The sequence below is a fragment of the Thunnus albacares genome, chromosome 8 (assembly GCF_914725855.1).
Source record: "Thunnus albacares chromosome 8, fThuAlb1.1, whole genome shotgun sequence".
Lineage (NCBI taxonomy): Eukaryota > Metazoa > Chordata > Actinopteri > Scombriformes > Scombridae > Thunnus > Thunnus albacares.
Window position 1 is genome coordinate 14,708,910 of NC_058113.1, and position 118,229 is coordinate 14,827,138.

At 40.4% G+C, this 118,229-nt stretch overlaps 12 protein-coding genes across 25 annotated transcripts; 7 read left to right on the plus strand and 5 right to left on the minus strand.

Annotated features, from left to right (window-relative positions):
* Window positions 1-1,327: 1,327 nt before the first annotated feature.
* On the minus strand, window positions 1,328-32,259 carry lars2 (leucyl-tRNA synthetase 2, mitochondrial). 2 transcript variants are annotated; one of them, XM_044359808.1, is made up of 21 exons: window positions 32,105-32,259; window positions 26,744-26,988; window positions 24,965-25,096; window positions 19,002-19,093; window positions 18,859-18,919; window positions 18,648-18,737; window positions 18,187-18,330; window positions 15,566-15,673; window positions 13,954-14,113; window positions 13,289-13,393; window positions 12,732-12,847; window positions 12,362-12,645; window positions 9,357-9,455; window positions 7,428-7,565; window positions 7,241-7,344; window positions 6,431-6,610; window positions 6,087-6,256; window positions 5,138-5,215; window positions 4,877-4,988; window positions 3,628-3,755; window positions 1,328-1,691 (listed from the first exon to the last, which is right to left on the minus strand). In XM_044359808.1, exons 2-21 carry the CDS (start codon window positions 26,975-26,977, stop codon window positions 1,512-1,514), a joined length of 2,715 nt encoding a protein of 904 aa, XP_044215743.1. In that variant the 5' UTR covers window positions 26,978-26,988; window positions 32,105-32,259; the 3' UTR covers window positions 1,328-1,511. The 2 variants fall into 2 exon arrangements, with proteins under 2 accessions (XP_044215743.1, XP_044215744.1); XM_044359809.1 differs by lacking the exons at window positions 24,965-25,096; window positions 26,744-26,988; window positions 32,105-32,259 and adding an exon at window positions 20,066-20,330.
* Window positions 32,260-44,719: 12,460 nt separating this feature from the next.
* On the plus strand, window positions 44,720-46,522 carry LOC122987704 (transmembrane protein 158). Its single transcript, XM_044359721.1, has one exon. It carries the CDS (start codon window positions 44,910-44,912, stop codon window positions 45,627-45,629), a length of 720 nt encoding a protein of 239 aa, XP_044215656.1. The 5' UTR covers window positions 44,720-44,909; the 3' UTR covers window positions 45,630-46,522.
* A 797-nt stretch (window positions 46,523-47,319) lies between these two features.
* On the plus strand, window positions 47,320-60,260 carry cdcp1a (CUB domain containing protein 1a). Its single transcript, XM_044359719.1, has 9 exons — window positions 47,320-47,609; window positions 49,400-49,615; window positions 49,714-50,073; window positions 50,179-50,547; window positions 52,925-53,122; window positions 54,356-54,721; window positions 54,821-55,177; window positions 55,993-56,080; window positions 57,219-60,260. Exons 1-9 carry the CDS (start codon window positions 47,537-47,539, stop codon window positions 57,667-57,669), a joined length of 2,478 nt encoding a protein of 825 aa, XP_044215654.1. The 5' UTR covers window positions 47,320-47,536; the 3' UTR covers window positions 57,670-60,260.
* Window positions 59,898-61,406, minus strand: clec3ba (C-type lectin domain family 3, member Ba). The gene is made up of 3 exons (XM_044359720.1): window positions 61,172-61,406; window positions 60,959-61,057; window positions 59,898-60,747 (listed from the first exon to the last, which is right to left on the minus strand). The coding sequence occupies exons 1-3, from the start codon at window positions 61,266-61,268 to the stop codon at window positions 60,347-60,349; spliced, it is 597 nt and encodes a 198-aa protein (XP_044215655.1). The 5' UTR covers window positions 61,269-61,406; the 3' UTR covers window positions 59,898-60,346.
* A 688-nt stretch (window positions 61,407-62,094) lies between these two features.
* fez2a (fasciculation and elongation protein zeta 2a) lies at window positions 62,095-68,721 on the minus strand. 3 transcript variants are annotated; one of them, XM_044358332.1, is made up of 9 exons: window positions 68,226-68,567; window positions 66,874-66,982; window positions 66,579-66,695; window positions 66,251-66,383; window positions 65,446-65,711; window positions 65,120-65,200; window positions 64,816-64,891; window positions 64,651-64,716; window positions 62,095-63,250 (listed from the first exon to the last, which is right to left on the minus strand). In XM_044358332.1, exons 1-9 carry the CDS (start codon window positions 68,564-68,566, stop codon window positions 63,234-63,236), a joined length of 1,206 nt encoding a protein of 401 aa, XP_044214267.1. In that variant the 5' UTR covers window position 68,567; the 3' UTR covers window positions 62,095-63,233. The 3 variants fall into 3 exon arrangements, with proteins under 3 accessions (XP_044214267.1, XP_044214269.1, XP_044214268.1); XM_044358333.1 differs by lacking the exon at window positions 62,095-63,250 and adding an exon at window positions 63,260-63,764; XM_044358334.1 differs by lacking the exon at window positions 65,120-65,200 and having other exon boundaries at window positions 68,226-68,721.
* Window positions 68,722-69,095: 374 nt separating this feature from the next.
* On the plus strand, window positions 69,096-73,800 carry ubxn11 (UBX domain protein 11). Of its 3 annotated transcripts, none has more exons than XM_044358328.1 (14): window positions 69,096-69,181; window positions 69,280-69,320; window positions 69,440-69,562; window positions 70,169-70,269; window positions 70,362-70,413; window positions 70,498-70,577; window positions 71,083-71,158; window positions 71,247-71,464; window positions 71,552-71,629; window positions 71,707-71,797; window positions 71,883-71,953; window positions 72,050-72,123; window positions 72,918-73,067; window positions 73,158-73,800. In XM_044358328.1, the coding sequence occupies exons 1-14, from the start codon at window positions 69,111-69,113 to the stop codon at window positions 73,303-73,305; spliced, it is 1,374 nt and encodes a 457-aa protein (XP_044214263.1). In that variant the 5' UTR covers window positions 69,096-69,110; the 3' UTR covers window positions 73,306-73,800. The 3 variants fall into 3 exon arrangements, with proteins under 3 accessions (XP_044214263.1, XP_044214264.1, XP_044214265.1); XM_044358329.1 differs by having other exon boundaries at window positions 69,449-69,562; XM_044358330.1 differs by having other exon boundaries at window positions 69,452-69,562.
* On the minus strand, window positions 73,467-86,251 carry cep85 (centrosomal protein 85). Of its 6 annotated transcripts, none has more exons than XM_044358323.1 (14): window positions 86,130-86,251; window positions 85,065-85,124; window positions 84,827-84,958; window positions 79,992-80,782; window positions 78,536-78,666; window positions 78,224-78,341; window positions 77,928-78,113; window positions 77,368-77,520; window positions 77,107-77,261; window positions 76,849-76,966; window positions 76,121-76,171; window positions 75,931-76,038; window positions 75,558-75,801; window positions 73,467-75,397 (listed from the first exon to the last, which is right to left on the minus strand). In XM_044358323.1, the coding sequence occupies exons 2-14, from the start codon at window positions 85,102-85,104 to the stop codon at window positions 75,234-75,236; spliced, it is 2,391 nt and encodes a 796-aa protein (XP_044214258.1). In that variant the 5' UTR covers window positions 85,105-85,124; window positions 86,130-86,251; the 3' UTR covers window positions 73,467-75,233. The 6 variants fall into 6 exon arrangements, with proteins under 6 accessions (XP_044214258.1, XP_044214259.1, XP_044214260.1 ...); XM_044358324.1 differs by lacking the exon at window positions 86,130-86,251 and adding an exon at window positions 86,044-86,063; XM_044358325.1 differs by lacking the exon at window positions 86,130-86,251 and adding an exon at window positions 85,492-85,519 and having other exon boundaries at window positions 75,558-75,696.
* A 3,836-nt stretch (window positions 86,252-90,087) lies between these two features.
* Window positions 90,088-99,347, plus strand: wdtc1 (WD and tetratricopeptide repeats 1). Of its 4 annotated transcripts, none has more exons than XM_044359706.1 (16): window positions 90,088-90,238; window positions 90,770-90,909; window positions 91,161-91,244; window positions 91,356-91,402; window positions 91,569-91,680; window positions 92,757-92,944; window positions 93,043-93,225; window positions 93,377-93,471; window positions 93,601-93,716; window positions 93,821-93,896; window positions 94,007-94,103; window positions 94,210-94,380; window positions 94,493-94,728; window positions 95,053-95,221; window positions 96,178-96,370; window positions 97,777-99,347. In XM_044359706.1, the coding sequence occupies exons 2-16, from the start codon at window positions 90,844-90,846 to the stop codon at window positions 97,972-97,974; spliced, it is 2,031 nt and encodes a 676-aa protein (XP_044215641.1). In that variant the 5' UTR covers window positions 90,088-90,238; window positions 90,770-90,843; the 3' UTR covers window positions 97,975-99,347. The 4 variants fall into 4 exon arrangements, with proteins under 4 accessions (XP_044215641.1, XP_044215644.1, XP_044215642.1 ...); XM_044359709.1 differs by having other exon boundaries at window positions 95,056-95,221; XM_044359707.1 differs by having other exon boundaries at window positions 90,110-90,136.
* Window positions 99,348-100,105: 758 nt separating this feature from the next.
* Window positions 100,106-104,638, plus strand: LOC122988155 (transmembrane protein 222-like). The gene is made up of 6 exons (XM_044360331.1): window positions 100,106-100,278; window positions 100,519-100,603; window positions 100,903-100,934; window positions 101,021-101,117; window positions 101,200-101,330; window positions 102,904-104,638. Exons 1-6 carry the CDS (start codon window positions 100,160-100,162, stop codon window positions 102,989-102,991), a joined length of 552 nt encoding a protein of 183 aa, XP_044216266.1. The 5' UTR covers window positions 100,106-100,159; the 3' UTR covers window positions 102,992-104,638.
* LOC122988156 (trophoblast glycoprotein-like) lies at window positions 104,269-106,267 on the plus strand. The gene is made up of 2 exons (XM_044360332.1): window positions 104,269-104,531; window positions 104,765-106,267. The coding sequence occupies exons 1-2, from the start codon at window positions 104,269-104,271 to the stop codon at window positions 105,732-105,734; spliced, it is 1,233 nt and encodes a 410-aa protein (XP_044216267.1). The 3' UTR covers window positions 105,735-106,267.
* Window positions 106,268-106,793: 526 nt separating this feature from the next.
* Window positions 106,794-110,572, plus strand: kdf1a (keratinocyte differentiation factor 1a). The gene is made up of 4 exons (XM_044359164.1): window positions 106,794-107,166; window positions 107,503-108,563; window positions 108,961-109,035; window positions 109,883-110,572. Exons 2-4 carry the CDS (start codon window positions 107,522-107,524, stop codon window positions 109,939-109,941), a joined length of 1,176 nt encoding a protein of 391 aa, XP_044215099.1. The 5' UTR covers window positions 106,794-107,166; window positions 107,503-107,521; the 3' UTR covers window positions 109,942-110,572.
* Window positions 110,573-113,060: 2,488 nt separating this feature from the next.
* nr0b2a (nuclear receptor subfamily 0, group B, member 2a) lies at window positions 113,061-114,674 on the minus strand. Its single transcript, XM_044359584.1, has 2 exons — window positions 113,896-114,674; window positions 113,061-113,733 (listed from the first exon to the last, which is right to left on the minus strand). Exons 1-2 carry the CDS (start codon window positions 114,428-114,430, stop codon window positions 113,492-113,494), a joined length of 777 nt encoding a protein of 258 aa, XP_044215519.1. The 5' UTR covers window positions 114,431-114,674; the 3' UTR covers window positions 113,061-113,491.
* Window positions 114,675-118,229: the final 3,555 nt, after the last annotated feature.

Consider the following 118,229-nt stretch of genomic DNA (forward strand, 5'->3'; position numbering starts at 1 on the left):
ACCTGTTTATCAGCTCGTGTTACTATCAAGGAAAGTGAAGAGGGTGTGAAACGAACAACAGAAAAGATATGAAAAGAAGAAAATAGGGGTTAACAGTCACCTCCCATGAATCTAATACTTCTTTCATACAGCCAGTCTGAGATTGTGAAAAAAAAGATGAGTTGACAGATAAAAAGCTTCTGTATCTTTGTATAGTACTCTCACCCATTCCATTTTGTGCTGTGACAGCATCTAGTTAAGATTAAATTCAGAGTCTGACACAACAGCGTTGGCCCTTTGCTCCCCTCCTCTTATTCCTGGTTTCTCTTCCTGTTATTCTGTCTCTCTTGTTAGCCTTTTCCTGTCACCTGATGGTCAGAGATAGAATGTAGAAATATGGAAAAAAGAGAAAAGGTTAAGGGGATCAGTGAGGAATGTTCTGTTTGTCCTCATGTCTGCACATTTTTTAATAAAACTCAAACCTTCTTTTACTTGCATGAAGGGATACAGCATGATTTCATCAGTCACAAGCGGACCATCTTATGCTATGAAAATAAAAAGCTTCCTCATACAGAAGCTGACCTTGCAAGTCTGACTAATGTGCATCAATGAGATTCCTTCTTGTTCATTCATATGATACCAGACCACATAACACATGAGACTTTACTTACACAGCTAGCAAAAATCTTTGATTAACAGGAGACATGGGAAAGCTGTGAAAGACAAGTGTTTGTACATATCAAATAACTGCTTACTCACCCAGCCTTTAAAGATAGGCCAGTGGGTGTACACATGGATACATTTCAGTGCCGCTGGCGTGAGTGTGTGTGCTCTGCCACGACAGTGCTAATGGCTGAGTCATGTTGGCCAAATGTTAAAAAGAGCATTGACACAGAGGAAACCGAGCTGATGAATATGCACTGTTAGTGGTGAGGCAGTGCAGCAATGGATAAGATCAAAAATCCCCGACCACACTAGGCTCTTGTGTGACTTCTGATGGCGACGGGGTTCAGAGAGCTCAGTGGCAAGTCCAGAAGCCAATCAGCGGCCCATGTATGGTGTTCAGAAGAGCTCTGCGGCTAAAAGTGGCAGGCAGGGGTAAAAACAAACACTGATAAGGGAGGATCATGATTGCAGACAGGCGTAGGGCAGACGGGAGAGGTGAGAATTTGATGTCCTGGGTGAGATGCTGAAAGTGGTGTTACGAGAGAGACGGGGAATCTGAGCGACGGCTGGAATCTAAAGTGGTGATTGGGTTCATGTTTGATTGTCAAGAGAGTTTGACTAAATTTGGAAAGAGACATGTGGCAATTTTTAAAGAGACTGAATAAGACAAAGAGAAACCCACTGCTCATTGAGTCTTTTATTAAAAAAAACAGGATAATTTAAATAAAATGTCTTTAGACATATTTACATTATTTAGGACAGCTTTTATGCGCCGACTTTCTGTTTGTCTTCATTTATGACATAAAAAAAAGTCCACCTCTTCTGTCTGTGTCTTCTTGCTGAGTCACAGTTACAGAAGCTGAACATCACTCATGAACAAGAAAATTGATGAGGGCAGTCCTGGGAGAGAGGATGGCTCTCTTGATGCTGCGCTCGCCCAGAATCTTCTGTCCGAGCTCGCTCTCCAGCACCAGCTTCTGCACCCGATCCGTATCTTTGGACACCTGCAGAGGCACCGTTACGGTCCCGCAGGCCTTGTTGTTTATCTGAGGGTGAAGAGATGAATAGATGGGAGAAGTAAAAGAAATATTCTACTTTCAACTAGTCTTCATCTCTGACTAAAGCTCTCACTCGTCAAGCTGTGCCTCAACTCTTTCTTCTGAATAACAATCCCAAAATAACAGACTCCACCTCTCATTCCACATACAGTGAACCCTTAAAACACATAGTTAGTGGTAGGTATGGGAAGAACACTCAGCCTTGTATGTTTAGATGCAAGTGTATGTGTGCGCACGCTGAATGTGAACATCTAGAGTTCCTGTGTGTGCTCATGTCTTTGGAAGTGGTTGAAAATTAATGCTGTGTGCATGCATGCATGTGTGCCTATGTGTGTGTGCATATGTGTGTGTGTGTGTGTGTGTGTGTGTGTCAGTGTCTGAGGCCACTCAGCTGTGGCTTCCCTTCTGGGACAAACCCAAGTATATGATTAGAGGATAGAGGGAATGAGGTTGCCTCCACAGGGCTGAGGAAGCCCACAACAGAGTACTCTAGTCTGAAGTAAAACCAACATCATCATCAGCGGGCACTGTAGCTCAAATATATGAATGTGTGTGTTAGTGTGTGTGTGTGTGTGTGTGCGTGTGTTAGGGGAGAGGCAGCATATCAGGATGAATTACTTTTGTGCATGAGAGGTGAACAAGAAGTAAACAAGAATGCAGAAATGAAAATGCGTAAAGGATTATTATTTTGACTCACAGACAGCAAATACAAGTAGGAAAAGAGTTGTCGAAACACACACACACACACACACACACACACACACACACACACACACACACACACACACACACACACACACACACACACACACACACTCTTGGTTTCTGTAATTTCTGTCTTGTCTTCCTTGTCTCCATCAGATTACAAAAGCAAAACCCAAACAGTGAAAGACAGGTGCTGTTAGTCAGCTGACTGTGCCCTTATAACACATTTTGTGTGTGTGTGTGTGTGTGTGTGTGTGTGTGTGTAAGGGGATTAGAGGGTTCTCTCAGGGGATACAACCCGCTAGAGATAAAATAAAGTCAGATTAAAACAGTTTCAGCTTTAATCTATTAACTGAGCCAATGTTCAAGGCACTGTGAAGGCTGACACGTGTGTGTGTGTGTGTGTGTGTGTGTGTGTGTGTGTGTGTGTACTGCATGTGTGTGTTCATGAGTGTATTTGTTTACTTTCATGTGCCGGTGTTTGCATGTGTGATGCCTGCAGTTGATCCATGTTCATTTTCTGAACTGTCCCATCACAGCTGGATATTCTCTCTGATTGTCTATATGCCTTTGAAAGCACACACACACACACACACACACACACACACACACACACACTCTCTCATTCCTGATGATGACATACAACGCCAAACCGAGGGCTTTCACTATTTATGTGATTGAGTCATGGGCAGAAAAAAAAGGCACAAGAACTAAGAGTGAGAGAGTAACAGTGAGTCAGGAATAACATGTTCCTGGCTTTTAATTATTGACCCACTTGTCTGTTTAGCTTAAAGCGCACCACTTGACATGCAGACGCATAAACACACACACACATACACGTGCAGACATACACACACACACACCGGCTAATCATAGGCTCTCTTGAAAATTACAGACTATGAATGTAATCATGGACTAAGACTTTGGGTTTAAGAGCGGAGAGTTTGAGTGAAAATGCTGGTGGATGCAAGAGTAAATGTGTGTGCATGTGCCTATTAATAAAGTTATGTGAACAAAACGAGCAAAACTGAGTTTCACCTTCAAAACTAAAAAATAAGACAATTAAGGAGAAAGGTTTTGCTTTTAGCTAGCTAGTTTTTGTTTTTGTTCATCTTGTCTGGCTGAAAAGCTTTCTTATAATAAAGTCAACAAGGATCAGTGTGTAAATAAGACAGAAGACGGTGTGTGCTGGCATCAGTGCATCACTGTGTGATCCTACCAGCACAGAAAGTTCCACAAATTCGGGGGCCTCCATGTACTCAGGGTCCACAGTCGGCCAGGGCTGTTGCAGGACGTCTCCTCCTTGCTGGAGCAGGGAGCTGAGGGGATTTTTCACCTGGCAAAGACCTGGGACAGACCCAAGAGGAAACGAATAACATGACAATACCTGCTGGCACACACTCACTCAATACTCAAAAAATCATCTCAAATTCAGCAAGCCAGAGAAACATCTCTGTTGATTTGTTTTTCCTTTTTATTGAGGAAAAAAAATCTTGAATAAGGGTCAAACAACAACCTAGCTAGCCCACCACCCCCTTGTCCTGACTCTCAGTTAAACCAGCATGTATATACATCCCACTGGAAGCACAAGGGAAGGATGTGAACTTCCTCTATCCTGCACTGTGTGTGTAAATCACAAACAACGAGTGAGAGTGAAAAGAGCCACGTGACTGAGTGTGGCAGAGATCACATGTCCTTTGCTTGTATGTCCTGTTTATAAAATGTTTTTTTTTTAAATATATGAGTAAATATGTGAGCACAAACTAAATGCACACTGCTACTTTTTAAAAACACATACATCTCTTCTTAGTAGCCATCGTCTGTCAGGCTCCCTGACCGTTGCTATCAGCTGGAGTTTAAGTTTTTCCGGAGCCTCTCTTTTCTCAGCTTGTGTACGTGTGTCATCGACAATGAGGGGATGTCCTCGAGGCTAACGCAAGGGCAAGCGTCAACATGAGGCACAAAAATATGACGCTACATCTTCCTTTCTATTATCTGTTTTCTACAGTCGGCCAAGAGCTCACAGCACTGCTTTCAGTTCTGTTTGAAGGGCACCAAATGTATTTCCAGTAAACTGTACAACTATAATGTAGAAAATGAAAAAAAGTCTCAATGTCACCTTTCACTTATTTACTTAATGACTGTTAATTACGTCACTGTTGGGCGTTCACTCATATTAGATAAGGAGCAGTGTCAACATTACCTTCATCTGAGAATACTTCCTCTTACAGATATTGGAAATAACCCAATTTTACCACAAAAATCACATATTTCTTTCACTGCGTCAGTCTAAAATTTGAGGGAATTCGATTGATATTCACAAAACTACATTAATTAAATCAACAATGGACAACTGGACATCTCCAGGTTTCTCCCATGACAACCAAACTGTGAACTTTTCCTCCTGCGTGTGTGTACAATCTCTCTTTGAATGCATCATTTATTATTTGAGAATAATTTGCACCAACCTGCCCAAAGTTCAGAGGCCAGGTGAGGGGCCATGGGTGCCGTCATCATAACCACCGTAGCAAGAGCTTCCTCAAACTCCACACTGTGCTGCACCACCCTGACTGTTGCGCTCTGAACACACACACACACACACACACACACATACACACACATACACACACACACACAGTGGCAAAATGGGATATTCATTGAGTTATTGAGTAATTAAAGGTAAAGGGGATGTGTTTTTTTTTTTTCTAGATACCACAGTGGACACTCACACTCAGTGTGTTGGTGAGACCCATCAACCGAGAAATGGCTGCATTGAAAAGGAAGTCCTCTGTGAAGTGAGATGTGATCTGTCACAGACAAAAGAATAAAAAGCAGCGTGTGACAGTCTGTTATGTTACATTTTGTTTTAGTTCATTTACATCCTCTGCTTCCTTTACTTAATCGACCCAGTCATGGAATATTTGCCTCAGTGACATCCTCCTCCCCGTTATCACCATGTGCACCAGCTGAAGGCACACAGCGCTCTGCATGTCAACATTCCCGTGCTTCAGCCATCTGGGAAGAACAATCCTTTTGGGAAGGGCCTTAGGGAGGAGGAGGTCGATAACTGAGGCTTTTCTGAGGGACAGATCAAAGGACGGCCTCGGCTTTGGGAGCTTAGGGCAAACAGCCTGGGGTCCTTTAAAAGCACCCGGCCCTGAGGGGTGGAGAGAGAGAATCAAACCTGGCAGCGAAAGGAGGCTATTTATAAAGTGTGAAAGGAAACTGAGTGGATTTAAAATCAATTTCCATCCCCTCCTTCTTATACTTTTTACTCTAGCGGTTTCAGGTTACGATGGATGTTCGGTATTCGATGGAAAGGCTGGACTATGTACTGCCGGACTGTGTAATGAGGGATATATTACCTCAGACCATGCTATCATATATGTTTTTTAACTGAGAAAAAACATCTTACCATGCCGTATAACAATTCAATCTATTCCCGTATAAAAAGAGTAAAGAAAATACATTTTTAAGGCTGTGTATGAAAAAACACAAATAGATAAAGGTGGCAGATGTAAGAGTATGAATCTATTTTTTGAGGGAAGATGAAAACTTTCCTACTGTGAAAAGCTGTGATTTTGAAAACGAGCCTATTACTGACCCCTACTGGTGAGGACTGTTAAATGACGCCACTGTAAGACATTTACAGCCAGTCTGAGGCTTCAGAGCTTCTACCTCTTGAATAGCATAGTTCTTGTTCTCCCAGATCTTCTTGGTCTCTGCCAGCTCTTTCTTCCTCAGCAGGGAGGGGCTGGGGATGTCTCCGAGCTGTCGAGCCCCTCTCAGCTTGGTCACCAGCTGCCACAGCCGAGACTGCCATCGCAGAACGCCAGGAAGAGCGTCGGCTGAGGTGGCGAACAAACACAGACACAGAGGAAAAGGATCATTTGACACAGTGTAGGAGAGATATCTTTTAAAAAATAGATTTCACTCATTTAAAAACAACTGATATCAATTGCTTTAAGGAATTCGTGGCTTATAGACAATGACTATAATGCTTAATAACAACTTCAGCTCACTCTTGACATTCCAGAGGATGTCCTGTTCAGGCGGCGCGGCGTAAAGGGTGTAGAGGCGAACTGTGTCCACGCCGTACTGCTGCACCACCTCTTGAGGGTCCAGACCGTTGTGTTTAGACTTGCTCATCTTCTCCCATGTCACCTCAACACGACCACCGCCCAACGCCACCGGCTCTTTATCTAGAGGAGGCAGGTTAGGAGTCAAAGGTCAGAGATAGCTCGACCAAGTGTCAGCCACTTCCTAAGCTTTTCTTTTAATGGTCAGAACTTCAAAACTTAATTTTAATCACACTTGTTTAGCTATTAAATTCCTGTATGACCCTATTTTAAATTATTTTTTATTCACATTCTGACAATTAACTTCACCGCAAGTGAATCTAACCAGAGGATCCTTGCTGTGTCTACATAGAAAATACATGAAAGGGAGTCTACAACATTGGAATCCCCTCTTCCGTAAGCCACGAGTATCTCCTGTTTATCCTTTACCAAGTAATAGAGAGAAGCCGAAAATCCTCAAGTTAGAAGCCAATAGAAAGAGACCTTTTACATCTCTCCAAAGGATTCCTTCTGATTTGAGGAGTGGTGGGTTAACTTGCCACTCAATTGGGAAAAGCTTAGAAACAGAGAGCATAAAATAGAGAGGGCTATGCTGATGTCAGTACAAACTACAAGCGAAAAACAGGATTTTTGAGTCCTGTTTGAGCGGTCTTATCTGGCAGAGCCTTATGGAGGGATGCCTGCCTTCTCCTCTCCAGTCTGTTAAAGATGTGTCACATTGACAAACACGCTCCAGATTCAGGTAGCATGTACCTGTGAAGTCTATTTCTTGTCTCTTTAGGTACTGGCCGCTGTCTGCCAGTTTGAAAGTCTGGCCCTTGATCAGACCCTGGACCAGCAGCTTCTGAAAAGGCTCCCTGAGAGACAGAGAGAGGGTTCATTAATGTACATAGACAAACTGTGAAGTGCATGCACAGAGAGAGCTGGTAAAGCACTATACCTGTGTGCCACGAGACCCTGGTCCTTGCAGAAGTGACAAAGGAAGCGAGCATAGTACAAGTGCATGACAGCGTGCTCCTTTCCTCCGATGTACACGTCCACGGGCAGCCAGTGATCCGCTACGTGGCGCTCAAAAGGCCTGGAGAGGAAGAGCAGGTTAAAGTGTAAGCTCTCAAAAGCTGGTATCAAGAGCAATGCTGGGTTGAAAAGTAACAGCGGATAAGATTTTTTAAAGCTCTTTGATGCTTAGCAAAGATGTAATTTCTGCTGTCTTATTGTTTTTTCACTGCACTTCCCAGAAATTGCTCGTCAAACACTGTGTCAAGTACCAAGACATCTTTTTTTCCCTTCTTTTCTATTGTTGAAGTTTATGTGGAAGTGCTCTTTTCTTTGTTCTTCAATGTTTGATTTATTCCAAACTGCTGTTGCTACTTCTTTTAATATCAAACACATGGAAATTTTTTCTTTCTTTCCAGGAAACACAGACAGAAGACGTTTAGAGCAGTAAATGTAAGAGCTTTGATTAATCAGTGTGACGTTAATCGGCGTAGCAAAGCAGACTTTTATCCATATAAAATGGCATAATATAATTCTGGAAAATGTTTTGATGTCAGATGGCAGTGGTTGTCATGATTTGTCGGACGTGTACGCACACTTCCTCTAGGGGGCAGGCTGTATCTGACACACGAGGAACCAGTGATGGAGTGAACAGAAGCATCCTGAAGCCTCCTCTCTCCCTCTCGCTCTCTCTCCCTCTCTCTCTCTCAGCCTTCAAAACATACTACAGTAATGTGTGATAAAAGCTCATCTCTGAAGACTTCCCCTACACTCAGCTTCACATATTAGTAAGTAACTATTTGTGGAGAAAAACATATCACAGATTAATGGAGACTGAGCTGTTAGGTGCATGCGGTTAGCTTGACTGGCATCCTGGTCAGCAGAGGCAGGGATTCCACCTAATGATGCTTTTTAGGGCAGACTGCTATCTGTAGTGTGTCACCTATCACACCAGTAATTACTCTCCTCCACACCTCTCTGCCTCTCGCCCTCTCTCTCTGGCTGATGGTGTCTGGGGATATTGAACCAGGAAGGGGAGTTATGAACTCACACAGCTGAAAATAATTTAGCCTGTTTGTTGGCACCTGGCCAGGCTCCTCTAATACATAACCACACACACTTCCATTTCCTTCCATCTCTTATTTGCTACTTTCAACATTTTCTTGCTTTCCTATTTTCATCACTCCCCCCCTCCTGTGCACATAAGGCTCAGCAGGCCAACTGAAATGCACAAATAGTGTAATTGCTTTTTCTGTTGTGCCATAATCTGTCCCGCTAAGAAAAGTGATGGGGAGAGCGGTTCCCCTCCCTCCCTTTTAAAGCAGCTTTACAGCTAGGTCAGGGCGCTGGGAAATTAATCTCTTTTGTTAAGCTCGGGGTATCGCCACCATCCCAGCAGGTGACAGCCATGGCTCCATAATCCCTATTGGCAGCGAATTCACCTTCTAGGCGAGTGTGTGTGTGTGTGTGTGTGTGTGTATGTGTAAAGAGAGCAGAGTGATATGTACACAGGCGGTATATGCATGTTTGAAATGGGTAAGTGGGAGAGAGTGGGTGGCCTTAGACTGTACATAATTATGTGTTTGAGTGTAACTTTCCAAGAGTGTATACAGAACAAAGATGTGTTTTTTTTTTTAACATCTAAAAACAGACCTATGTGCTTATCCGCCCACTGCTTGAAACACTTGTGCAACTTTTTTCTTTTCATTTTCACTCGAACGAACGAGGTGAAAATAAGATCTGTGCGATTTGTGCTAAAATCTATCACAATGTGAGAAAGAAAAGAAGAATAAGAGCTTGCATTTGGTGGCTAAAGTGTGAAAAGAACAGATGGAAACAGCAAAGTGAATTGTCAGGAGGAGGCTGGACATACCTGTCTATGTTATGAGGGTCTGTGTATCTAAAGTAATACCAGGCTGAGTCCACAAATGTGTCCATGGTGTCCGTCTCCCTCCTCGCTGGGCCTTTACATCTGACAGAAGAGAGGTAGACAAAGGGGGTTGGCAGATGCAGCACAAAAAAAAAATCAATATTGGGCTGATAAATTAGAAAGCAAACAAATGAGCGATCCTTGTTTGAATGCTTAGAGAAATGGCACATTATGTGATTTAATGTGTGTGTGTGTGTGTGTGTGTGTGTGTGTGTTTGTGTGTTTGTGAAGCTGGCTCCATCTGGCTGTGGAGGTCATGTCCCTGTAGAGAAGTACAGCTGAAGCCTTTCTGGCACCAGAGTGCTGTTCCTGTGCCCTGACTAACAGGCTGTGCTAACAGGGAACGAACTGGCAGGACTAACACATGATCATGTGTTTGTGTTGGAAATGCCACCTCGCACCCCTTTTTATCCAAGCCAAACAGTGCATGGTACGTGATGCGAATCTGCCACCATCACTTTCACAAATAGAGGGGAGGACATCCGCAAAGACAAAAGAGAGCTTTCGGAAAGTGTTTTTCCTTTAGATTTAAAGCACTTAATGGAACAGTGAAAGCGTCTGCCTTTTACTTCATAATGAGTCTCAGTAGAGTTCAAGTCAGTGTCCCAGAAAGATAAACAGAGGATGTGAAACAGAGCAGGTACCGTTTCCTGGACCTTATGGGATGTCTCGCTGTCTTTTTCTGTCTGTCCACCCCTCTGACATTTTCACTCACACAGACATTCATCTCACAGTCAAAATATTAATCTTGAGCACACTCAGCGAGAGGCAAACCCCGACAACCACCTAACATACCGGTCTATAATATGGATGTGATGATGAGGTAAGACCTGAGGGTTGCCTAGCAACAAGGCTAAGGTGTAGCGAGGTTAATATTTGGAAGCCAGGTGTTATTTCATATGAAGCCCCTTCTATCACAAAAGAATCCAAAAATAGAAATGGAGAGTCATTTAGTGCATAAATTCTACTTGAGCAAGTGAGATTTCTAACCTTCTTTCTAACACCGGAGTGACCAATCAGAGGCCAGATTGTGGTCATTTGCCAGACAGCCAGTACTGAGCTACAGTCAAACTACCAAGGATCAGATTAGATGACACACAGGCGTACTCTCTCTGAAGATGGCCCTTTTCTAAGCCATGAAAGGAGCCCAACAGCAAAACTAGGTAACTAAATCTGAAGCAACCTGTGTGAGCGTGTGAGTGAGTTTGTTGGATAAGCCAGAAAAAGCCAAAAGGCTCTCAAACAGCTGCCCACTCCACGAAGGCTCTCTTCCCATGGAAAATAGCCCTCCATGTGTTGAGTGAATGTTCGCTCTATGCTAACTATGCGGTCTCTCTCTTTACCTGTGAATTCACGGAACAACAAACACTTGCACGCGCACCTTCCCGGCCAGGCTAAGCCGAGGCAGGGTTCAGTTGGCAGGCCAATTTACAGCGCCGCAGAGGGCCGGAGACGAGATGAGCGCACAGGAAATGACTTCCTCAAGGACAGATAAAACTCCATTTCAGCCACCCATCTCTCATCACCCTGCTCCTCTGTGTTCCACTCAAACTTTAATTGGACATGGTCGACGAGTGAAGAGAACAAATTTCCGAAGACATTTAACAACGAAGGGGAGATGGGTAGAGAGGAGATAACGGCGTCTTTGCGATTATAGCCATCAATCACTCCTGATGGGAGGAATTATAGTAGCTTTGTGGAAAGTGAGTGAACACAATCTGATGACTTGTGCCATCTGCGACTGAGTGGGCCATTGTTTTAATCAACATGGTGCCATGACGGTGATTAGTCTTATTCAGGGAGGAATTCCCATGTCAGCGAGGGACTCTGGAGACGGCGGCTGAGCAGCATTCTGCCTTCTTGTACGTTATCAAACACTGAAATGATTCACAATCAGTCTGATGTGTGTGTGAAACCAGTGTACAAAAGGTAAATGTGTGTGCGTGCATGTACGGTATTTGCGTGTCTCCCTCGAGGCACAGCTGACTTATGTAACTGCCATCATCATCTCATGCTGCTCCTGTCACAGATGCCGCTCATTACATAACCGCTTCAGAACAAAAGTATTAATCACACAATTCACAGGCTCGCTCTCAGTGCTCTGTGTTCTTGTAAAGCTGTCAGTCCTCTCAAGCCTGCCCTGACAGTGGGGCTCGATTTGTCGGTGCCGGTCTCCCAAGGAAATACAGGAAGTCCAGAGGAGAGAGGCTGGAGACGCTGGAGAAGAGTTAACACGTAATTCAATTCTCACTCTGCAAAACGCTGTTATGGACAGGATCATTTCCCCAATCGCCTTGTGTTGTGCTAAAAAGAAATAACACATCCTCCACTTTTTCTGCATCCCATTTACATCATCACACATCCGAATGGAGACACTGATCTGCATGACGTGGCGTGAATCTGAGTCTTCGCAAATGGCACTTTGGCAGGAAATGTACGACCGAGACTCAAGAGACTTTAAGTATGTCAGCGGGAGGATTGTTCAGGGGCTCCGTCCTTCTGTCCTTCCGTCCTCCATAGCTAGCTTCGTAGTTCTTTCATGTATTTCATGTGCGTCATTTGTGCATTTCCGCATGCATTTCAATATTAGGAGGTGACGCCTGTTGTCATGTAATTATAGAATAAAACATACATTGGCTGTAAGTTACTACACTTTTAACCTCACTGTACATGGAAAAGAGAAAATGTGAGCTTGTTTAAAGTCAGAACTAGCTGCTACAAAAGCACCATTAAATTAAATGATTTTAAAAAAACCAAATGATGAATTTTTATATAATGATCATGTGGACAAACACTGATATTATACACGCATATTTCCAGAACATGGTTTTCCTTTAGGATGTAATATGTTGGTAACATGAAATAGACTCACACAGGTGAGTTAGACTGTGATACTTATATAAAACATAAAAGTAAAGAACTTGAATGATGCCTCTCAGTGATCTCACCTGGGGCATGTGCAGTTTACCCAGTCGTGAGCCGCCTCCAGAGGTGACGCACCCTTTCCTGTGAGAGACGGCAGCTTTGGCAGCGTTACCGGCAACTCCTCCTCAGGGACTGCAACTGGACCGCAGGACCCACAGTGCACCACGGGGATGGGTGTGCCCCAGTACCGCTGTCTTGATATCAACCAATCCCTGAGCTTTGAGCTGGTAAGGTGGCCGCCAACCTTCTGCTCTCTGGCCTTCTGGGTAATGGAGTCAAAAGCCTGCTCTCTGGTGATGCCTGAGAACTATATATTTATATAGATATTAAAGGGGGAAGGGGTACTAGACTTGTACATTATTAACATATTATCAATAGTTTGGTTGTCATTACCTTATCTGAGTTGATCAGAGTTTGTGTCCCATCTTCGTGGCTTTTAACAACTGTGGTCCACTTTAAATTCAGAGCTGTGGCCACAGACAGATCCTCCTCACTACAGTCTGGGATACCTGGCAGACACAGGTGCAGCATGAAGAAAGAACAGAAGAAAAAACAAACAGACTGACAAAGACAGAAATACAATCAATCTCTCGAGAGTGCAAAAAAAATTCCTCCCTGACTGTGGTGATGTTAGGCATGTTGTGATGTGACTAATCGTTAACAGTCCCCTGGGTTCCACCTCCACTCACTGTGAGACAAACACTCAGTGGTTTCACATCATTACAGCGTCTGCAATACCGCATGGCACAGGCATTGTGTTTCATCTTTACTTACTTTACATGTTCTCATTTGTTGTTGGCATAGATTTAGAGGAAAATCAAAAAAGGAATGATGATTTTTTATCTGGATTCACCTTCTCAGCTGACTGCATGAAGAGGCATCTCTATTAGTCCATACATCCCCCCTACAGTATCAGCTCCAAGACACATAAAAAGACAACGATAACCTACCAATCACAGTGTCCAGGTAGTCATCAAACGCCTCTTTGTGTGATATAACCAGAGGAACCTCATGGCCAGTGAACAGGTTGTAAGCGGTGACCTCTGTCAGGGAGTCTGGGGAGCAGAGGGCAGGAGGTGTGAGAGCGGCGGCGCTGCCTCCCCTGGTAGCTCATTATGAACAATCATTCACCACCGAGACAGAGACGACCTCAGGGGAATCCCAATTACCATACACTCAAGACAGCTACAGCTCTTACAACCATACCTTGACAGTTTATGGTTAAATAAAGATTTTACACGAGCTGCACACAGTCCCAAACATACATCCATAAAAGTGACAGGAATACATGCAGCAGAAATACTGTAGATGCTTTAGTTCTGTCTGAATATCAGAATTGATTTTACACAACTGCACTGCCTCTGTTAATTAGGCACTTCTCAGTATTGATTGCTGCAGTCTGATGAACTCTGACAGCATCAATTAGCTGTTGCTAATAAAAACAGCTTTTATATGTGCATCTTAAGCTTCCTTTCTCTGCCTCAAAAACAGGTAATCATACATCTTGACATACAGTACCAGTAAAAAGTTTGGACACACCTTCCTATTCAAACTGTTGGCTGTTGGGACTGTACGCCTAAAACAAAAGCTGGGGTCCGTATAGAAAGATGCTCACCTCTGCCTGGCTGAAATGCTTTCTCCAGGGCAGAGCGCACTGAGCTGCTACCATGCAGCAGTCTGTGGGAAGGCAGGATGGCCAGGTAAGCAGCTCCAAACACCGCCTCTGGGGAGGAGCAGTAGCCCGACACAGTCTCCCCCGTCTCCTCCCCGTTCACCTGGGAGATAAAAGACAAAGCATGTTGGAACCTCTGAGCATCGGTGTGTAAACAGCCACACTGTAGCTAATGAGGAGGAACTCAAGCTATCGTACAACATGGTTTATTTCATTATTAAAATATCTTTTCTTTTAATCTGTGGATTATTTTCTCAATGAATCAATTAGTTGAAGAAACCGTAAGATATTCACATTTATTTTTTCTTTAAAAACAACTCAAAATAATCAAATAATCAAAATAGTTGCAGCTCTAGTTTATTTAAAAATATGATGTCTACCATGTACATTAAACACATTACTAAGTTAGTTATAAAACAGGTTAAGATATTGTATTACGTTTTTGCGACACGGAAGCATCTGTGATTTTGTAATATTGACTAAAGCTTTTTAGCACCAAAACAGTCGATTCATAGATTACTTAGTAGACAGAATGTCCCATTTTCATATTTTATTAATAGCTTTGTTCATTTATTAAGTAAAAATGTCAAAGAGCTTCTTTCTTTTTGCTGTTGCATATAAATAAAAACTTTTTTTTGTTGGTCAAACCAAGTAAAGCGATCACTTTTTACTTTGTGAGGGTAATTTGTCATTATTTTTTCATAGCTTTTACAATAAATGTATTCTATACACAGCATCTTGGGACTGTGACATGTGCGTGTAACATGTAGTGTACAGAGCTCTTTGATACATAATAAGGCCTCAATCCTTTAATTATTTATAGATGACACTCATCCTGGAGGGTTCTGAAGTAATGAGTATGTCATGTTGTAAAAGACATGCTAATATCAAGCTTCAGCCCCCTGGAGAGATAATTCAGTGAATAGTTCCTGTAACAATCTATGATAATAAGATATAAGACAAGGCTCCATCCAATTAACTTAACGACCCCTGGTTTTAACTTGAATTACGCATTCTGCCAGAGAAACCCCTTCACATACAGAACAAGACACAAACAAAGATGCACTCTCACATCCTCTAAACCTCTTTCACTCAAGAAACATGATGACTTTAAATCTAAGGGACGACTTCAGCAAACAATTTTTCTGATTCTGTTTCAAGAAGAGAAGTTTAATAAAAGGAACGCAAGTGAGCTTTTTGCAACTGCTCCATTCCAAATGACGGACATGTGAAGAACTGTAAACACGGCTCTTAGAAAACTCAATAGAAACTAATCTGACATCATCTGTTTGGGTAAATTGGCGCCTGCAGATGTGGGATGAATTCGCTGGATACAAACAGCGAGAGTAAAGATTTTTTCATGTTTTGGTACATGACTTTTAATGGGAATACATAAATAAACAGAAGCATCACAGAATCTAAAGTAAAAGCAAGCAATCAGGGCTCGGGAGAGAGATGAAAAACAGGAGGCTGGGAAGTGGGGGAGCAAAAGAGAAACACTTGAGAGATCGAAAGAAAGAATTATGATTGAATACAAAAGGGAGCTGATATTCACCTTGAGTTTGAAATCGAAGTAGCAGCCGCTGCATTCTCCGATCCAGTTTGCCTGCATGGCTTTGACCCCGTACCACTCTGGAAGGTCGGCCAGAGCATCCAGGAGAGGCTGGAAGAGGGAGGTGGGAACAAAGGGAAGACATGTGAGTTTACTGCTTTGTACAAGTTGGGAAAGAGCTAATTTTCCACTACACTGTGGAAAAGAGATGTTTGTAGTGGTTCCTCGAGTACATGTCTGTCTAGGATAATGTAATTGACTCAAACTCAGTGTGGCCTTATTCAAAGCCCCGCCAATTTATTTCAACAAAGCAGCCGAGTCGACCAGGTCACATTATGCAGACAAAGAGGGATTTTCAAAAATCCTGACCTCCGCTCGCCCTACTTTCCTTGATATCACAAAGCAATCGCTTATGAAGTAAAAGCGCTCTCACACTCTTTCTCTCACACACAACACACACAAAGAACACAACAGTTATTCTGCGTGATTAAAGGAAGCTATGCATATCAACGAGGCCGACGCCAAAAAGCCACAGCTGGGCTGAAGCCAGAGATGTTACAACTCTCTATTTCCCTTTCAGTCTATCACAATCTATTACCCACAATGCCCCTCACGTCGCCACTCAGCATGCCAAGTTCCTCATCGAAAGCGATATCAATACAAACATAAACACTGGCTATAGTCATCACTAGCATGACAGCGGAGCGCGTCAGTTATGGATTTGCTCCAGAGTGGGAGAAGAGAGACATAAATCCCAGAGAAAAGTGTGTCAGCGTGACTGAGAGACTCTCAGAGGGCGACGCAGCAAAACAAAGGAAGAAAGAAGAAAAAGCAGCAGCACAGAGATGACGGAAAAGTAATGATGGCTTTAAAGTGAGAGGCAGTAAATGTTTTTACTTTCCTGGGCAAGAAAATATAGTTTGGCATAGAACGAGGAGTAACTGAAAGATGTACAGCAAGGTCAAGAGTCTCCATGGCAACTAAGAAAAGCTTGAGAGAGAAAGCCTGGTATAGCAATAACCAAGGAGTGTGAGTGTGTGTGTGTGTGTGTGTGTGTGTGTGTGTGTGTGTGTGTGTGTGTGTGTGTGTGTGTGTGTGTGTGTGTGTGACAAAGAAACATCAAGAGCATTTTCTGATAGGGATTTGCAACATCCAAGTTTACGTCACGTATAGTTTCTGGAAGTTATGTTGATGTTCGAGCAGTATTATAATCGATAGCACTCAGCTGGTGAATCATTTAGCTGTCAGAGTGGTGTAACAGGGAGACGGCATGTGTGTCTGAGTGCAACAAGTGTGATTATGCATGAAATTGGAAACTCTGCTGTTGCCACGTGATCATTTTGTCATTTTCTGCACACACATATTAGTAATAATATGTATTCATCTGTGTCCTGGAAGAAAAACTGTGGTTACAATTTATGAGGAAACTCTTTGAGCACGACGCAGGACAAACTGATGACCACTGAATAAATGTTGCAGACTCAAACACGTGTGCAGGCGAGCAGAGAAAGCAGGAAATCACAGTCCAATTGCAGCGTTTTTTGGGTTTTTTTTTTTTTTTTTTTCATTTGGCAGGCTCCGTTTTGACGCGGTCCTCCTTTCTCTCCGTCTGTCTTTCTCACTTCTTTTCCTTAACACCTCCCTCTTCTCTTCCCTCTCACTTCTCCGTTTTGTCAGAGAAAATTAGAAATGCAAGAACACATTGTCACAGTCGGCTGCTTCCACCTCCACTCACACCTCTGACATGGACAAGCACGGGCGACTTCAGCACTGGGTGAGGCTTGAATGTGGACAAAGTGATTTTTTTTTAAATCAAAATGATAAAACTGGCAAAAAGAATTAACGTTACCCTCAAAGGACAAAACCAGTGTTTTGCTAGTTTGAGCTCATTAACTATAAATCACTACTTTACATGATTTCTAACCATTTTCCAAAGCACACCAGACATTTTCAGAGTGACTTCACACCTCCCAGGCAGTAATTCGTTTCTATTCTATTTAAGTACAGCATTAAAATCCACTCAGACAAATTAGAAACTTAATTTTGTCACACTTGCTCTACCTGCTCCTCTCATGGCACCAGTTTGCCACATATTCACAACTTATAAAATGATTAACTCAAGTTTACATGATGGATTTATAAGAGTGTGAGAAAATTTCTCTCCAATCCCACATAAAACAAAAACCCTTTTCTTCTAGAGGACAACTACGCAGCGCGTTCCTACATGTCCAACGACGCACGTGCGTGTGCTACATGTTTAATGCATGAACCCTCTTTCCTGTGGGTGACTCATATGAGTCCAGAGGTGGCAATTTCACCCTGCACCGGGCCTGTTCCCCTCTGCGCTAAAAAGGTGGAGGCTTCTCATCAGCCAGCCTGATGGTATTACCCCGAGTCGGCTGGTCTCTGTCGTTGGTCAGAGGAAGCCAGGCTACAAATGACGGTCTCCAGGGGTCTGATTGCAGAACTGGAGAGGCAGGGCTGCAGTTGCTGTGACTGAACTGTCAGCCATGATTGTTATCAGACGGCCCTGCTGCTCGTGAAGCTGCTGGCCAGCCATTCAGACGCCACTTGTCACACATACAGCACACACAGAGACACACACACACACTACAGAGCCATACCTTGGCATAGTTTGTGGTCTTGATGAACCATTGTGTGAGCAGCTTCTGCTCCACCAGAGCGCCAGACCTCCAGGAGCGACCGTTTTCATCCACTTGCTCATCAGCCAGCACTGTCTGGTCAACAGGGTCCCAGTTCACCACAGCCTGGATAACACACACACACACACACACACAAATGAGTAGATGCATACACACACTGTTAAAATGAAAAAGTAGAGCTTAGCAAGTAGCTTAAATTTAATAGACAGACCGCAAGCTTTATTTCAAGGTCATCCCCATTTCATTACACATTATCAAAAGGCTTCTACCGAACTCTCTGTTTTTCATTTTATTCATTTTCTTCCAGGGGTGACGGTTGAGCTGCTTCTGTCACTGTCAGGGACCTCAAACCCAAACCAATCATATTATTCCTGCCGAAAGAAAACCAGGATAAGCACTTTAGCGCAAAAGGCCAATCCTACCTCTTTCTGATAGGCCAGTCCTGCTTCAAAGAGCTTAATAAACAGATACTGTGTCCACCTGTAGTAGTCGGGAAGACAAGTGGTGACTTCCTGTCAAGAAAAGCCAGAGTTAGGTCAACAGTGCGAGGTGTCACGCTCATGCAGAAGTGAGCAAACCAGACCTAAACTTGCCAAACTCCTTGGTTGATGCTGACTTCTTGTTTCTACTCACCCGGTCCCAGTTGAAGCAAAGGCCAAGGTTGTCCAGCTGCTCCCGCATGGACTGTATGTTACTGAGGAGAGAACGCAGAACAGCAACATGTGAGAATTGTATAAATGATGAAGTCTCATTAAAGACAGATTTGATGTACGTACCTTTTAGTCCAGTCCTCTGGGTCGAGACCTCTCTCAATGGCTGCGTTCTCTGCTGGGAGTCCAAAAGCATCCCAACCCATTGGATTTAACACCTGTGGATGCAGTTAGTGGCTCTGTATTAGCACTGAAATCATTATCAGCAACAACAAGAAAAGAGCATCCCAATTCTCTGATTACAGCTTTTTAAATGTGAGTATTTTCTGTCTTTTACGATAGTACACTGAATATCTTGTTGGGTTGTGAACTGTTGGATGGGATAAAAGAAAACTTTTGGGGATGTCACCTTAATTTTTTACCATTTTCTGACATTTTACAGACCAAACTAACCAATTAATCAAGAAAATAATAAACAGATTAATCGACAGTGAAAATAATCGTTAGTTGCAGCCCTAAATTGAATATTTTAGGATTTTGGAGAGTTGGTCGGACAAATCAAGCAATTCGAGGATGTCACCTTGGGCTCTGGAAAATTTTAACTATAAAAAGTTAAACAGAAATTAATCTACAGATTAAGCATAATGAAAATACCAATTTAAACTTAACAGACTTTAAAGATAACTGACTTCCTTTGAGTTTAGTCTTTTTGTTACCTATTCTGATATAAAACACGAGGATCTGAGCCAGCAGTGAGAGTAAAAACAAAAATATTTCACTTCCATCTTTTTTAGGAAGTAATTTATTCAGCCAAATAGCATCAAGTTTCCCTTAATGTACCACACATGATGACCTCTATATGATAATGTGTTGTCCCCCTGCTGATCTCAACTCCATTACACATTGTGGTTCACAGATGTAGTCTGAAATTTAATGCAGCTGTTATATAATGTCAGAGCCAGGCTGAGTTCAGAATAGAGGATGAGGACGTGACGGCTTTAAATACTAGACAGCCATTAACATCTATATGGAATTGATGCAAATGAATTTCTTAAAACACCACCATGATCTGCTGCCACTTTCTCTCTATGACTGCTCTCCTCCTCTATAACTTTTATTCACATCCACATTTTATTGCCCCCCCTCCCATAACATTACACTCTCCTTGACATGAATCATAGTTGACTCACGATGACGTCTCTTTTCACTCATCTCTTTTCCCCTCAAGCTCCTTGGCTTGTGTTTCTCTGCTCGCTGAGAGAGAGACGAGATGAAAGCGCAGGAGTTGAAGGCATGAGCAAAGTAGAGGAGTAGCAGAGTGACAAGGAGTCGAGGACTGGAGAGGATCGTTGTATGGACTCCATCGGGTCTGATGTTTCAGATGAATTGGTATCCTTGGTAACTGCATGGCCCTCATTTGTAAAGCCGAGTACTGGATGGTATTAGGCTAAGAGAGCTCAGCACAGCGGACCACTGTGACTGCTCAGGGGGAATACAGGCACCCTGAGAGTCAGGCAAAAGCTGGAGATAGCCTATGTAAATAACAACGCAGAGAAAAACATGCACCTCATTAGGACGGATACGCTACTATGTTGTTTATTCAGTGTAAACTCCATTAAACCGAGACAGAATTCATGAGGTGTCGTTACAGGGAGCAGCTGTGATGGACAGGCTGCATTAGCGAGCTCAATTCTCAAAGTTCAAAGAGAGTGGCAGAGGCAAATTATCTTTTCACTGCTAATAGCTTCAGCTCCACTTATCCTTCTGTCCACACAAAGCACGAAGACTAGCGCGACTCTTTACAGTTTCATTCCTAACCTGTTATCACGGAGTCTCACATTTCACAGCGCTAGTGACAAGAGGCAGAGGTAGATGGACGTGGGAGACACTGGAGGCTGTTTTTATGACGATCTGTCTGCTGTAATGTCAAATAAGTCAGTGCCAACCTGTGACAGATGCATCCATCCACATCTCCAGGCTCTTCAGTGTCACAGCAAGAAGGACGGGAGTGCTAGGAGACTGATTTTGTGAATGTGGGGCCACACTGCTTCACGCAAGTGTCCACCCACACAGTCTCAGCTAAAAGCTTCACTCCATCTGTGGCGGCTTTGAAATGCAACGCCAACGATTTGTCGGTTTTCTCATCACACTAATTGATGTTAAACCAAACTCTTGTACTTCCTGATCCTGACAATGTTAAAATGTCTTTCAGTGCTCACTCTGCAATTAGATGAATTCAGCTTATTCATTACAAAACACCTTTTGCCATTTAAGTTTCAGAGTTTTACACAACAGCCCATGTGCACAAGCAACTGCAGAATAAAGGACAAGAAGAAGACAAGCGTGATTAATTTGCTTTCATTTAAATCGTTAAAGGGTCAGTTCACCCAAATTATGAAAAAGATTTTCTGATCTACTGTAGCTGTGGTGGTATCTCACCATGCAGTTACTTTTGGTTTAAATAAATAGTTTGACATTTTGGGACATACACGTTAGAATGAGATGAGAAGACTGATACAGTATCATTCTCATGTCTGTGTGGTAAATATGAGGCTACAGCCAGCAGCCTGTTAGCTTAGCTTAGCATAAAGACTAGAAACAGTAGGAAACAGCTAGTTTAACTGCTGGACACAACGTGTCTTCATTCCAGTGTATGAAGACATCTTATGTCTATTCTCAGTGTATGTGCACTGGAGGTTTCAAGTAAGGGATAATGCCTGACGAAGTGTCCATTATCAGCAATTAATGGATGACGGGGAGGCCATGGAGTCCATTAATTGCTGATAATGGACACCTCAATGGTCACTTTCCAAAGAAAAAAAAAATTAAGACCATTTTGCAATCAAAATCTAAAGTTTTTCCACAAACCATAACTCCCCTGGTAACACCAGTGGGATTTGACTAATACCTGGGACAATCATTCCCATCCGTTAAGGTTCTTATGCAATGGAAATGTTGTTTACTGCTCCAGTATATAGGACGAACCTTAGATACGACTTGGCAACAGGAGAATAGCAGATGTCCACTCAGCTAAAATAATCCTTTGGCTCAGCTATGAGCCAGAAAGCTAACGTTATGCTAGCAAGATTTATGGTTGACAAACAGTAAATATAATTTGACACACAAACAACAAGACAAGCTAGCTATCAAGCCATGTCATTGTCCCCAGATCAATATCAAGATTTTCACAAACAAATGATAGGCCATGTCTACTGTCAGCTGCAACCTGATGTAGTGAGTTGAACAGCGAATACATTCAAGATACAGTTGCCATCCTGTGGTGTTCAGTGGATGAGGCACTGAAGGTATTAACTGCCCATTTCATTGTTGTTTTTTTGTGTCTCATCTTTTTCATCTTCTATTTGATTTAATTCCCCTGTTATTAACTCTTTGTGCCGTTTCTCTCTTTTCTTTTCAGTTTCTCTTTCTTCAGCTGCACCCCAGTCATCAAATTTGTCATATTCTCCAAAATAGGTTAAAAGAAACGTTGAAGTCACTCATTGTGGTAATTTGTAAGCTTGTTAACGTGTTGCAATAAATTATAAACGGAGGCTTTGACTGTGTCCCTGTTGCTATGGTTACTCATTTTAGCCAGCACATTAATTTAAAACGGTGAACAGACAATTTCACTGTAACAACATAGTTGGTGTCTATTATCAGGAATTAATGGACACCCTGCAGCCAATCAGAATCGAGTATTCATCCAGACCATGGTATAAGTTTCCATATCACACTTGTGTAAGTGGTATACTGGACCACCATTGGCCCCAAAGTACTTGTGATGTAACAAATTTAAGGTGAGCTCAGAGAAAATTTCTATTTTCAGCAAATGAAGGTGAAAACTCTGCACAGTGAAGCTCAAACATCCAACTGAAGTGATAATAGGCAAAACACATTATTGAGTGGAGGGGGACTTTCATACTTTCATTATTTGGACTACTTGTTTAGGAGAAAGTAGTTCCTTGCTTATTCTACAGCAAACAAATTGTGGAAATCGCACACTAATCAAGTCATTAGAAGCTCAGTAACGATGAGATTTGATGAGATGTTGGTGGAGAACAACAGGAACATTTGGTCTGAGTAGAAAATAATTGCATTTTATTATTTAAAAGACCATTCCCTCACACATGAAAAACTCCTTGAAATCCAGAAAATTGCTACAGGGTGTGACCATCGACAGAATGTACCCTTCCTTAATTAACTAGTGAACAGAGCAGACTGTGTGCATACAGTGGAACAAGGTTTGCTTTCTGACAGATGCTGAGAGAAAGTACACTCTCGGGCAGAAAGTAGTTGCCAGTCATGTGAAACCGTGTTTCTGTTTGGGGAGGAATCAGACCGAAGGGATTCTCTCTGCAGGTGAGGGAGATACACACCACAAAATCTACCAGGAAAACAAAAAGCAAAGAGAGGAGAGGCTTGTCATACAACAACCTTATCGTCAGACGGTGTGAGGACAAACCAAAGGGAAAGAACTGAACATATGTTGTCGCCGTAATGTCAGAGGATGTGGGTGACTGCAGGATATGTGTGTCAGACACCGGTCACAGCTTCATCAACGCCCACAGTTTAGTGGACTCAAACAGAGAGCTGAATATCGATCGCAACGCTTTGATTTGAAACAGAGTCGAGTCAATAACACACTCGAGCGCTTGAGATCGAGAATATGGATTTTACTTTTACCTTATTTACACCCAATTGTAGCCGCAAAAGGAGGCCTCATGGAGAGGTTCAAACTTCTTCCACCACTACTTATATTCTCACAAATTGTCAGCCTTCAAGCACCGGGGTTTATCTTCATTATGAAACGGTTCTAAATGTTTAAGGGGTCTTAAAAAAATGTGTTTGTGGAGATTGTGGAGTTTAAGTAAAAACATCAAAAATCACAAAAAGGTTTTTAACCAACAACATAATGTTTATAATTAGGTAATTGCAACAAAAAAGTGTAACGTATATTAAAAAAAAACATTAAAAATAGCAAAAATGTGAATTAAACAATAAAGTTCTTGATTAGAAATGAATTCCCTCCACTAAAATAATGTCCTTGATGCTCAGATGTGCACTGGGCCTCACATTTATAAACTCAAGGACAAGCACAGAAAAATCTAATTACATGCTCCTTGGACTGTGTAAACTTTGGTTACGTAATTGAAAAACAGCAGTGTGAGGAGGTATCATTATGCTCCTAATGGTACTTACAGTACATTAATGCTACACATAGTGTGTTATATGATGTGCACACTGTGAGAGGTGAACATGAGTAAAGCGATAAGCAGTGTCACAGTTCAGTGAGGGAGTGCAAACAGAGATGGTAATATTCTTATTAATGTGTTATGGTGAACGGTGCCTCTTTGTAAGCAAAGAGAAGTGTGGACACAGATGTCAGCAGTTAAATATATATTTAATATACATTATTATATTGTATATCAAATATGGAGGGACTCCAAATGAGAGACTGTTAGAGTACTGAATGATGCTTTAGCCAAATCAAACTTTTTCAGAACATTTGAACTCAGTCAGGAAAGCTGAATTATGACAACACGCTACATTAAAATACATCCCTCATAGTGCTTCAGTATATTATATAACTGAGAGTTTAGCCACAGAAGGAGACGTGTGGTGAGGGCCAGATAACAAGCAACAAAGAGACTCGGGCGTAAATGAAAACTTTAAAGCTTCAAGTCATAATAAGTGGCTTTGTTTCTGTTCTGAAAGGACATGCCACCTGGTTTGAGAAGTGATGCGAGCATATACATGAAATAACCTTTAAACTTGTCTTATTGCTCATGACAACAAATCTGTCAATGAATGTGGAATTGCTATTGACCAATAACATATTCATTGGCTGTTTCATCCAAACATTGTTTAAATTCTTGTTTCAATGAAAGTGAGTTATATTTTGATAACTCCACTTACCATCTCTGGTGCTGAAAATCCCCTTTGCTGTCTATTGATCTTGTATTTAATGTCACAGTCATACGTTCAATATTCTTTCAATATTCTCTCCAATTTCTACTTTTGGGAAAAAATACTGCACATTCATAAAAAGCAGTGAAACGGTGATGACACGTTAAAGAAAAGACACGTACCTGATGTCCTCTCATTCTCTGGAAGTGGCCGATGGTGTCACTGATGGTATAAACTCGAACGTGGCCCATGTGTAGTCGCCCAGATGGGTATGGAAACATGGAGAGGACATAAAACTTCTTCCTGTTGGAGCCCTGGGAAAATAATTATGTGTACAAAAATCTCATGGGATGAGGAGGAGATCAAAAAACTTTTAATCCTGAGAGACCACAATAACAGTGAAGGAGCTCCTCTCCTCCATTATCAGTCTGGCTTTTGAATGAGTTTTGAATAAAGGACACTGCATTAACCTGATGAGGTCAGGACACCAATAATAACTCATCATATACAGAGCGGGAGCGATGACTTCTTGTGTATTACTGTATGAGGCTCTAACAGCGTCTGATTATAGTGTCAGAATGTGAGCGGCGGCAGCACTGATTATGGATGGTTTACAGTCACAACACTGTTACCACAGCAACACTGTAAGTACCGCTTACATCCAGCTATACGTGATTACAGGAAATCCGAGTCATGAATTTTTCAATAAATTAATTAATTAGGACCAGGGCTGTCATGAATGCACTTAATCACTGTCAGCCTGTCCCAGACAGCCGCACGCTCAGATCATTAGGATATATAATCAGCTCTGGGTCCAAGATGAGCTACAAGGGCCAGAGCCAGTAATAGTTGAGAGTCATCTGGATGGGTGCTTAATGACCTATTGATCAATTATTTTTTGAAAAAAGGCTAAAAGGTGTTTTAAATGTATACATACAGATTTGTCCAAATTGATAGATTTTGTGAATGTGGATTTTTTTCAGCACAGTGAGTGGGCTTATACAACCTTGGTTTTTCTCAACAGCACTGACAGCTGTTTTTACAGTATGAGTGATGTCAAAAATAGCAGATTTAAAAGCCAGCAGTTCTGTCCATTACATGAAAGACTTTCAGAAAACTTACAAGACTCACAGCGTGCAATTTCATGTACATTAGTGTCCCAGTTTTGAATGTTATCCTGGTTTTGATCTCTTTCGGGACATGAAGTTTATATAGAACATGAGAAACCTGGTGATTCATATACTGTATATATGTATACATCTTAGTATAAAGGTTTCTGATCATCTGTCTGCAGGTGTGTCTTGATTCCTAAACATGTCATCCATTTATTTCTGTACCGATTGAGTCACCTCAACATTTTTTTGGCTCCTGGCTGCTTAAACTCTGCTGCATGTAAAGCTGAAAGGATTCAGTTGGCAGAAAATTAATTAGTCACTATTTTCATATTCAAATCATTGTTAGAAGCTCTTTAATGAAAATTGAAAATGACAAACATTTGCTGGTTCCAGCTTCTCAAATATGAGGATTGATTTGCTGCTTTTCTCTGTTGTTAACTAAACGTCTTGTCAGATCAATCAACGGTAAAAAATAATTATTACTTGCAGCCCCAGCGCCATATAACTCTGCTACATTAAGCTTAGACTTTCCTTCAATTTCAGTGTGTTCATTAACATCATTTACATCATATTTTTTTCCTTTATTGACTAATGAATAAGTAGTTCAGCACACAGCTGCAAGCATGGCAGAGAATAATCAGAGAAGTGGATCAGGTGCTCACACACTTTTCTCAAAACCAGGATAAGGGTTCATGTAGGTTTCTAAATCCAGGATATGATGTTTATTGTCCATAACACATAATCTGGATCCTGAGAGAACATGATCCTAACTGTCGCTATTGCACATGTAGACACTTTCACAGATTTATATCCAATCACCAAGCTGAAGACCGTCGGCCGTCTTACCTCCTTCAGCGCATCCTTGCGCCACTGTGCCATGATTCGTGGGTGCCACCATTCTTCCACTCTGCGCCGGGTGTCCGTCCGGTAGTCCTTCTCCCACACTCCTGTTTCACTGAACAGGGTGCGGCTGCTAGGGGACAGGAGGCGGGGTACTGGGTTCAGGAGAGCACCCCTGATTTGGCCGGACCGGGCAACACCCAGAGGATACAGAGCCAACTTTCTCACCGAGACCTGCATGGTTCTGTCACCTGAAACAGGAACAGACGCTGTAAACTGGCAGGCAGAGGGACGGGATGGGTAAGTTATTGAAAGTGAAGCTGAAATGACTTTTTAATTAATTAATCTGTAACAATTTTGATAACAAAAGAGTAATTTAAGCCATTTACTAAGCAAATGCCAAATATTTTTCAGTTCCCGTGTCTCAAATGTGAGAATTTGCTACTTTTGTTTTTTCATATCACTGTAAACTTAACGTCTTTGAGTGTCGGACTCTTAATCAGACAAAACAAGTAATCTGAAGACGTCACCTTGATCTCTGGGAAACAAGCCTTTTTTCACAGGTGACATTTTGACGCGTCACAGAAGGAAAAGCTCAGGTGTAAATAATAAAATGAATGATGGCTGAATTCCATTTAGCTGTTTCCAGATTGAGGGTCCTGGTGTTATTCATACTGGTTCACTGTCATGATTTACTGGGACAGTTATTAGTAACACCTGTGGAGTTGCAACAACTAGTCAATTAATCAATTAGTTAATTAGCTGAAATTTATTTTTATATAGAAAGTGTTGATAATCGATTAATTGTTTAGGTCGCTGCTTTTCTTTCTCTTACATCACAGAAAGTTTAATATCTTTGGGCTCTGGACTGTTGTTTGGACAAAATAAGACATCTGATTTATTACTGTTCTGATGTTTTATGGACCAAAACGATTCACAAAAAAAAATAATCAGAAAATTAATTGATAATGAAAATAATCACTAGTTGTAGCCTTAAACACTTGTGCTTTTACCTGCTTATGACAAGTCAACATGTCTGCTGAGAAAAAGGCCTTTCATGATGGGGAGTTTTTCTATTTTGCGACATTTTACAGAATTAATCAAAAAAGATGTGGCTGATTTATCAATAATGAAAATAACTATTGGTTGCAGCCCTACATTAATGTTGAATGCAATGAACTGTGTTCCAGTGATGTTCATTACATCAGAAAACACTTAAAGTGTGTAAAACAAAAACTTTAAGCAACTAATTTTGGTAAAAAAATTTGCAGTATTTAGTTATGATTTTCTTGGTCTCATTATTAATTTTGTAAAACTAACATGATATGATTCCATTGGATGTTCATCAGATCATCATCAATCATCGTTTCCCTGCATTTACTTTATTTTTACGTGAAATCAGACAAACATCGATTTCAGTGTTAAGTTTTAACAAAGCTTGTTTCTTGTTTTAAGATGCTTTTTAGAGTCTTCAAACTTTGGAGACAAAATATTTCTCCTGACAAAAACACTTGTTGAAATTTGTCTCTAAAGGTTTAATATCCTAAACAAAACTAAATGGTATAATGGTACATTAAAAAATGTAATCACACACTTTTAACCCACAGAAATGCCTACAACTACATACATCGCCCACATGCCATTAAAATGTATCCCACTCAACAACAGGCGCAGTTCAAAGCTTCACCATGGATTGTAAGCTCAGACACAACAAAGCGACCGATCTCGGCTCCGCAGCTCTTAACGTATAATTTATTTTTTTTCACAGTCTGTGTTCTGTGCAGGATTTTGTGAAATAAGAGGGTTATTCAGTGTGATGTGATTACATTCTGGACAGGCTCTCATTGGGCCGCCCGCTCAGACGTGAGAACGACGTCTTGAATCAAATGATTTTGCAATTATTCACTGATTTATCTCCTGTGAAACTGCCCTGCAATTTTATACACGTCTCTCCCTCAGCATGACAGGACAACACCTGTGTACAGAATATTTACTCACTCTCAGTTTTGAAATTATTTCTTTTAGAAATGCAAAAGATGGATAACCCAGTTAACAAATTAACCAGATTACCCAGTTAACCAGTGCTACAATTAAAAACTAATGACACAAACATTTTGTTGTTGGCTACATCAAAAAGGCTGCAGACAGTCCAGACTTTCCAGTGGCTTAATGTAGGTCAGACAGTCAACTGCATGTAAGAAAAAAACAATTTGACCTAAATTTGTCTCCTACACAGATGTACATAAACACAGTTTCCAAGGTAACCTGAGAGGTTTCTGTACAGTCTCTGCCTCCTTTACAGCGGAGGAAAACTGCTGCTAACCTGACATGTCAAGAGAGTATTTCACAGCAGTGACACATCCGGATCTCAGACTGCGAGACCTTTTGAGCTGCGGAGTGGAAAAAGTGATCATCTCTGAGGCCTGACTGAGATAAAAATGTAAATGAGGTAAATAAAAGTGATGCCGTGCAAAACTTAGTTAAACTACGAGACTCCACATCATTCAACAAGAATGTGATGAGCCTGAAAGATTTACTGACCAGCATGGACAAAGCTTTCGGGGATAACCAAGCTTTTTTATGCCTAAATACTGTAAAACAAGTGAGAAGCGATCTCTCTCCCCTCCTCTCCTCCACCCACCTGCTTATGGGAAAGCGTTTTTCACTGAATTCTCTGTAGTATAACCTCAGCACCGCAGCAACCAACACTCCTCCCTCAGGCTGAGGCTGGGAGCGTTGAGCACTCAAGGTTGTGTGCATCTCTGGCGGTGCGAGTGAGTGGGTTGAGGCGAGAGACTGAGAAAATGTTTCTATGGTGACTGGGCTCATCCATGCGGGCGTCTCCTGTTAAAGAGTGACTGAAAACTTCTGCAAACAGCACGCTGGCACCGCTGCATGTGAAGGCAACGCTGGAGATCAGTCATTGAACTTCAGTTACTTTTTGGGTGCTGAACAACATGTATCTCTATTAACGAGTATCCAAAATTGAGTGTTTGGTCAAATTCTCTGTCTGACTTGTATTTCTTATTCTTCTTAATCAAATCTTTACTGATTTAAATAATAATTTTACTCATTTTAGTCTAGTCTCACTGTTACATTTGAGACATTTGGCTTTAAAAAAAAAAGTTAGAAAAGTATTTTATTTTTTTTAAAAAGGCATTTTTTAGAAAAATATTTTTTATACCTCAAAGTGACATATCAAAAAAAGTTTTGATTTCATGACATAAACTCTGGTATCATATCTGCATCAGTATATGATATACTGAACATGTGATTGGGACTGATTATTGTAATTAGGGCTGCAACTGGTGATTATTTTGATCTGCAGATTATTCGTTAGATAATCAATTAATCATTTGATCCATAAATAAATAAAAATGTCCATCATAATTTCACGAAGCCCAAGGTGGCGTTTTTAAATTGTTTGTTTTGTCCGTCCAACAGTCTAAACCCCAAAAATATTAAGTTTACTACTTTTAAAAAAATGCACAAAAAAAAAATCCTTACATTTGAGAAGCTTGATACTCGAGAGAATGTGCATTTTACCTCGAAAAATAGACTTAAATGATTAATTAATTAATTATCAAAATGTTTGGTGATTAATTTTCAGTCTGTTAATCAACTTATTATTTCACCTGTGGCTGTAAAACTGTGGCAGAGCTGAAGTGTCTCTTGTTGTTCTAGCTGAGCGAAAGTGGAATCAATAATCATCATCAATAATGCCTGCTCGGTCCTGATATCCACATTAGAAATAACTTTACTGTCAATAAACACTGGAGATGAAAAGATAAGTCGACAGAAAATTAATCCCCAACTGCCTTGATAATCGATTAATCATTTAGTCTTTTTTTAAAGCAAAAATGAAAATGAAAAAGAAATCTTTTGGGTGTGTGTGTTGTTGGTCGGGACAAAATACATTTGATGACGTCATCTTGTGCTTTGGGAAACAGTGATCAACATTTTTCACCATTTTCTAAAAATTTATAGCCCGAACGACTAATCAAGAAAATCATCAACGGATTAATCGATAATGAAAATAATCATTAGTTGCAGCTCTAGTTGATTCATCAATTAGTCAAATGATAGAAAATTAATCAGAAACCATTTTTAATCATTGTTTTCATGTATATTTCAAGTAAAAGTGAAACCAAACATTGACAAGTTACAGCTTCTCAAATGAGAGGATTTGCTGCTTTTGTCTGTTTTACATAAACTGAATAAATCTGGGTTTTTGAATGTTGGCTCAGTAATTTGAAGATGTCACTTTGTGCTCTGGGAAAGTGTGAACGGCAACGTGTCACTATTGTCTGACACTATAGATCATAATGCACTTACAATGTAAATGATGAGGCCCAAAATCCACAAATCTCCTTCAGTGCAGCATGTATTGAAAAGTTTATCTAATAATAATAATAATAAAAATAACAATAGTAACTTTATTTGAAGTTAATATGAAGCTTCAGCAGTCTGAAAGTCACTCTTTTTATTACTATACTTCCACCACAGCTCAACAGAGAAACACTGTCTGAGGAAACACAGAGCGAAGTTGATGCTAAACTGTTCTCAGACCGCTGAAGCTTCATATAAGCTTCAAATAAACTTTTAAATACATTTTTACACAAAATAACTGTGTGGATTTTGTCCCCCGTCACTTACATTGAAAGCACATTTGAAGGGAATATTTTTAATAGTCAGTATGAACAGGAACTCTGGAGCGGCTGACTCTGTTGCTGCTTTTAAATCTCACCTTAAAAATCATTTTTACAAAACTTTCCGAACAACAACTCATAGACTAAACTTCTTTGGTCATGAGCTGTTGGTTTTTATTTCTTTAACTGAGTCTTTTTCTCTTTTTATGCATGTATGCATATATACAGTATATGTGTATGCATGTGTATATATTTCTTTATGTACCTTGCAATTGTCCCTAATGTTGTTTATTTTTGTTGTTTATGTCTTTAGTTTCCTCAGTGTTTTCTTATTCACTTGGCCCCCTGACTGTTGACATGAAAAATTGTGAATCTGTCCTTTAAACATCACAATTTGATTCTCTTGAAGTGTTTCTGTTCCTCTATTACAATTATAACACGTTACTAAATTCAAATATGATTCATTTTTAGCATTTTGAAACATCCTTCATGCTGTCATGACATTGATTTCACACGTATGAAACGTATTTTTCTGGTCTATCAACACAACAGAGCAAATATCGACACATAAAGTCAAAGTAAACATCTCTTTGTGTCTGTTTGTGCTCGCTCAGCTCGTTAAAGTTAATTATTTGTTGTTTTCTGGTTCAGTCTGTGTGTTGTTGCTCTGAGTGAAGCATGAAGCAGAATATAAAACACGTTTTTAAAAACAACTTACTGCTTTATTTCCAGCTCTTTATGTCCGCATTATGGTCGCTGATATAAAACCATTAGTCCATGTCGTAAATGTCATATTCAGCCTTTAAATTAGCTGTAAATGACCTGCTTTCCTGTCTCACGACTCCTCCATGCGCGCAGCCATCTTGTGTTTGAAGTAAACTTTATCAACACGCCCTTACGTTGACAATGACGTAACGTCAGGCCAGGTCCTGCTAATCCTTCTGATCATGTAGATTTATTACAGAATTGTGCATAATCTACCAATAGATTCATCTCAAGATTTGTGGATATTGATAACATTTAATTTATAAATCATCTATAAGCTATAATAGCAAGTTGTGGGCTGTCAGGTTGGGAAAATCCTTTTCAGTGGTGTTTACCATTTCCATTTGATAACAATGCAGTTAGAAATGTTTGTAATGCATTAAAAGTACCTGTGAGTATTTTATTTTTCAATAAGTCATCAAGACTGCAATTATAAATGTTAATAAGTTTCTAATTAATGGATTTTGGTGGTCAAAAGGTCCGATGGAGGCATTTTCCTGAGGAACTAAGGAGCTGTAACTAAAAAGAGTTTTCACAACCAAATGTTGTTGTTATTAATGTCTCATTAATAATCTTTAAAGCATCAGTACATCATATTTTAACCATTAATAAAGCTTTTTTTTAATAAACATAGTATGCTACCTGTTTAATATGTTTGCAAATCCATTTAGTGCAAGCTAAAAATCACTGGGTTCAAATTTTACCTAATTTGAAGGTCAATATACCACCAACACAACATTCAGTTTTACCCAGCAACAATTTGTTATTTTGACCTGGTGTTACAACTAGCTTTAGCTGAAAACTGTCACAGATGTATTGTTTGACATACAAAATGACGTACGTATAACAATCACAGTTCTTACAGCACAGTTTAGTGATACAGTTGTTAACAATAACAAACTGTGACATGTAAGTTTAAAAGGAGTAGATTATAAAGCTTTAGTTTGGATAAATAACCCAACCGTAAAATAAAAAAATAACACTAAAACTGGATCAGAACAACCCTTTGTCTTGAGTGGCTTTCTGTGTAACATTAACCCACTATTGTGTTGGTATATATATGTTGATATATGTATATATATATATATGTTTACTTCATGTTTACAGTTTTATCTCAAACTTTACCTGCAGCTGTCTTGTTTAAATCTTTTGGTTGTTGTTCTTTTATCTTCTGGGTTCACATTTATGTTTCTCAAATTATAATCCCACACAAAGAGATGAAACATTTCAGCCGTAAAACATCTCTGAAATAATTTCACACAAATCTACTACCAACAGGTATCCTCTGGAGAGCTTTCATTATACGTGATTTCTGAGACGAGCGGAATTTCTTTGATGCCAACTTCCAGCGTAAAGTGATTGCTGACTGAGTGAGCACTTCCACTAACTCTCATCTTCATCACAGAGCAGAGAGGCACTGAGGAGGAGGAGGCAGTGTCTCATCAGAGCCTCTTTTTTCTGCGAGCTCTGCCCGTGGCTCTCACCTTTGATCTGACGCTCAGACAGAGGCGGTGAAGGAGGGAAGAAGTCAGAGGAAAAGGAGGGTGGGGTATCATTAGCAGGAGACAGAGAGAGTTCCTCAATCTGACGTCAGTGAGCTAAACCTGGGGCTCTGCTCCGGCCTGCCATCGTATATCAGAGTTAAATGGGCGCCTCCGGCCAGGGCACAACAGGATGTGGCTGAAGAGGAGGAATGAGAGAGGGAAATGGGTTTTTGACACAGTTGAGACACTAACTCTCTGTCTGTCAGCAGACAGATGCAGCAGGAGACTTTGTGAAGAATGAATCTGACACTCTCTTCCTTATTTGTTACAGTATTTCAAAGACGACTGCAGGTAGTTGTTCAAAATTTGAATTCCTGGAAAAGAAATACTGAAATTTTGGAAAATAGATGTTCCTCCTGCTCAACTTTATTTTGATGGTCGACCTCTGTGTTTTAAAAAGTAAGAAAAACATGTAACATAATATAAATCCTTTATGCTTTGCTGCACATGATGGATGACAAAGGTGTATAAACAAAAAGGAAGTTAGCTTGAAGGTCATTGCTCCTGGTCAACTGTCATTGAACTGATTTCATGTTTAAAGTCAATGAACCATCAATTTAAACTAGATGAGTGCTGAAGCCTGCAGCGGAGCCAGGAAGACACTGCAAATATGACTGATATCAGCTTTACTCATTTGATAATAGACACAGATTTAAATAAACGAATCTATGTATTAGATTACAGCGCATTAGAGTGCATTATAATGACCAACACTGTAAGCACGAAATAGATGCAGTCTCTTTGTGGATGAGGTCATTTCATGGAGAAAAAGGCTTGTAACTGGGTGAAGAGTTGTAAAAATTGTTCTCAATATGATACAAATAGAGAACAATCAAAGTTAAAGTTTGGGGGTTATTCTTTCAAGGTGTCACACACTCTGGCTCTATATGCATTTCTCTTGTATTCAGATGACGTTTCAGCCCTCAGGCCTTCTTCAAGATCAACAGTCATAGTAGGACACAGGCACTGGTATGTTATATAGACCACACCTTCATAACACATCTGATGGTGATAAGCTAATCGTGTTCCACCATTATGGTGAGAAACACGCTATCAAGAGGCCTTCAGTGAATCAAAACTTTAAACAAACACTGACAGAAACTAAAGCCAATCAATTCTCTTCAAATAAAGTGACAAAAACCATTATGTTTCACACCACATATGGATTTAAATTTTACATTTTACATATGATTTTTGATCTTGAAGAAGGCCCGATGGCCGAAATGCACTTGAAGAAAAGAGAAATTCATATTTTCCTACTCTCAAGTCTACTTGCAGTGATCAGCACCTCACTACAACCCCTGGTGTGTGTTACTTTTTAATTATGTAGTTATTCTTTAAAGGAACAGTTCAATATTTTTGGGAAATACATGTGTTCACTTTCTTGCAGAGAGCTGATACTCTCACATGAATATTAAGCTGCAGCCAGAAGCCTGTTAGCTTAGCTTAGCATAACGACTGTAAACAGCTAGCCTGGCAAAAGTTTAAAAAATCTGCCAACCAGCACCTCTAAAGCTCATTAATTAGCATCATATATCCCGTTTGTTTAATCCATTCAAAAACATGAAGTATAAAAAGTTGGGTTTTTTTCACGGGGGTTTATGTCTAAGTCTTGGTCAGGCAGTGTAACTGCACAGTCCCCGTAAAACCACAATTTGTTGTTTCTGGACTGGGTTTTTTTTGTTTGTTTGTTTGAGGTCTCAACTAATCTGTGTCATTAAGGCTCTGAAGGTGTAATTTGATCAAACTTTATTGACAGCCTGAAAACACAAGCAAACAATCTCATAACTGTCTTCAGATTTTGGTTCAAATATTGCTAAATCCTGCACTTCCTGCCTGTATCTCTACTGTCGTTATCAAATAAAAAAGAAGAAAAAAAGAGAAAAAATTCTGATTGGTGCATGAAAATATACGTATGTGACATCATGCTTTTCCCACTGAGCCCTGCCCACTTTTATTTCATGTTCATGGAGGACTCCACCTCTCGTAGTTAGAATCAGACTGAGCACATTAATGTTACTCGGGGCCTTTAAGTAACAAACTTATGAACATAAAAACCAAAATTCTCTCCTTGTTAATCACTGTGAGGCCTGTACTCTGAGAAATGAGGCTACTCAAGGTCAATACATTAAAAATAATGGTCCTGTAACAACGTGACATAAGGAAAAATGATAGGTATAACAGGAGCAGATGGAGGCCTGATGTCCTCGGGGAATGTCTGGGTGAGCGAAGCCAGTTTATTGCTGGAAGTCTGTGGAGAGACAACACTCTGAAATAAAACATGGATCCAGTTCTGTAAAAGTCTCATCCTCTTTCCAGACGCCAGCTTTGTCTCACGGTTCCTCCTCTTAATATTTTATTTTAATTAACGGCAAAAAAAAGCATCATTTCTCAATTTAATGACAAATTCTTTTAATCAGTTATTTTTGGTTGCATTAAAGTTCTTGGATGGCTACATTGCTATTTGAGTCTCAGGTACAAACAGGCCTTCTGCTGTTTTTCAAACAAATCCCTTTTGAAAGCAACCAATCATCCTCCTCTTCGACCCACATCCACCTCCCCATTCCCACCATGACAAACAACCCATGGTAATCACCTTCTCTCTCCCTGTTTCGGAGGACGATTGCATTTCACTAGCAGAGAACCAGATGACAAACGACCACACAGCTCTGCCGGAGCAGCTTTGCGTTAGGTAGAAAGCAGATGAGAGGAGTTGGGGTGAGGCGGACTGACTTGTCTTCACCTGTCCAAGGTGACCTTTCGTGTACGGGTGTGTGATTCACAATCCGCCTCAATGAGAAGTGAACCGCTGCTGCTGCTGCTGCTGGTGGAGACACAGAGAAGTAATCTCACACCATCTCAGCTCACACACACCGGTGAGGAGCAGGCTGATAGGTCTCTGCACGCCTCTGACTGCTGTTCAGAGAGCCTGATAAGTGTGATGTTATTTCCAGGGCCTATTTCACATTGACAGCCTCATGTGTCCTTCACTTATCTGTTCTCGTGGAAGACAAAGGCCCCAGAATGAAACACGGTGGTACAGAGGAGATGAAGGAGCTGGAAGAAGATCTTAGAGAATCTGTGAGGAAGTAACTGGCAGCACCACTGACTACACTGATCTCTCTCACACTGCTGCGTAGCTTTCATTCATCTGGGATGAAAGACGCAGATTCTGCAACAGTGAGGCTGTTCTACAAAACTACACATTTGTTATGTCTTCTCTCCAGTTCCCCATCCACTTCGCCTGATTTCAGAGCAGCTCCTTGGCAATTAATTGTTACTAATTAGTATACAACTCCTCAGTCCTGCAGATCCCTCCGCAGTCTCCTCAAGCTGGCTGTAAGCAGAGCTCAGGCGGCACTCTGATTAAGATACACTGACTTTTAAATTGTCATCTTGTTATTTCCTCCAGCAAAAAAATTAATTTCTGCATGTGCTCATGAGCGTTTTAATTGCTTGTAGCTAAAGGTTAACACTGAGATGGAGAGCGTAACTGCAAGAATGAGAGAGATATATCAAATCCATACCATGTATCTCCAAAAAGTCTACTTTTCATGAGAGCTAAGAAAAACATCCCTGTTTTTTTTAGATAATCCGGAGAGTTGTAATCTATTATAAGTTTAAAGTCTCCCTCCACTAAAAAATGTGGTCAAATGTGAATGTTTGAGCTTCACTGTGCAAAATGATGTATGGTCAGAGACATTAAAAGGCTGTTTTTGTATTCATCTGCTGAAACTGGAAAGTTTCTCTGAGATTATCTTCAGTTGTGTACATACAAGTATAATTTGTGTCATCACAACTAGTCTGGGAGCCAATCACAGTCCAGTACGCAACTTATACAAGTGTGATGTGGAAACTTGAAGTATCCAGGTCACAAACACTGAAAATGGACTTTACAGTGAAGTAGGAAACATCTTGTATCCAGCAGTTCAACTTCTGAAATATTGTGAATATTTGCATATTCATAGATTCTGTATTTTTAATGATGGAGGAGGAGGAGATGTAATTTCTAACCAAGTAATTGAACTTTTTTCATGGAAAAAATGTCTTAAACATGTCTAGAGGGGATCTTTAACAGGCACAAGAGTTTTATCAACCTGTAAAGGAAACACTTTCACAGTTTTTATGAAAAATGTTCCAACTTTGGAGATACATGTTTTTTTTATACTGTGTGTACACTAAAGTGTTACTTCATGTATCTAGTTACATAAAGTAACTAGATACATTTACTCAAGTTCAGTACTTTTTAGCACAATTTCGAGGTACTTTTACTTTACTTGAGTTTTTTCAGTATGTGCTATTCTTTATATTTCTACACCAGCACATTTTTACTTTTTAATCCACTACATTTATTTGATATAGTTACTAGCTACTTTTCCAATTTAAGTTTGCATCCAAACAGTTTATAAAATGTGACACATTGTTATAGATTAAACTACTCAGCAGAATATAAATTCACATGATCAGTAATGATAATCTAATGATATAATATACTGTGTACAATATATTTCTCTGTAAGAAGACTTGTACTTTAAATACTTATTGTACTACTACTTACTACTTATTGTAGAATTGCTACTTTTACATAAGTAAAGAATCTGAAAACTTCTTCCTTTGCTGTAAAGAAGTAATATGTGATTTGATCTTATTACAGGTGTTGATGAACCCATTTTCAGAAAAATAAAGTATATTTATCTTCATGAAAGTAGGAATTTATCACATCCAGTTATCCCATTATCTCATGATCACTCTGTGCACTGAGTGGATTTTAAGGTTTGTCACCAGCTCTTTGCCTGTTTTGGTGCCGTCTGATCAGTTTGTGCTCTGACTGTTGTGTCTCCAGATTGAGACACATGAGAGAAGAAGAAACTCTCCTCTGTCAGACTGAACAACTGTCCTTCAGATTGGATCTTAACTCAACATTGTTATGAATATTTGTGGCTGTTCTGATCTTAAATGACATAACATTAGTAATAATAAAGCTATTAGTTGTATTAATGTTATAATCGAGCAAACAGATTGTATATATCCTCGTTGGTGGACGCCACTGCTCCTCTGCTTCTAGGGAAACCGCCGTTTTGTTGCCGTGGTGATGAGTCCTGGCAGTGATTGGTGGTATGTGACAGGACTTCTGGAGACGAACAGGGGATTCACCACGCAGGCTTTAGATGTAAAAGAGGAGCTTGAAAGTCGCGGATATGAAGATGCACGCACCCAACCCTCAACTTCTAATTAAGTCAGCTGTCTGGTGAGCCGGTGAGTCAGACTAATGGTGTCTGATCCAGCACAGAGTTGATGAAGGCCATCCAGAAGCCACTACCAGTTCCTCTTTTTGGTTTCCTGGAGAAAGAGCCACATTTTGAGACAATGAATCTTTTATACATTCTCCTTTGGCACAAGAGACTTTTATCTTAGTCCCATTTGCATTTTTGTCACCAAAGCAATTTACATTTTTATAGCATAATTAATGAACAAGAAAGTCATTTACATTTCCTCGCTCTGTTCACCATTACATTGTCTGGAGTGTATCTGATGCGGAGGGAGCAGCGTTTGGAAACGTGTGGGAGTGCTCGCTCGCACCGGAGAGATGTCTGAGTGTGCAGAAAGAGACTTAAACAACCACATGATTGTTTTTAAGCAATAAATAAATAAATAAAAGCTGGAGCAGAATACACTGTCATAATTAAAAGGAAGACAAGGGGATGAGGGCTTTCAGGTGCAAATTGAGGCCAAGGTGTCTTTCACTTCGGCTGGCCCTCACATCAAATACATGGAGCCAGGCCCTCCAGAGCAAATTATACAATTTAAACAGCACAGAAGAAAACAATTCATACAAGTGCCATTTATATTTCCTAGCTGGCAAAGATGAAAGAGAATAATCAATCTCTATTTGCCTCTGGTCAATGATTCCAGGTCTGTCAATAGCTAATTATCTTTCCTGATACATTATATATACATTGTTATGAAGAGCGTACGGGTGAAAAGCATAATTATTTCTTCATTAAAAGCCTTTTCGAGGACACAACAAGATGTGAGGACAGTTAAGTGGCTGTCAAACTGGGATGATGTCTCTTTTGTATGAAGAAGTCAGAGAGCTGTCGATTTGAATTTTTGAAGCAAGTTTGCGCAGTTCTTGTATTGGATTGTACTATATTGTCAGGAGTAGCTGATATTTTGAGGTTAAGAGCACATTCTGTGCAAAATTTTCAAAGGATATGTAAGAAAAAGACAGGAAAAAAGGAAAATATCAACTCTGACATTCTGAAGATCAAACAACCACATACTCATTACAGGCAGAGCGTACAACATTAGATTCCTGGATATATTTAGAGATGGTATCTCCGGTAAAAGCTCTAATTATGATTGAACCAATACAACAACATTTTGCAAAGAGGTTTGTATGAAACATGCAAGAAATGATTGAAACCATTTGTGTCTGACACTGTGCACAGTCTTGGCCTCAGAGTCGTTTTTCAATCATCAGCCTCTGTCAAGCTGAGTTGCATAAGTGTAATTTTTAGGAGACATGGTTGTTGATTGACTCTGAGCTCATTGAGATTTGAGCCAAAGCCGGCTCACAGCGACTGCAGCTCGATACCCTCCTTGCCAAAATGAACCAGGTGTTCCACCACTCATACTAATATATAAACTTTTATTAGAACTCCGCAGAATTGAGATTAACTGCAGCTGTGTCCCCAGCTGTAATTGTAATCAGATTTGCTGTTTGTGATAAAGTGCTGCATCCAAAACACAAAGAGGGGCTGGGGGGAGGGGGTTAGGAGGGAGTTACAGCAGCAGCCAGGTGATACACAGTGTGTACAAAACCCCTGCTGCTACAGCACAGGGGAGGCAACATGTTTATTGATGTGTCTGGCTGTCCCCCTGAGAGCGCACAATATGGCTAAGAGTAAAACAAGCACCATCATATGTAGAAAGCTCTCAAGTTGCAGAGCAGGTGAACAAACAAGCGAGGGATTATGGACTGTGGGGTTTACTTCACGGAGATGTTTTCATACGTATTAGCTTGAAACTTACACGCAGTGAAAATGTTTACAAAATGAATGTTTTTTATAAATTTCACAGGCTGATTGTGATGTGAACTAGATTCTTTAAAATGTCACCAAATGAATGAACATAAATGTAATGTAAAATTTCAATGAGAGAAGAGAAATCAGTGGCGTCTGCTTTTGTACTCTTGCTTTCTGTTGGACAATCTGTTGACACACACTGAGACACTTATTAGATTAATTAGTGATTAATAGATTAATATTAATTATGTAAATTTAACATTCTGAATTTATCTCACACACTGGAGCTTCTTGTTTCTAACCTTGCGTCTGCTGCATTTGCCATCAAATATCACAGTCTTCTGTTCTATACATATCTGTACCTATAGTGTCGTAACTATAGTAACAATAGTCTTGTAGTCAGTTGCTTTCATGACTGAACTGATGTTTTGTTGCCACTAAAATCCCATCATGTTTCTAAAATATCACATTTAGAAATGTGTTGAGCTGTGAGTTACTTTCAAAAAGACTTTATATCTGTTTCCTGGTGTCCAGAACTGTAACAGATACTGAGGACACTGATGTCGAGTCTCAGGATAACTGTTTGTTTTTTAAATCAGTGTAGTTATATTTGTTGTGTCTGTCTGTTTTACAGCCAAAAAGAATAAATAAAAAGATAAAAGATTCACTATTTCCCCACCTGAATATTATTCAAGTGTAGGTTTTGAAACAAATTATAATAACATTGTATTTATAGTTTCAGGGTCCCTCTATTTTTCATGCTAGCTCACTGTCTCACTGTCATGACTCACTGACCCCGTTTACACTTGGTTTTAAAATGTGTCTTGGGTGATCGGATCACAAGTGGACAGTGCTAAATACAAGTGTAAACGACCACCAAGATGCATCATAATCCGATCACTCAAACCACTTGCTGAGGTGGTCTGGGAGGCATTTGACCACATATCTTCTGTACTGTAAACACTAACGTGTCCTGATGCATCCCCGAGAAGGACATAACAGGAGAATACGTCATCAGTGCAAGACGTTGTGGTTGTTTTGGTGCCAATGCTCAAAAAAATGGAGAGGAGCACTGATGTACGTGGATGGTGTGCAAGTGAAACCAGATGTTCTTGAAACATTTTTGTTTTCTTAGCTAGCCCGTGCGAAGCAAACCTGGTGCTTGTCTGGCGATCGACTGATGTAATAACTGTGTGGAGGTGACGTAGGAAGTAACAAAATCTGAACACAAGAGTTCAGCTGGAGACACATGACAGACACAGGTGTGAACGGTGAAGTGTCTCGGCTGTCCACTTGTGTGATCACTGAAACGCATTTTAAAACCAAGTGTAAACAGAGTCACTGGCACTTGAACTGAACAGAGCCATCGTTAATGTTATTAGTAATACCTGTGCTTTTCCTACTATGACAAGTCAAAATCTTGTGGGGGGGTTTTGGGGGACTGTGACCTCAATATTTCTAAAACTCAGGCTACATGACTCTGCTCATTTCATGTTTTTCCTCCAGTATGGCTACTTCAAGAATAGGCTCACAATTTTTCATATCTGTCTTAAGACAATAGTCAGACACCCATATGAGCAGTGAAACAGGTTTTTGTCACTGTAATCTTTCCTCTTGTTCATACTGAACATTACAAGATCCTCCAAATGTGCTTAGAATATAAGTGACAGAGGACAAAATCCACAGTCCTGGTCTTGTGCAGAAACATATTTAATATTAAATTTAATAACTTTAACTGAGGATAATATGAGGCTTCAGTTGTCTGTCTGTTAGTCAAATAAAGTGAATATCTTCCACATTTACAGTCTTCTTAGTAAAATATTCCCTCTTTGTGTCTGGACAGACTTCGTTTTCCTGTTCAGCTGCAGTAGAAGGATCATAACAAAAAGAGGGACTTTGGCACTAAAATGACCGTAAATTTGAAAGACACTGACTTAGTTTGACTAATTTCACATGTAAAAAAGGACTGTTAGATTTAATCTAGTCAATTTCAAATTGACAAGGAACTGCATGACCACTAATGCAGCTGAAATGTTCATGAATACAATGATCCTCCCACACATCACGTACTGTCTGACAAGTTGGGGACACATCAATAAAACCACACTAAAGCCAATAGAATCCCTGTACAAACACACAATAAAAACTCTACAAGACAACACAATACGACCCAACAAGAAGCCACAAGGATACCATCATTGCAATATTTTGAAACAGCACACTGGGAAAACATGGCTAAATACAGTAGACTGTGTCTCTTTTTCAAGGTATTACACACATATGGCTCCTCCACCACTCTGTACTTACATCCCATTAAAAACAAGCCGAATTACTAGAGCATCAACTAGAGGAGATTGTCTTACTCCTAGAGGACAAAGTAGTTTTGGCCAATTTGCTTTTTTTGTCAGAGCCTCTCAGGATTGGAATAATTTACCACAACATATAAGAAACTGTGCCAACTACCATTAATTCACCACAACACCTGGTTCTTAATGAACATCAGAACAGTGAGGTGTTTTTCCTGTTGTTTGTTGTCTTATTTGTCATTATTATACTTAGTATAAGAGCTGCTCCTGCTTGTCACAGGCTCTGTACATAATATCTGCACTTCACTAGTCCTAACATTGTATTGTCATGCTATTTGTTGATTGTTGTCATGCTATTCTTGATTCTGCATGCATCAAGAGCTATCTTTCTTGTCTCTATGTAGTTCAGGCTCTGTGTGAATCTGCATTTTTTCACTGCTTTTATTAGTAACATTTGTGCTTCCTACTGTTTGCCTGCTCAGAGACTACAGTTGAAAATTAGCATTTTTGGCTAACTGGCATATTTTCAGAATTGTTATTAATATGCACTGTCCCTGTCAAATAAAGTAATAATAATCATCATCATCATCATCATCATCATCATCATCATCATCATTTGGACATCTAAAGCTTCATATTAGCTTCAAGTAAACTTCTAAATACATTATTGCATGGAAGGAGGGCTGTGGAGTTTGTCCCCCATCACTTACACTGAAAGTGCATTAAATGGTGAATAGACTGCATTTATATAGCACATTTCTAGTCCTCCAACCACTCAAAGCTCTTTACAGCACATGCCAACATTCACACACTGATAGCAGAGGCTGCCATGCGAGGTGCCAACCTGCTCATAAAGATCTAATCTAATGCACACTCACACACTGCTGGCACAGCCATCGAGAGCAATCTGGGATTCAGTATCTTGCCCAAAGACACTTCAACATGTGGACTGCAGGAGCTGAGAATCAAACCACCGATCCCTACCTCCAGAGCCAAAGGATCTCAGAATGGCCAGCATGAACAGGAGGAATGATTACAGCTAGAAAAACATGTGTCAATGTTCATTTAGGTACCTGATTATTGTTTTAGGACAGACTTGATAAATTGTGAGCCTGTCCTTTAAGTAGCCATACTAGAGAAATAAACATGATATGAGCAGCGCTGTGTAGCCTGAGTTTTAGAGATAATGAGGTGGCTCTGTCTCAAAGGAGCAGTTTGAGGGCTTAGTATGCTGCAAGAGGTTGCTCTCTGTCTGTGCACTACTTATTTTTGTTTGCTTTATCCACAGTCTTCTCCCATCCTAGAGAGAAAAACTGCAGTGTTCATGGAAGATCATACAACCTGCTGATCAGCAGACTGAGGCTGAAATTTTGTCTCCAGATCAGTAGTTTTGTTGTTTTGTTGAGTGTGTGTGTTGGTGTAGGTTTGACTTGTTGACAGGGAGATGTGTTTTGTGTTGAACTTGGCGCCTCTGTCCCTGCGCACTGGAGGCTCTCCCCCTTCACCACTCCTCCGGTGCTCAGCGCTCACACCTGAAGTGACACAGAGGGAGTGAAGAGCTCAGAGCTGTGATGAAGGCACAGCGCACAAAGCTGCTGCTCAGCCTGCTTCTCCTGTAAAAGCAATTGCAAGGCTACATTTGGAGAGCAAGTCATAAGGAAAATATCCAGAGGGAAGGGAGGGAGGGGTGGGGGGGGGGATGCGCGCATGTGACAGACATTGGACGTTTCCATTTATACCAGTCGGGCAGGGAATTGAATCTCTCCATCGGGAGCTGCGTTTTTAAAAATCACTGGCGACTGGCATTTTCAAACACTGCCTCGTCCGTCGCCTGCGGATCGTCACAGCACCATGCGAGCAGGAGAGACGCGCCCTGTGCCATGCTGAACAACTGTCCGACTCTCCTGCTGGCTCTGACCGCGGTGGCCGGACTTCTCCAGCGATGCCAAGGCTGGAGCGACGAAGACCTGCTCCTGCCGCCCATCAACTCCTCCAACAGGTTCCTGGCCAACCTGGAGGTGGACGTGCGCTTCTCCAAGAGGTCTGTGGAGGAGAGCGAAGCCTCGTCCGACGCCTCCTCATCATCATCATCATCCTCCCTGCAGTCGCTGTCCCAGTGCAACGTGAGCGTCCAGAGACTCCTGCCCACCTCGCTGGTGGCCCGCTGGGACAGCAGCTTCGGCTTCCAGTGTGATGTGCTCATCTACACCACCAACAACCAAGGAAGGGCTTTTTTCTCCGCGGCTTTCAACAGGGCGACCTCGCCCGTCGTCATCGAGCACCTCGGGGTCACAGGGGGTCAGCAGGAGTTGAGGCTGTGCGTGGGATGCGGGATGTCTCGGTACCGGAGGTTTGGCCAGGGCCGGGCGCGGGGCCAGCAGAGCGGGGATCAGGTCACTTTCTGCTGCGTGGATTTCAGCCTCGATGAGCTGAAGGGGGACAAAAGTTGGAGGCTGAACAGGAAGCCAATCGAGTCGACACTTGTGGCTTGTTTCATGACTTTGGTGATCATTGTGTGGAGTGTTGCTGCTCTCATATGGCCAGTCCCGATCATTGCAGGATTTCTGCCCAATGGGATGGAGCAGAGGAGACCCAGATAACTGAAATTATCTTTATTACTTGGTAATTAGCCTGTGCTGCCTATACGATAATTGTAGCCATTCAACTGTTCACCTGGATGAATGATGATGATGATGATGATGATGATGCGGAGCTTTGGATAACTTTTTGATCAAATGTTTTAGTTTTGGGTGTTCTTTAACCCTTAATAGCTCGCCTCATTAGGACAAGCAAGGTAATGTATGACAGATTATACTAGCCAATAGTAATCTATACTGGGACCAACACCAATGTGTTTTTGTAGGCCTTCTATAGCCTGGGTTATGTCAAACTGTGCACACCTTTCTCTTTAAACAGTGTTTGTAGCCTATAGTTTTTAATCTTTCTAGAGAGTTTTTTGCCTTATCCCATGTGTAGGATTTTTTGCACTGAAAACTGAACTTTAACGTGTGACGTCACATATTTAATCTATAGTAATGTTCAAAGTAAGTGTAATAGTTTTCTTTTTTTCCAACACATTCTGAGAAATAGATGTTGTTTATGACTGACAGAGAGGCTTTCAATATTTATATTGTTAGATTTATAATGTCAAGTTCAATATACGTGCTTATTTGTATTCATGTTCCAACGGTTTCAATAAAATTGATTATAGGTTATATTTCAGTTCTCGATGACCTGTTCTCTTTAGCCTAAATCAATTTGGATTTTACTGTATTTCAAGTGAACACATTTAGTGATGCAAAGATTATGTATTTTGGAAAGTTTGGGGGGATTTTAAGGTGCAGGATTCACCTTTAATTTATGGCTATAACTCAGATTTTTTTCACACCCATCATTGTTGTCTTCGGTTTGATTGCTATTGAGTAAATTGTGAACAAAAATACACGCATCATATACATTTTACAAATGCATATGCTCTTCTGAGGTGAGGATTATTATCAGTAAAATGTATTTAAGCACAAAGTAAAAGAATTTTTTTGAAAATGGCCCCTTTCAGCGTATGAAATTATTGATGCAAAATAAGCAGTATTTAAATGATGATGCAGGTCCAGGTGGTGTAAGGTCTGAGTACTTTATATATCCTACAGTTAGTTTAATATACAGAATTTTATTTTCTTTTAAAAAGCATCACAGTTCATTTTATTTAACTGTCAGGGAGAGGTTATCACTCTTCTGTAATTATTTCAATTTGTTAGAAGTAGAGTAGGACGTGTTTTCACTCGTTAAAACGTGTATTGGAAAATATTCTAATACCCACTGTAATACAGCCTGTGAGTGAAGTGCAGGTCGTTTGGCATGTAAAGAGATTTTATCAGCTTGACTTCTCAGCAAAACTGTTTACCTCCTGCTGAGACTTGTTTGACTTATTTACCCCAAATTAAGAGCATTCAAATATGCCTGCCAACAAGGATCAATTAGGGAAGATCATTTATCTGTAAAAAATACATTAGAAAAACATTAACATTTATGAGTCTATTAGAGTTCATTATCTTATATCTATTAGGTTTCACTGTAATATTTCTATTATATTCTTATTCTATCAACTGTAATCTCTGTATTAATTGCGTTTATTTTGCAGAATTGCATTGATTTCAACAGGGCTTTTTCTTTATTAACTCAAAAAATATTAATATAAAAAATATTAACTAAATATTATAACCACGGATGTGCTACGGTTATGACGCGTGAATGAACTCTGTACCTGCCAAAATGGCTGACCTGGCCACGCCTTTACATTAAAAGGTGTGCCCTTGCTGTTGGCGCACACACACACATACAGGAAGTGAAGCAATTGAGTCTCGATAACTACGAGTTGAGTTGCACGTAAACGACAAGAAAATGTGGCGCAGGATGGTCGCAACTTTGGACAAGAAAGCCGTGAAATAATGCGCAGATCTCCATCTATTTCCCTCCGGATCAAAGTCAAAGAGCTAAATTGTGGGGCAGCATGTCCTTATCAACAGCCAGAGTCTCACTACAGATCTTCTTCTTTCTTACTTTTATTGTTTTCACGGTATCAGGTAAGTTCAAGTCTAATGTTCATTTCGTTAACGAAAGCTATGACTAAAAATGATCGTCAACGACCTTTTTCTCCATGACTAAGACCAGACGAGACGGCACCGACGTCATTAAACACTAACTGTGACTATATCAACATGCTGTTGACGAAAAAATAAGAGACTAAAATGTAGTTTAAAAAATAAAAAGCTTCTCTTTTTATTTTCGTTTACAAAAAAGAGGAAACAGAATATTATAGACAGGAGTCGCAGTCTGAGCAGCATGTTAGTGAGCAGAGCAGCAGCAGCTCCGTCTGTGTTTACTGAGGCGTTCAGGTGCACTGCTGAATGTACGTAACCCGCGCGTTGGAAGCACTCAGACCCCAATACAAAACGACTGTAGTTACACGCATAAAACGGAGAAAATAGACTCCAGGTCACGTTTGCGTGTATATAGTGCGAGTGAATCGTGAGCCATAAAATAGCAGTGTATAACTTTACCTTTCCTTATGGTTGTTGTTATTCTAGCAAACCTTGAGAACTAGCTTGCTAGACAGCATTTTTTTAACCTTATGTCATTATTAAATGGGGTAAAGTGTTTTTTCTTTTCTTGTTAACACAGACCTCAGATCTATTTGCAATTAGTGTATGTACAGTATTCTTTTTTATTTTATTACTTTTATTTCCGTTGTTCAGAACAGAAAGGTAAGTTTGTACTTAAGACAACCAAAAATTACAGCTCTTATTATTTTATAGTAGTTTTAAAGACTGTAATGGGCCCCAGTTTTTGAATCGTGCTGGTTTAAAAGAAATATGCAAATCAGAACATGTTCCATGTTTGGATGTATTGTCCCTTAAATTGATCCCATCAGACCAGACACTTTTCCAAAGCTGCATTCTCAATCATTCAACCTGTGTTTTCATCAGATAATGATAAGTTTTGGTTTTGGCTTGACCAGATTGAATGAAATATTCAATGTAATCTGATGGCTAAAGGAGACTAAAATGTCAACAGTTTTCATTGACTAAAATCTAAGAAATAGTTTTCTTTGACTTAGATAAGACTAAAATGCCTAGACTTTTACTTGACTAAAAAAAATCAGGATGACCTTTGACCAGTTTGACCAAATATGATAAAAATTAACAAGGACATGTGACTAGACAGGACTAACACTAAATAAAAAATAACTGACGAAGATTTACTGTGAAATGTTGGTGAGGTGGATAATTATTTCAAGCATCAGAAAGGACTATTCCTCAAATTACAGGACAATAATTGTAGGACGCAACATCAGACAGAATTATTAGATTATGCAGTTTACTATTTCTTTGCCGTTATTATTATGCTGTTTACTGTGTTGATTAATCTTTGAATGAGTGTATTGATTAGTCCTGTCCACAGTAAATGAAGTTGTTAGGCAGGATCAAGACGAGGACAAAACGGAAAGAAGGACTCTGTGTAGTTTCACTGTGACAAAACATCATCGTCCAAAAGCTTCACGGAGTCTGTCTGATGTGTCATGTGTCAAATTGAAGGTTCTGTCTGTTTTGTTCACTTTAGAAACATGTAGATACATATATATAGAAAGAGAAAGAACGCAGCGTAACCAGGAAATGTGAGACAATAGAGTCAAGCAGCACATTAGGTACTGAACATGGCTGTGTTTGCTCAGCACAGGCCTGGTTAGTCATGAGGAATGAAGCCAAGCTGTCAGCCTTAGTCATATTGACATTGAGTGCAAGCATATATCTATCTTTGTTTTCTCTTTATCAAGTTGTCATTCTCTCAGTCTCTCTTTCTACATTTTATCTAGGGGTTCAGAAGCTGACCATTGCCCCTGACCGAGGCACCACCCTCAACATCAGCAGTAGTCAGGTCAAAGGGTCGGTGTGCAAAGTCTGCACAGGGTCAGGACGCTCACGACAATGTAGTACATCTGTGCTGTTAAAAGATAACACTCCTGTCTCGGTGGAGTTTGAATGTTCCAGACCTCAAGATGTATTCAGCATGGAGATTGTACGAAATATAGGTAAGAGGGTTCTCATCTCGTCTCTGGTTATCTTGTAAAGAAATCAAATTATCTTGCAGAGCTAATATGCTTGGATTTATGTGAAAATGTCTTCTCAGAATGTACCACAAAGTCGTGCAACGGCCACATCATCCAGGCTGACTCCGGCTCCCTTCCTTTGGATTTTAAACGCAAGTTCACCTGGAACCTGAAAGCTTCAACATCAAAAGCATTTCAAATAGACTTCACCAAGACAGGTCTGACACAGATTAATCCATCTGTGAGCTGCCCAGACAGACACACCTACACCCTCCAGGCCTTCCAGGATACAGGGATTGTGGCTTTAGGGAAATACTGCAGGACTGGTACTATCAGCAGTGCTCAGATACTGAATCAAGGGAGCTTTTCTCTGGAGGTCCCAGCAGGTCAGAAGCTGCAAAATGGCCAGTTTGATGTGTCTGTTGGGGAAGAAATCAAGTGTAAGTTAGTGTAAATTGTAGCATCCTAATAACGTCTTCTCTGTCTCAGGTCAAGTGTCAAACATCAAATTATTTGACAGTTGTTTATGGTTTTTTCTCTTCCAGCTCTTGCCAAAATTACACTGACTTTACCACAAGGGACTTCGTCTTCCGAGTTGCTTTCTCCAAACTACCCGGACAGTTTTCCTGACGACGATGTAATGGAGTGGTACTTTCAGATCCCAGCCAAACAAACGGCGTCTGTTCAGTTTCTGAATGTCACACAGCCACATTGTCTGAAGAAGGAGACTGCGGTGGAGTACCACGGCAAAGGGAGAGTAGCATCGGTGCTGACTTTGAAGGACACCCAGCCGGCCCAGAATCAGGGTGACTTCTCCTTGATGCTGAGGAACTGCGAGATGGACAGGAGACGAACTGGTTCTCCTGGACTCTCCCTAAGCATCAAGGTGTCCACTTCAAGAGCAAATTCACCAGGTGTGTGTCACATCGTCTGCACTTGATGAGGTTGTTTGGTTTTGGTAGCGTTAGGGCTGGGCGATATGAACAAAATCAAATATTACGATATTTTTGACGAAATACCTCAATATTGATATCGAGACAATATTATAGAGATGACTATTGGTGCTTTCACAAAATATTTACACAATAAAAATTTTGATAAATAATCATCAGTAATGTGGATAAAATGATTAATGGACACACAGACTCCGGCAACGACGCACCAGACCACTGAATGCTCGGCCGGTGAGTGACGTACTGCGAGTTGATCGGTGTTTGGTTTTTGCTCTGCTGTTTTCAATATGGTGGCTGCATTACAAACAATCTCATTGTACAGCTAAACAGTACAGTAAAATATGTTTCTGAAAACATTTGAGGTGAGAAACAGTCAATTCGGTAACAGAATCTTGATTCATATTTGATCAGCACTGCCCAGTTTGATAGTTTGATCTGAGTTTGTGAGCTGGCCTGACTTCATCGATCATTTGAATAAAGTTGAGGTCAAGTTGTACTCATGCAAATTCAGATACGGTGGTTGGTCCGTTGACTCGCCGTGAAAATTACATCATTTTACTAAAATGCAGCCTTTAAAACCAGCCAAAGACAACACTTATACCATATCATAATATAATAATATCCAAAATCTAAGATGATATCTAGTCTCATAACACGATATCAATATAATATCATGATATCAATGTAATATTGATGTATTGCCCAGCCCTACGTCACAGCTTTTGATAGAAACTTTTTACCTCTGAGAAGGTTATGTATTCAGCCCTATTTGGTTTGTTTGTGTTCTTTGTTTATCTCTAATATTTATGGACTGAGGTGATCAGATAGGCACTGAGCTATGGAACAGTTTTGATTTGGAGATCTCTGTCGTTTTTATCCACACTATTACAATCAAACTAACTGAGATGAAGGCTTATTTCAAAGGCTTGTTTAAAGGGTCAAGAAACTGATTTAACTGAAATTTAAAGCTGCACTAATCAATGTTTTTATTTCAGTAATGGATCAGATTAATGTAATATGAAGGGTGTTACTCCTTGTGACAAACTCACAGAGAATCATCAACAACTCTGCAGTTCCACGCAGCTCTTTTAGCATTTTAGCATCTTTTAGCTTGTTGTTTTGGTTTTACAGTCCACAACTTGACTGTTCTCATTCACTCTCACTGCTCACTGAAGCAGCAAAAAAGCTCTAAAAACCCTCCATATGCTACTTTCACAGCACCAAATGACAAACAGACAAAGTTAGCAACTAACTGGAGAACATAGTGGAGCATTTAGCAGCTGTGAGTGAGTATCGGAGTTAAATTCATCAGGTTATTCCAAATGAATGCTAATGTTGCTCTGGATGTGTTTATAGGCTGTTGTTTTATTACACATTCCTCAGGTTATGTTATTAGTTGATAATATGTGTTGTGTTTGAAGCTTGTTCTCCTGCCAGAAAATGTATCATCGCTGCTATAAATTAAAATAAGTATTATTAACTAACTACAAGCAAATATTACTTTAACTGTCAAATAATTTCATGATTCTTTTTAAAAAGTCCAATTGGTCCATTAGTCTCTCAAAAATGATGACAATTTATCAGTACCTGGTGTTTTATCTTAAGATTTCTTACTTCATCTGATCAACAGCCATTTAAAACAACATCATGACTTTCAGAAAGATATAAAAATGAAAAAAAAAGTTAATTGTAGATTCTTTGAAGTTTTGTTCAACAAATGTTTTTTTTTTTTGTTTTTTTTACCTGTTAACACTTTTTAGACATATATAGATACATTTAGTGTTGATCAACAATTAGATCTATTAATGGATCATTTCATCTAAATCAAAACCCAAAGCTGCTCGGAGGATTGTTCAGTGTTGGTGGAGGTTTTGCTGTTTAGAGGAAGAATGATTACTCCTCTACATGTTGCAGCAGGTACGCGCTTAGAACATACAGATAATCTTTATTTTGCATTTTCTTGCCTGTTACAACATGGGTGTAGATACATTGTTCGTGTGGGATTGACAAGATTTTCCATTTTTCTGAGACAACTTTTGTAAGGATGAGTAATGAAAGAGTGACGTGGAGAGGGGGCTTCATATATGAGCCTTCAGGTATCAGTTTAGGGGAGCTCTGAGATTGCCTCATTGCTGAGTCATGAATCACCGTCGTGATTACAGGAAACCCTTCCTTCAGCGTTCGGGGGAATCACCTTTTATTAGTCAAAACAAGATTAAAATCTTTCTTTTTGACATGGTTGAGGAGGATGATTTCAGCTGATATACACGTGCCCACACATTTGCATTTGTGTGTCCGTAGAAGAGATGTTCATGTGGAACTACACTGTTTTCTGTAGTGTTATGTAGTGTGGACCTGAGGAGGCAGAAGGGCTGTTCTCTTCACATCAAGAAGCTGAGGCCGACCTCTGACTGCAAGATGAAGATGAACTCTGTGGCGAAGGAGATGATCACAGTCTCATCAGACAGCGTTGCTCAGCTGTCTTTCCAGGACTGCCTCGCTGAAGACTTGAACGTCACCACCATGAGCGTCATAGGTAAATCCAGATTTGACTCATTTACTGCTCCTTGGCATGGAAAATAAACCTTGCATTGCAGGCCTCACAATCATTAGTCACAACATACTTAGTAATTTAAAGAAGGAAGGGTCTTTAAAAAATGCAATTTCATTGCACATTAAAATGAATATAGAATGAAATCAACATGATTTCTGCACTGTGCAAGATCATTTCAGTTTCTAACAGCCCCAAACATTTTCAGTCTGTAATTCAAGCAAGTAAGAACATAGATGTGATGTCCGTAATAATGATATATTAAATTTATACTGCACATTTCATTCGCAGTGAATCTCACAGTGAAACAACCGCAGTGTTGTTTATCAGCTATTTTTGTATGTTTCAAATTGTTGAAATGTCCTTGTTTTATTTAAAGCTACACAGATCAATCTCATTATATTAATGACATGACATGACGTGTATCCAATGACAATGGCTATGTCCAGAAATCCCTCATCATCATTCACTCATTCACTACTCCCTACATAATGGACACTCAATAGTTTACTCAATAATGAGCAGTAAATTGAGATTTCAGACGCTAATCATCGCCGTTTTGCGTCATTACATTCAACTGTTCAGTCGCACAGCAGTAATTTTCTCATTGCATTGTGGAATTGTTAGCAGAAACGACTTTTTTCATTCCACTGTGGATTTTTGAGGACACTATCAGGTGGATAAATTTACACCCTCCAAATTCAGACACCCAGATAACATGTCAGAGTGTAAATATAGTGCACTATAGGAAAAAGGGAGTGATTTCAGACACAACTTACTGTATGTGTAATGTAAAGATAGCCTGACTGCAGTTTCCTTCTACTCTACGGGGTGTTTTAGTGTCTTTCAGCTTGTTGTTTTGGATTTACGGCCCGCAACCTAGTTTTTTGGTTCACTTGCTGCTCCCATCAAAGAAAAAAAAAGCACCTATACGCTGTGACCAAAACAAGACTCCAAATGAATGCTAATGTTGCTCTGTGTCTGCTGGATGTGTAAATAGGCAACTGTTCACTAACATGTTCACCATATTAACTTTGTATACGGTGATAATATGTCAGTGTTGGGTTTACAGCTTGTTCCACTGCTTCCAAGTGGCTGAAAAAATCAATTAATGTTGGAGGATTGTGGCTATAGCCCCTTAGGAAGGCAGAAATTTTGCCTCACTTCTAAATCTTGATTTAATCGACCTCTATTAACATGTCACTCACATTTGCCCAGGGTGTAATCAACTTAAAGACTGCCCGAAGTCGCCAGTGTCTCTGTTACGACCTTCACTGCCGAGCTGCCTTACCGACCTTCTGAGCAGTGTGACCTGGCACCTCCGTCCTCCTGAGCACGGCACGGTGGAGCTGACCTCCGCCGTGCCCCTCAAACAGTCCCTACCTGGGCAGCCATGCAATGAGAGCATCATTGAACTGGCAGAGGATGATGGAACCAATATTGGACAGTTCTGCCCTCAGGGAGCCATTCAGAAGGTCCAAATCCACACTAACGTTTCAGTCACTGTGTCCAGAGTGGGAGGTAAAGCACTGATGCTGTCTCCCAAACCTGTGCTGAGTGCCAGTTTGAAAAAAGAGATATCAGGTAACAAGAAGATTAAATTGATGATGTGGTTTAAACCATACGTCCTGAACGAGTGCATCTTTTTCCCTGATATTTATTTTTCCTTTCTTTTGAACACAGAAAGGTACATATTCACTGTATCTCCAATGAAAGACACTCCCGTCCTTTTGGCTTCTCCTGGTTGGCCAGTTGGAATGAAGCCTTACTCCACCATCTCCTGGATCGTCTCTGTTCCCCCGAAGATGGAGGCGAACCTGATGTTTGCCAACCTCAGCCAGCCCAAGTGCAGCAACCGCCACACCAACATCAGGGTGCAGAGAGTCGGCTGCCTGGAAGAGGACTACAGCCGCAGGGAGGACGAGGAGGCTGAGAGCGAGATCACTGTGCCAGCAAGCTTCTACCTCAACATGTCCAACTGCATGCCTGAGAGAGGAGACTTCAGCGTTATCACCAAGATCACCCTCGAGAAGAGCACGAGTGAGTATGAGAAGCTTGTGTTTTTGGACTTGGAGGATTTAATGGGTCACAAATGCTGTGTTGACTTTTTTTTTTAACACCAACTAACTCCTTGAAATGACCTTTCTATGCTTTCATTTTGTCTTTGTTTAGCACCTTTTAACCTGTCTTTACCCCACGTGATTGGTATCCTTTTTTTAGCACAAGCTCTGCTAGTAGTTTAACTTATCATTTTGTCAATTTAACAAAGTATGAAGCCACGAGGAACCAAATTTACAAGAAAAAGTGACATAGGCGCCTATGAAAATGTACAAATTTTGAGTGATACACTCAAAATATTATTACACAATAGTTCATAGTTGTAAAAAAGTATTGCTTCACTATTCATACACACAAATACAAATGTAATAAATAAAACTATACTGCAGTCTATTTACATGTCAAGTGATTTTGTGCCTTTTCAGGAAAAGTGTTTTCTGCTGTTAATCATTGAAAATATTAATAATTCGCAGTTTAAAACATGTATTTCAAAAACTGTTTTGTGGTCTTCTGACATAAATGAGATACTGTATGATAAACCCCACATCAGCACTGATATATAAATAAGGTTATGCTACTATAATTAAAACATGCTCAGTGTCTTTACTGATGGATATACAGACTCCAGAGGGATTTAAAACCATTATAAATGCTTTTAACATTGCCATTTTTGGAGGGAATAGAACTATTTTTTTCAATTATCCAGAGCTTAAATGTAACAGTTATATTATAGCATGTTAATTTAGTTAATAACAGAAAAGATGAAATGATATACTGTGTTGTTTTGTCTCATGTAGACCTGATGCTGACCATCATCCTGAGTGTGGTGGCTGCTCTGTTGGTGATTTTTATCATTGTGCTGGTGGTGGTCTGTGTGGTGATAAGGTGAGTGCATCTGTTTTGTTTTTCAAGGTTTATTATCTAATCTTTATAAGTAATTGTTTTGAACTCTTTAAAATTACTCACTAAAGTATCTTTACTAAGAAAAAAAAGTCTACTAGAAAGAAAGAAACAGCAGCATCTTACAGAACTTTGTCTCTTTGAGATTTTCTGCCTTCACTTAAAATCTTTTCAAGGGTCTTTTATTAAGTGGATAATTGATATATAGATCCCCAAAGTATTCATACATTAAAAAGAGATGATGATCAAATAAAGAATCACATGAATAAATTGTGTAAAATGTGTAAAGGAGCCAATCATCTGTGAAATAATTTAAGAAATCATTAAAACTAAGCTCATTATTATAAAATGTTATTTCATCGTCAGTTTTATTGAGTTCATTTATGTTTCATAATGGCACTTTCCCTCAATAACATTTTATTAACCTTATTTTGACTCGTCAAAGCAGAAAAAGTGTAAATACTAACATTAACAATGGCTTTGTTCTTTTTAATCGTCCCAGTAAGTGAGTGAACATGCGAAATACCAGAACAACTGACTCACCTAAATGGATCAGAGCCATCATTAATGTTATTAATTGTGATTATTAATTCCACCTGAGCTGTTCCTGCTTTGACAAGTCAAAATGTCAGCTGTGAAAAGTGTCTGTTGCACTTCTCCTGTCTGTCTTATGCAACAAGTGGCAACAAATGTAGCCAGATAGCTCCTGAAGCGAAAACGTAATGCCAAATTAATTCTGATTCAACCAACTAGAGGCCGCTCAAATTAAACACAGTTACAGTAATAAGTAACCTTTCCTTTTATTTAACTGGCTGAATCTGACAGCAGCACAGTCAGTTAAGTTTTATATGTAAATGTAATAAATATTCTGAAACAAAATCAGACTTTTGAAAGAGGACAGTTTAAGTAAACATTTCAAAAAAGGAAATAAAACTCCAATAAAACTGTTGCTATAACAACAGTGAGTTGAGTTTGAATACTTTGTTTATCATGTTCACAAAGTATTGGTTCATCTTTATATTTTACTCAACTTATAGATGTGATTATTCATTTCATAATTACTTTATCTGACATTGAAGAGCTGTAACGCTGTATGTAATTCTCTTTCTCTCTCGCCAAACAGGAAGAAGAAGAAGCAGCTGAATCATCAAGTCTCCATCTACAATCCGAACGGCACCAGCTTCCTGCCAGGATACAACGGCTTCCCTAAATCACGCCAAGACAACGAATCCCACGTGTACGCGTCCATCGAGGACACGCTGGTCTACACACACCTGCTGAGGAAGGGGGCAGAGATGGGCGTCTACGGAGAGTTTGACACATACCGACCCTTCATGGGGAACACAGACTCACAGAAGCCGCTGGTCTCTAAAGACAGCATCGCCGACAAAGCGGAGGTCGGGGTTTACCAGCCGTTCCGGTATTCATCTCAACAGGCTCCTCCGCTTCCCAACAGGCCTCCGAGTCACGGCCAAACCTTTGTGGACAATGATATTTACCAGACTGAGGACCAAAGCCAGGAGGAATGTTCTCCGAAGCTGGGGCCACGGCTGGATCCAGAGGGAGGGAACTGAGGAGGAGATTGGATTGAGCTTTCTGCTTATCACTTGACCTACTTGAACTTTTAGATGTTCATTCCCTGGCATCTGTGTGATTTCCTGCAGTTCGGCCTTGCAAGAAGCCTTTTTTTTCTCCCCTCTTGAGCATCATTTTGCACCAAAGTCAGTCACACAAAACAACCTTGTTCAGACCTGCCTGCCGCTGTTACCTTGTTTTATCTCAGATGAAGCCGCTTTTGTTTGAAAGCAGTACTTAATCATCCCATTTATACCAGTTTAGCCCCTTTAAAGAGATATTTTTAATTTGAGATATTTGATACATGTACTTTTGTACATATTGTGGATGCAAACCTGTGTGCTGTTTATTAGCTTTTCAGTTTTTCATTTTTGTCATGAAACCGGTGAAAAGAGAGGACTCCACTGCTGTTGCAGCTCACTGCTCTTTTATAGCATCATCAGGACATGACGACCCGATGACGGCTGTATTGCAGCAGATTGCAACAGCAGTGTGTGTACATGGAGTCATCCCTTTGTATTGTTACTCCCTCTTCTTTTGCACCTACTATGGATTCTTCTAGATATCATTATATCAGCCAATAGCGGTGCTTTACATAGATGCCATTACACTCCTAATGATACACCTTTAGGTCATAGATTGTTTTCAGTCATTTTGGTCCATGAGAAAGACAAATTTAGTGCTTTTGTTCTTTCTTGGACCTACACTTTTGGGAATCTCAAGACTGATCTTCTGACTGTTTTCTTGATCGCTGAGGGATCTGTTTCTCTGGTCATACAGAGACTTTTTTGTTTTCTTTTTGTGTATCATGATGAATGAGAGTCACCAGTCAGAGACTATATTTTGTTTTAAATATTTTGTATGTTGAAGACCAAGGACCACTTCTACTGGACTACAAGGACACAGAACGAGAATCTTTATACATAATTTAAGTGCAGTTAGTGAGCAAAAAGTTACATCTTGCAAAGGATCTCAGTGTGTTTGTTGATTGATTGAACTTTGTTACCGGGTTTAACGGAGAGATATAATTGCTCATAATGTTTTTATGTGTGGAACAACAAACCACATCCTAACTTTGTTATATTCAACCAAAGATTTATTTTGTTTTCATAAGATTTTGTACATTTTCTGATAAATGGAGTAACAGAATACACTAACACAGCAAATCAAAATATTTATGTAGAGAATTCACTTCGACATTAGTCTGACTCAGAAAATTAATAGGTCTCATTTGAGGACACAATCAAACTCCTGAGAAAGACTGAATAAATTGTCTTGTAAAGCCATGTTGCCTCCTGCAGTTTAGAAACCAAACAGCAGGGGGAGACACATACTCCTGATGAAATGAGGTTTCCTGAGACGCTGTGAGAACAGTCTGAATGTTAAGTTACAGTTCTGTAATGTCTATTAATGCTTTACAGTTTGACTGATTGAGTTTTAAAAGGTCTGAGACGAAGACATTATACCCACAAACACTCTGCTGCTGACATCAGTGGATGTCCGTGGTATCATGGAGACGTCCAAACATGTTGATCTGATGTAACATTTCTTTGGGGTGACTTAACTATTGTGAATGCCAACGCAGAATGATGGGAAAAAGTGTGGGTGGGTGCAGATACAGTTAGTTTTTACAAACGTTGGACCAGGAAACTTCTGCAGGGTTTGATAATAAAATGTTTGGAAATTTGAAAAGGTTTTGTGTTTTCATGGGAGGGGATGTTAACCCTGTTTTTTCTGTAGATATAGAGTCATTCCCTCACACATCTTCCTCTCCAGACTGGCAGTTTACATCCATCCCCCTTATTACATCTGTGACATATATGAAATGGTGATGTTTAAGAAGAAACGTCATGCTCATAGTGTTACAGTTCTTCTTATTCTTGGACATAATGGTTATTATTTTTTTGAATATATTCCAAAAACACATCATTCATATACATTTGCTTAAAATAGCCCCAACTGTACCCGCCTCCTCAGAGCTGATTATATTCAGATGATTGCATTTCAGAGTCACATACATATGATGTGAAACACTTTGTGTCCTGTTTTGAAAGGAAATTTTTGGCTGTTTGTGAACCTTTAAGCCCATCGGCCTTGTAAAATGATCTGGTAAAATACAGCAACCGTAAGCCAAGAGTTTGTTTATGAGTTGTTACATAAGCATTTTTTTTCCCTCTGATGACCAAAAGATTTATATTATAACAGCTGAATCTCAGCAACACAATGAGAGAGTTGTAACTGTGGAGACACAGATTTATTAATGTAATATATTATAGAATATAAACAGCATAATTTGACATTCACGATTGCTGCACAGTAAAAAAAGCTTTTTTTTTATTGTGTTGATTAGCAGATGATATAAAAATACACATAACAAAGACAAGCCATCGAGTGGTGTTTACCTCGAAGCCTGTTATCTATAATGTTTGAGCACATGAGTCTATTGAATCAGCATCTCCCAGTGAATTCAACCTATACAACGACAAATCCCAGACCACCTGTGTGGAGTCACCCTGATATGGATTGACATCTGAATAGCTTGGTCAAGAAAATGTGAGCTTAAGAAAGATGCAGCACATTATTTCGTAAATGTATTGCAAAAATCTACCTGATAGCTGTCATTCGTTGCTGCAAGCTTCATCTGCACAGGTGTAAATGTCAGAAAGAAAGGAGGCTTCAGACGATATTGAACTCACACACGGAGGCCTTTTCAGCTCGGCAGTTCTCATCAAACCACTTCCCGTTGGCTGTGGTGGACAGGATGGCACAGTTCTGGGTACGCCCCCCGTCTGGCTGCAGGGTGATCTCTGTCTCCCAGTTCTTGAAGCGCACATTGGACCCTGATTGGTCCACCCACTGGCCATCGGTCACCATGTCATTGACACCCAGCCAGATGTGCTCCTCCGGGCCGATGCTCTGGCGGACGTAGTTGTAGAGCTGGTCGTTCTCGTCTCCGGTCACAGGAGTGCTCAGGCTGCCTCCCTTGGCGATGCAGTCATCGCTGGCTGCATGGAAGTTCTTCTTCACTGGATCAGCCAGGAAGCACTTGCCAAGGATCTTGGTTCCTCTCAGACAAACTAAGGGGGAAGAGAAGTCAGTTTTTTTCAGGTGTCATTATTAATCTGGTGTTTACAGTCTGCCAACCGACCTTGACTTTTCTTTTTTACATAACATCATGTTGGCAGTGTAGTAAAATGTACTTTCATCAATTGTGATACATTTTTGTGAGTCTGTGCAAACATTTTCTTGTAAAAAATGGATGTATTTAAATAAGAATTTTACCAATACCTGTTTGCAAAGCTTGCTGCTCTTTTAACAAATTCAGCTCTTGAATGATGTCATTAACCTGTTGTTTCAGTTCCTCAATTGCTGCACTGTTTGTAGAGTCTGTTGAAACAAAAAACAAAGCAAAATCTAATCAGAAACATAATTCTTCCATCAAAGATTAACAAGCAAGTACATAGTCTTCATTTCCAATGTCAAGTTAATATCAAGTCCCACCTTTCTTGCCATTTCTTTTTTTCGTTGATGTTTGCTGCTCTGCACAGTGTGCCAGCAAAATGAGACAAAACATCCAGCAAACTCCTCTAGCATCCATAACTCTTTGGGGGGGAAAAACGCTTAAAATCCACCGTAAATAAGCTGTTTTAGTGCAGCTCCACAAACGCTCCTCGCAGCTCTGAGTGCTGGCCAGACACAGACTGTTGTGTTTTACACGCCCGTAGTGGCGGCACAGAGTTGAGTGAGGAAATCTTGTCTCAGAGAGAAGAAATGTTTTACAGATGTTTAACGGTGCTTTTAAATGATGAAGCATTTAATAGGGTTCTGACAAGCATGACTTGGTTTCCACATGTTTGCAGGTTACCGGTGAATTTCAGGAGAGCCTTATCTGTGTGTGTGTGTGTTGTGTCAGTTCTTACATGAACAGTATTTGAATTGACTAATTTATCTAATATCAGCATATGTTTATGCCACTTAAGCAACAACTTTTTAATCATAACCAGTTCTTTGTTTAGTTTCAGGTTTTTTATATTGTTTCTTGCTGATTAGATTTGTTTACTGGTTTAAGGGTCTCTTGTGTTCCTGCTGAGGGGCTCCAACAGGCCAGAGGTTGGATGCTTTTAGGTTTCTTTCAGAGCAAACATCTGGTTCTCCTCAACGAGCTGGAGGAGGTGCAGTTGACATGCAGCAGAGCCTTATATAATGAAGAAATGAAATACTGTTGATGGCCCTCTGATGAGTTCAGTGTTCTTACTGAGTAGACACACCTCACAGCCAAATGACGCATTAAAATGACGCAATGCAAAGTTTCATCTCCAAACATGAGCAAACACACAAAAATAGCTTGATGATTTCTTGCAAAACATTTATATAAATACTGACTATGTTTCACCTCATTATACTCAAAGACAAAACAAGGAGGATATGGTTTCAACAATATATTTGAAATCAAATATTTACAGAATAAATTAGCAATGAAGCAGGTACTGTAAATAGTCTAGTAAGATGACATTCATTGAAAATAAAGTCATTTATAATGTACAAAAGTTCAGGCAAAGGCAAAGGCAGCTTGTATACAGAAATACATACAGAGTAAGAATTCCCATTCATGGTGTTTCGCTGACGCTCGAGCCTCTGATTCAGAGCTCCAGTCGGCGCCGCAAAAGTACAGACAGTGCACGGGTCGCGATTCAATATTCACTCAAATGCATAGTTAGTTAGTTTAGAACTGTCAGTGCAAAACTGTTCCAGCCGAGACAACATCACAGTGGCCATCAATACTTACATCTTCCACAGAATAATGATGTGTGCATGTAGTTTACTGCAGAGATGATGACAGGAGAGCAAACTTTGTCTGCAGCTACTTGAAAGTCTGTGTTGAATGATGTGATGGTTCACACTGGTTGAAGGTAACTAACTAGTTTGTTTGTTATTTTTGGGTATTTTTCTATGTAAATGTATTTTGTTTCTTGCTACCACTTCTTTCCAAATCTTATCTTTCTCTTCTGTTAATATTTTACAGTCTTGTTGCTTTAAAACTCTCTTTATAACCATCTGTTACTGCAGCTGCTGTGTTCATAATACAAGTACAATCAGTCGGGAGCCTGATGTGCTTTGTGCACAATTGTTCTTTGCTCAGTGGATAGGAAGCACTTCAGATAAATACAAAGCCCTTTGTATTGTAGTTTTGCTAACACACAAAGCATAGCTCAGTATTTTACAAACAGTGCAGCTCCTACAGTATGCTGGTATATCCACCTGGGTATATCACCTATATAATTTAACATTTTTAGGACACTCTTTCACAATGAAAGACAAAAACACTGAAAAGATGTCAAAAAATTCACAGGAACACACAAGGTCCAGAATAAATAAAATAAATACAACAAAATGAAGAACAGAATACAATAAAAGACACATCCTGAGGTAAAAACATGCAGGAATAAATTAAGTGTGCTTCATGTGTTTGCAAAAAAAAAAAAATGCAATGAGTCCTCTTCATCTTCTCTCCATGATGAACTACCTGAGGCCTCTCCTGAGTGTTCAGCACGCTCCCTCTGGTCTACGTTGGGCAAAGCACTGTAATAACAGCAGAGATGAATATTAGCAGAGTTGTGACTGATGGATGAGGCTTCAGCACTGGGTCACACTGCAGGTGCAAATTACATAGAGGGAGACAAAGGAGGAAAAACAAAAGGAAAAAACAGCTGTAAGACTGCTCGATGTTTGAAAATCATCATTACAAACTTATTTCAAATGTATGTTTTGATGATTTGAGGGATAAATACTTGCAGGAAATTAGAAACAAGAGCTATATAAACTAATAATTATACAACAGTGTCTTAAATGAAAACTGCAGGTTAAACAGAGCTCTAATTTAAGTGTGTCAGTGAGACTAGACATGAACAGGAATCAACCATGCTGCAGCCAGTCACTGTGTCACTGTTTGGGGAAATGGGAGAAGTGAAAAGGAGAGCATCAGGGTCAAACTGCACTACAGTTCACTGACAGAAAGGGGGCGCCCTCCCATCAGGACGGTGCACATCACACGTGAACGTGTCACAAACCTCTCCATCCGTCGCTCACACCAGAGCTAGCGAGTGTAAGGCAGCAATAAATTAGGCAGAGTAGAACATACGAAGTAGAGTAAGAAAGAGAAATGGAAACGGTGCATGTGAAAGAAAACAAAAGACAAGAGTGAGGAGACACTGAAGGACCATACAGGTTGTTAAATGTACAAGTATTTGGCACCATTTTAGCCTGATTTCCTCACACTTGCAGTTCAAACTTGCTTGATGTGGGTGTTTTTTTGTCAAAGTTTACTTACTGCTGCATGGTAATACAAGGAAACACTTTCTGTTGATGCATTTAAATATTTATTGACCTATCTGGTAACATCTGACACCTCAACTCCAAACTATCCCATTTACATTATGATTTTCACACTATCCAAATATGCATAAAATTTGTTTGTCACCCACATTTGATTTTCCAACAATATAACTTGTGAATGCAAAACTTTATCGCAGGCAACAGTCAAATTTTTTACAAATTGTTGTGTCTTTGAATGCATCAACATGGACTGTTTTTACAGCAGTGCTTGTTCACAAATTCAATACCAAGCGACAGCAAAGTACAGCAACGTGACCAAAAAATAAAGGCAAAGACAAGACTCTGCAAGATTATTTTACCCAAGATTTTATATTGAATTGAAATCAATGGCTGCCTGGGAGGTAGCAAATGCATCTAAATTACTACGATATGCAATGAGAATTGTCAAAAGTAACATATATGATTTGTGGTAAATGAGCTGTAACATGCAAAACCACTGATGTGGTCCTTTCATTTTACTGTACGTCATCAGTACAGCCACTATTGATCAGTCATTGATCATTCTCGGTTTCTGTGACACACATCTTACAATGCAGCCAACATATCACGTCACCTGCTTCCGCAGTGTGAGAAGAAGGAAAACTCACCTTTGAGAATATAGTCTGTTAAGAGACTGGGCACCTTGTCGCTGTCGTCTCTCATAGCTTGTAGAACTGAAAGGCGGCAGATAGAGAGAAGACAGAGAAGAGCGGTCAGTGGCGATGGCTCGGCCACAAGAAATCAAACTTGACAACGCAGATGAAGAAACTTACTTTTGGTCAGGATCTGGAGGTCCTCTATCGATGGAGGATGTCCTTTTTTCTCGTAAGGGATGACAGTGGTCAAATACTGTTTACCATCAGAAAACAGTGAGAGAGAAATTAAAAAGGCAAAATGCAATTATAACAGTCAGGGAAAAACAAAACATGCAACTTGACTTGTTCTTCAATGTAATAGTAGATTTGGTTAGTTGTTATGAAAAGAAGAGCGACGATGCTCCTAATAAAGGGACAGAGATTATTAAGAAAGAAAATACAAGAATAAAGTAAAGCTGCCAAGAGAGAAATAAGAAGCAACCTGTCTTTCACTGCACCCGCTCCCAAAAGTTTGCCGAAAGCTGTTTTGAATGACAGAGGAGAGTCCCTCCATGCTGAACCGCTGAGAAGGAAGGAAGGAAAGCAGAGAAACGTAAGACGAGAGGTGACCAAAGATAAGAAAAGACCCAGGAATATACTGACAGATCAGTTAGCAGAGGAACAGTGGAAAAAAAAAAGATCTTAAGATATCACATGATCAGAGTAATATCACTGACATTTCAAGAGATGATAAAAGAGAAATCTACAACAACAGTCCTAATCAGGCTGCTAATATTTCAAACACGACAGTATGAATAAAGCTCTCACTGATCCGAGCGTCTTCTCCGCGAGACCCTGCGATGTCCCGCCTCCCCCTTTCAGCTTCTTCTTCTTCTTCAGCAGCTCCCGGTGCTCCTTCTGCCGGTTTTGTACATCGATGAGAGCCGAGATGAAGCTGTTCTTCACCTCTTTCTCAAAGTCCAGCTCATCCCTGAGAGCCAGCTGCTGCACCAGCTCCTCCGAGAACCTCCTGATGGCCGTCTCCGTCTCCTCCAGACGCTCGTTCAGCTCAGCAACGTTTAGGGTCCTAACCCCTGCACCACAGACACACAAAAACACACAGTTATCTGATGCTGAAACTCTGGCGTTTGACTTTTAGGGAGCATTTTACATACATTCACCTCAAGTTTTGGAACTTTGACCATGTTTAACATAGACAACCGGCATCATAACAGAAAATCCCAAAAAGCACGATATGTGCAATGAAACACCCAATACTTGCTACACACTGAATATCTTTGGGTTTTTGACTGTTGGTCGGACAAAAAAAGGTATTTGAAGACTTCACCTCCAGCCGTGTGAAATTCTAACGGACAATCTTCACTATTATCTGACATTTTATGGACTGAACAGTTAATAAAGAAAATAATCATTAGTTGCATTTCTGACTTAACTTGCAAAATTGGGATGTAAAATTAACCATCAAAACAAAGTAAAAATAGCAAAAATTGGTGGCAAAGCACTGATAGTGTTGTACCGGTGTTTTTGTGTTGATAACATACTGCGAGAGAATGTATCAATATATATATCTGATTATTCGTCCCACCATGAGTCCTGTCTGTCACACACTCACTGTCTTCAAAGAAAGGGTTGGTGTTAGAGTGCTGGACGTCCAGGGAGAGCATCGAGAGGTCCGACTGAGAGGGATTCTGCTCTGCCTCCATGTCAGGAGAGTCCTGCATCATCTCCTCGATCTCCTCGATAACCTACACAGAGCATCGGTACACACACACACACACACATCAGATACACTCAAAAACATCCCAGTGAGGATAAGTTATTAAATCTGTGTGTGAAACATTTTAGCTTTGTTAAGCTGCTGCTCTGCGTTTTTAAGATTGACATTCTGTAGCTGCATGTGGGAACAAACACTGCTGTAGTTTGGTTTTTGTGCATCTTACCTGCTCTGCGGTGAAAAGGGGCTCCTCGGCGAGACAGGAGACGATGATGGAGTGCATGTCCAGCTGCTCCCTCAGCTCCTCATCGTCCGACAGCTCCGCCGTGACATCACTCTTTCTCTAGCCAGGCAGGAACAGAACAGGGGGAGGGAATTTAATCAAAGCGCTAAACCCTGGCACAATGAATATTTGAGATTTGTGAGATGAACGGAGGAGAGATTTGGAAAGGGAGGTGGAGGGCGGCTGGGGTTGAAGAGAAAGTGGGACAGGGGGGGATGGGAGGGGTGGGATCACTCACTGGTTTCTCCTCCAGGTTGAACGTGGGGACGTGTAGGGCTCGTGTTCGAGACTGTTTCCAATCCACAGGCATCACTCGCCCGTAGTTACTGGTTAAAGTGTTCCAGATCCTGTGAGGAAACAAGAGGAAGTCTTGTCAAACAATGTTTCAGTTTTAAATACACGATTATACTGACACATTTATCATCATTACCAACCAAATCTATCTTTTCTGAACCTGTATTTGTAGCCAAGGATCTGGCAAGAGACAAGATACCACAGAAATAGTTTTAGAAGTCAGATCCACAAATGAATCAGAATCAGATCTAATAGTTTTGGCGTGGACGTTAAATATGACACAGTCCTATAATCTCCAACACTGAAGCCTATCAAAGCCCAAAGCTACAGGATGCTGCCTTCTTTTGGAACTGAACTCATGTTTCTTTTTTCATTCTGAAACTTTTTGTCAACTTAACATTTTAAATGACTTTGGAATAGAAATGTTGTTTTTCAAACAATGAAAATATCAGAAAAGTCTCTCATCTGTCTGTTGATACTAACAAAGACAACATACTGAATACGGTCGGGCAATACTGCATTAAAATAATATTAAAGCTGCACAGTATTGATTAATCTGCCTATTTTCTCCATTAAGCGATGAACTAATTGTCTACGAAATGTCAAAATGGAATTAACCTGCTCAAAATTGCTCATCACAATTTCCCAGAGCTCAAGATGACGTCTTCAAATTGTTACAAACTGTTGTTTCATCCAAACAGCAGTCAAAACCCCAAAAATTCAGTTTACAATGATAAAAAAAATCCTCATAGTTGAGGAGCCAGAACCATCAAATATTTGTGCTTTTGCTTGAAAATATACTAAAAGAGTGGACAATAATTGACAGCTCTACATAATAATATATAATCTAATATAAAAAATAATAATATAAAAATATCGGCAGTAGAAATAGTACTTTTTAAAATCGACTAATATCGGTTTTAAGAAGCCATTTAGGGGCAGATACCGATATTATACCGATATCAGAGCACCTGTTAAGGTTTCATCTGTAAAGAACTTATATTTCCATTGTGTGTTATTACAGTGGATTAAAGCTGACCTGTGTTGTGTTGTGAGTTGTATTGGCTTGACTGAACATGCTGTAGCAGTGTAGCTGTCAGTGTAGCTTTTCTCGTTATCACATCCTAAATGCATCCTTTTCTAACAAATGATGGATTTTCTCATATAGGGAACGAGCAGTTGAATTAAATGTCCTACTCCAGATAAGATGCTTTTCTATGAGTGTTAGACCGCCTCCACATCCTCACATCGTGTATGACACATAAACAACAACAGGCCACAAACATCAGCACTCACTCGTCTCTCTCCAGCAGTGAGTCCTCGGTGATCTCACTCACGGGGGCGATGCTTTCCGTCTTGGCGTCAAAATTTCGAAAGCAAGCGGACAACTTCTCGTCGAAATCGTTCACCAGGTCCTCCATGGACCTAAAGGCACCGGTTTCCCCCGGGGAGAGACTGCTGTCGTGCAGCTCGGGGAGATCATCATCATCATCATCATTACCCAGGAGGAGCTGCGGAGCTGCCGCTTCCCCCGCGGCGGCTACACGGCCTTTCTGCGGGAGGAGCTGGTCTGAAACCATGCTGAAACCACCCAAATGCGGCCACTCGTCGTCGAAATGTGCTATCGGCGCCGCCATAGCCCGGAACAGCCTAGTCGGCCCGGGTAAATGATGGATGTGTTGTGAGGCTGGCAGGCCTCAGCATCCTCTCTGCCCGCTTATTCCTTACAGCGGCTGCAGCGGCTGCAGCGGGCCGACTAGTGGCTGCAGCGTGACTGACCCACACATCATGAAAGCATGGAGATACTCATTTAGACTCAGTGCATGTATGCACATAAATATGATATCAAATACAATAAAACCCCATGAGTCCCCTCATTATTCATCATTTGGACCTGTAAAAGGTCTTTTTTTTGATAAACTCTGATTGTAACGCTTTTATTGATCACCAAAACCAGTGAGCAGACACCAGAGCAGATACAGGGCAGGTTTACACATACTAAGTGTGTGTGAGTGTGTGTGAGAGAGTGATTCAGAGAAACAGCGACCTCCTGCAGATAAAACAGGAACCACGCAGCTGCCTCATTCCACAACATATCAGCCGCCTGCTGCGTGTTGCCAATGGAAACAGACTCCAAACAACAAACACGGGAAATCCCTCTGAAAGGCCAAAACTGAAGCCATGAGTTCACCTCTGTCCATGCTGAAGAAAACAAGGCGCACCCCGCTGCAGGGCTCTCAGGATGAGCAGTGGTGGGTTACAAAGACTACAGCAGGACTATGACTTTACTGTACAGCTGTGAAAAAAAGGAAACATTCACACAGAAAGCTAAATTGTTTTTGACCTACAGGGGCAGAAAGAAAGTACCTTTCAGGAGGAATCTGGTAACAGGTAGGCTGCCAGTTGAATCCTGTAATAAAACTAAAACTTTTATTTTTAAATATCCATGTATATATATATATATTCTCCTTCTTTGACTTCCTTTTTCACATTTTTCTGTTTTTTCCCAGAATTTCAAGCAGCGTTGGTTGATAATGATGATGACTCCTCTGATCCAAATCCTCCTCTGACCTCTCACACTCAGCCCAGTGATGCTGCCTCCACCTCAAAGTCAAAAGTCTCAGCAAAGAAAGGTTTTATCACATTTCTTCACCACCACCGTGTACATTCTTTAAGAATACAGCACCACTTTCTGATGAGGCACCAGCCCCTTTATGAAGGATTTATAAGTATTATTAATGGTTGATAAATCATCTACTAATGCTTCTAACTTTATAAATCATTTATAAGCCATTTGTAAGCATAATTTCCTTTCTATGCCACCATAACATTTGCTCAAGTCATTAATGACTTATTAAACATAACTGCCGGCGTGATGACTTTGATGAAAATGTGAGACATTTAACTTTTTATTAATGATTCATAATCATTTATAAGTATATATGAATCAGTATACAGTATATTAATCATTAAACATAAAGGGTTAAATGTTTCACACTTTCTGATAAGTCATTAGGTCTGAAGTCATTAAATCATTAGTCAAAATAGAATTAGATAAAGCAAATGTTATAGTGGTATAGAAAGGAGGGATTTTCACAATCTGGCAACCCCAATTAATGGCTTATAAATTATTTATTAACCATTAATTGATGTTTATAAAGCCTTTATAAAGGAGTTACCTTTACAGAACTTATCAGAAGGTTGTACCAAGAATATAATGGATGCTGTTACACCATCAGGTGCCCCAGTGAGCGACTTCGAGCTTATGTCTGCCATGATGAAGCGTCTGACCCTGCTGGAGAAAAAAGTGAGGAGCCAAGAGCAGGAGATCGAGCGTAAGGTGAGCTCGCACCTCCTCAAGGTGAACAGCATCTTTGACATCCTCGAAATGTGTCAAACCCCCCAGTTTTTATTTTCTTCTTTCTTCTGAAGAACAAACGGATTTCAGTCTTGGAGGAGAAACTGAGGGCTCTGAAAGAATCAGGTAATCACCTACAACATAATACAGTTTGAATTTCTAGATACAAGGGTTGTATTTTGGCTGAATTGTGCCTGTCTGTGGATATAGGGAGCACCCATGATGTGAGCTGCAGAGATGATCTTCAAAGAAGGTGTCAGCAACTGCAAAATCAAGTGTATGAGATGGAGGTAAGTTGTTTTGATGGGGGAACCCACAGTCCTCCTTTTGTGCAAAAATGTATTTAAAAGTTTATTTGAAGACAATCTGACAGTCAAATAAAGTAGATTATTTTCACATTTACAGTCTTTTTAGTAAAAAAATCCCTCTTTTCCTGCTCAGCCAGTTCAAGGATTATAACAGAAAGAGGGAATTTAGCACCAAAAATGCTGCAATTTTGAAATATATGTAAATAACTTGACTTGATTTGACTAATTTGGACGGCTGAAGCTTCATTTTATCTTCAAATAAACTTTTGAACACATTTTTGCACAAAAGGGATCTCTAAATGGTCAGTATGAACAGGAGGAAAGATAACAGCAAGAAAAACATGTGTCAGTGTTCATTTTGGCACCTGATTGTTGTTTTAGGGCAGACTTGAAAAACTTGTGAACTTCTCCTTTATTGAGACATCTAATTTATGTTTTTATATTGTGATTAGCCCCACCTGAATTTTGCTGTTCTCTCTCCTTGCAGAGCTTTTTAAATGACTACGGTTTGATCTGGGTGGGAGACGGGGAGGCCAGTGACGCAGCTGAGTGTGAGCAGCCAGGTAGTTTCCATCTGCTGTCATCTTTAAGGCCTTGAACTTTACTAAAAACATGTAGCTGGGATACTAAAACGACTCCTTCCTGTTGCAGGCACCTCTGGGGTCAGGACCTTCCACATGAATTTTGACCTCGTCCAGCAGAGGATCAAGGAGCTGAATATCCTTGCAGGGGAGGGAGAGTTTTTCGTACAGTCGACAGCTACGGGTGCACAGCTGGCCAAAAAGGATCCGGTCCAACTGAAGCTTTACAGAAACGGTATCGTCATGTTTGATGGTCCTTTCCGCTCTTATGAGGAGCTCAGTACCCAGGTTAGCTTATTAAAACCGTGCAGGAAATAGTATAACTCCTTAAACTAGGATCTAAATTGGTTGTTCAAATCGTCTCTGTCTTTGCAGCGGTGCATGCAGGATCTGATGGACGGGTATTTTCCGTCTGAGCTGCAAGAAAGATTTCCAGATGGTGTCCCTTTTGAGGTGTGTGTCTGTGCGTTTATGTGTGTCTTTGTGCTAATGATGTGCTAATGAGTAAACGTGAAACTTTTTTTCTTAAGGTTCATGACAAGCGAGATGAGGAATTTATCTTCAGGCTGCCGTGGGATCGTTTTCCTGGTGAAGGGAAAGCTGTCAGCTCTCAATTACCTGGTTTGTCCTGTAAACATCATTCTGTCACTCCCAAAAAATTTAATCTGTGACGGAAATCCTTTATCAACCAATTTCTGGCTCACAGGTAAGTTAAGCATGGTGGTGAAGCCCAGTCGAGTGATTGATATCAGGGTATCAGTGAGGACGACCATGCAGGTAAACAGCAGAGAAGATCCACCTCATTAATTAACTCCTGTCTGAACATGTGCTGAACATATAATACACTCGTTGTCTAACAATTCATTTTCCCAGAATTCATCTGATGCTCGGAGCAGCAACTCAGTGATCCTTGTAGACACACCAGCACTGCAGGAAATGAAGGAGAGGTATCCAGAATTATATCGTCCATTATTGTAATCATAAAGCCATATTTTATTTAAATACCATTAATCTTCAATAAAAAATCAGATTTAACCTTTTAAATTCAGATAAACATTCTAATAATTGATTCACCAGTGGGGATACAGACTCATGTTTAAACCTACAAAAACATTAAACATTTTTAGTGAATATTCTGATGTTTTTAAATGATACCAAATAAAGTAAAAAATTATGTTAAAATCCTAGAAATTATGTAGTAAATGCTGCTTAACATATTTCCTTTTGAAGTAAAGGTTCATCCTTAAAAATATTGCATCTGGGATTTAATATTTAATGCAGTGCGAGCATCAAACAGTCCATCCAGACACAAAATATACTGTATGATGATGTCAAACATCATTTTCTAACATTAAAGGATTTAAGAACACGCGACATGATGTGAAGACTGATTAAAATCCTGACTCGACCACAGCGGCTGATTGTCAAGACTGTGGAGATTACTGTACGCACTGGTCTGAAAAATAGGGCAGGTCAACACGGACAGCCAGCGACAGGATCTAGGACTCATATCTGCAGCCTCCTAAAAGAGTCTCAGACCAGTGTTTGATTTATAGGCCATCTGGGTTACCACACATGTAATATGGCTGCTATTAATGTAATAATGTATCATACTACATTATCCTGAGTGAAGTGTTAACTCATATCTGTCACTTTATAAACACCAGCTTGGTTTAACAATCAATAAACCTCGTTAGTGTCACTTTGACGTCTTCAGATGTGATCTCGTCATCTGTCACAGGCTGCACACGTTCACCTCTGACCGGCCTTCGTCTGCCCGTGATGTCATCACGCTCAAGGTGAGGTCAGAAGACGGGAATCATACTTACATATTGAAAATGTGCTTCTCGGAAACAATCGGCCACCTGCGGAAATATCTGGACAAAAACAGGTGAGCTCACATCCTCACTGAGATATCTTTCTTATTGTTTCTGTCTTTACAGTCATGCAACACTTTTTGTTTGTGATTATTTCTCTACAGAGGAGGTGGTCTCCCTGACTATGACATCATCAGTGCGTACCCAAAGTGCCACTACGATGACGACAGCCAGACGCTCCAGTCGTGTGGACTCACGACTGATGCCACTTTGCTGCTGCGAAAAAAGGCAACATTCAATGTCTCTAAATAAATAAATCTGTAAAAAAATATATATATATATATTGCTTGACCTGTGAGGCATTTTGTTCAATCGACGTCTTCATGCTGAGTTACAGAGTCTGAGAAATGGAAATATTGTAGTTAAAGTTAAATGAAATCAACTTGAATTTGGAAAGAAATTAAAACCAAAGAAAATGTTGAAAATCTTTATTTCTAAAATATGCAAATACAAACAAGGACAAAAGTATGAAAATATAAACATCTTTTCCCTTTTGCAAAACATTTGAGATGTTAAGGCATGCGGAGCCTGACTTTCCAAAGAGAAATCTTGTGCTACTTGAAGTTTAAAGGTCCCATGAAATGTAAAAAGAAAAAAAAAAAAAAGGCTTGTGTGTCCCTGGATGTATTGATCTCTTAAAGTCTGTCACACACACAAAAAAAGTTAATTGTTGCATATTTTTATATTAAAATTCCTTTTCTCTCCTTGTAAAGTGTCAAGTTTTTAAATGGCTTAGTCTGCACTCAGGGCAAAAATCCATCCGATACAATGTGATCTGTGATTTTGGGGGTGATCCAGCCAACCCCTCCATCATCATCATCATCATCATCATCACCACCATTTGGGATTAAAACATGTTAAACCCCCCTAAACATCCTATTAAATACATCAAACCAAAAGGAGAAGAATCACGATCTTGAACGCCACTTCATGGGACCTTTACACACTGTGGTTGCTCAAACACATTAGCACATTATTACAGAAAACACATGAGGACCCAGAACGCTTTCACACTGAGCTGTCAATACAAACAAAAAAAGAAACAAATAAATAATACTGAAGATCAATACTGTTTCTCGGTCATACATTTATCAAACACTTAACCGCTCTGGCGAATGTGAGTCAGCTGTCATCGACCTGAAATGTACAGTATGCTGTGAAGTTATTCGTCTACATAGATCACACAGACTAACGAGTTTTAATTAACTTCATCTATCTACCGGGAACAAAACACTGAAAGGGGAGGGGGGAGGAGGGGCCCTCTGTGATGCGGCCCGAAGTTATCTGCTACATTCAGAGTCAGGGAATGTATTGACTATCCTACTGGTTGACACGCTGGGAGAAAAAGGTCATATTGGAAGAGTCAGCTGCAAACAGCCCTTTGTGGTTGGTCTAACATGAAATTAGCATTGTGGTTGCAAACATGACAGAAAAAAGGCACGTGTCGGTGTTTCATTCAGGACAAAAGCGCTCAACAGACGTTCGCAGACTTGCACGACTGCCTCGACCACAGCTTCTTTGGTAATAAAACAGTTGTAGGCCTGGTGGTGTGAGAGCGCTGGTTTGGTATCAAATCCTTCAGTTGTTATATTTCACAGGAGAGTCTGATGTTACAGCGTCCGCCATTTTAAATAATGGCATGTTAGTAACATTTCCTTGTGAGTTCACTTAAAAGCACAGATTAAAATATCTTCAGTTGATTGTCAACCACTTGTTGGATCATTTCCCTCAAGAGGGAAATCAAAGAGTTAAATAAATTATATTTGTGGGACTTCGACACAAATAGTTAACCACTAGACTAGGGAGGAAAAAAAAAGTATAAGACTGTTTGGTAAATGACAGCATTGTGTCATCATTATTAAAAAAAACACACACACACACACAATGCTTAAGGATCAAGTATTAGAGATAAGTTATTTTCTGTTAGCCCTTGGACTGAAATAGATGAACTCACGGGCGGGGGCGAGGGGTGGGGGTGGTTTCTGAGCTACAGGCAGACTTGAGAGTCAACGTTCAGTCAGTCATTTGGGCTTTCCTCTGTCCTCGTTTTAAGAAAATTAAAAATCCAGTCCTCTTCCTGACATTCAGCAACTAGGCATGACAGACGAGCCCGTTTTAGATGCTTCTGAGGAGAAACTGGGGCTTACACGCAAATTCCTTCCGTTGTCTGGGTGGCGAGGTTATTGAGTGATGCAGTTTTCTCCCATGTCCTGCGCGTACCGATCCAGTATTACGTTACGTAATTCCTCGACATCTCGACGGAGCTGCTGAGCTTCGACCAGCTTCTTCTGCAGCACCTCTGGACTCATCCAGTCCTCGTCCTGTCCTGCCACTGGTGGAGGGGCTGGAGAAACAAAACATGACGCTGATTCGTGTTGTAAAGTTCTCACCACCCAAACTTTTTACAGCGCTAATCGTTTTCTGAAACTATTTATCACTTTTGTTAGTAGACATTTATTACAGTTTTTTTTTTAACCAACAAGAAAAGGAGTTTTTTCTCTTACATGTGAGGCCCAGCAGCAGGGAGAGGTTGGGGTCTTGTCCCTGGGCTCTCTGGGTCAGAATGCTGCACAGGGAGCGCAGGTCACTGAGGCAAGACGCGATCTCCACGTGAAGCCTCTGTGTCAGAAGAGCTCCGGCTGGCTGTAAGGCAGAGGAAGCCTGGTTAGTGCTCCTCTGCTCTGGATTGCTTATCTGCTCCTGCAGGGTCAGATTCTGCTCCATCAGTTCTTGGTTCTGGGCTGAAAGCTGGAACACAGCGTTCAGCACCAACATTAGCCAATGGAAGAGTCAGGCTACATAAAAAATACTCACAGCTGTTGCTCCTCAAATTGAGCAACAGGATACATGTTTTGGGGGGATTTGTCCATATCTCACCTCCTTCATGGCTGTGCGGAGCTCTGACACGTTCTGTTCTTTGGCCATCACCTCCTCTCTCAGAGCCTGAGAGCTGCTATCTTCCTGAGATATCTGCTCCTCCAAAGTCTGAAAAGACAATTAATGATGCTCAGATGTAACACAACAGGATCCACACAGCTGTTTACACTCATTGTAAAGAGATAAATACCTGAATCTGGGAGCCGAGCTGTTCCATCATCCGGTGTTGCTTCTCAATAACCTGCAAAGAAAAGACAAGAGCGTCACTTCCTGCTTTGACATAACGCAACGACACAATGAAGTGTTGTTGTGTGAGGTGCAATTTATTAATCTAACTGCACTCAGCATGTGCTTGGATAACAACTGTTAAACTACACAATCCCACAGCTCCAAATTTATACTTTTTTGCCTACAGTCAGTCACAGAGTAAAGTTTCCAAAGCTAAACTGATGCCTGCTGATCACTTCTGTTTAATGAACTCCAATTCCTTTTATTTTAATATCAAATTACATCATCTTTCTTCTCCTTGTGTAACTGGAAGTGTTTGCTTTGCAGGTGAAACACACAGCAGCGCAGCAGGCACGGCAAACATTAAAGAATTAAAGAAGACATTAAAAGAGCAGCTGCACTCAAACCAGATTAACCAATATTACTAATAAAAGAGGAAAAGTGCGCTATACTTTGATAAACAGTTTGCTAATACACACTTTAACCACAATGTACAGTAACCGACTTTCTAGGAAATGAGCACTTCTCTGTAATTAAAACTGAAAACAAACTTCCTCTAAACTCACTGAATCAGATCAAACTTCAAAAGTTTTCATTTCATTTCAAAAGTTGCATTCTAACTGGAGGATGGGTATTGTTGGTTTTATTTTATTTTTACATAAAACAGAAAAACATGAATAACAAAAAGACCTTTTTCAGTTTCTGCTGCTCCTCTCTCAAAGCACAGTTCTCTACTCTGAGCTTCTCGATATCAAGGGTTGGCAGTCGGGCTCCATCCTCGAGGCCCTGCTGCACCCGCTGCTGCATGCTGATGAAGACAAATATAATAAACACACAACACACATTACACAGAGTTATTACTGTCTCTGTAAACAGAGTGTAGATAATTACCACACCGACTGAGAATGTGTTGTGGTTTATACAGCCTGTGTGTGTGTGTGTGCATACTCTGTAATGGTGGTCAGCAAGTCTCTCTCCCTGCGTTTCTGCTCCTCCAGCTGTGTGTCCTTTTCCCGTAGCTGTGAGCGCGTCGCCTCTAGACAGACCTCCAACTCTCTTACTTTGTCTTGTAGCTGAGCTGCTTGCTGCTCGGCCTCCAGAAGCTGATGCAAAAAAAAAAAAACCCAAAAAAAAACATGTCCATGTTTAACACTGATCATGATTTATACACGCTGTCCTAAGTGGAAAACAAACCCCCACTATCCTAACCTGCTTGTTCTGGCTCTGGTAGTCCTCCAAGGTGGGCAGGTCAGCTAGATAACGCTCCAGAGTCTCAATACGCTGCTGGTTCTCTCTCTTCAGCTCCGACTCCTTCTGACACTTCTTCTTAAGGTTGCTGATGTGCTTGTCTCGACTACGGATCTGCACAAATAGGACATTGTGGTAAGTGGGATAATATGCTCCAAATATAACAAGTACTAGGTGTTACACTTTCCTTGTAACAGACTGAGTCTCGAGGTGAGAACATATGACCAACTGTTCCTATAAACACAATCACATGTTGGCCTCAGAGTAAAAGCTTCTTCTTTCTTAATGAAAATAAGTGAACTAGTTAAAGCCAACATGCAAAATCTAACTTACAAATTTTACAGGTTTTAAACATCTTCTATTCATGACAAACATGAACAAAGTGCAGAAATGTTAATGCAGGTTTCAGCCAATAAATGCCACTAAAATAGAAGCAAAGTCAACATTGAAAAGCAGACGTCATTTAAACTGCTCAGTGCAACATCATACGTTAGGAAGACGTGTTAGGCAATCACACACACCCTCTCTTCCTGTTTTTTCATCTCCTCTGCGTGTCTCTCACAGGTCTCTTTCAGGCTGTCGGTTAGTCGGCGTGTCTCGGCCTCAACCGCCCCCAGCCTGTGCTCTGCCTCTGCTTTTTCCAGGGCAACGCAGTCGGTGCGCTCGGCAAACTGCGCCCGCAGGAAGGCGTTCTCCCGCTGAGCTTCCTGTAATGTCATCATGTGATACTGAGGTTTCAATAATGTTCTTCGGGGTAGATTGTTTGCACAGATGATGGTTGTATTAACAAAAGGTTTTCGGTTGTTTTTGCACTAACCTGTAGTCGGAGCATACACATGTCCCCATAAGAGGCCCCTCTGCTCAGGAGGGCTCCATGGACTTGCAGCTCGCTTTCCCTCAGACGCTGCTCCAAGTGGTTCATATGTTGCTTTTGTCTGCACCAAGACCAGAACCACAAAACAGTCAACAATGTGTACAGAAACATAGCCTGCAGAGCCCCCACGGTTGTGAGAAAGATTTATATACATATTTTATCACAAGGTATCAAACATTTTAATGTTATAAAAAAAGGTGACAAAGATCACCAACCCTCCCAACATGAGTCATAAAACTATTATAAAACACTTGCCGCTCAATAATAAGCTCCTTCTCCTTTAGCAGACTCTCACTGGCTTTGACCAGAGCGTCCCACTTGCCAGACTCTGTGTGCACAGGCGTCGGGTACAAAGATGGATACTGACCCACTCCAGCACTCATTAACTGAGACAAAGAGACACAAACATGTGACAGTTAAAGCTGCATCATGTAATGGAAATACGCGATGGAGATGACGGATGTGAAGATTTGCAGATGCACAATTTTGACCTTGATTATACATTAACTGTCTGGAAGGATGACAGCCATCCACCTTATCTTAGCACAATATAGATGGTGTATAATACACACAATACAGCTGTTGACAACAACACAAATGTAAACATTAACATACTTTTTGTCCATAACAAGATAGTTAATTTCAAATGGCCATCACAAAAGAGACACAAAACTTGAGGAGTATGAAGTAATGCTCATCTCTTTAGATTAATATGTAATATCATCTCAATGACTGTTTAAAGTCTTTCATCCAACACACACGCTGAAGACACTGGTGTCAGTGTGTTCTGCTGCCCTGAAGAATAAATCTAGCACCATGAATGAAATAATAAATGCTGAACTCAAATCACAAAGAAACAATTTCTTCATACAGTAAAAACTCCATGAGCCCAGTCGTATTTTGCTTTGAATATTCTGCCCAGTTTAAGTATCTCAAATATGTAAATAGTTTTAAAAACCAGTGTTTAAGTGATAAAGTGTACATTAATGTGTCAGCACACAGTATGTGGAAAAGGCGACAGTTGCTGTCGAGTGGCAAACACTCAACGGTCAACATCTGCCATCATTCACTCTAATAGGGGGGAAAAAACATTTTTAAAAAATCCTGAAAGTGCTGTTGTGCAGCAGATTTTTACCATTTTGATTTCTTGCAGACTACAAAATGGAAGCAGTGACATGAGAAGCTGTTAATGTTAACAAAGCAAACAATTTTCTGAATTAAACATCCAATAGAATCTACTTTTATGAACCTGACAGACAACATAATATCCTTTGAAGTTCTTGTGATTTTTTTGGCTGATTGGTTTTGACAAATCCTTTAAAATAGGACAAGACGCCTGTGTGCCTTCAGGCTTTGTTAAGTCAAGTGTAACATTATTTTTCTGATGTTGAGCTATGTGTCAGGAACCTAATTTCTGGCCCTATTTGAATGTCCAAAACCCCCCGACTGTCCCACATGTCTACTCTGACGGCCTTTACTTTGCCAAAGTACTATTTTGTTTTCCTCGCCCTATTCATAGCAGCCATGACGACATTTGTTTTGCCACCCAGCTGTGGTACTGCTTGAAAGGGTGACATCAGTGCCTACCCTACGGCGGTCTAAAAAGAGCTGTGACAGTTATCAAGCCAATTTTAAAAACCCTCGACAGTCCTAGGTTTGTGTTTATTTACAACTAGAGTGGCTGACTTCTTGTTTAAGAATGAAATCTTACCTGCATTTGTTCCACTTGCAGGCGTAAACTCTCCAATTGCTGCTTATGTTGCTGTTGTTGCTGCCAGCTGGAAAGTTCACTACATCTGTCCTGCCGCAGTGGCTCATAACCCTTGGAGCCTGCGTGCTCCCTCAGCAGAGCCTGTGTCTGCAGGCTGAGAGGGCTTGCATAAACGCTGGCCGATCCGGCTCCACCAGGCTGACTAACCCTCTGGCTGGAGGGCTCTGCTATGCCGGAGACACCCGGCCTAGCTTCAGGCAGAACCTTATAGCTGTGCTCCATGGCTCCCCTGTAGGCCTCAGACACACAGTCTGCGGTGTCTCTAATCCCTGTTTGTAATCGGAGTCTAACATCAGGGCATAACCCCCCCAACAGGGCTGACTGATTTAGCGTGGGTTCCACAGCGGGAGTGTCAAACCTCTGGCCTTCGTCCACTCGTGTGTGATCTGTGGGGAAAAGTGAGTGGTCCAGCCCATTGACGAGGCTTCGGTAGCGGCTCAGGCAGTCTGGTTTTGGCCCCACAGGGTCGCTTCCCACACCAGCCTGAGCATCCAAGTTGGGCGAAGAAGCTGATTTGGAGAGGGAGGAAGACTTGGAGGTGGAGCCGCTCGGAGTTCTAGAGCCAGAGGAAGACCTGTGACCCTCGACTGAGGACTGGGAGTCCTCCTGGACAGACACCTGGGGCTTAGAGGCCGGGGCTCCGGCCGTGGATGGCATGACATGTGCAGTGGGTATAGGAATCTGACTGCGAATGGGTTGGAAAGAGGGGCTGCTGCTGGAACTGCAGAAATCTTCAAAGAGTAAACAAACAAAAGAATAATTAGCAAATATATTATAAGTCTTATTCTCTCACTGACAAATAACATATTTTGGTGATTTTTAAATTGAAAATATGTAAACACAGCCTGGAAAACATGGGGGAACATTAAGGCATAGTTACTTTTTACGACAAACATTGAAAAAATAATAAATAATTAAAAATATTATTGTGGCATTTGCAAAGGTTTGGGCACCCTACATAGTCAGTACTTAGCAACACCTCCTCTGGCAGATATCACAGCTTTTTGTAGCCAGATAAATGTCTTTCAATTCTTGTATTTGGGATTTTCTCCCATTCTTCATTGCAAAAAGCTTATAGTTCTGCAATATTGTTGGGCTGTCTTGCATGCACAGCTCTTTTAAGATCTACCCACAGATTTTCAGTCATGCTTAAGTCAGGGGACTGTAGCCTTCCCCTGCATTGTGGGCAGAAAATATGTTTTTTTCCATATCCTAGAAAGGCTGAGTTTAAATCTTTTCAATTAAAAAGAAAAAAAAAATCACCAAAATATGTTATTTGTTAAGGGGTGGCCAAACTTCTGCATACAACTGTACAGACGTACCTCCTTAAATCAGTGCAGAATATCTAGAGCACTACTGCGGGCCATTTCCTCTATTTTCAGTTGGTGATGTAAAGTTGATGCAGCAGGGTTTATGGGTGGCCTACTTTGTTGATGAGGTGTCACCACGGAAAGAATTAACTGTCTCTCACTGACTCGACCGAGGGAATAGGCTTAAATATAGACTTAAGCTAATGTGCAGAATCAAATCTCTGTATTACAACATTAATAAAAAAAAGGTGTTTTGTTGTACAGTGTTTAATAAAAACTTGTATTGGCTGCCATGTCGCTGTGTGTACATGCAAGACAAGCAGAATTCACTGGAAAATTCAGTAACAATAGAAGTGCTGACTAAAGGGTCTTCCTTTTTACTTGGCCCAAACTCCACACAGAGAAGCATCCTCGGATTACTCGAGTTTACACCCAGTGCACTCTATAAAACATGCATAAAAATGTCCTCACTTGGAAACCTCAGAGATCACATTATGCTCACCACACACTGCAGGAAAAAAAAACAGCAAGACCACTGCAACCAACCAACAGCCATCTCCACAAGTTACATAACTCTGATTTCAACAGCATTACAAACCTGAGAGACCTGTTGAAGTCTGGAAACCAGGCAGTCAGTAGAAGGCAACAAACATGTTATTAGCTGTGGCATTTTTTCTAAAGCTGAACTGGGGTGAGCTGAGCTGCAGAATACTTTAAATCAAAACAGAAGTCCGTCGTCTGCATTTCTGGGCGGCACGGAATCGACCTCTGAAGCTAAGACTGACAGCAGCGCAGCAGCCAGGCCCTGTGCCCAAAAAGCCGTATTGTCCTCGAACAGCCAAACCAGCCTGTACCAAGCTCAGAGCAAACACATACAAACAGGCATACACAGGAAAGGTTAGGGGTATTTATAGCCCACCTCTCAAGTTACAGGGTGATCTGTGGGTGCCGCTTATTTAAGCACCTTGCCTCCTCCCACTGAAACACACATCACACACGTGTACATCCACAGTCAAAGAGTGAATGGCATATTATTATCCCTGCTCAAGTTTAAACCACAACTTCATTAAACAAGAAACTTTTTTTAAAATCACAGCGAAAAATAATAATTAGTATTTAAAAGGCAAGAATATTAAAAAGGAAATGACACCAAGTTTTCAGGAAGATAAAACCTCCATTATAAAAGAGCCCTCCGGGCTCCCTGATTCATGACTTGAACAAGTCTAAACTACTCTGCTAGATGTTTGCTCAACAGACATTCCTGCCTTTCCAAAGTATATCATAAAGACAGTTACCTAAAGCCGTAAAACTGAATATTTTGATTAAGACCGAGCAACTTAATTTTAAAAAACTTCTTGTTTTTTTAAAAGAAGTTTGGTATTTCTAAAACCATTTAATTCACATTCTCAGTATGTTACTCAGTGGTATCTACAACAGGTCATTATTGTGGCTAAATTTGGGGTTAATTGTCACGTTGCTAGGCACTGCTGTCAGTTGAAGTGCCAGGAAAAGCTGTCCCAGTGCCAGTAGCGTGCTCAACAGTTGTGACAAAGAAACTGAGGCCGGTAAGAAGCCGTTACATTCATTCCTACATGGAGACGACAGCTACGATGGTAACATATCCAGAGATCACAACTAAATTGAGCTAACATAACAATTAATGAAAATTAGGTATCCAGTAAGGAACTGAACCACCATTTTTGTTTGAATGCAGCTTCAGTCCTCCTAGGAATGTTGTCTTATAAGCCCTGAGCTGAATCGGTGTGTTCAGGGATTGAAAGATAAAGCTTCACACCTCAAGAAGAAGCAAATTCCGTTGTGTGGAGGACGTAAAAGATATGCATCTGCAAAAGGCTGATTTGCCTTTTGTAGATGCAAATTAAAGAGTTGCAAGACGTTTCCAATGTATGCTTCAGCAAAAGGTTTCAGTCATCTCCATGGTAACCAGACACTATCCTCCAGTTGGCTTGTTTAGTTACATTATATCGTTCGGACCATAACTAATTAAACAAGAATGTTACAAGTTATCAAAAGTTACAGACCAAAACATCAACAAGAAATTTAAGTGAAAACTACCATTTCCTTGGCGACGTGGTAACAATACCCAATCACACTGCACAACAAAATATGACAGCGTCCATGACATAACAAAATTCTCCAGGTGCAGGACATGAAAGGAAAGTGTCGAGCAATACTTTTTTCTGTCGAAAATACACTATTTCTGTCGAGCGACACTTATCAGAAGTGTTGAGCGGTCTACTGTAAATCAGCCTTAATACTCCCTTTAAGGTTTAGAGACGTTTAGATCTGGATGGTGGGAGGTAAGCAGAGGTTGTTTAATTCCTCGCAGTGATCAGGAAAGCACCAGAACACACATAAATTCATCTGTACATGGTCCTACAAAATGGCTCATATTCCACTGCTGATATGCAACTGGCGCGGATGGTTATGGAAACTACTGACACCCATGAGATCCTTGCCCATACTATTACAGATCCACTACCATGTTTAACAGCTGCCAAAAGACAATATGAGACGAAGGCATCATTAGAGCTGCAAGACAAGTTTTCTCAACTACTAACAGTCAGTGGTTTTTGTTCCTTAGACCCGCTTTATGTCTTTCTGGTTATGAATTGTATCCATGAAAATGAATTCTCAAATGGCAGCCCTGCCACAAATACCACCTTTGTGTAGCACAAACCCTGCAGTCCTGATTCACTTCTGATGATTCTGCAGTCATTATTTTGTAATGTCCTGTTACACAAGAGTTCATTCATCTCAACCTCGACATTGAACCTTTCTAATACTGCATTTCTTTTATTCTGAGTACAGAACATACACACATGCACACTCTAACTCACAAAATTCTTTGAATGTGACATTTCACACCACAGGCAAGAGTCCAGTTTCCATCTCACTGTCCAGTCCTGGTATCCCAACATCCAATCCTCCCAATTAGACTAATCACAAGAGCGGCACAGCAGAGCCTTGGGGCATTTTTGACTGGGACTTTAATCTACCTCTGCAAATCTCCCGAGCACCCACAGTGGATCATGAACATTTATTTCACTCTATAAATAGCCCAAGAAACAACATGAACATGAAGAAAACATCTTTCCAGTCTCAGCACAGAAAAGGGGGTTGAGTCTGAGGGCCATGCATAGCTTTTCACCACATTATTCATTATACGACTGTTCTCAACTTTCAAGACGACTTAAAAACTGATTTAAAAGCACAGTCGTGTTATAAAACGCCGATATCTTGTAAATTGCATGTATGCAGCAGACTGTTATACTTTTTTTTTTTTTTTTTTTTTTTTTTTTTTTTTTTTTTTTAAATCAGCCACCATCAAAGCACATAACTCAGGCTGTTTGAGTGCAATCTAGAGCTCCGTCACTGACAGACAGACTTCAAAATACTGTTGCATAATACACACTACAGGAAGGAAGAACAACCAAGAGTCACCTTCTGCGCTGTCAGATGCTGAGGTGCCAAGTCCAGTGTCCCCACTGTCCGATGTTCCAGGCCGACGGCCAAAGCGACTTTGGAACTTCTCTGACACAGCTGGTGTCTGCCACTCCATGTCAGCAAACCGAGCTAATGTACATTTGTGAAACAGGACAATGGCAACAGAGGAGTATTATCAACACATGCTGAGCTGACACAGAAATTAATGCATTTTGATGAGCGTGTGTCAACTTACCCGCTGGTTTGGAGTCGATATATCTCTGTGAGGTTTTCATTCCATACAAGACAATGTCACCTGATAGAGATGAGGAGAGAGAGAGAGAAAAAATCAGACACAACCAGAGGACAATTTAATGTTTATTTTAAATCACACCAATTTTACAACATCATCACTGGCCAAATTCTTGAAATATCTCACTGTAGATAAGTTAACTTTACCTCTCAGTCACTTTAGCAAATAAGTGAAAATCTGAAAAACCTATTCTCAATATTCAGTTGAGAAGGAGACTACTGAAAGTGTCTGTTTGACTTTTATGGCGAATCAGAGACGATGTCCACTGAACAAATTGCTTTGTTTCCTCTCCTGCATATTGAACATTATGACCTGAACGATCTTGGGCGTTGGGCCTGAACAGCTGTTCGTTATTGACTGATTCGCTCACCTATCAAACTCATTTGCCCCTCAACATGCCAGGAACAACCTCGCCAGACTTTTCTTGGTACCAACAAAAATAACAACATGAGCACATGTCGTACCGTTACATAATATGTTACACAAACATTTATATCCCTAAGAGGCTACGGGAAGCTCTACATCATTTGTGGGAAGCAATGATTTCTTTTGGAAAACACGCAGTCCGCAGCCTGGTTGTTACAAACGAGGCTAATCCTTTTCTCTAGCTGGTTAATTCATAAAGGAAATGACTCGCTAACGCTGCTAACTATCAGCTAACCGTGACTAATCGCTAAATTGAATATGTTAAATGTAATAAGACTGACGTTAGGTCAAGCTAGATGCGACAATGCTAGCTATTCGGGTCTGTGCCGTTTTAAAAGCAACGATTTCTCTTTTGTCTCCTCGCAGTTATGCTCATTTTTGTTGCGCTGCACCGTTAACCTTTTTAGCTAATCCACGACAAATCCGTTTCCGTCTAACAAGCCAGCTAACAGCTAACCCAACGTCTTGCTTAGCTAACCTACTCGCGTTAACTTACCGTTAACGTCTTTAAAAAATCAGTGTTAGCTTTCCTGCTGACATTATTATAGCTACACTCGCTGTCGGCGGTAACAAAAAGCTTACCTTTCCTTTCACATTAACATAAAATCTAGTAACAAATCTCGGTGTCAGGCTGCCAACTGACGCTGAATCTGATCCGTCCGCTGCTGCTGCTGTTCCGCTAACTGCTCCTCTGACGGCAGACAACAGACCACAGCACGGGAGGCGCTTGTTTAAACACACAGCGCCGCCCGTCAAACAGCGGCGGCTCCTGAGAAACCGTTTAAAGATAACTTGTCTGCGACGTATACTCGTCCGCAGTAGTCAAAAATTGTAGACTAAAGCGCCAAAAACTAGGACTGCAATATTCTTAAGGCTCTTCATAGGCAATAATACTGCAGGTGCAACAAAAATAAGATGAACGGGTTCAATCTGTCATATGACCAGTCACCACTATAGTAATACAAAACGAACCAACCTAACCAAGATGGGTTGAGATGGCTAGAATAACCTAGAAGATAAGGATTTAAAAAGTTATTTAACAGTTTATTTATATTTAATAGGACTACAACGTAGCAGTTTATAGCAAAAATCAACGTTATTAAATGATATAATATTAAACACAAAATTATTACCCTCTGTGCTATGTATATAATCATTGCAAATGGATAATAACTATTTTATCTAGTATCACTACTCTCATTTTATTATAAACCATAATTACTGCACAATATATAATGATAACCTTTTCTATTTTACTATTCAACTATTTTATTCTATTTTTATTCTATTGTTGTGTGACAGTGCTGTTGTGACACTTAAATTTCCCTATGGATTAATAAAGTATTTCTTATATTATATAAAATATGTGACATTTTTATTTGTTAAACTGAAGAGCATAGTCTAAATTAGGACATATTCAATTCTATTTTTCAGTAGCTCTACTACAACTATATTATTATTATAATTTAAAAAGTTCTGCTCTTCACTCTAAGTGACCTTGTTGGCTCACACCAAACAGCACAGCTTTGGATGGCAAAGAAGTGAAAATACCACAAATGCTGACATCAGTTTGTTGTAGGAAGTTGGGACATCAACGATGACATGTGTTACACCTAACCTGACAAAAAGGCTACTGCAATTCTTTGCAGCGGTTGAAATACAATTACTTGCAACATCTGTTTCCATTCTGTCTTTCCTTGGTATTATTACAATGAATGAATAATTTAACATGTTTGGAAAAGGTGCCTGGCATTTTTCTATGGTAAAAAAGCTCTTGTGAATCATCATAACTAGTGTGACAATAGCTTAAGCATGAGCACAGTTTAATAGGAATTACAATAGAGGGAAACTCAAAGTTGTCCAAGATGTCTGCCTCAGTTATGCTGAAAAAACTGGAGATGTGTTTGGGTTTAAAGAGCTGAGACAGCAGCTGTAATAAAGAAATGGTGGTCATGTTAGAGATTTATTTTCCTTTTGTTCAGTATGTGACCTGCGATGTTTAAGCTTTTGCATAAAATGCAGCACTTCTCTGACACAACACAGTTTGTCCCACGGGGGAGAAAGAACATTGAGCCTCTGGATTGTTTTTGAGGTAAACTAAATGAAAAAGGTAATACATAAGAAAGAAATAATATTTAGAAGAAGAATCTATTCATATCACACTGGAGGAGGTCAAGCCACTTCTGAATGGTAAAAAAAAAAACAATACTGTTTGCACTTCATCCTCCAGTTTTGCCTCCAACAACCTCTGTGGTAAGTAAAACTTCTCCTGCTTTTGCTTCCAAGCAGAGAGATTTTTTTTATTTCGTCCACCTCTAGATTGCAGTAGAATATTAAAGATGTGTGTTTAATGCTCTTTACCTCCACGGTTGTTAATAAATGCCACATGACTGCCTCATTAGATGACTTCTGCATGTTCTTATGATCATTCCTGCCAATTCAATGCAATTCCCCATCAGTGCAAGTAAACTCAGATACTACGCTCTTGTGTTTTACTCTGGCTCAACTGGCTCAATTCATCTTCACATCCTTAAGCTGCCACTTAAATGTGGTCAGACCTTTGATATACATCTCCTGTTGGCCTGGCTGCTTGCTACATGCTATCAGTATACCATCCCAGCAGATCTCTCAGGTCACAAGGTGGGAATCTCCTACATGTGCCTGGAGCATTTTCAATGTCTGGTGAAATAGCATTCACCATATATGCACCTAAAGAATGGAACAGTTTGCCTGCAGATCTTAAACTCGCTCCATCACTTTTAAAAGCAAACACAAGACCTTCCTTTTCAGTCGAGCATTTTCTTAAATGAACACACCATATTTGTACAATATGTATATTTGTATGTGTGTACACAAACTATTTGTGATGTCACAAATCATGCTTGTAGGCCCACCACTTAAAATCTGACTTTCAATGAGCTCAAATAAACTTTCCACTTTCAGCAGATGAATGTAAAAACTTCTAGTGTCAAACTCTCAGTGGTGGAATGAGTATTCAGATTCTTTACTTAAGTAAAAGTATCAATACAGCAATGTAAAATACTCCATTACAAGTAAAAGTCCTGCATGAAAAATCCTACTTAAGTAAAAGAACATAAGTATCATCAGCAAAATGTAATTAAAGCACTGAAGTAAAAATATTCATTTTGTCCTTGTAACTAATATATTATTATATATGACATCATTTGATTACCAATACTGAAGCATCAGTGTTAGAGCAGCATGTTACTGTTGTAGCTGCTGGAGGTGGAGCTAATTTGAACTACTTTATGTACAGTTAGCTAGTTTAGTCCAGTGGTTCCAAACCTAGGGGTCGGGCCCCTCCAAAGGGTCACCAGATAAATCTGAGGGGTCGTGAAATGATTAATGGGAGAGGAAAGAAGAAATAACAAAGTTCTGATACACAAATCCGTTTTCAGTTTTTGGACTTTTTCTCTAATCTTTGATTTTTGGTGAAATGTTGGATCATTTGAACATTTATTGAAATTAAACCATGTGATAAGTTTAGAGGGAAAAATCACTATTTGGTGGAGCTGTTAACAACTCATAGACATCTGAAATGTGACCCCAACTACACACTGCTTTTTGTAAGACGTCAAAAAACAAAAAGGTTGGAAACCACTGGTTTCATCCTTAACAATGTGTTGTATTTTAAAAACTTGTTATATTATCCATTGTATTAAGTATAAGTAAATTTTAATTGTGTAGCACTTATCATAGATATTAGTCACAAAGTGCTTTACAAGGCATAATACAACATACAAAAAAGAAAGAGATCATAGTAGATTAAGTGAACCCACCCCAAGACACATGATTAAAAAGTGCTAAACTAAAACACACAACATGCAATGAAAAAACACAATACACAATAAAAAACATAAAATGCTGGCCTGGTGAATACCGGTTACACAAATACCTGCCTAAACAGATGTGTCTTTAGCTGCTTTTTAAAAGAATCCACTGAATCAGCAGACTGTAAAGGTGCTGGCAGAGCAAAGCTCGATCACCATGGGTCTTAAGGCTTGTGCGGAGGACAGACAGCAAATTTAGCATATTTGACCTGAGGGAGTGAGCTGATTAGTAAGGGTGTAGTAGAGCCACATATGTAGGAGCCTGACCGTGCAATGCTCTGTAAATGAGAATGAGAATTTTAAACTGGATCCTACACGCAACAGGGAGCCAGTGAAGAGATGTAAATATAGAATAGAAAGTAGAATATTTCCCTCTGAAATGTAGTGGAGTAGAAGTATAAAGTTGCAAATGGAAATACTCAAGTAAAGTACAAGTACCTCAAAAATGTACTTAAATACAATACTTGTCTCCACCACTGCAAACTCTGCATATACATCATTCTGCACAGTGAAGCTCTAACATTCAACTGAATTAACAAGAAGAAAAATAAATTTTTGAGTGGAGGAGGACTTTGACTATTAGATTTTTTGTTACATTTTTAGCTGCACATTTTCAGATATAATTATTTTATTCTGAATAAAATCGGACCGGAAGTGTGTTTCTGTTTTAGCGGAAGAGAGTTGCGTGATGCGTTCACTGCGCACAGTGGGAGGAGGGTTGCGTTCAAGTCAGAGAAGGTATTAGCGAGAATCCTGTCAACAAACTCACATAGAGTGCGATTTATCACGTTTGTTAAATGGACATCTCTTGACAGGAGCCTTTCTAGCTCAAGGAAAGCGGTGAGATTTCATTCGTAGTCGTAAACTGTAATTAAACGGTTGCAAATGTTGACGTTTACATGAAGTGGACGTTTTGTTTAGCTAGCAAGGTAACGCAAATACGCTAACGCCAGCTACTTGATTAACGACAGCTCTCTTAAAGGCCTGATGCATTGCTGGCGAACGATTCCAGCAGACTAACAGCTCCTTAATGTTTAAATAATTGTTATTGTTTAGCAGAAAACTCGATTTAAATACTGTCAGAGCTGCATTAGCTAACATTAGCTACCGCTAGTTAGCTAATAAACTCGTCTTGTTTGTGTTCGTTGACGGGAGCTTCACTGTCTTGGCTCTAGACTGAGTTAAGTCTGCACACCAGCTAACATGCTTCTGTCTCAGCTGATTTTAAACAAATTATAACGAGTGAATCTCTCAAATGCCAGCTGACCACCTTGCTCTTTAACTGACATTAAACCGACGTAAAACCACTGTCTTGAGTGAACTGTCCATCCTGTATTATTAACTCTTTTCTTCATGTCTGCAACTTTACAGCTGATTTTCAAGAAATACAGAGTAAATGTCATCTGAACCCTGACCGCTGGATCCTCTTGCCCAGATCCTAATTCATGTTTTGTGGTGAGGCCATGACTACTGTCAACATCACCCGAGATATCCTGCACAGGCAGATCAGAGTGAGTAAACAGAAACCACAACATCCGATGAGCTGAATACACTGGTGAGGAGACAAGGTGCCTCTCATACATAGAAATTACAGGCTTAATTTCATTGCAATGATCTGGCATAGTTGCTGGGCTCTTATTCAGAGTTAGTACAGGTGCGTGAAACACAAAATACAAATCGCTTAAGTTATCAACGACTTGAAAACCACCTCTGAAGGGGTGTTTGGGGATGAGATGATGGAGGCTTTGATTCATGCCTGTAGGACAAGAGAGCATCAGGCTTCCAAAGGTCCTACCATGTGACTGACCCCTTCATCAAGAGACTTGGACTGGAGGCTGAGCTACAGGTCAGTGACTGACAAAGTGTGTGTATGCCTGTGTGCATGCAGAGAGAGACTGAGACGATACTTCTGCACATTATATCTTCTTCTGACAGTTTATACTGTATGTTTCAACAGGGCCACACTGGCTGTGTGAACTGTTTGGAATGGAATGAATGCGGAGAGTAAGTCTTCAAAACCTAAAATTTTTACCTTATGTACAATTATAGTGTCTTTCTATGTCTTACTTTTGTGGATATTATACATACTTTAATGCAGGAAAAGGTCTTTTACTCTTTGTATGTCCTGTTTTTGTCCTGGTGATTTTTTTTATTTTTTTTTAAATTTCAGTCTACTGGCCTCGGGCTCAGATGATCAACATGCCATCGTCTGGGATCCATTCAGACACAAGAAGCTTACTACTATGCACACAGGTCATGCAGCAAACATATTCTCTGTAAAGGTAAGTAGGGCTGGAAGAGGGAAGTAGTGAACGGCAGGTGGCTGAAATCATTTACAGTGTTTTAACATAACAGCTTGGCAGGGTAACTTGAGTGGAAAGAGTGAAAACAAGGTCCCCAAAATTGTTAACATTGCAGGAAAGGTGATTGGCAAGTCACAAAAGCAATTTTGCATTATATTTGACTTTGCTGTACAATAGAAGGCTAAAAATATAACTGCTGACACTTCATACAGGCATTGAACACAGAATGTCTCTTTCAGGGAACATTTGTTATTTTATAAGATCTGCTGTCTGGTGTTTATATAACCTACCTGCTGCTAACTGCCCAATCTGCATCACTCTATGTTGTATATTTTGTATCTTTTTAATGGTGCATTGTGCCATACATAGTGTATGTATTTTGCTGTACTTTGGGAGAAATCAAAGACAAATTTCCACTGAGGTGGACAATAAAGTCAGTCAATCAATCAAGTCCCTGTTGACATACAAACAATAATCCAATTATGACGTGAAAAAGGCAGAGATGTGAATAAGGTTCAACCCACATAACAATAGTTGTCCTAATTGTGTTGATCGACTGTTGCTTGCTAATCTAAATTGGACTCGTTATTATTATTTCAATGCATTTTGCAACACAAACAGCTATTCAAATTCAGGGCGACGGTATGCAAAACATGCTCTGTTCATGTGACTCTTTGCTGTGTCTCAACCGTTCTTTAGATATTACAAAGTGCTTTTTATGTTACAAGTTCACTTCCTGTACATTAGGTGGCGCTGTTGACCATTTATTGAGTGGCTTGTCATTTGGTGAAAAAGCATCTTTGTACACGTTTTTATCAGTTAACAGACAAAATCACCATGTGATCATAGCACTGTTTCATGACAGAATACTTGATAAAGAGGTCAAATTATGGCAGGAAAATGTTGAAGTTCGTCCTATAAGAACTGGTGTAAACATCTTAGCAGTGTCGTATCCTGTGGGTATTGCCAATAATTTGATTAATATATCTTTGAAAACAGCAGTTAATCACAAGATGACCCATCAATCACTCTGGTGTGTTTGTTTCTCTGCACAGTTCCTCCCGCACTCCGGGGACAGAATTTTGATAACAGGTGCGGCTGACACAAAGGTCCATGTGCATGACCTGACAGCGAAGGAAACCATCCATATGTTTTCTGATCATACCAACAGAGTCAAACGCATCGCCACAGCGCCCATGTGGCCCAACACCTTCTGGAGCGCTGCAGAGGACGGCATCATTAGGTTAGAACCCAGGAATCATTTATGTAACTTTATGTTTCACAGTCTGTCTGATTTTGATATTTTCAGTTAATATGCTCACTTTCCTCTCGCGTTTACAGACAATATGACTTAAGGGAGAACAGCAAACGCTCTGAGGTGCTGATCGACCTGACAGAGTTCTGTGGTCAGCTGGTCGAGGCCAAGTGTCTCGCTGTCAATCCACGGGACAACAACTATCTGGCAGTTGGGGCCAATGGTCCTTTTGTACGCCTCTATGATATTCGGATGATTCACAACTACAGGTTGGTTATGGCTGCCTGTTTCCATATGAAAATTTAATTCGATGCTCGCAAATATTCAACAACCAATCAAATGTAACATATTCTCCATTCCAGGGATTGACGTACACTTTCACAACTTGGGGTTTAAACATGTTTTTCCTTCCTTGTACAGGAAATCTATGATTCAGAGCACATCAGCCGCTGTGCACACTTTCTGTGAAATGCAGAAGCCCATCCCAGATGGAGCTGGCCAGTATTATGTTGCAGGTGCATAACGGATGAATTTTTTTCTATCAGATTAATTTAATTGGCACATTTGTATTCAAATTATGTAGTAAAGACATCAGGAAAAGTGCAGTTGGCAATAAAATCTGTCCCTCTGTTTGTATGCTGCAGGGCACCTGCCAGTGAAACTCCCAGACTACAATAACCGCCTGAGGGTCCTGGTGGCCACCTATGTCACCTTCAGTCCAGATGGCACTGAGCTACTCGTCAACATGGGTGGAGAACAGGTAACGCTTCTCTGAACAAACATGGAACAATGAGAGGAGTTCTTAAGATTTCAGGTTCAGTGTTGAAATGTTTGCTCTGTGTGTTCATCTTCATGGTCCTGTAGGTGTACCTGTTCGACTTGACATTTAAACAGAGGCCATATACCTTCTTGCTTCCAAAAAAGTGCCAGTCATCAACAGGTAGGTCTGTGGCATGTATTCTAAGGAAAGCTCTTAAATGGCCTCAGTGAGGTACATAAAGTATGTCATCTATAGATGTAATGACAATTTTTGAAACTTTGGCATTCCAGGAGATGTGCAGAATGGAAAGACAACCAATGGCGTCTCCAATGGAATTCACTTACCAACCAGCCACATTCGGTTTGCTGAAAGCAAGATGCGATCAAGGTAACTGTCTTTTCACCAACAGTCTGCGATTCCTCTTACACACAGATTGACTTTGTAAAGGTTTATAAAGTTGCACACACTAAAATATCTGCTCTCTTTGTTGCAGTTCCACTGAGCTCCCTCCTAACTTGGAGAAGATAAAGCAACAAGCTAACGATGCATTTGCACGGCAGCAGTGGACACAGGCCATCCAACTGTACAGTTTAGGCATTCATCAGGCCAGCTGTAACGCCATGCTGTACGGGAACCGGGCTGCAGCTTACATGAAACGCAAGTGGTAAGCCTTATTGTATCATAAAGTTGTGACAGTGCAGAGATGATTCATTTTCTTCTCCTGAAGGCTATGAAAGCAGTTATCAAGTGTTTATGCTTGTATCTATGATTCACAGGGATGGAGACCATTATGATGCCCTCAGGGACTGTCTGAAGGCTCTGACTCTAAACCCCGGACATCTGAAAGCTCATTTCAGGCTGGCACGGTGTCTGTTTGAGCTCAAATATGTGTCTGAAGCTCTGGAGTGTCTGGATGATTTCAAAGGAAAGTTTCCAGAGCAGGCGCACAGTAGCGCCTGTGATGCCTTGGATAAAGATATCAAGGCTGCTCTCTTCTCCAAGACAGAATCAGGTGGGAAAGAGTGAAACAGTTTTATATTTTTTTTTAAAACAAGTATGTACACAGTTGGATCTTGAAATAAACTTGAACACCACATCGCCACCATCCTTTTTTGTAACTCTGGGATACTTACACAGTTTGTATACACAGTTAGGAGAGTAAAATGGAGCTTTTCATACTCAGTAAAATGTTTTTTTCAGGTTTAGAACATAAGTGAGGTGTTCATAAGTGATTTGTTTATTTAGTTTGGCTTTTCAAGAGTAACAGACTCTCTGTTTATTTGTAAATACCTATGAGTGACTTCCTGACTATAATTATGATTTCTTTCCTCCCTAGCAGAAGATAAGAAGGCCAACAGCTCCATTCGGTTCCATTCGTTCAGTCGGAAGGAATCCATCCCTGAAGATGAGCTGGTGCTGCGAGAACGTAGCTTTGACTACAAGCACAGATACTGTGGTCACTGCAACACCACCACCGATATCAAAGAGGCCAACTTCTTTGGGAGGTCAGTAGATCTGACGCCCGGTCTACTGATGCTTCACTAGGGGGCAGCCACGACACAGAGAGCAACTGATCTACACTGGAGATAGTGGAGCAAAAAACTGCAGTGAAAAGGAGCTTTCATTCATAAATGTAGTCAGTGGCAGATGTGTAGTACCAATTTAAAAGGTCATTATTAACAAAAAAATATAGGACTTTCCTCAATTCAATGGGATGTTGGTATTCAAACAGCAACAGTTTGTTTTGTTATTCAAACACTGTTATTTTTAGTAGCAGACAGATAATAGAACACTTCTATTAAACTGCCAAGTCTGATATTATTTATTCATGACATTTGAATATTTCAGTTTTTCCAACATGATTCATTTGTTGAATAAGAAATGCTTTGTGATGTGGAATTGAATGATTACTCAGTCATTTAAAATGTGTATCGGCTCACACAGGCCACAGAAAATCATGTGAGACACAAATCAAACTGGTCCAACCTCTAAACAGCAGCATTAGGTCCTTTGTACTGTCAACAAAGGAAAATATATGTAGAAAAAGATATTACTCATTTTATTCCATCCTCATCTGGCCTCCCACTGCTCTACTTGTTGCATTTAAAAAGGCAATCTGAGTGTCAGCAGGAGCCAGTCGATACTACAGAAGTAATAATGTGGCTGAATTTAGGGGAAATATCCAGTTAAGAAAGGTGTGACTAACTCAAACCACTGAAATGTGATACAGTACAGACAATGTAACAGAACTCATGAATTACAAACTTGTTAACCTTCATCAGTTACTGCTCACACCAGAACTGGGAAAGCCCCATTTACACAGAACGTTGAACTGATCAAGCGTTCTGTGAAAGAAGTACAATGTAAAACGGTTACACAACTAAGTAATTCTGAGTAAATACAACATGTTCCAGGTTCATACCATGTCAGGCAGGTCTGAATGGTTTTCTTGTCTCCACAGCAAAGGCCAGTACATAGTCAGCGGCTCAGACGACGGCTCTTTCTTTATCTGGGAAAAGGAGACGACCAATCTGGTGAGGATCCTGCAGGGAGATGAGTCTATAGTCAACTGCCTGCAGCCCCACCCCAGCTACTGCTTCCTGGCTACGAGCGGCATTGACCCTGTGGTCCGATTATGGAACCCCAGACCGGAGGTAAACAACTGATGTTTGTCTGTGTGGTTTGGTATATAAAACTTTAGGATTTTTAAAATGTCATTGATTCTGTTTTCTTAAGGGAACAGGATAATGTTTGTTTACAGTAACTACAGTGTATAATAGCTATGATGAATTTCCAAGCTCTGTTTTAGGGGGCGATGGCGTCATTTTCAGTATTGTCATTAATTTTTTCTGTGAGTCGAGGAGGATCCACCTGCATTTTCGTCTTTCTTACTTCTACACATTTATTTATTGTGTGAACTATCAGCTGTTCTTTATCATTATGTGGATGATTTACACAGTAGGTGCAGACAGGGGCGTCATGCAGTGAGTTTTTTTGAGTGGGCACAGTTTCACAATGCATATGTTAATGTTCACACCAAATCAAGTTGTTACCAGTAATTATCTGCTTTAGGTTCTATGTTTATGATCAAACTGCCCCCGTATCAGTAACTGTAATTAAATGACACTCATTATTGATGTTATATTGCATTTAATAACAATATTGAACAAGATAATGTTAGTGAAAAGGCTCTAAACCAGGGCTAATGTTAGCTGGTTAGCTAGCTGGCACTGTTGATTATATAACATAAAGTAAAGAAAGCTCACAAACATGAAGCTCTTGTTTTTACTTTTATTATTTAGCTTCTGACTCTTTGTAAAAAAAATGTTTTAGGACGCATTACAGTGCTGTACATTTGTTTTGACAAAACCAATAATTTCGCTGCTAATAATAGCAAACGACAACAAGCTAACGCTAATGTTAATTACTTGTAGGTTATAGTTAAAACCACTGATGCTAAAGTCACTTTAAATGGTGAAATTCTGGAGCTTTAAAGAAATTTACAAATTAATTCAAGTCATACTGTTTTATGGTGTGAGCTGAGATTATTTATACCTCACACTGCGGTTCACACGACTGCAATTTGCAACATTTTTACACAACTAAATACAAATAAAAACATACCCAAAAGCAACTTTTGTTTATATACTTTATCATCAAGGCTAATTAAAAACTCTTAATGTGAAAATAGAATTTAACAACTTTTAAAGTTGTCAAATCTTAATTATTTGAGAAGGCACGATGCTTCTGGTTGCAGATGGCTTCCTACCTAACTGCTCATCATTAATCAGTTAATTAGCGTAGACAGCATTGGTTTAGTTATGTCATTTGAATGGTCTTTTCAGTTTTTCTGACATATTTACCTGTGACTGATGACCACCTGATATATACTTGCAAAATAAGTTGTGGTCATGCGATATTTCCTCATTTTACAAGTCGATGAGGAACACCGGAGTGCACCATTAAGTAATGTGATGGTTGTGATGACAGAAATATAAACCAAACATACCACCACTGCTGAATCTGTATCACTCTGCTGCCATTCTCTGTTTTCTGACAGACGGAGAACGAGAACGGACGCGTGGTAGAGGACATGGAGGGTGCTGCTCAGGCCAACCAGCGACGTATGAACGCTGATCCACTGGAAGTAATGCTGCTCAACATGGGCTATCGCATCACAGGCTTGCGTGGCGTCGGACCGGACGGGTCAGATGACGAGGACAGCTCAGAAGGACAAGTACAGTGTCGACCAAGCTAAACAAGCTGTGAGCCATTCTGTAGAATGGATGTAGGAAGCAAAGCACTCTCCCAGCTCCAGTTTGAATCTTAATTCCCCCCCCTATCTGACAGAAACATTGAGTGAATGTCATGTCACATCTCTGCACTATGCATTGCCCTCCCCTGTCCTAAGAGAAGACAGGTGGAGACCACTTTCGGGGAGAGGAATTCATTAGGGTGAAGAAGACACCCATCTCGCCCCTTCAAAGCACCGACAACACCTCAGCCTCTCCCTCCACCCTCTGGTGGCAGGGGGACACCTTTTGAGGAGAGCACCTTCCACGTCACTCCCCAGTTTCTCACGAAGAAGAAGAAGGAGGAGTTTGGCACTTATCCCTCCTCAGGTTTATGTTGGAGAGACACACAAACACGTAGAAGGAGAGGCGGCCGGGTGACCTATTTTCAGGTCAGTGTGGCCACACAGTCGCAGCGTCCTCCATGGAGGATCAGATCTGATCACAAAACCAAGAAGACGGTGCTTTGTTGCATCTCCTGTCTGCTCTACAGCTGGAGCTAAGAGTCACAGTGCCCGCTCATCTCAGAAAGGCCGCACACCCAAGTCATTGATTCTGAGTTAGACTCGATCCTCTTTTCTGTTGGAGTTTTGGTCACAGGAAGCCTAGAATGAATTGTCACTCTCCAACTTGTGAAAGTGCTGCTCCAGTGAAATGTGTTTATAAGCTTTTAGTTTATAAATGTGTGAAAAAAAACTTGTGTTTTCTTCTGCCAAAGGTTGTCATCTATGATTTCAATGGCCAAGGATTAATGTTTGTTTTCTATGTTTCATTGAAACATAATTTTGGCATCATATACTCCTTTAAGTTTAGAGGGAGGTTTTACTACAATAGATCGTTGATGAGATCAACATGGTATCGACAAGTAAATATTTGTCTAATTCAGATCTTTTGTTTTAAACGAAGTCCCCTTGATTGCAAATTCAATTTGGCGTGAAATGTCAGTGTGAAACTTTTGTTGGGTTTGAGTGGGACACAGATGCTAATTTGTGGTATATAACAACTGGGCGCTAAGTATTTGGTGGCGATAGGGTTCCTGCCTACTAGCTGCGTGGCTCTAGCACTAGTCCTCTGCTACGGTCAGGTGTTCAGTCCTGCTTGCATGAGGCTTCTCTGACCATAGTTGTGGGCAAAAAGGACACAGAGCCATCCCATTCGTTGCTCAGAGAACTGCTCGTTTGCCCCCGAAAAGGGTAAATGTTGAAGAATAACAACATGCGACACTAGGCTTCCATGTGTTTTACTTAGTTCATTAATTTGAGATATTCTGTTTTTCTTTAAGGAATCCTGTAATAACCTTTGTTGCAAACAACGTAAAGAATAAAATTATTGAACACCTCCTTGTCTGAATTATTTTGCTTTTGTTCCATCATTTCTTTTTCATTATAATGAATTATTTGTCCTTTCAGTGTTACAGATACATTAGTGCTGTGGCTGCAATACTAACTAGGTTGACAAGATTTACTGTAGGTGAGTCTACGATATGAACTCTGTGGTTTCCTGCTCATTCATCAGTGTCTGCTCTATTGTCTGCTTTTGCTGACTATTAGGTAACAAATGTTTGCACAGTAGGTGAGTAGTTAGAAGAGCATCTCCTACCCCAGATAATGCACAATAAAGAGGTGACCTAGCTTTAGGAGTAGTGGAGATTACAATGGTGAAGCTCACTGCCGAGTGTGGGTGTCAAATTAAGGTCAAATGTCAGGCTAGCATGGCTGCTGGGATGAGGGTGGCACAAATACGGCATTTTCAGGTGTTTATGTTTAATATATATCTATTAAAATATATATCTTTGTTGATAATGTATGTTGAGCTACTATAGCACTTTTACTGTAATATGAGAGACGTTTTTGTACATTTCCTTGTTTTTAATACATGTGCTGTAACAATGGCTTGGTTTTGCCCCTTTAAAGAAGCTCAGACAGTGCAGCAGCTAAAAAGAAAAGGTTAAAAAAATAAATACAGTAGAAGCTTAAAAAAAACTTATTTGAAACTGCAGCACTCATTAAATGTCGGTAAAAACAATACACCGTAGTTGTGAACGGTGCTGCGTTCACTGACCGACTGCTGATGAATTTTAATCCGCGGAGGAGACGCCTGCGCGCTTCCGCTTCCCCCGCCGCCAGTGCGTCACTGTCACTCCAGGCAGTGATGGCGGAGGCGGACGATACCGACATGATGATGAACTACAACGCGGATTTCTTGAAAAGCGACAGAAAAAACAGCCGCTACCCGTTCTGCGTTGTCTGGACACCCATTCCTATTTTATCGTAAGAAGCTGCTAACTCATTGTTTCCAGCTCTTTTCTAGCTTAAACGTGGCCGCGTTGCCGCTCAGGCGGCAGCATCTTGTTGTTTTGCAACGTCAAATGTATTAAAGCAGATTTAATATATCCCGCTGAGGGGGATTTTATGCTCGCTTTTGCCTGTTGTAAATGGCTGCCTATAATTTACTGAATGCAATGTGTTCTGCTGCACAGTGAAATGAATATATATGTTTGCATCCTGCAGGTGGGTGCTCCCCTTCATTGGTCACATGGGTATATGCACCTCTTCTGGAGTCATAAGAGATTTTGCAGGATCATACTTTGTCTCGGTGAGTAACTCATCGTTCAGTTTATCTCAATTTATTCATCTCAGTTTACATGCCATTCTTCTCCTCATGGCTCAAGAGAGTCCAGAGATAGAAATGAAAATGATAAAGATGGCATGGTGACGTGTAGAGTGCAGCAGCTGAATTGATTATAATATATTCAATCAGTAATCCTCCGAATCTTTAGTTTATGGCATGTATTTTGTGTTTTTAAGGTACCAATTATACACTCACTCAGCAAATTGTTGTACACAGCATAATTTCACTTGTATAATTCATTAAATATCTTTATTTTTTCCCAGGAGGACAACATGGGCTTTGGTAGACCAACAAAGTAAGATACTTGATCAAAATGCAGAACTATTATGATGCTGTTTTGACACCAGATCGGCCACTTAATGAAATGGTTACATATTGCAGGTACTGGAAGCTTGACGTGGACAAAGTCTGTGGCCACGGTGCTGCTACATGGGACAAAGCAGTGCTTGATGCATCTGAGGAATACAAATGCAGGCCAGTAAGACAATATTTTGGTCTTTTAACACACATATTTATACATCATTACACATATAATGACAGCTTTCTCTGTTTTGTTGAAGCACAATCTGTGCTTCGATAACTGCCATTCCCACGTTGCCATGGCCCTCAACCTCATGCGCTACGACAACAGCACGTCGTGGAACATGATGAACTTGTGTTTACTGTCTCTCATTCATGGGAAACATGTGAGGTAAGCATTTAAAACTCACTCTGACATTTGTAAATGAGGAACAAAGCACATATAGAATCAGAGTCTTGCATCTCTTCCAGGTTAGCATCATGTTCACTCTCCTTTACTCATTTTGCTTTAGAGGTTTTCTTTCATCTGTCTCTCTGAAGAGCCCACAAGCACAGCACTGTGATCATCTTTTCTGACTATAAGTTAAATGTGTATGTACCGCTATACTGGGCAGTAATTACGTTACATTTCAGTCATTTTGCGGATGTTTTTGGGGTTGAGTGTCCAGGTCGAGGACACTTGGAAAGGTGGACAGGAGCAGTCTGGCACTGAACCACCAACTCTGATGGTTTACCTGCTTTACCATCTGAGTTACAGCTGTCTTCAGGCACACTATCAAAACCTCATGCTTCAATGCAAAAGTGTCTATCTGGTTTTGTTTGTGCTGTTTGTTACATCAGTTAGTCAGCAAAATCAACATCATCGATTTTATTTTATATAACTGAATCACAAATCTGTCTCAGAGTTTTTTTAGTACAACATACAAAACCCTTTATCCTGAAACCTCCAGTTTGGATAAGGAAAAAAACTCTTCAAAACAAACATTTAACAGGGAAAAAAGTAGAGCTGCAACAATTAGTTGATTAATTAATTAATCGATTTAGCCGCCAACTACATTCATTATTGATTTATTGTCCTTTTTTAAGAAAAAATACAAAAATTCTCTCGTTCCAGCTTTTTAAATGTGAATATTTTCTGGATTCTTAGTCTTCTATGACAGTAAACTGAATATCTTTAGGTTATGGACTGTTGGTTAAGACAAAAAAAGGCATTTGAGGTTGCATCTTGGGTTTTGGGAATCGACATTTTCCGACATTTTATGGATCAAATGACTAATTGATAAATCGAGAAAATAATAAACAGATTAATCAATAATGAAAATAATTGTTATTTGCGGCCCTAGAAAAAAGCGAGAAACCACACAAAGAGGAGGGATTCCTCTGCCATACTGGACAAACCTGCAATAGGTAGCAGTAGTAGAATTACAAGTTAGGAGAACTAAAGTATGATTTACTAACAAAACTGGACCAAACACATATGAATGAATCATCTTCATCACAAACATGTACACAGCCTGTTAAATTGCTCTGCCACTGGATGCTTTCGTAAGCATTAAGAGACATATGGCTCAGAGAACCCCCCTCATTATTCTCCGCTGACCCACATAGAGAAAGCTGGCGTCACAGCATGTGCTGCCCCTGCACACACACACCCACGGCACAGGAGTCCTTTAAACAGAAGGGGAGTCGTGTAATTCATCACTGACAGATGCCACTGGAGGTCATCTCTCCGCTGGGGCTCCCTGCGCTAGGTGGGTGGAAAGGACAGTAGGACGCGGGACTATAGGGAAGGAGAAAAGAGATTGGATCATGTGATACTTCAACACACCTTGCATGTCCTTGACTGTCCAAAATATACAGGAAATTGTGTTTCACCCTCTCTGCCACACACATACAGACACACTCACAATATCCAGGTGATGATGATGACTCTAACACACATTTACCCTCTTTGTATCCTTCAGCTGGGCAGCGTTCCTCAAAACCTGGCTACCCTTCTTCATGCTCTGCGGAGTCCTCGGCACGTTCATCCTAACATTCAATCTGCAATAATGGAGCAGGAAGTGCATCGGGATCACTCATAGACTGTGGTTATACTATTTATTTATTTATATTTTGACATTTCTTTGACATGAATGATGTGTTTTGATGGGACACTTGTTTGTACACAAAAGAACCAAATGAAGGACTTCATTGTCTGTAGTGATCTCTAGTGATGTAGTAGTGTCTCTGAGGGCAAAGTCAAACTGTTGGTGGGTAGTTTTGAGATCAATAATCAACTTATAAAGTTTTGTGGGTTATTTTTCCTAACAAAGTATTTATCATTTAGAAACGTGTTTAAACGATTTAAAATGCATCTTCCAAGATTAACCTCGTTTTCCACAAAGTCTTTTTGTTTTTGTCATTATGAGGATTATAAAGGGCGATGCTTTTTTCCAGATTGCCATGCGGTTAAGTTCCACATGTATTTTTCATGAACAGCAGTGATGAATGTGTTTCCAGACCGGCTAATGTACATTTCAGTGATGAAGCGCCGCAAAATGGATCACGAAATCTTAATGCTGAAGGTATTCATCAATTATTTGTGAGAGATATGAACCGCTACCAAAGACAGAATGATGTAGGAGCCACATGTGAGCAGTAGTGGTATTATCCTGTAGAAACATCCTCCTCCCCTCAGTCTACTTTCCTCTGGTACATAAAGACAAACGTGTGAAGTGTTTTTTTGTTTTTGTTTTTTTTTTTACATGTGGTTATTATTTATATTTCTCCAGATAGAATTTGAATGCTTTCAAACTGTGCATCCGCATGCTGGAATGTCATTATACAATAACTATATATACAACGAGCAATACTACATTACATTACTATTACAATACATTTGTATTTGATTTGATTGTTTTTTAATGCTGTGTACCTAATGAGTGTTTTTTATTATGGTTTATCTATAATATCAGTTTAATATTTTTGTTTTTGTAACTTCATTTTGGATGTGCTGTATACAAAGCTGGCAGACTGTGGTGTAGGTCACAGGCTGCAGATTCCCTGATCGTCCTCTGTACCTTTAAGGGAACAACGTACCTTTTTCATCCAGTAGATTCTGCGTGATATGAACTCCCATCAATTTGCGGGAACCTTTTTTCCCAGAGTGGAGCAGATGAGGAGGGACTGAGCGCTCTACTCTGCAGTATTTGATTAGTTTGTGAGAACAAAAGCTGAATTTGACTCATTAATTTACATTGAAACAAGGTTTTCTCTGCTGTAATTCATACTCTTGTGTGTTGAGATTTATTTATTTTTTGTTGCTGTTAATTGGCTATAATTTAAAGATGTGTATTTCTGCAGTCCGCAGTGTGTTTTTGGGAGTACTCCTTTACGCACCATACCAGTGCTTGGAGTGTCCCTTTGGCTGTAAGTGTTTTGCTGTCACTCGTACAGTGAAATGTGTCTCTAAGGATCTGCTCACGGTACCACAACTTATTCCAGGATATGCAAAGACTTTCATCATCACAGGGAATAATATACACCAGATTGGACCCGATTCATTTACAGAGCTGGAGAATGTTACCAACATCATTTTAAGCAATAATAGGTGAGAATGTCAGTGTTTGTTTTTTTGTTTCATTCATGTATATGAAGCCATATTTGGACAATATGACAACCTTCAGTGATGTGTATCTAATAAATAAATAATGTCTATTTCTGTGGATGTGTTTTTTTTGTTTGTTTACTTGTATAGTGCAGTGACATGTATGAGTTGTATCCAAACATGAGAATAGTAATAATGTGTAAGGATGAATCTAACTATAGTAGTTGTCTTCACAGGATTACAGAGATGGCGTCTCACAGCTTTTCTGCCCTCATTAACCTGCGCCTCCTGGACCTCAGTGGCAACCAGCTGGCCCTCATCCATCCAGAGGCTCTCAGTATACCTGGCAGTCCCCTGCAGGAGCTCAACCTTAGCCGCTCGCTGTTCAACTTCACCGCCCTGACGGACCTCACTACGGTGCTGCGCTGGGGCGGCCTCCAAAGGCTCCTCCGCCTTGACCTCTCTGGGAACCACCTCGCCCTGCTGCCCCCGGGGATGTTCTCCCACCTTCCCAATCTGCAGCAGCTCTTCCTCGCTAACAACTCTCTGATGGCTGTCTACGCTGGAACTTTCTCTGGCATGAACCATCTGGAGGTGCTGGACCTGACCCGCAACGCCTTCAGGACATTCAGGGATGATGCTCTGCAGGAACTGGAGAAGCTCAGGAACATCCGAATCCTTCTTGGTAACAACCCTTACACCTGTTCCTGTGAGAGCCGTAATTTTGTGGCCTGGTTGAACGAATCGAGGGCTCAAGTAGATGCAGATGCCGTGAGGTGTGCTTCCCCGAGAGGGTTAACTGACACCCGGCTGCGAGGGCTCGGGGTTCAGGCCATTGGATGTGTTGATCCAGTCCAAGCAGAGGTGACTGACCTCACCCTCCAGACATCCTATGTCTTCTTAGGGCTGGTGCTGGGGTTTGTGGGCATGCTCTTCCTCTTTGTGCTCTACCTGAATCGCAAAGGTATGAAGGAGTGGATTATTGAAATGAGAAATGCATGTCGGGATGTTATGGAGGGATATCACTACCGATACGAGATTGACTCAGACCCTCGGCTGGGGTACATCTCAGCAAATAACGCCGGCAACAGGGCACAGGGGCATTTACAATTAGCTCTGTTACAGCAGCAGCCAAATGACACCTGTATGGTTCCTACAGACACACAGGTCAGCCAGGTGACGACCTCACCACCTGTTGACTTATGAGCTCTCACCGAAGCTCGAATAATTTGAGGAAATGTGAAAAAGATGCAGATGTGAGTAGTTTATGCCAGTAGGTTTACATTTTATTTGATGTTTTTGAGCTTCTTGTACATACTGCAGGTATGAATTTCACCTTAAAGTGCCTTTGTGTTTTTAAGGCACTGGAGCATTGTGTCTGTACAATGACCTCAATATTGTGTGTTGATATCAGACATTTTTAAAGAATATAGTACATATAGTTATATAGGGAACATCTGAATTTTTGTCAAATGTGATTTCCTGCTTTTTTAATTTTTAGTATCATGTCTCTAAATATCTTGACAGTGCAGAAGACTGGTAGAAAGATAAATGACAGTTTGCTCAATGGCATGGAAAATGTGTACTGACCTGAGAAACTGTATGTAACTGTAAGGTTATGTAAGATTCGTGAATTTAATTAATAATATAGCTTTATTGTTACATGTAGAGTCCATATTGTGATCAGTATTATCATATGTAAAGGTATAGTTAGATATTAAAGCTACTTTCAGATATAAAACCTGTATTCACATTCGTTATAAATAAACTTTTTATGTATTTAACTTTCTCATGCATCCGTTTTATTGTGTGAAACCATGTTGCATAGGCTCTTTTTTTTTTTTTTTTTTTTTTTTTTAAATTTCACCTGTTTCAACTTAAACTGAGAGAGTGATTAAGTGCATGTGAACACAGCGGGGAAAAAATAGGGCAAAATGAAAGATATTGTTTGGAAATAGACCTGCTGGCTCTGCAGCGGTGCACCTCTGTGCGCCTGTCAGACCTGCCTTGTATATCTGTGTTTACAGCAATTGTGTGTGTGTGTGTGTGTGTGTGTGTGTGTGTGTGTGTACATGAATAACATCCATTTGCAGACAAGTGTGCATTTCCCAATGAATCAGTTGTTTTATGTTTTTCATATGTTTTACAGCTATTTTATCTCTTTCTTTTTTCCTCTCCTATCACAAGTATTTCTTTGTTTATATATATTTTTCTTTTACCCCCCCTTCTCCTCCTTTTTCCTTCTTCTGTGCATTCATATCCGCCTCGCGTGACGTCACGGCTCACCTGTGGGTGGGTGTAGGATCTGGGATTAGCTGTAGCCGCAGGTAATAGCCAAACATTAGAAGACTCTCGGCAACACAAGACTTTGAATTTCACCAAAAGGAGACGACACGGATGAGTTCAGTTGTATTTTTCGGCAGAGGAGGCAGTGCACTTTAAAGTTTGCAGACTTTGTTTTGTTTCGTGGAAGTAAAATCACCTGGAAATCTGTGGGCGGTCGAAAAAACCTCCTTTCTTTCTCTGTTTGAAAGCGCTAACAGCGGAGGAAAGTTTTTTCCCTTGAGACTTCCGCGGTTTGCTCACAGATCAAGTTATCTGGGATAAAAAGACAGACACAAGTGTTTCCTCTTATGCGGTAAGTCCACGTTTTATAAATTAACTTTAAAAACAGTTACGTGTTGACTGGGTTGGTCTGTTTTCCTGCACACATACTGTAAACCAAACAATCTATAATTGCGTGACGCAATGGCCCAAATTATTATCAGGCCAGCAATCGATGCACTCAGTTTTATTTACATTCTCGAGTTTAGGGGAGGTTACTTTACTGGAGGACAAGTGTTTACTACATAAGCCTGAAATGCTGCCTGTTTAATGTACCATGGTGCGTTTAATGCTTGCAGGCCTGTGTGGCAACAAGAGAGGAGGTTCACACCTGGTTATTATTTCTTAACATATGCCTCTCCCACACCAGGTCCCGGGCATTTTGAGCCATGCCTGGCCACAGCACAGGGGCTCCCCATGCGTCCCGCCACCACAATAACCACAGCTCCAGCTCCAGAGCAGACAAGTACAGACAAGCTCGGACTATATCCCGAGAAAGCACCACCAGCCAAGACTCCTACAGGGATCCTCACGGGGAACACCCGAAGGAGCACCACACTGGCCGCTCCCGGCACTCGGAGACCAAGTATGGTCACAGAGGGCACCCACGAAACGGCACTGGACGGGGCTCAGAGACTATAGGATTTATTCCGGGGTCAGCAGACAGCACGCCTACTAGCAGACATGCCTGTGGCTCTTGTGCCTCTATGGGCTGGAGTGGCTGTAAGGCCCTTATCTGCTGCGTACTGACCTGCGGGTTTTATGGCAGCCGAGAGCCCTGCCTGCCTGTTAACGAGAGCTCCACAGACCATCCCCCTAAAACAGGTAGCGAGGCCCACCCTCCTAATGGCATTGCTATGTCCAACCCTACCTGTGGCATCCATTTAGAGCCCAACAAGTCCAATAAAGTCACTAAGTTGCCCACAAGCGACAGCTTCCGCTACCAGGATGTGCGCATCGCAGGTCAGACGGTAAAGTATCCAGTGGCTGCAACCAAACGGCCCCGTACACACGGTAAGGGGGAAAGCCAGCGGCCAATCAGCAACACCAGCCTGTTATCCCGTGAGGACTATGACTTGGATGACCTGAGTGACACGGGCACAGATATTGACTCTCTCATCACCAAGAAGCTGCTTGAGCTTTACGCCTTGCACCAGATCGACCAGCTGGCCAAGTGCACCTCCGATTCCTCTTTCTCCCGCAAGACCAACGAGATCAGCGAGCTCATCTACAGCATCGCTCAGGACTACAACCTGGAGGAGCAGGAGGCCGAATGCAAGCTGGTGCACGGAGTCATCCGCATCAGCACCCGGAAGGGCAAGAGAAACAAGAGCCATCAGTCGACGGGGCAGCGTCCCAATGGGAGGAGCGACGGGACCCTCCCCGACAGCGGCAACGAGACCATGACCAACACCTTCATGAGCAGTGACTGTAAGATCTGACACTGTGCTGCATCATGCAACATTTTTTCAACCATTTTACATGAATAATTACCGCTGTATAAACATTCATAAGACACCACTTTATGACTCTTTCACCACCACCTGCAACATACCAAATATACCAATCATATGATCTGCCTTCTGTTAATGACTCATAGCTGAAGCTGAAGCTCTTTTGTTTGGCTCATAGTTTTAAGGCCTGATGCACCAGGCATTTTACAGGCAGTGTCCTAATAACAATTGGTTAATCTGAGGCAAGTCGATACAGGTACAGTGTCTGCTCAAACATTTTGCACAATAGACGGGATGACCAGATTACTCTAAAATGACTGTGTATTAATGTTCGTTCTGTTCATGTGGTCTTTTTTTTCTCTCTCCTGCCACAGTTCCAGAGGTGAAAGTTTCAGAGCAGACGCCATCAGATGAGCTGGCCAGGAAAATGAGACATTACAGCGGAAGAAGTGAGTTATATGTGGGAATTTTCCATAACTGGTGCAAAGACACGTTTGTGGCCCTCTTTTGGCCAACACATGAGTGAGGAATTATGAGTTGAATACGATCCAGAATCAATCAGCACCTGAGTGTATGATTAGTGGGTAGAAATATTTCACATCATAATAATTGTGTTCATTGTGCTGATAGACCAACAGTCGTTATTTGTCCTGGTCGCTGAGGATTAACTACCACACCGGTGCAACTCAGCCTCTGAGATCCATCGTACCTGCTGCAGCTGCAGGCGTTTTCTCACCTCCTCTCTGCCTTCCAGTAACATACCACTCTTTAGCAGTGAAAGCCCTGCATTCCTGCCTTTTCTCTGCATATCACAATCCCTTGCTCATTAGCTGCCTCCTCCCCTCCTCTGCCACCTTATACCCACCTATCAGTCCGCCTCATTCTCCCCTCAAGCTCAGCGGTCATGCAACACCACCTGCCAGAGCAGCGGATCAAGTCACATTAAATATATGCCACATAATGTCCCATGGTTTATTATGTAATTTTAGCGAGCGGCTTGGGTTACAGATGGATTACCACACAGCAGCCTCTGGTTTTTGTTGTTATTCTGCGAAGAGGTTGGTAAAAGGATGGGGTGTCCTGTTACATGCCTTTTTGAATGAGAGTACACCACATTGTGTTTCCACAACTTTCACACCGCGGCCTGGGAATGTATCAGCGTCCCGGGTTAAACTCAGCGGTTTTAAATGTCATGTTTTGTGCATGAAATCCAGAGTTTTTTTAAAACCTCAACTTTATTTGTATGCTTTTTTTTTTGTAATCAATGCATTAAACATGTCTCTTTCTCACTTGCAGTGTACTCCTCCAGCAACGCCACCGAAACAGACTCTTCAGGTGCTCCTCTGCTTCTCTGAAGGGCAACACGGGATCAAAAGTGCCTGCCTGTATACTGACAAGGGATGTAGCCAACTAGATGGACAGTTTTATCTTTCCGCTATCATTTATGCTGTTACTGAGTGGAATGCCTTTTACCATGGATTCTCCTTTTAGTGGTCCTGCTATTGTTTGCTATCAGGGTGTCATTTAACTTTACAGACCTTTATTTCTCCAGAAAATGACCCACTGAGGACGCTAAGTTTTGTAAAGACAATGCACGTTTTTATGTATTCTTATGCAGTGTTTAAGGTTGTTTCACACCATTGTGTTAGAAAAAGAAACATGACTACACTCCATTGAGGTTTTCAGGCCAGAGGATAGAAACTGATGGTAGAACATAACCGTCCTCATTTTTGTGTGATTGTTTATGCAAGCATGTTCTGTATGTGTGTGTGTGTGTGTGTTTCTGTGGGCTTATTGACTGCTATTTAGTCTCCTTAGAAGCATGTTGTGACCTGAAAATCATCATTCATCTGTATTGTTAAGCCATATTTTGATGTATATATTTTTACTTTCTGGGTTGTTAAACCGTTTGCGGCATTTGGCCACAGCTTTTTTTATTCAATGGTGACTCCTGTTTTCAATAAAATAAAAATCATCATGCCTGTTTCTGCTGTTCTGTGTGTGTTCAACAAGGAAATTTCTTCTTCTTTAAGTCATCTCAGAAAATGTGCTTCATGCTTGCAGAGTTTTCCTTACCAGCCAATTATTTGCTTTCTTATATCAACACTGCTACTGGTTTTTCCTCACAAGGTTTTCTGATGCTGTGTCTTTAGCCTACTTTTCCTCTTCTGTCTCGCTTTATTGTTGTCAAGCTCATCTCCCCGAGGTCACTGTGTTGTGGCAGGCAGGCTTTCTCAGCCCTCAGCAAAATAAGAAACTTGTTTGGCTGGTTCTGACAAAAAGGAAATAAAATCCTGGAGTCTGTGTTTGTCATTTATTGTAAAGAGTAGAAGCAGTGCAGAAAATCAGCCCGATTTCAGGAACTTGTCCTGAAGTTAACAAGTAATGTATATTTAAGATAAACCTCAGTCTTAAGGTAGTATGCTTTTAGATGAAAGGTTTATAGTTGCAGCTGCAGCAAGACTCACTCAGTGAGCTCTAAAAATGAATAATGAATGTGTTGAAATATGTTTTTTGACAGTTGGTTGACTGACATTTTCAGGTGTAGTCATACTGTAATTACAGTGGTATTTTGTGCTCAGGAAATGTATGTTTTGTTAGGAATATGGAGCATTTTCAACATTGAAGACTTGAGTAATTAAGTGTCAGCGTCTTGAAACAAGACAAAATAAACAGACATCTCCACCAGCATCAAGAATTCAAAAACAATCTATCACAATAATGTGATTTGTAATGAAAATAGGTGGAAAGATCTCACTGCTTGATATGATTTTTCACATGCTTGTAGAGAAAGAAACAATCACTATGTAACAAAGCCTGCATAATAGCAGTTTATCTGGATTCCTCTGTACCAAATGTCAAGCTTTTTGACTTTTGCTTTTGTGTTTGTGGTGCGTTGCAGTTGCCCTGCATTACCCCGTTCCCTCTGGCTCTCTGCCCCCATCAGCACATTCCTGTTTTACCTGAATGAGGTGTCATGTAAAGGCTCACTGTTTCACAACGAACATACCACAGGATAGGTTGAATCAAGAAGGGCTTGTTCTATATCAAATATAGTCCACAGATGAACAGAAATCTCAGATTTTTCAAGACACGTGATTTAAACATTTATTCAGCTTACTTTTTCATATTCAAATCCTTGTTTTTGTTAAGAGCTTTGATTTTCTGATGTATTTGTAACAAATATGTGTAACAAAAACTACATGACTCAGTTTAAGACCACTTTTTATGCTTCTGTCTCTCTAGAGTTTGTCCAAGTAAATATGTGACTTCCACTATTTTCCAAGAGAGGGAGACAAAACACCACAAGCAAAAAACCCCCCAAGGCTTCCATACTGTAATCAAGAAACATAATGGGGGGTTAACTGCTGATTTTCACTCTACCTTCATGTGACATTGTATAACCCTCACATTACTAGGAAGTCTAAGGCATGAACTTTTTAAATGTGTCAGTGAAGTAGCTGCTGATATCCAACACTGACAGTCAGTGTAAACACAAGCTGGTAAAACAAGAAACAGAACACAATGCATGAATCACACAGGCTTTCTCAATATGAGTTTGCAACACCAAATTCAACACCCTTGCTGCTGACTGGATTTTACTGTCAGAGTGTAGCAGGGACTGTATGTAATTATTAGGAAGGGAGACTTTATCAGGACGGTTATGTGTTTTTTCCTTTCGTTGGAGGAAGGATAGTCTAAAACGTTTCGGAGAGCATCCCTGATTTGTTTTTTTTTAAATTATTTAATTCTTCCCTCTTATTGTAAAAATAAATAAAAATAAAAATAAAAATAAAGGTATGTTATGCCATATGCAGAGGACTGCAATCCTGTCTCTGTATTGGGGTGTTATTTTCGCTCATTCATATACTGTAAATACAATTTATTTATTAGCTCTTTTCTCTTTTTCAAAAGTAGGGAGCGGATGGATTTAAAAAAAAAAAAAAGGTATAATTTCCTCATGTTTTGTTGCCATTAACATATAACAAGTGAAGAGGAGCGTCCAAGGAAAAATATAAATAACCTTTCTTTTTAATAAAATAAAATATTAGATTCAGCCCTCCTCCCCACATTAATAATTTCCACACAGTCCCTTACAAAATATTTTCTTCACCTCTTGCTCCAGTATTTCACTGGAGCGACACCACACACCATTGAAAGGAATTTTAAATCCCAAATCACTGCATGTTTAGAGCTGTATCATGTAGAAAAGTCTTTTAAACCATTTTAAACACATGTTCAGGGAATTGACTCTGACATATTTACTATATTTGGAAACGCTAGTGGCCTGACAGTTCAAAATATGTGGGCTTGAGCAATACTTGGCTGCGCAACATGTGATTAATGATGCATCTGCCAAAAATCTGTAGAGGTTCAGAATAAAGTGCCATTATCGGTTGATATAGCTGGAACATGTCAGATTTCAAACACAGCTCATTATTCTTTAAAGACTGAGACAGATCTTCACTTTTATGTTCAGGTACAAAAATAGATTTATTTGAAATGTTCTGTAAATTCAGACAAAATGTATTTACAACACTGAAGCAAAGAGAATATCTTCAACATGAGACACAGTATATTAAAAGTTGGTACAGTCCGTCTTTTTGTAATATGTGGAAGGTCAAATCTTTCCACTTCAGCGGATACAATCTTTTCGGATATGGTTAAAGTGACCTCAGCTTCAATGTGAATAAAAGTGATTCATAGTCTCATGTTCACAATGGAAGACAACACGTTTGCAACAATTCACACAGTTTTTGAGCACTCCACTGTCAGGAGTTCCTTCATTTCATGAGGGAACATTGTTTGGTTAGTTCAACAACAAAAAAAACCCCCAAAACATCACAGCTGTGTCTGATAGTCAACTTTCTCCAGGACCGTTTCATGAAGTCCACCAGTCGTCTTCTACCTGCAGAATAGCATGTCGACCAGCAGCTCCAGCAGATCAGCCTGGCCGATCACGGGCCGGAAGAACAGTTCAGTGATGAGGCTGGGTGTGATGCTCTGCAGCGTGGAGGCTGTGAGGAGGATTCGAGCAAAACGCTCCTGGTCCCTGGGGTGAAGGAGCCGGACCATATCGCTCAGGGCGTGCTGAGCTTCCTGTTGCAACCCCTCAACGAACAGAGCTGCCTTTAGGTCTGGGACATCTGTTCAATGTAAAGACAGGATATTATTAGTGATATATATAGTATATATACATATATATATATAATACACAGTATTCCAAAAGCAGTGATTGAAATTTTACCAAAATGAATCAATAAATCAAATTGTGTATCATACAGTAATGTGGCAGCATCAGAACATACCTGGATTAAATATCGTCGTCCCCTTGAGGTATGCGTACTCCTTTGGACTCAAATCCAAACTCCAAAACTTTTTGATGCAGGACTTGAGTTTGCTGACTCCAGCCATGGTGGGCTGCTCTCTCTCCATCTCGGGGCCCTCCTGGAGGTTCAGGAGAATCTTTTTCAGCATGCTGTCAGCAGGAGAATCCGTCACCTCAAAGTCCACATGCTCTTGGGCCAGACCCAAAATGAAGAGCGGTGCCCAGCAGCTTTTGAGAAGTGAGAACTGGTCATTGGGTGGAAGCTGGTTAAAAGCGGGCAAGTTCTTCATGAAATGGACGGTTTTAACCAGAACTGCTGAGGCTTCTTTGCAAATCTCAGACGGCCTTTTCAAGCACACTGTCCGACGCAGCTCACAGTTGCATCTATGAGGTATTGAATTGTAGTTGAAGTTGTGTTGACTTGGTTTGCTGTTATCCATTTGGCTGAGGATGTTGTAGAGGATAGGATTCAAAAGTCTGTCGCCGTTGGTCGAACAATGACATTCGTTATCCATTTTGTAGGTTGTAGAGATGTCACCTCCTCTCACAGGACGGGCTCTTCATGAGCTTGTGAATACTGGAGCTGCTGCCTCCAGTATCTCCGTATTTATAAGGCCAACCCACCCTGCTAAGTGGACCTTGACTTGTCAATACACTCTCAGTGAAAAACAACCGCATGCTCTGCCAGGTGACTGATGGAATAACCCTGTGAAACCGATAAGCTTTTCTCAATGAAGAAGAGCTAGTGGAGTAACGCCTGGATATCAAGAGGGATGGGCCTTATCTTTTAGCCGGTGTCATTAACCCAGGCGGTACCAAGCTACCAAGGACTGCAAAGGTAATCAGCCCCCACTGTGTCCCTGCCAGCTCACACCTGGAGAGATGGAAAGAGGCCAAAGCAGATAGGGGGCACTGACCTAAAGGTTAAGTCCTCATGAAGTGTAGCAAGTTTCTTTTTTTGTGTAATTTCTACTTATTCTGGTACAAATACAGTGAAAATTTGAAGACCTAATTTGTTGGTGATTAGTGTTACACAACTGCACAATACAACCTCTTTTTCAGTATTTGTTTGCCTTTGATATTGAGAAAATAAAATAAACCAATATTAAAACATTAATTAAAGTCCACCTCCACTAAAATGTGTTGGACGTTAGGGCTAGAAGGCACGGCAAGTTTATTTGTATAGCACATTTATAAATACTTTACATAAACCATAAAAGGCATCAAGTGGTGAAAGAAGTACTCAGATCCTTTACTTGAGTAAAAGTACCAATACAACAATGTACATAAGTATTATCAACTTGATGTAGTTAAAGTATTGCAGTAAAAGTAGGGGTTTGATTCCTCTGAATGATATATTATTATATATGACATCATTGGATTATTAATACTGAAGCATCAATGTGTAAGCAGCATGTTACTGTTGTAGCTGCTGGAGGTGGAGCTGGTTTCAACTACTGTATGTACAGTAAGCCAGTTTAGTCTGGTAGTTCCCAACCTAGGGGTCGGGCCCCTCTAAAGGGTCACCAGATAAATCTGAGGGGTCATGAGATGATTAATGGGAGAGGAAAGAAGAAAAAACAAAGTTCTGATACACAAATCTGTTTTCAGTTTTTGGACTTTTTCTCTAACCTTTGGTTTTTGGTGAAATATTCAATCATTTGAACATTTATTGAAATGAAACTATATGAGAAGTTTAGAGGGAAAAATCACTATTTGATGGAGCTGTTAACAACTCATAGACATCTGAAATGTGACCCCGACTACACACTGCTTTTTGTAAGATGTCAAAAGCCAAAAAGGTTGGAAACCACTGGTTTCATCTTGAACAGTGTGTTGTATTTTAAAAGCTTGTTATATTATCCATTGTGTCAAATCCGGTAATGGTTCAATATGCAACTTACACAAGTGTGATGTGGAAACTTGAAGTGCACAAACACTGAGAATGGACTTTAAAGTGAAATAGGAGACATCTTATGTCCAGCAGTTAAATGTTTGAAATAAACAATATTTGCACATTCATGGCTTCTGAATTTGTCGATGAGGGAAAAGGAGCAGATGTTATTTTAAGGATTTTTAAGACGTAATTGAACTTTTCTTTGTGAAAAAAAACATATTAGCCATATACCATATTAACCATCTATACCATCTATATCTTAAAAGTATTTTTATATATCTTAAAACATGTCTGGAGGGGATCTTAAAGTAGCACTAGTTTCTCCAAATGCTTTCCATGATTGTAACTTTGCAAAAAACAAAACAACTGTCAGTGGAAGGAGTTCAGACAGCTTCTCTTGATGTTATAAAGCTTTGGTACATCTCAGAGTGACTTTGTAGGTCAAATAACTGCTTTTATTCTTAATTAATCAAAGTTGGTCAAGAAAATTCAAGGAATTTCAGTTTATGGTGTCTGTGACAGGCGGTACAATGTTCTGCTCGTCATTTAAATGAGTTAACCCTAATTTGTTATCTTCCCCGTGCCTGGCACCGAGGTTTGACACTGATAAGGAAATTACTTTATTATTGTCACAAATAAACAAACAGCATTTTCAATGACCAGCATTTCTTCACCATATTGTATAATGCTGCAGATATGTAACAGATAACACACTATAATATATTATGCTGTTTACTTTTGGTGGGACACTTGCTGCAGAAGCCAGGAAGCCTGTAAGAATTATAGGATCCATGTTACAAGGGGAGATCTGAACCACAGAGCAGTGGAGTCAAGGTCAGTCCACAATATGAATGACTGCAATAAAGAGATTACAAGCCAGACACAAGTGGCAGCACCAGTCACTGAATGTTTGTTTTATTTCATCCGCCTCTTTACTCATTCCTCCAAAGAAAACTCCAGAATCTGTTTTGTAGCCTGAATCTTGGGAGTAATCTCATTATGACACAAAGATTATTCATGTGAGACATGACATATCCGCACTCACAGGAGCTGAATCATAATGGACCACAGCTTCGCATACATGATACAACACATTAGGTTACCTTCAAGAATGTAGTCCTCTCTGTAAAGTGACCTGTAATGCACTCAGCAGCCCTCCGGCTTGATGAAGCACGCTGACAGTTGTAAACGCTTGTGATAAGGCTTGTGTTTATAGAGGTTAGGAGCAGGCAGAGACGGACACGGAGGACAGACGCTTATCTCGTCCAGGACAGTAAAAACAAAAAGACCTTCATTCTATAAGTGGAACAACTGCTGTATTCTGAGATCAAGGAAATGGGGAAAGTCCAGGTCTGATGAAACATGATGTAATGAATTACAGTCGAAGAATGCCCAAGACTTGTTATCCAAGATACCTTCAAACTCTAATAAGTGACTGTAATAGCGATGTGATAATGTGATAACAATTTAAAAAATAAGGAATATGTTTAATATAAACCCACACAGTTTTTGATGGAAGCAATGTTTTCATTTGTTACTATTGAAAATGAGTTTCCTCAGGTTAACGACCTCTCTGTTTGACCATTTCATGTGTGCGCGTGATGGACACCACGTCTGGAACATGACACTTGACCTTGACCTACTGTTAATACAGTGGTGGGTCATTTAATGAATTCCCTTGTCACAAGGTCAGCGATCCAAAGTTGAGACTCATTCTTCCACTGTGGGGTCATTTCAACCCTCAGGAGGAAAAAAAAAAAAAAAAAACAACTTTCAGAATCTAATTATTGGAATGCAAATATATTTTCACACATGGTTACACCAAGCTCACTATAAACGTGGTCATATATTTTATTACAGTAATTATACATTTACATAATTATATAGTTCAGCTGGGCCAAAAACCTGCAGCACAAAGACGCCGTATTTATGTAACAAGGTGTCACAGTATTTATAATATTTCTGTGGAGAGATGTTTCCTCTTCCAGGCTCACTATTGGTTTAGTTTACATTTTATATTTCATCACACACAGACTTTATATTTGATTATTGTGTCTATTTGTCAATTTGTTGTCTCTCAGTATTATACAAACTGAAAAGATTTAAGGTTTTGAATACAATTTTACGTGTAATTGCCTTTGAAAACTTTTATGTTTGTAAAAATATGTTGGTTTCAATACTAATTTTACTTTTTTTCCTCTGTACTTTCCTGACTGTTAAGGTTTAACAAGGGTTTCTACAGGTTAGGGAGGCTGTGACTAATGCACAATAAGAGTGTAATATGATGTGTAAAGTGATGTCAGGGTCCAGACACCCGCGTTAGTTTTACTGTCTATTACTATCAAAACACATTGATAAAAGCTGAGTTGAAGGCCAAAGGGAGAGTTAGCCTTAGGGTTAATGAACTCTTGACTGAA

Excerpts from the sequence above, each read along its gene's own strand:
- clec3ba (XM_044359720.1), bottom strand. The coding sequence starts at position 61,268 with ATGGATGCTAGAGGAGTTTGCTGGATGTTTTGTCTCATTTTGCTGGCA. Across the intron at positions 61,058-61,171 it reads AAAAAGAAATGGCAAGAAAG|ACTCTACAAACAGTGCAGCA; the intron begins GTGGGACTTGAT and ends TTGTTTCAACAG. Across the intron at positions 60,748-60,958 it reads GCAGCAAGCTTTGCAAACAG|TTTGTCTGAGAGGAACCAAG; the intron begins GTATTGGTAAAA and ends CTTCCCCCTTAG.
- wdtc1 (XM_044359706.1), top strand. The coding sequence starts at position 90,844 with ATGTTTTGTGGTGAGGCCATGACTACTGTCAACATCACCCGAGATATC. Across the intron at positions 94,104-94,209 it reads GAAAGCAAGATGCGATCAAG|TTCCACTGAGCTCCCTCCTA; the intron begins GTAACTGTCTTT and ends TCTTTGTTGCAG. Across the intron at positions 95,222-96,177 it reads GAGGCCAACTTCTTTGGGAG|CAAAGGCCAGTACATAGTCA; the intron begins GTCAGTAGATCT and ends TTGTCTCCACAG.
- LOC122987704 (XM_044359721.1), top strand. The coding sequence starts at position 44,910 with ATGCTGAACAACTGTCCGACTCTCCTGCTGGCTCTGACCGCGGTGGCC.
- kdf1a (XM_044359164.1), top strand. The coding sequence starts at position 107,522 with ATGCCTGGCCACAGCACAGGGGCTCCCCATGCGTCCCGCCACCACAAT. Across the intron at positions 108,564-108,960 it reads CACCTTCATGAGCAGTGACT|TTCCAGAGGTGAAAGTTTCA; the intron begins GTAAGATCTGAC and ends CTCCTGCCACAG. Across the intron at positions 109,036-109,882 it reads GAGACATTACAGCGGAAGAA|TGTACTCCTCCAGCAACGCC; the intron begins GTGAGTTATATG and ends TCTCACTTGCAG.
- lars2 (XM_044359808.1), bottom strand. The coding sequence starts at position 26,977 with ATGCAGGTCTCGGTGAGAAAGTTGGCTCTGTATCCTCTGGGTGTTGCC. Across the intron at positions 9,456-12,361 it reads GTAAACTGCACATGCCCCAG|ATGTAAAGGCCCAGCGAGGA; the intron begins GTGAGATCACTG and ends CTCTTCTGTCAG. Across the intron at positions 6,611-7,240 it reads ACAAGAAATAGACTTCACAG|ATAAAGAGCCGGTGGCGTTG; the intron begins GTACATGCTACC and ends TGCCTCCTCTAG.
- fez2a (XM_044358332.1), bottom strand. The coding sequence starts at position 68,566 with ATGGCGGCGCCGATAGCACATTTCGACGACGAGTGGCCGCATTTGGGT. Across the intron at positions 66,983-68,225 it reads TCACTGCTGGAGAGAGACGA|GATCTGGAACACTTTAACCA; the intron begins GTGAGTGCTGAT and ends GTTTCCTCACAG. Across the intron at positions 64,717-64,815 it reads CCTCCAGATCCTGACCAAAA|TTCTACAAGCTATGAGAGAC; the intron begins GTAAGTTTCTTC and ends GCCGCCTTTCAG.
- LOC122988155 (XM_044360331.1), top strand. The coding sequence starts at position 100,160 with ATGGCGGAGGCGGACGATACCGACATGATGATGAACTACAACGCGGAT. Across the intron at positions 100,604-100,902 it reads CAGGATCATACTTTGTCTCG|GAGGACAACATGGGCTTTGG; the intron begins GTGAGTAACTCA and ends ATTTTTTCCCAG. Across the intron at positions 101,118-101,199 it reads AGGAATACAAATGCAGGCCA|CACAATCTGTGCTTCGATAA; the intron begins GTAAGACAATAT and ends GTTTTGTTGAAG.
- cdcp1a (XM_044359719.1), top strand. The coding sequence starts at position 47,537 with ATGTCCTTATCAACAGCCAGAGTCTCACTACAGATCTTCTTCTTTCTT. Across the intron at positions 49,616-49,713 it reads GGAGATTGTACGAAATATAG|AATGTACCACAAAGTCGTGC; the intron begins GTAAGAGGGTTC and ends ATGTCTTCTCAG. Across the intron at positions 56,081-57,218 it reads GTGGTCTGTGTGGTGATAAG|GAAGAAGAAGAAGCAGCTGA; the intron begins GTGAGTGCATCT and ends CTCGCCAAACAG.
- cep85 (XM_044358322.1), bottom strand. Across the intron at positions 84,959-85,064 it reads TATCGACTCCAAACCAGCGG|CTCGGTTTGCTGACATGGAG; the intron begins GTAAGTTGACAC and ends AATGTACATTAG. Across the intron at positions 76,967-77,106 it reads TTGCTGACCACCATTACAGA|CATGCAGCAGCGGGTGCAGC; the intron begins GTATGCACACAC and ends TGTCTTCATCAG.
- nr0b2a (XM_044359584.1), bottom strand. The coding sequence starts at position 114,430 with ATGGATAACGAATGTCATTGTTCGACCAACGGCGACAGACTTTTGAAT. Across the intron at positions 113,734-113,895 it reads GACGACGATATTTAATCCAG|ATGTCCCAGACCTAAAGGCA; the intron begins GTATGTTCTGAT and ends TACATTGAACAG.
- ubxn11 (XM_044358328.1), top strand. The coding sequence starts at position 69,111 with ATGAGTTCACCTCTGTCCATGCTGAAGAAAACAAGGCGCACCCCGCTG. Across the intron at positions 71,630-71,706 it reads CAGATGGTGTCCCTTTTGAG|GTTCATGACAAGCGAGATGA; the intron begins GTGTGTGTCTGT and ends TTTTTTCTTAAG. Across the intron at positions 72,124-72,917 it reads CTGCAGGAAATGAAGGAGAG|GCTGCACACGTTCACCTCTG; the intron begins GTATCCAGAATT and ends CATCTGTCACAG.
- LOC122988156 (XM_044360332.1), top strand. The coding sequence starts at position 104,269 with ATGTGTATTTCTGCAGTCCGCAGTGTGTTTTTGGGAGTACTCCTTTAC. Across the intron at positions 104,532-104,764 it reads ATCATTTTAAGCAATAATAG|GATTACAGAGATGGCGTCTC; the intron begins GTGAGAATGTCA and ends TTGTCTTCACAG.